Here is a 139,642-nt window from a genome sequence, read left to right on the forward strand (position 1 = left end):
TGTATCTTACTATACATATGTATTATTTCTTTCTTGTTTTACTGGCATTAAATAGCTTGGCTTGTTAGTAGAAATAAGTAACACCTACTGTTTCAAGTGCTTCATATAATCTAACTCACAGCCATCCTACGGTCTGGCATTATTATCTCCTATTTTACAGATGAGAAAACTGAGGCACAGAGATGTTAAGTAACTTGTCCAGGTCACACACCTAGAAAGCTTCGAAGCCAGGATTTGAACCCAAGAAACACGAATCTGAAATCCATGCTCTTAACCATGGCGCCACACTGTCTTATAAATCTTAAAAACATAACCATGATAAAAGCCACCGTTTATTGAGTATCGACTAGGAGCATGTCTCCTTCCAAAGCCCTCATTCTTAACCATTACGCTGTACTGAATGTCCCTGGCTGGGTCCAACTTGTGCTCTGCCCCTTTCCCTATAAGCAAAGGAAGGTGCTACTACTCATCTGCCCCTGGTAAGACATTTCTTGGAGTTGTTTTCCCAGGCGTAGTAATGGATTAGCACTGAGCCGTGAAGCTTAGCTGCAGGGTTATGATAAAATCTAGCTATAAAATAAAGGCCCTTTCAGGGCATTGGACTTATTTTAACATCTAACCAGCCAAGTTAGTGAGCTGGAGAATCAGTGTGGGGCTTGTGGAGCTCAGTTCTCATTCTACAGCCCTGCCTGCCACCCTTTAATTCAGATGCCCCTGAAGACTGCCTCTATGCACACGAGTGAAGTTCAACATCATGAGTCCTGGGGGGGAAGTTTAGCATGTTTCGGAGGTAGGGGGTCTTAGCATGTCAAGGAACCTCCTCTCAGCATCAAAGACTTCCATAACCACACTGACATTTTCTGGGAACCCTGCTGTTTTCTGTCAAATGAGTGGAACTGGTTGTCTGATGGGAGAGGCTCCCTCTCCCTACGATGTCCTTGCTGAGGGCACACACTGCTGTCCTCATGGCGGCCCTGCTCCCGTCGGGGCAGGTGCCAGCAGAAGCAAGCACTGCGGGCCTTCATTCAGCACGCAGGAGGGGCCCAGCAGCTTGGCCAGAGAGGGAGCTTGTAGGGAAAAATGGATAAATGCCCCCTTCTGATAGCTGATTAATTAGAGGGGACAGGCAGGGCTGGGGCTGGGGTAATGGTGTTGGTGCAAGTAGCCAGAAAATAATAGTGACTGGCATAGAAGGCTTTCAGTGGGTAATTCTCAAGCACTCATTTTTTTGTTTTGTTTTGGTTTGGTTCCAAAACAAGCTAGTGGAAATACAAGTTGTGATTAGTCTTTTAAAATCAAAGATAATCGTTACCGTTTACTTAAAATTTGTTTTAAAAGTTTTCTACACTGTCTAAAATGCCCCACATTCATGTTATCATCTTTACAAAGTCTCTTACAGAAAACACATTTTAATGCTGCTGAGAAACTTAACAGTTGTTTCATAATTTTCCCTTTGATGAATAACTTTTGTTTCATACTTTCCTTTTTAAACAAAAACGATGTCTCTTTATTTATTCATCTCCTTTTATAATAAATGATTATGTTTTACTACATTCTCTACAGGACACTATTAGTTGTATAAGCTGCAGTGGAATCATGGAAACTTAAATTAAGTAGACTGGCTGTTAAATGTACTTTGTGTGGTTTTCGTATATTAAATGTCTTCTTCATTGATTTCAAGAAGTGTGTCAGATTTTGGAAACTTTTTACAAAGAAGATGGAATTGGAGAAGAAAAAAATAAATAAATGAAAATTGAAAACACTGGGCATAATAGACATATATTTGTCATAGAGGCAATAAAGAGAATACACAATGTTTTTCTCTGAGGCTTTCTTGGTCATGGTCAGTCATTGTTTGATTTAATTAAATCTACTACCCATTTTAAGAGAAAACCAACCCAAGCTTTAATAAAATTCTGTGATTCATTCAAAAACCCAAAAACAGTTTCAGTGCCAGATAGGCACAGGAAAGCACACATTGTCATTTTTATGCCATAGCTGCAGAGCAACTTCCTCAGCACACAAAGTTACCATTTAATATCCCAGGGTTAGATTTCAGCAGTAACAGGATGTTACTATTAGGCCTTAACTTCACATATGAGAGTTTCACCGGGAAAAGAACAATCTGGTAGACACTTCTGTCCTCACGCTGGCTCTGTTATATCACTATTGCACATAGTCCGCTTATTTCCTAGGGTTGGTGAGAATTAATGAAGTAATATATTAAAACATTTAACATATATGCTCAGTAAATATTCAGCAAATGGTAGCTATTTCCATTAATTGAGTGCCTCCAATAATCACCCTCTTGGAAAAAGCGCAGAGAGTATCCAAGATTGGGATCTTGGTATGATTGGAGAACTGGGGGAAGGAGGAAGGAAGATGGAAGACAATTTTAAAGAAAAAACCATGACGTGCGTGAAAAAGAATAGCATAGAAAGATCTCTGACACCGTGAGTCAGATAACTCAGAACAAGGGTCAGGTTGGAAGAGGAGAACGCTGATCGGGGTAAAGGTGGTGACAGCTTTTTAAACCAGTCCTTAAAAGAATCCTATATGAAATGAAGTCTGACCTATTAAATTCCTGGGGCCCAAGCACTTCTACTGTGGGGCCCCTTTGAGAAGAGTGGAACACTGAAGGGAAGAGCTGCTTCCCAGCGGCCAAGGAAAGACGGGCTCCGCTGGTTCAGAAGGTAGTGTCATGCTGAGGAGTGGAGGGGAGTGGCAGCCGGAGAGAAGGTACCTGCCAGGGCTGCAGGCTGAACAGAAGCTTAGAGACAGGGAACACACTGGGTGACAGGGGCCTCGGCTGGGACCGTGCGGCAGATGCTCAGCTCGGGCAGTGGAGTGTGAAGCAACCTTCTGGCCTGGGCGTGGTGCTGCAGAGGTAGCTGCCTCAGGAGCACCAACAGGTTGCCTTGGGCCATGCGAGGTGCTCCATGAGGATTCCCAGAAACCAGAAGGAGTGTGAGCCTTAGAAGCAGCCCCTTAGTCTTCCAAGTCCATGGTGAGGAACGCAGGCAACAGAATTCAGGTCTGAATGTTATAAAGTCTTTGCTCAGACCCACTGGGTACTGACACTTGGAAAGGCTTGGAACTCAAAGGATAGATATATTTGATGTGGATGTAGATAAAGGAAAAACAATTTAAAGCAACATTTCTCAAATTAACTTTTGTGGCCCCTTAGAGGTCATTGTTTAGTTCTAAGAGTAATTTCACAATAATGTATCTTACTCGGTCCTTTTCTTAGCTAGTCCTCCCAGAGGGACAGCCCGTAAAACAAATCACAGGCTTTTCTGAGAAACAGGAAGGCAGTGAAAAAATTGGGGACAAGGAAAGGGGGAAAAATGTAGGTCATGAGGACCTACAGGCAAAATTAAGATTACTGATGGAAATAACAAGGCCCCAACTATTTATGATAAATAAACACAAGTGACAGATTTCATTTTTTTAAAGGAACTTGAGCCAACAAGCCAAGACCAGTTCAGATTGGGATGTAACCTTTCTTAAAATAGTTGCTCTTACTAGCAAACAGGAATTTGCCTGAATAAAAAGTGCAAGTCAAAACAGAAAGATCTAGTGCAGAGATGCACAGATTTTCTGTCTTTCACAGAGGTGAGTCACACAGCCCCCTCAAGGAATACAATCAAAGGCAAAGGACAGGGGAAGTCCAGAGGGCAGGATTTCATCACACTGGAGGGGGTGAATTGGTGTAGACAGTGCTGCTGTGCTACCTGGGTGGTTTGGCTTAAGCACAGCATACCTTTCTCAGCCCACAGAGGGAGAGGGCGCCATCTCCAGAGTGGGAAACTAAATCACTCTAGACATGAAACTAGTAAAAATCAGCATGAGTGGAGATGATTAACCCCTGTAGAACTAACCCAAGAGACCATTTTTGAGTAATGGTGCGGGAAGATCTGGATATCCAAAAATAGAAGGAAGGCAGCTAGAATGGGACTGGAAGCTGACTTGAGTAAGAAAACCACAGACAATTGACGGTATTTTCTACTGTGTGGTCTGAGGAAAGACGGTGCTAACGGAAGGCAAATGGTCTTCATGGAGCCTGGAGAGAAGAAGGTAAAGGGAAGACCTGGTCAGTCCCCCCTCTCCTACGCCACCCCCCAGGCCTGCTCTGCCTAAGATGAACAGGAAGCTTCGGACACAGGTGGCCCTGGCTGGAGCGCGGGGGCCGGTCCGCAGGCTTCTCAGTGTGGATGTCCAGTGCAGCCCCTTCCAATATCATTCCTTCCCGTATCATTTTGGTGAAATTAGATTAAAACATAATATTCCATTCTTAAAATCATTCATAATATAAGAGTGTGAGTCTGAAGTATTCTCTTTAAATAAAACACAGACATTTTAGCCCAGAGACTTCAGTAACATGCTTCTAAGAATTTACATCTAGTTTAGCTGCTCGAATTTTGTTTTTAAGTTTACTCATTAGTTCTGAAATATGTTATAGATGAGTATGGAATGCATTCATATATTAACACTACACACACACACACACACACTCTCTCTCTCTCTCCTTGGGAAAAAAACAAGCAGTCATGAGCCATTTAAAAAAATGTACAGATTTCTAGAGTTCCTCATGTCAGTCTTAATTTTCTGTCTCCTCCTCTACTTCATCCCAGCTGGGAGGTCAAATACAGATATGAGAGGAAAAAAAATATCTCTTAAAAAAGAAAGAGATTTCTGCTTCCAACAAAGGTGGAGTAACAGGGACCAGATTTACCTTCTCACCTGTAACAGTAACAACAAACAGAATACATGAAATAATGGTTTTCAAGCACCGGATACCAGGCATTAAAGGGCAGTGATCCCTGAGAGACAGGAAGCGAGGTGAGTCCTACATAGTCCCAGCTACCTGACTGACATTTGTAGAACACTACCCAACAAGACCAGTGGGCATAATCTGCCTAAGTACACAGGAAATATTTAGGAAAATAGACCATACTCCAAGCCACACAAAAAATCTCAATGAATTTAAAAGAACTGAAGCCATACAAAGTATGTTCTTTGACCATAATGGAATTTCATTAGAAATCAATAGAATGTATGAGGACCTCTCAAAACTCCGTAAATAAGGAAATAATCAAATTTTTAAAACTGGACAAAAGATTTAAGGAAATACTCCATCAAAAGCAAGTAAGCACATGAAAAGATTTTCAACATTCTGTAGTCATTACAGAAATGCAAGTTTTTCTTTATTTAAGTTAAATTGATGAATACAATTGTATCTATTTAAAATGTAAACCTGATGGTTTGATATACATGTACCTTGTAAAATGATTACCACGATAAAGTTAATTAACATATCACCTCCCATTGTTACTTTTTTTTTTGTTTGGCTGAGAACATTTAAGATCTCCTCTCTTAGTAAATTTCAAGTGTCCAATACATGCTTTTCACTATAGTCACCGTGCTGTATGAGAAATGCAAATTTAAAACACTGTGAAATACTACCATACTCTATTAGAATGGCTAAAATTTAAAAGACTGACCATACCAAGTATTGGCAGGTATATTAGCTTCCTAGGGTTTCCACAACAAAGTACTACAAACTAGGTGGCTTAAACAACAGAAATTTATTGGTTCCCAGTTTAGGAATTTAGAAGTCCAAAATCAGTGTTGGGAGGGTTGGCTCCTTCTGAGGACTGTGAGGGAAAGCTCTGTTCAGTGACTCTTCCTTAGTGTCTGGTGGTTTGCTGGACATCTGCCTTCACCTACACATGGAGTTCTCCCCCTGTGTGTGTCCAACCCTGTGTCCAAGTGTCCATGGTTCATCAAGACACCACTCATGATGACCTTTTCTTAACTTGATCATTCGGACAGATCTTGTTTCCAAATAAAGTCACAGTCACAAATATTGGGGGTTTGGAATTCAAGAACTTTTGGGAGAATACAATTCAACCCATAACAGGATATGGAGGAACTAGAACTCTTACCAGTGATAGTGCAAAATGGTACAGACACTTTGGAAAACAATTTTGTAGTTTCTTAAAAAATTAAACATATAACTGCAATATCATCCAGTTATTCTACTCAGAGGTATTTACCCAAGAAAAATTAAAAGATATACTCACACAAGGATTTGTACATAAATATTCATAGCAACTTTATTTGTAATAGCATAAAACTGGTAACAACTCAAATTCCCACAACAGGTAAATGGATAAACAGGCTAAGGTATAGCCATACAATGGGATATTACTCAGCAACAGGAAAAATGAACTATTAGTGCATGCAACAACTTGGTTGTACTTCAAAATAATTATTCTGAGTGAAAGAAGCCAGATTTTAAGAAGAGTATATACTGTATGATTTCATTTATGTAAAATTCTGGGAATTGCTAACTAATCTGTAGTGATGGAAAGCAGATCAATAGTTGACTGGGGACAGGGATGGGATGGATAGGAGAGAGGGCTACCACCGAACACCGTGAAATTTGTAGAGAGGATGAATACTTTCATTATCTTGATTAAAATAATGGTTCCATGGATATATAGATATGTCAAAATTTTTCAAATTGTCCATCTTAAATTTGTGCAATTGCTTGTTTGTCATTTTATCTCAATAAAGCTACAACAAAGGCCTTTTATAAGTTTATGATTCACTGTATTCACTAGGAATATATTAAAAGTGTTATTTAACCTATTGATCTGAGTTTAAAAGGCTGAGGTTCCTGGCTTTATATTACTAAATTGCTTTTTCCTAGTAACAAAATATAAATAAAGCCATTTATATGGGGAACAAAACTACGTATTGATTTATAAACATAATGCAGGAAAAATTAAGTTATACTCATGAATTCCTAGTCCTTTAGCCATCCATATCTTCTCTTTTTCCAAAATCTAGATGCTTGATAACACTATAATTCCTGTCTTAACCTAGGAATAAGTTAAGCTGTGGAAAAGCTCAGCAGCACACGTTGGATGAGTACTAGGAGAACTTGCAATATAAAACAGGTTTCCAGTTTTTAGTGCTCTATTCACTGAGCTTTGCAGACCTCAGAAAGCTGCACTGAACTCTAATATTTAACCAGTTTAACCTAAAAAGTGTAGGTGAAACCTTTATCTACAAATTTCTTTTTATAGCCCCATGACTATCTCGTCTAATCTCCATTATCTCTTCTACCCCGGAGCTTTGAATTTTGCATTGGCTTAAAAATAAGACTTGCACAAGAAGACAAGTCAGAACACACCAGAAGCTCATTGTCCCTGATCCCTTGGGATCATGTCCCTCCCTCAGAAAGGCTGTGGCTGTACTTCGGGAGGCCCTGCTTGTGGCTGGCATTTGGCTCACATTATTTTTCGTCTTACAGTGAACCTGCAAGGTCGGATTTTATTGTCTCACATGTAGAGAGGAAACTCAGCAAGACTGTGTAATTTGACCAAAGTAACATAGCTAAGAAATAATGGAAGAAAGATTTTTAACCCATCAGTTCTACCCCACTCTCTACCTTCCTCTCTCTCCTCCCCTTCATATATATCTACCTACCCCTTCAAGATGAGAACACACCCACAGACTCTGCCTGGATTTATTGGGGCGTCTTTGGATGAAAACCAAGGTGCAGTGACCTCTTTGTTTTTGTTTTTATTTAAAAGGCACATTGGTGATTCCAAAACTATCTTGTACACTTTTCTGAATATTAAATGGATAAAATATCTAAATTACTAGAAAATGATTAATAGGGGTTAAATAAATATTGATCACTCCCTTGCCCGGCCGGGCATGGCTCAGCGGTTGAGCGTCGACCTAGGATCCAGGCGATCGGGGTTCGATTCCCGGTCAGCACACATGCCCGGGTTGTGGGCCCAATCAATGACTCTCTCATCATTGATGTTTCCATCTCTCTCTCTCTCTCCTTTCCTCTCTCTGATATCAATAAAGATATATTTAAAAAATAAAAATAAAAATAAATAAATAAATAAATAAATAAATAAATAAATATATATATATATATATATATATATATATATTGATCACTCCCCAGCCTTTCCGCATAAGTTCTAAGAGAGTTACTGCCCACAGGGTGACAACCAGAAAAGCAAGGCTGAGAAGGCAATTCTCTAGTTCCCGAATGAGAGCTCCTAGGGTCAGGCTGTAACCTTCCCCCAGGACAGCCAGGCCGCTTCTGCTGGGGCTTCCCACTGCGTGCTTCTCCCTCCCTTTGTAATTTTACAACACAGCCAATTTTACTTTTATTTATTTGTTTGTCTATTTATTTATTTATTTTAATCCTTACCTGAGGATATTTTTTCCATTGCTTTTCAGAAAGAGTGGAAGGGAGAGAGAGAGAGAGAAACATCAATGTAAGAGAGACACACTGATTGGTTGCTTCCCAAAGGTGCCCAAACCAGGGCAGGGGACCAAGCCTGCAAGTAAGGCACATGCCCTTGGCTGGAATCGAACCAGGACCCGACACTCTAACTACTGAGCCAAACCAGCTAGGGCTGGAAATTTTACTTTTAAAATTAGCTTCCTCTTCCCCCAACTGGGAGGTTTATTGCAGATTTCACTTCCTTTCTGTATCCCAAACATTACCTCCTGCCCTCATCTACTCAGAACCTAACTTGGGTTCTGACCCAGGCCCAGAAGTTCTCTACCTTAGCCACACATTACAATAACCTTGGGAGCTTAAAAACAATACTCATGCCAGGCTATCACCCCAGACCTCTGAGGATGGGAGCCTGCATGCTGGTTTTTAAAAAGCTCTCTAGGGGGCTCTGACCACAGAGAGGGCTGAGCATCACTGTACCAGCTGCGTTTCAGAGAGTGTGTGCTGCTGGTGGACATTCTCTGCAGAAGGTTCTCCTCTTTCTATCACAGCTACATGCCCCTTTGCCTGCTTCCTCTGCGCATCCTCAACAAGGTTCCACATGGGAAGCAAAAGGAGAGCATGAGAGTGAAAAAACTAGTCTACACACTGCTTACAGGGCAGATGTAAGACACTTGGCAGACCCAGGCAAGACAGAGGCTCAACTGAAACTTCCAAGTGAGTAGAACTTTCTTTCTAGCTGAATACTACATTGGGAAGGCCATTAATTAAATTAAATTGATATAAATTGCTGCCTGGACTAAGGTGAAAACTAGTTCATTAACTCACTACTGAAATTGGCCCCTGACCCAATGAATTTTCGCTTGTTTTCACCCCTTAGTACTCCAGCCACTGTGGGTGTTATTAGTTAAAATACCATGGCAAATCACTACGTAAAGTACTATTTTGAACACATCCAGAAGTGTTTAATTAATGGCTGGGGAAAGCTGCTAAAAATACATATTAAATAGGTTAGCAAACTCATGTCTTATACAAACAGATATTCTCTTTTATCTACGGTAGTTTCCTCTTAATGAGATAGCTTATTACATGAAGTTAATGAGTAGCTCAGGGTAGGGCTTTAACAATAAGTCACTTAAATTCAGTGTCCTCATCGGTATATAATGACTGAAATACCTACCTAGTAACTGTTGTGGGTATTATCTAATAATCGTAGTTATATTTTATGAGCACTCATTATTTGCCAGGTTATGGGTACTTTCCATGTGTTGTGTTATGGGGTGAACAATCTTTTCTTTTAATTTTTTTTCAGTTACAGTTTACATTCAATATTTTTTTGTACTAGTTTCAGGTGTACAACATAGTAGTTAGACAATCATACACTTTAGAAAGTGTTCCCCCTGATATTTCCAGTACCCACCTGGCACCAGACATAGCTATTACAATATTATTGACTATATTCCCTATGCTGTACTTTATATACCCATGACTATTTTGTAGCTACTGATTTGTACTTCTCAGTCCCTTCATCTTTTTCACCCAATTCTCCAACTCTCCCACCCCTCTGGCAAACCATTAGTCTATTCTTTACATCTATGAGTCAGTTTCAATTTTGTTTGCTTATTTGGTTCTTTAGATTCTGCATGGTACTTGTCTTTCTCTGACACACTTATTTCCCTTAGGATAATACCCTCTAGGTTCATCTATGCCGTCACAAATGGTAAGATTTAATTCTTTTTAATGGCCAAGTAATATTCCATTGTATATATGTACCACAACTTTTTTATCCATTTGTGTATTGATGGGAACTTGGGTTGCTTCCATATCTTGGCTATTGTCAATAATGCTGCAAGGTTGGGTGGATACTCTTATTACTCTATTTTACAGAAAGAAAATTGAGGCTGGCTGAGATGCAGTGACTTGGCATAGTCAGAGAACAGATTCCCACCCAGGCAGTCTAACCCTCTTAACCAGTTTACCAGAAGCAAAGCCTGGCTCATCTCAAGCAAATGGCAGCTACTAAAAAGAAATGGGACAAGAATATGTCTTTTCTCTCTGCCCAGCAACAAACCAAATTAGCCCTAGCCAGTTTGGCTCAGTGGTTAGAGGGTTGTGGGGTCGATTCTGGTAAAACATACGTCAGTTGCAGGCTTGACCCTGGCCCTAGTCGGGGAACGTGCAGGAGGCAACCAATTGATGTGTCTCTCTCACATGGTTATTTCTCTCTCTTTGCCTCTCCCCTTCCCTTCTACTCTCTCTCAAAAAAAAAAAAAAAAAAGATGGGAAAAAACATCCTCAGATGAAGATTGACAAAAAAAACCCGAAGAAACCAAATCAATACTCATTCTTTGTTTGTCTCCCAAATATCTTTTATTTGTTTTAAGTAATAACAATTAATAATAAAAACTACCTTTACTGAGTACTTACAGTGTCAGTCATTGTTCTAAGCACTTTTCGGCTATTAACTCATTTTATCTCCATAACAAACCAAAATAGTGCAGTCATGAAATTGCACTATTGTTATACCAAGTGTGCAGATGGCTGTCATGCAACTTACTCAAGTCACACAACTGGTAAGGACAAAACCAGGATCTGAAACTGACAGTGTGGCCCCAGATTCCTCTCTGCAAACCCCTACTTGTCCGCTTGATTCTTTTCAGACCTCTTCCCTTCTCTCAACTACAGCAATCACACCTACTTCCAGGGCTTTAGTTATCAACCACACACAAGCTCCAAATCTCTCATCCCATCGTGCTTCTGCTGCTGATGCCCATATACACAGCAGCCCCTGCACATTTCCACATGGGTGTCCCATAAGCCCCTCCATATATCACAGACTGAAATCCTACTCTCCCCCAAACTTGTTTCTCACTGGATGGAGCCACTAGATTGGCCATGCCAGAAACAGGGCACCATTCTTGACAACTCCTCTCTTTCTCCCCAACACACTCAGTCAAACACTAAGACTTGATGATACTGCCTCTTAATCATCTCGCAATGAGTATTCACTTCTCCCAGTCTTCCACTGTCTCCTTCCTAGTCCGGATAAGGTCCATTTCTTTATCTAGACTCCTGTATCTCCTCTCCTAACTCTTATGAGTTGTTCCCCTCCAATCCGTTCTATAGCAGCAATTTTCTTTTTAAAACGTAACATATAAATCTGGTCACAGCGACAGCCCTTAATGGCTTCCTGTTGGCTTTAGCATAAAGATTTTTAACCTACTCCCAGATTTTGGACCTACTCCCAGGTTTCCAGTTAATGTCAATGCTCCCAGAATTTCCTACCCCAATACCCAATCTCTCTGCTACAAGAGATTCTCAAGTACCTTATGTCCAATCTCGCCCTTGTTCCCTCTGTCTGGAACATTTTTCCATTCCTTCTTAGCTAAGCAAAGTCTCCCTCCTCCCACTATCCCCCATTCCTATTCCCCTTATAGGCAATTGCTAGTCTACTTTGTCACCACAGATTAGTTTATATTTTCTAGAATTTTATACAAATGAATCATAAAGTATATAATCTTTTCTTTTGACCTGATTTCTTTCACTCAGCATCATTTCAAGATGCAGCCATGTTGTTGCATGCATTCATAGTGCATTGCTTTTTATTACTGAGTAGTATTGCATTGTATGGATATACCTCAATCTATCCATTTATCCCTTCACAGGCATCTGAGTTGTTTTCAGTTTTGGCTATTACAAATAAAGCTGCTATGAACATTCATGTATGAACAAATCTTGTATGAACTATGCTTGCATTTTTCTTGGATAAATACCTAGGAGTAGAACGACTGGATCATATGGTCATTGTACTGAACTGAATAGTGCCCCTAAAAATCCATGTCCACCTGGAACCTCAGAATGTGCTTTATTTGGAAATAAGGTCTTTTCAGATGTAATTAGTTACAATGAGGTCATGCTGGGGTTAGGGTGGGCCCTAAATCTAATGGCGAATGCCCTTATAAGAAGGCCATGTGAAGACACAGAGAGGTATACAGAGAAGAAGGCCATGTGACAATGGAGGCAGAGATTGTAGTGATGTAGCGATGAGCCAAGTAATGCCAAGGATTGCCAGCAACCACCAGAAATTAGGAGAGATGCATCGAACAGATTGTTCCTCAAAGCCTCAAGAAAGAGCCAGTCCTGCCAGCATCTTGGTTTTGGACTTGTGACCTACAAAATTGTGAGAGGTAAAGTTCCATTGTTTTAAGCCACCCAGTTGTGGTATTTGTTATGGCAGCTCTAGGACACGAAGTAGTTTTATGTTTTTTTAATTTTCTAAAAACTGCCAAACTGTTTTCCAAAGTGGTTGCACCATTTTATATTCTTGTCAACAGTGTTTTAGCTTCTCCTCAGCCTTCATCCTTGCTAACACTTAGCATGGTCAGCCTTTTTTATTTCAACCATTATAATAGGTGTATTGTAGTATATCATTGTGGTTTAAATCTCTATTTTCCTAATGCCTAATTGCCTTGAAAATCTTTCATGTGTTTACTTGCCATCTGTATATCTTTTCTGGTAAAGTGCCTGTTCAAATCTTTCTCCCATTTGTTATTTGGGTTGTTTTCTTTCTATTGAGCCTGGGAGTTCTTTATATATTCTTGATATAAGTTCTTTATCAGATATATGATTTGTAAATATTTTGTCCCAGCTGGTGGCTCTTCTTTTCATTCTCTTAACTGTATCTTTTGGAGTCAGCTAAGTATTCAAGATGTCGGTTTGGATGCCACTTTTTCTTGATAGCCTTCTCTGAATCTCAAGCCTTGATACATGGCCTTCTAAGTATTTGTCATGTTTCAGATTCATCCTCATGTCATGACATGCATGTACTCTATTATAATTTTTTTATTCCCTATTTGATTCTCCCCCTCAACTCTAACCTCTGTGACCATGGGCAAGGACTCATTATGCCTTGTTCTTTGTTGGATTTTCCACACACATACAAAGGTTGATAGAAGGCTGGATAGTCTCTGCTTGTCCCTCCAGACTCACAGTCCCTAGTTCTGCACCTGTTCTGCACCCTGGGAGCTCACTTCTGTGGACTCCTTGCCCACTGACTTCTGGCTGGGTTTAGCTAATGGGAAGAGATCAGAGGGCAGGAGAAGACAGGACAGGCTATTTATTCTCTGTTTCTTTCCTGACAGGCTTCAGTTTGGTAGTAGTTATTGTTCTCCTGTCCTGTTGGATGTTCCTTATCCCATAGGTACATCCTTTGTGAAGCCTCTTTAACTGGTCCCTGCCCTTGTTCCTTCAGATCCAGTGTAGTAATGACAGTTTCCTGCACTTGGCTAGAAACTAGGTCTTCACCACATTGTCTTGGTTCCCTTCATTCTGCCCATATCTTTGTAAACAGGTTTTCATTAAACCTTTACAATAAATCAGAGTTTCACCTTTTCTTGCTGAGACCCTGATTCCTACAGTGCACCAAAAGAATACTTGTTAATTTTGACCCTCACCATAACCCATATGTTAAGTGAGTTTTAAATCCCTGAAATTTCTTCAATGATTTCATTCAATGTAATTCAGATTTCTAATATCTTTCTTGAGTTTCAAATAACTAAAAATATTATGTTCCTTTCAACCTCATTCTTTCTTTTCTTCATTCACTTATTCATTCAGCAAAGACTTTTTGAGAACTTACAAAGTGCCAGAAACTGTGCTGCCCTAGGAAATTCAAAGGCAAGGAAAAAGTGTATTTGGTTTCTCAAGAAACTCACATTCAAGTGAGAGGTATAATTAAATGACAAATTCCAATTTAAGATGACAAATTGTATATTGAGTATACAAAGGCCTGCAGGAGTAGAGCTCTGATGGCCCGTTCCTGGCTGGGGTCAGGAGACATTACAACGGGACAGCGCTCTGTAGAGTGATCCTGAGCTCTCTTTTGCCCTTCCCTTTGCTGCTCCCCTCCCTTCCCTCACACTCACAGCTTCCATGAATGAACACTGCCAATATGCCAGACTCCAGGCCAAGCACTGCACATACTTATCTCATTTAATACAGTGACACTATGAAACAAATACCAAAATCTGTATTTTACACAAAAGGAAACTGAAGGTAAGGGAGTCTACCTGCTGGTAGGTGGCAGAGAGCCTCTTTTAACCATTACATTCTCGTGCATCATAAGCCTGAAACCCGCACAACACTGGGTAATGGGGAAGGATTACTTTCCTGAAGGCTGAAAGGCTCTCTGCCACAGATTTCCACGTCAGAGCTGCAATACACGGAAGACACGGAAATTAGCTCCTTTCTGAGTCTTCTCATCGTTGAATAGGAAATGTGATGTGAGGAAGCTGTCATCACCTTTGTTCATTACACTAATTGCTCTGGAGATAAAATATGGCTTTTTCCCCTCTTTATCCTGCTCATACTCATGGCACTGCTACTTTGGAATATGATCTGCTGTGGATCAGGGAAGGCTTTTCTTTTTTTTCATTATTTAGAAGATTAAACTGAAGCCCTTAACAGGTGACTATCTTAGCCAGATCCCACAGCCAGTGGGAGGTAGCCCAGTGTCCCATGGCTGCCTTCATTCATCAGAATGCCCCAGTATCTGCCTTCTGCTCCAGCCAGGCCCGCCTACTTACTGTCTCTCATACAAGCATTTCTCACTCCGACCTTTGTATTTTTTCTCACAACTTTTTCCCATCCTAGAATAGCCTCTTCTTCCCAGTCCCTGCCTCCACCTGATCAGAGCACCTCTAATCCTGCACAATCACTCTAGCTCCTCTTGCCTCTCTCCTTTTGACCCTCACTGCACTGCGCCTCACCAAAGATGAACATCAGCGTTGCACTTTGCTACCTAATTATGCCACGTGGATTGCACCCGGGTGCTGCATCCAGCCCACTCAGACAGGCTGAGTCATCTACTTTGGGAATATTTCCATAGCACACAATGTAGTTCTGAGGCCATCGGAGAGACTGATAAACACTTCATGATTGAAGTCTATATAGTTTAGTGTACTGAAAGCATCCCTTTTCTGCATGTTTTCAGGCAGGGGTGCTGCCTTCCCTGTAAAATAATATGCTATTGACTAGGGACACACACTGGAATCTCGCACATCCTCTCGGCCACACCTTTTAGTCCAGCCACCTCTGGGGCCAGCAGCCCTGCACAGGCTTCCCCTAGTTCCCTCTGGAGCAACCTGACAGCACTTCGCTTCTGGCCATCCCACAGACCTGTTGCTGTCCCCAGGGCTTCTCAAATGCCAAGGCATGGGATCATGCTTGAAGCTTATCACTGCAGTGGAAATGTGCAGAGCAGTTAATAACCCTAGGATTTAGAGTGAGCCTACAGGTAAATGTTTTTCTTTTTCATCCCCAAGGCAGACAGTGTTGAGGTCCTCTGAGGTTACTAGAGGTCAGAGCATATGTACTACTACTATAGTGGCCACAGCAGAGACTTTCCCTTTTTCCCTATTTCACTCTGATCTTCAATCCCACATCTTCCCAGGGATCTCACCCCAAGTTCTGCTTTCCAGGGAACCAGGCTAAGGCATTTTATAAGTCTGCTTGAGCTGCCATAAGAAAATTGTATAGACTGTGTGGCTTAAAGAATGTAAATTTGTTTCTCACAGTTCTGGAGGCTGGAAAGTCCAAGATCAAGGTTTCTGACAAGAGTCCTCTTTCTGGGTTGCAGATGGCCACCTTCTCACTGTGTCCTCTCATGGCCTTTCCTTGGTGCCTGCAGGTGGAAAGATTGCTCTCTCTCTCTCTTCTTATAAAGCCACCAATCCTATCTAGCACCTCATCCTTGCAACCTCATTTAACCTTAATTAAGTCCTAAAAGCCTGATCTGCAAATATTATCAAACTGAGGAGTTAGGGCTTCAGCATACAAATTGGGAAGAGGAGCGCACAATTCAGTCTATAGCAAACAGTGTTACTCAAAAAAATTAGTTTGGTCTTGGCCAATAGGCAGCTGAGAAAAGCAAATCCTCCAAGATCCCACCACTTTACCTTTTTTTTTTAAAGCTCTCTTTGCTTTCTCCTTTGTATGTTTTAATCACTAATGTCAAAGTCCTGTTAGGAAAGGTCTCATGAACATCAAGTGTTTCCCATTTTCTGCTGGTTATTTGAAAGACTACAGTTAAAAGGACTACAATCCAGTCAGGGTTTTCCTACTTACTAGTTTTAGGAGTAACTTTTGCTAGATTAAGGAGTATCATAGAGCAAATTACTTTGCCTTCCTGGATGCGTTTTCTCAGCGATAAAATGGGATAACAGGATAACAGCCTTAAAGTGGGATAACCCAGCTGTTTTGCTGGACTGGGGGATCCAAGGAATGGAAGAGGGAGGTTATTTTTAAAAGAATGGAAGAACCTTGGGGTACTCTGCAGTGAGGAGGGCGGAGACCCGGTGCGCTGCACCCCGGGCATCTCCAGTTGTCCGCATTCCAGAGGAGGGGGGTCCAGCGCGTTCCTCAAGAGCCCGAGTTCACAGAGCAGCTTGGTTTACTGCAAGCTGCCTGCTGCCAGACCCGCAGTGTTTACCAGAAACCAGGTGGTTTGCAAACCCAGATGTCAGACTTCCTGTCCCAGAGATCCTCAACTCTTCCCCCCTCAACGCTGGAGCAAGAGGAGCGTGCACAGGACAGCCTCAAGCCTCCCCTCTCCCCACCCCAAAGGCAGGAATTTCTGGGATGGGCAGAGAGTTCACCGCTCCTCCTCCTCGTTTCCCAAGCCCGAGGGGGTAGGGCGGTGAAAACGTCCGCGGCTTTCCAGTCTCCCAGCCCGGAGCCCGCGGTGTCTGCGCACTGGGCGCCTGAGTGCGTCTCCGGGGCGCAGGGGCAGCGAGACCCTCGCGCGGCAGAGCGCCAAGGGCGCCGCAAGGCCGGGCGCCGGGGCTGTGGCGCTGGCCGAGGCCGGAGAAACACCCGGGCCCGGTGAGCCCAGTGGTTAGCGATGCTGCTGCTGTTCCTGCTGTTGCTGGGAGCGCCGCTGGGTTGTGCCGAGGATGCAGAGGCGGCTCTCACCCCCGAGGGGGTCCCCGAGTGGCAGAGTGAGTGTCCCCAGGGCCGGAGGGACCAGATGGGGACGTCGGGGCAGGGGTGGTCAAGGGAGTGCAGAAAGGGCGCAGCTGGGGCGGGCGTGGCTGGGGGGGGGGGACAGCTAGGGCGGCGGAGTTTTCCTGGTGGCCGCATCTCTGCAGTCCTGCGAAAGCCCTGCACCCCCTCCCTCGGCCCCCCATCCCCCAGGCTTGTGCGGCGGGCGCGAGGAAGGGCGGGGCCCGGGCTTGGGGGCAACTCCCCTCAGCTCCCGCGGCCAGGCACGGGGGTGGGAGACGGTCCACCGCGTGAGCTACAGGGTTGTTTATTTGGGAGGAGCATCTCTCGGATAAACGCCCGCAAAAGACGTTCCATCCCGTCCCCTCCCACGGTAAGTGCCCTGCGGGTGCGCGGCCACCTGTGGAGTGGCTCCCAGCCGGCCTCCCCTCTCCGCCCTTTCAGGGGAAGAAAACTTAACCTTCTCTATTTACGCCTCTCCGACCGGCCGGGGAGAGGCGCTGCTCTGGCCCTGATCGGCTGCGTGGACTGGAGCAAGTTACCACTCTGCTCCTTAGTCTCGCGCGTTAAGGAAAATGGGGTCTGTGACATCCGCGGGACGCTGGGGGTTAAATGAGCCCCTTGGTGAGGCGCGGGCACCTCAGGGAGCGGGAGCCGCCCCCACCCACCCGCAACACGTGTGCGCGCGGACCAGTTCACCAAACGTTTGTTGAGCACCTACTATGCGTAAGATTCGTAAAGGGATGTGCAGAGGCCCGCGAGGCCGTCCTGCAGGGGCCCACGCTAGCCTGGGCCCCTCGGAGGCGCAGGGGACGACGTCCCCAAGTGGAAGCTCGGAGTGAGGCGGGGCAGGGCCGGCTCAGTCCGCGGGGAGGAGCCCGCAGGCTCCCTCCATCTGCCTTTCGGGATAAGTTTGGGGAGGGGTCAAACAAGGTGTCATCAATGTCTGCGTTCATTTTTCTCCCTCTCAACATATTGTGTGTACATTTTTGAGGTGTCTTTTCTGGACTGTATTCTCTAGCACTCCCAGGAGGCTTTATCAGGAACAGGTTGGCAATTCTTATTCTAAAGTGGCCAAAGGTCAGGGGCCTCTTACCTCCTCGGTCAGTTCAGTAAAAATGCTACGTGGAAGCACATCTGACCCGCCGTGTGATCCGTCTCCACTAAGCGCTTACTGGGCAGCACCAATTCCTTTTAAAATGCGGGCTTAGCTTGAGCACTCGGTGTCCAGAATAGGGCAACAGCGGGCCTAGGACCGAAGCTGGAGCCGGGCCACACTGGGAGGAGTGCTGCTGATCTTCTGTCTAGGGTTCACACTCATGGGTTAATCCCTTCTACATGTAGCAGGCCCAAATCCTGGCCTGAGATGGTTTCTAATCAGTGCCTTCTCTTTAGTACTCAAGGGCACTCTGAAGCCAGAACCATCTGCGACTTCCTGTATGCTCCAGGTGACAGTGTGCATATGACATAGTTGGCACAGGGATTCTTCAGAAATGAAAATGCTGCTACTGATGTTCTAAAGAACGCAGAGATCATGTGGCATTGAGTGTACCAGTCCTCAAAAGGCTCCCTTCCTTGACTCCAATCGCCCACATCGATGAAATTTTAAGTATAATCTAGACAGGTTTGAAATCAAGTTTCTCCTGTCTATACAAAGATGGAAAAAACAAAATCTCAGCAATGGAAGGGACCTGACACATTGTCTACTCTAGGCACCCATTTTTCAGATGTGAAAGCTGAGGTATAGCTGTCTTTGGGGGTGTCTCGGTTATCACTGTGTTCAATGTACCATACTGACTTGCTTTTAACCATGCTGGCATCCACAGAGTAACCAGGAAAACATGTACCTATTTCAGTTTCATATCCACTAATACATGATATGTAATAATGCAAGACAGATTATACACATAGTATTTTTTTATCGGAATTGTTTGATATGTATTATTGATTGTTCTGATATGTATTATAAATATCCCAGCCTTGGGAGGTAGATAATTGATGGTATTGTGCTGACTTTTCAATCATTTATCAATAATTTTGTAGTCAAAAATCAGTAGATGCAGTGTCATGTAGCAGTTAAATTCATGGGCTCTGGGAACCAGACTGCCTGTGTTCAAATCCTGGCTCTACCGTTTACCAGCTGTGTGACCTTGGACAAGTTACTTAACCTCTCAGTTTCCTCATATATAAAAATGAACCTAATAATAATACTTAAGTGTTGTTCTTTTGTTTCAGTATCAACATAGCACCCTCTTCCTATGGCCAGTCCAGACCATTTTGGCAGGTTGACAGCCTATAATCATTATTTACTACCCTGTGCACAACACCATACTTGGCATGTCTGCAGTCTGTCTTCCTGCCTCTAATTGGTTATACCAAGGGACCCCATTGTGGTTCTGGAACCAGAGCATTTCTTCTAACTAGTGCTGACACTGGATATTACTTACTCAAGTACCCCAGATCCTGGGAGGGCAGTAGAGAGAATGAAGAAGGAAGTGTAGCAACCTGGGGAAAGGTGGGCATAGTCTCTATGGAGGTTGCTAAAGGAAATGAATTGGGGGGGGGGGGGGTAAGTAAAAGGATTTTGATGCTGTATTGATGGCTGAAATTATGTATGTGAAATGGCCCAAACCAACATAGGAGAGTTTCCTCTATGGCACTCAGCTTCCCAGAGGCCTCCTGAGTGGAGGGAGCCCATGGCTGAATCAGTTGTTGGGGATGGTCAAGTAGGCTCCTTAGGAATGACTGTTAACCAAGGGAAGTGAAGTGCTGATGAGCCTGAGGTCCAAGGGCTTGACCATGGGGCCCTATCTAAAGAGAAGAGTGTAAACTGGGTGGAGAGGGTAGGGGTGTCTCAACATCTTGTGCCAACAGGAAGAGAGGCAAGGAGCTGGATGCCTCCGTTGTTCATTCACTGCCTGTCAGGCACTATGTGCTTCATCTCCCTTTCTTGGTTTTGGTTCACTGGAAAGCAATCACTGAGACATATATTTATTTTGATGCAAGTAATTTATTCTAGAAGGCACAGTGAAGGAATGAGGAAATGAGACAGGGAAGAGACAGAAAACAGCCATTACAAGCAACTGGGGTTCAATTTCACAAAGGTCCTTCTGAGGGACCCAGTGAGGAGCAGGAAGCACAGACATTCATCTACCACTCCACCCATCACTCCTGGGGCACTAATCTCCTGGCCCTCTGGTCTACACAGAACTCTGTCAGGCAGGGAGACACAGAAGTCAGTGGGAGTAGATAAGAACTGTACCAGGTGAGTGACCTCCAGGTTCAGCAGTGAGTGTAGGGAGCCAGCAGAATCTTCCACTCACCTGCAGACTGAGGAGACAAAAATATGAGCAGGATAAGATACTGTTCCTAAGAGACTGAGAGTCCAGAGACAAATTCAGAAACACAAACAATTTCAAAACAGTAGAGTAGGTGTTTTGATAATAAGGAATGATGTAAGTGCTAAAGAGAAGCAGAGGAGGGACTGGCCTGAGGGGCTGGGGACTCAGAATAAGTGAATAGTTGTCATATGCAAAAGAGGAGCTAGAACATGCCCAGGAAAGCATAGAGTATGTGCAAAGGTACAGAATCACATGTTGGGCAACAGTAGTTCAACGGGCTGAAAGTTCTTGTCTGGGCTCTTTTGGATGGAAGAAAGTGGGCCCTGAAGGTCACTCGGGCAGGGTCTGGATGTAAGGGTACCAGGATCTCAAGGGGACCCAAGGACAGGTTCTCTGGTGCAACCAGACCTTCTCAGAACCAAGAACAAGCCACTGACATGAAGCAAAGACTTTCTTTCCCTCTCTCTGGCTGCTTTGTGGTCCCTGTTTAGTTCTGTTTTGTGGACTGGTTTCTTCTGCTTCAATTTGCAGGACCTTTCATGTGTAGTTCCCACAGCATCCTTGGAAGAGTTTCTTAATTTCCTAGGTAAGGAATCTGGCCACACTGGTAACAGCAAACTAGCCAGTCCCTATGCTCTGCCCTTGAATCAGAGGCCTTCCCATGGCTAGTAGGCCATGGTAGGGGTGTGAGATGCACACAGGGATGCTTCCCCACCAGCTCCTATGGATGAGTAGACCCTCAAAATAGGGTCATGGCAGGACAAGAAGCTGTGACATGTCTATACGTGGAAGCATGCAAGAGATGAGGAATGAAGAGGTTGGTTGGAGGCACTATGCTTGGGGGGGGGGGGGGGGGACCTGATTGGGTGACTGGATACTGCTGAGAAGGGTTTTGTGAGTTTGGACAAAGGAGAACCAGATCACACTTTTAAGTTTAGGAATGCCATGGGCAGTCTGGGACATGAAAAGGGCAACTTGAAGTGTAGCAAAGAAGCCACATGGAAAGTTAAAGCAATTGCTCATGAAGAAAGACTCTGATGACCCAAGCTAAAAGTCAGTTCCAGTAGGAATATTGAGAAGCAGAAAGTTTGGATTCAGAAATATGGGGTAAAGAGGAAGAAAATAAAAAATAATAGACGGTGAAAATTAAAAGATGGGAGAAATGGCACAATCAGAGGGGTAGATTATACAATGGAAATAAGGAGCTTTGGAAGTCAATCCAATAGTGATCAGATGCAAGGTTTGGTTGTAGGGGTGATCACTAACGTGGAGAGCAGGTGCAAGAAGGTCCTTGGAGCAGAGGAGGTTGAGGAACCAAGCATCCAGAGCAGTACAGACATACATGTCTGAACAAAGTTTCATCAACAAATTTCCTTAGTTAATGTGATGTGCTACTACTTTTCTACTCTCTTCCATTCTATTTTGTTTTGTAATGCTGGCCGTTAAATTGATCTCATGACCCATTAAATGGGCCACAACCTGCAGCTGAGAAAACACTGAGACAGAGTGTGGGATCATCTGTGCGCAAGTTAAAGGCTCTTGAGTGGGAAGGACAATGGAGAATCTGTCGGTGTCACATAGTGAATGTGAGGAAGAGGTTCAGGGTGGGGCAACCCAGCGTTGAGGAGGTTAAGATAGGCTGCCACCTGGGAGAGGTTTCTGAAGGAGGGTGATGAGAGCCACCACCTGAAGGCAGCAGTGGGGAGAAGTCGTGACCTTGAGATCTTCCCCATAGCTTCCATTCCTAATACAAAGGTAACAAGGCCCCTCTCGACTGCTCCTAACAGTATCTAATGTTTGGGGAGTGGTTAATACTTGCCCCTTTACATACATTAATACATAGAATCTTCACCAAAGTCAGGTAGGTACTATGAATGCACATCCTTCTTTTACAGATCTAGAAGGGACAAGCAACTAGTCTACAAGAACTTGTAGAGTAGGGATTCGAACCAGCCACTTAAGCACTAATGCAAAGAACCCCTCCATAGTCTTGTGACTCCATTAAATAGTTCATTCTGTATCCTGCTGTTTGATGGCAGCGTGTGATTTGATTTTGTAGCAAGAGGAAGGCAAGCCTCTTACTCTCTACAACTCCTCCTTTTCCAAACCAGTACTTCCCACAGGTAGGAGTGAATATTTCATAAAGCAGAAATGCGCAAAGCGAGTGATTGTTTTACATATATATTTTCTAGGTAATTCCTAAACTCTGGAGATTTGGAATTTAATTGAAAGCATATCAGATACTGGTCTAATTGCCCTTCCTGGCCGTAAATCACTCCAATCATATGACTCTGTTTCTCCCATCTCTATTGGTCATCTCTCAGAATCTTTTCTACTTCGTACAGTTCTTATCTCAGCTTCTCTGACAGGCTCCTTTCCTCTGAGCTTTGAGTCAGCATGGACTTCTAGTTTCCCTAGCTCTTTTTACTCTTTCTCACTAAGCTCCTAGTCTCTTTTCCTATTGTTGGTTGGTGCAGTAACTGATACCACACAATGGGGATTCCAAGCCAATGACTGGAAAGGTTGAGCCACACAGAGAGCTCAGTTGTCCCCTCAGGTCCCTTTTCTTGACCTAACAACTTACTTATTTATATCAAGTTTTCTGAAGAAATGATTCCTTTGTTTTGCCTCTTTTGAACTCAGTCTTATGTGATGAATCTTCATATGATTTATCAAAGTAATGTACTTGAGCATTTACAGACCTTTGCTCCCATTTTCTTTTAGAAATTATCCTTAGAAGGCTTTGAGGACATTTTCCAATACAAACCTAGGAACATAAATTATATTCTTTAATTGATCAAAGGGAAAGTAAATATTACAGTTCCTAAAAGAAACAAAACAACACCTTATAAATACTTGGAGAAGAATTTTTCATAAAGTCACTCAATAAAAATGGAGGAATATTATTAGAATTTCTATAAATTGGGTTCTAATGAAACAGAGCTAAACAAAACACCAAGAGGTTTCTGCATTCATGTGTGGCCACATGACTTTGTAATTTGTGATGCTTTCCAGACTGTAGTTCCAAACAAATATGCTAATAAAAAATGTTTATTGTTTCTGGGTTTTGGTATTCTGCTCTTGAGAACTTTCTTTTTTTTTCTTTTCTTTTTTTAAATTTATTTTGTATTAGTTTCAGGTGTACAACATAGTGGTTAGACAATCATAGACTTTACAAAGTGATCCCCCCAATATTTCAAGTACCCACCTAGCACCGTACATAGCTATTACAACACTATTGACTATATTCCCTGTGCTGTACTTCACATCCTCATGACTATTCAGTAACTACCTATTTAAACTTCTTAATCCTTTCACCCTTTTCACCCAGTCCCCCAAACCCCCTCCCCTCTGGCAGCCATCAGTCCAATCTCTGTATCTGTGAGTCTGAGAACTTTCCTTTTCAAATATGAAAATATAAACAGGAAATTCTAAGTGATTATCTAACTATAATTGTTGTCTTATTTTGCTGCTATTTTGCATTATCCATATTCAAAGTTAAGATTTGCTTTTTTCTTAGCATTTATAAAGTGGCCATAGGGACTGAGGTAATCATTATCAGGATCCGATGAGGCCAGCACTAATTTTAAACCCACTATGCAGATGGGGAAAACAAGGCAGATGTTCTTTACCTCCAAGCAGCTCTACCCTAAAAGAAATGCTCTGCAGTTTTCCACAGACTTTTCCCTACTGTGTTAGCCTTGTACAAATAAGAACAGGGCAGGCTTTATGGGCATGTGACCCGGGCAGTCTCATAGCGACCCATGCGCACAAGGACCTCAAACTTGGGGTTTAATCCTCTGTGGTTTGGGGTCTTGGCATTCTTAAACATTTTTATCTTTGAATTTGTGTCTTGTGCATGAAGTCCCATGGGACAGTGGAGCACGAGCCAGGGGCTAAAAGCTTTACCTCAAGCTCAGTCCCATCTCTTGTCACCTCCCCACTTCCCCTGGATGGGTTTTCAGCCTCCTTCTTCAGACTCCTGTCCTCCACCCCTGTGGCAACCAGGTTGCATTGGGGTTGGGGACTGGAGGCCCAGGGTCTGGGAGAGGATGACCAGTGGCATCTAAGAGCAGAGCAAGGCAGCGGCTGTACCCGCTGGGCTGACAGCACCTCTGTAGGTTCACCGGGGGATCTGAGTGGGAACCTATTGCCTGTTCCCAATCCAGGCACTGAATGTGCTCCCAGCTCCTTCTGGCATGGAAGCTGCAGTCACTCATGGGCCATGGGAAGTGGAGATTGACTCAACCTCCCTGCCCCAGCCAGGGCCCTGAATTTTCATTTTACTCTGGGCCCTGCAAATTAGGTAGCCAGCCTGAGTGAGAAGCATGGGGACAGTTATGGGCTGAATTGTGTACTCCTCAAAATTTCTATGTTCAAGTCCTAATTCCTCAGTACCTCATAATGAGACATTATTTGGAGATAGGGTCTTCACAGATGTACTCAAGTTACAATAAGGTGATTAGGGTGGGTTCTAATTTGATAAGATGGCTGTTCTCATAAGAAGGGGAAATTGGATCTAGAAACACGCATAGAGGGGAGATGATCTAAAGAAACACAGGGAGAAGGTAGCTGTCTGTAAACCAGGGAGCGAGGCCTGGAACAGACCCTTCCCTCATCGGCCCCAACGCTGCCAGCACCTTGATTTTTGACTTGTAGCCTCCAAACCTATGAGACAGTCATTCTGTTGTTTAAGCCAGTTAGTGAGTGGTGCTTTGTTATGGCAGCCCGTGCAAACGGACACAGGGGCTGACGATATTTTTACCATTAAAAGATTGTTTTGTTTTCATTTCAATTTCTATCTCCCACTTAAGGAAATGTATTTTTTTCTTAAATGGGTATATTCTCAAGGCAGTTAAAACGGGTAGTTCTTGTAAACACTTCGCTTTCAGTGACTTCACATCTTTCCCAGGGTTGGTTCGCTGGTGGCGGAGTTCTTTTCTGTGTTTGTTTGTTTTGCTGACCAGGACTGTGGGTCATATTCCCCCAGGGTTTCAAGGCGCCAGCGTTTGCGAGGGCAGCGTCGCAGGGTTCTGTCTCACGGTGTCTTGCCGTAGCTTGCTCTTTATAACGAACCAGGCTCCCTGGCTACTGAAACGGTGTACTTTCAACATAGCCACTGTCAATAATGATTTTTACGCCAGCAATGTCTGTTAGATACTTTAGAGTTAAATAAAAGCAAAAGGATGGAGAAATAAAGACAAAGCTAAAAGGAAGAAACACGTTTTCAACTCAGCTTAAAATTTCACTGGTAAGATACAGAGCTATAGCAAAGGACTTCTAAAGAGGTAAGATTTTCTGCAAGGGTCTCTTGCTAAATGAGGTGGACAGAGACAGAGGGACAGGGGAGGGAAGGAGAATGGCGGGGAGGACAGTCGGAAAGGGTTAATCCACTTCACATAGGGGTTGGTAAGAGGCAATTTGAATCCTGGTGGAGCTGATTAAGTTGGGTTTCATTCCCCCCCCCCCCCCCCCCCCCCCGGGAGCAAGAGTATTGTATGCCTCATGGAACTCGAAGGGACAATTTGGGGAGATTAGAGAGAAAGGGGAAAAGAGCACATAAAGAGATTTAGCAAGAGGGGTCCACGGCCTGTGGAGCTGGTGATTATCCAGGTTCAGAAGCTGCAGGGGAATAAAGAAGGCTCAATGTCAAGGACAATGCTCGGGCAGGGAAAGAGAAGGAAGTTCTGAGGCAGGGCGAGGAGATATTTTAAAAGGTGCTGAACTTTTTAGTTGATTAATGGAAGGCAATTCATAGGAAGCCACAGGCTTTGTTAGGAGCTGTCAGACTGTTAAGAGACAAACATCAAATCTCAGACTATCTGGGGTAAATGCCGATGTTCATTCAGAGAGGACAGGAAGGGCAGGCACACTTTTCACTTTGTTCTTTCAAGTACGATATATGTGCTGCAAGCATCAGAAATGCCTTGCTTATTGGTTTGGAAAGTCACGTTAAGAATCCAGATTTTCTGCATCGTTCAGCCATGAACGGGAATTGATTCAGCCAATTACAACATCCCTTCCTGCTACCGGGTAATCTAAGGAACACGATCAGATCTGAAGCCATTCTTCACCGGAGGGCACAGACCCAAATTTGTGTAGCTGAGAAAGGTCAGTCCACCTCAAGAGAGAAGCTGCTCACCTTTAGATTGGTTACAGATTGGACCCCTTCCATTCTGAAACTGAAATACTGTCAGGACAGCAAGGCACTGGGCAGACTCGAGACATGATAACCGGGCGCAAAGTGCATGAGCCCTGCACCAGCTGTGTGAGGGGATGGAGTAGAAGAGGCTTATTTAAACCCAGGGGAATGTGTAGGAGATTGAAATTGGATTGCAGTTGGCGAGCTGTGGCTTCCTAATAGCTTCTCTTAAACATTGTACTTGGTGTGAACCGTGCATTTGAACTTTCCCTTCCAGTTCCCTTAACATGGAGCAGCAAAGAGGCTGACTTTACGTGGGTATTGGATTAGGTGCCACTGTCATAGTGTAACTTGTAGAAGAAAGCCTTTTGCTTGCCTAAAATCCACCATAAAAGAAGAGTATGTCTTTAGGAATTGTTGTTTTGTTTGTTTCAAGTGTTTTTTGGTTAAATGTACAGAAACCTCATCAAGGCTTAATACTTCATAGCTTATTTACTTAACACTTCAAACTTTCAGCCAGTTCCAAAAGAGCTGTTTAAAGCAGAGGACACCAAAAGGAGACAGGGGTGATCAGAAGGGATGCTGAGAGTGAAGTGGGGGGACCTCAAGAGAAACCTCCCCCAGGTGCCTGTTGGCACTGTTTAAATAGATGGATCAGGCTGTAACAGTAGCCGCAGGCTTTAGATTCCAACCCCGTCGTATCCTAGGGATTGGCAGGCATCTGGCAGCCAATCGAATCTCTGAAGCCAGAAAACAAGTCATTGCAACTACTTTTTCCAGAATCCTCACATTCCATTGATCACTGAGTCCTGTCCTTTCTTCCCCCTCTGAATTCTCTCTCTAATGGCCGGAGTCTAACCACTCCCTCCCTTCCTTTCTCACCACCTCCAGCTGAGTTGATACTTTTCTCTCCCTTGCTGGATCATAGCAATAGTCCTCAGACTGTTCTCCAGTTCCACTCATGGACTGACCCATCACGCCTGCATGCAAACTCCTCTGGGACAAAAGCTTGGAATTTGCCTTTACCCCTATATTCTCTGCTCCTAAAACAAGGTGAGGCACACAGTAGGCGCTCAATAAATGTTTTCATTGAATGATTCACCACTCCGATTTGTCTTCCACACCACAGCCTCAGTCATGCCTTCTCTTGTTACAAAATTTGTCTTTCATCTGCAGAGTAACATACTAATTTCTGAATAAAATTCAAGTTATTTGTAAAATTACCCCCAGACCATCTCTTTCTAACTGCATAATTCTATGACTACCAAAGTCTGTATATAGCTAGGTTCTCGACACCCTACAGCTGATTCTTTTTGTCACCTCTGAACTTTGGTGGCATTTGTTCTGTCCAGAATGCCCCCTTACCTGACTCGTCACCCTTTCATCCATAGACCCCTTCTTTTATCCTGAACTCTCTTTCTGTAGTGAAGACAGGCATCATGCTAGTCTAGTTCACCAATGTACTTCCATGTGTGACAAATATTAGGCTCCTAATAAATAATATTTGTTGAATGAAAATGTGTGTGTATGTGTGTGTGAGAGAGAGAGAAAGAAAGAGAAAGAGAGATTTTGATTTATTTGATCTTCTTAGTCAAACAGACCCTTCCTTCTACCCCTGGCTTCTACCTCATTGCACTTACACCTGTTATATCAAAATATACTTTATCAGTAAGTTATAGTTCTTTCTGTACATTTCATGAAATCCCAGGGAGAACATCAGCTCCCTGAGGGCAAACACTATGACATATATGCTCTTTTATCTGCAAGGTTCCTAACACATGCCATATTAGGCATTCAATAAATGTTTACTTGAAATTACAAATCTCTTACTTTAAATTGCAATAACCTACAGCAGTTCATTGTCTTCTTTCTGGGTTATAAATGAATGTGTGTAAGTAAAGCTAGACATAGACCAATATGGTCCTCACTGAGTATACAGCTATAAAACTTCTATGACAAAATGAATTTGGAAAAAAGATGTAAAGGAATGATTCAATTAAATGAGCTTTACAGTCCCATCCAGCTCTGAAGTTCATGGTTCTGCATTTATGGGTAAATTCAATCTTCTCTGCCATGTCCATATTCCTTCCAACACTGTTTTGCTGCTTCTTCCCTGGAAAATGGTCAAGTGTCAAGTGCGTGTGCGCACACACACACACACACACCCACTCAGAAGAGTCTAATGACGCTGATAAGTTGTGTCCACCTCCCACATGACATTTCTTGAGAATCCGGTCAAATGCCTTAAATTTTGGTCTATTTTCTTTTCCCTTTTTATAAATCACTTGTTTTTAAGTGTTTCTTTTAATTATCATGTTTTCTTTGGGAAAGATAGAACTCTCTTTCTTATCATAAACTAAAAGAATTCTCATCATTCTAGAACAAATAGATACAGTTTTTCTGTTTGTTTGTTTGTTTATTTTCATTTTTTTTAAGAGGATTCACCTGAGCTATAGTCTACACATCTAGAATTATGTTTGGTAAAAGGAGAAGAAATTGGATTTTTTTTTTTGGCATTTTATATTTTTATTTTTCGATTACAGTTTACTTTCAGTATTGTTTTGCATTGGTTTCAGGTGTACAACATAACATAGTGGTTAGATAATCATACAAATAAACACAGCTTTAAGAGACAAATAGATATTATGACAAATAATTTTTCTATCTATCTCTAGCACTCTACCCAGTGCCTATCACATAGCCAGCACCCAGTAAATGCTTGTTGAGTGAATGAATGAATGAATGAGTGAATGAATGAATGAATGAATATTCTACATGCAGTCATGAAAGGACAACCCTAAACTTAAGTTCAACACTTGATCAAGGAATCATTCTCCTCCCACTCCTTAGAAAAGTACATGTTATCCTGTGGGGCTCAAAGGTGAGTGTAAAATTCTCTTTTCCCAAAAAAGATCTGAGAAGTAGAGAACAGAACCACTGTCTTCCATGGTTTTTATTTAGGAAAAAGATAAAATTTAGTTTATAAGTTTCTTCTAGTAATTCAACCCTTTTCTCCTCCTACTTATAATTATGAAGGGAAGAATAATAACATTTAATGCAGAGAGATTTAGTAGTCCTGGCAGTACTTCATTAATCACTTAATCAGTGTTCAAGCAGAACTGATGTCCTTGACATATACAATCAATCTTGGTTCCTCCCACATTTGATTTTCATACTTTTTGAAATGTGGCTACAGACACTAACTACAGTGGCTTATTTTCACATTATGTTTTTGTTACAACCAATATATGCATATAATAATCAGAATATTGATACCTATGTTGGGTCTCCTCATAGTCCATTTGAAAACTATTGTTTTCTCTTCACTGAATTTACGGAGAGTAATGCTGCTAGGACCAGATTCTATTATAGCTTAATGGGAAAGTGAGCTTGGGTCATTTTTTTAGCCTTGTATGGCATAGTATTCTTTTGGAGATGACAGGGTTATTATTATTGGTTAAGTCAGAGCCACTTGTTTTGATACATTCTGAAGAACTTTTCCAGCTACATTCTGAAGGCAGCTGGGCATGGAAGGTAATAGCAGTTCAAAACTGAGTAACATGGGGTTAAGTTTGTCTAACATCTTCTGCTTTGGAAACGTATTGTTATGATCACTGGAGTGACTACAGAAGTCCTGATTCTACCACTCCTTTTCTCTTAACACTTCGTAATTTGGATGTTTAAAAACATCATGCACCTCAAATTTTAGTGATATTTAATTTCCATGTCCACTTCCTCACAGACCATCCATACACTGCTTGTTGACATCACGTATTTCTCTCTTTCTTACAAAAGAGCTGCAATATAGACTTTACAAATAGATAGTGTAAAAGATGAACAAAGATTTAATTCATACATATTGGACATATATTTGAACAAACACGACAATAATTTTGTTATCTGTGTGTTTGAAGAATATTGCTTTCACCATGAAAGGTGATATCATGGTATTCAAGGTTTGTTTAAAACTAATAAGTCAGCACCCAGTGTGTGCTGCAGAAGCTAAAGTAAAAATGAGCTTTTGTTCTAATGATGGAAGAAGAGAAGTCTTTGGAGGATGCTCTGGTTAGCACTCTACAGACAGAGAATCAGGAAGCCGGAGGGGTCATGATAACAATAAGAACAACTCGCATTTACTGAAGTCTTCCCACACCAAGGCAGTGTATGGTGTGCTTTGCGTGGATTATTTAATGGAATACTCTCCTTTTCTTTTTAATTAAATTTATTGGGGTGACATTGGTTAATAAAATTATATAGGTTTCATGTGTGCAATTCTATGATACATTACCTGTATATTGCATTGTGTGCCACCATCCAAAGTCAAATCTTCTTCCATCACCACATATTTGACCCTTTACCCTCATTATTCCCCCAGCCCCTTATATCCCACATATGAGTGAAATCATATGGTTCTTGACTTTTTCTGCCTGACTTACTTCGCTTAGCATGGTAGTCTCAAGATCCACCCATGTTGTTGCAAATGGTAGTGTTTCATCCTTTCTTATGGCTGAGTAGTGTTCCATTGTGTACATGTATCGCCTCTTCTTCATTCAGCCCGCTATTGAAGGACACCGGGGTTGTTTCTATGTCTTGACCTCCGTGAACAATGCCACATTGAACATAGGGGTGTATATATCTTTGTGAATAAGTGTTTTCAAAATTTTGGGGTAGAGACCCAGAAGAGGATTTTTTGGGTCACATGGTAACTCTATTCTTTTTTTTATTTAATACTCACCCAAGGATATGTTTATTGATTTTTAGAGAGAGAGAGAGAGAGAGAGAGAGAGAGAGAGAGAGAAAACATTGATGTGAGAGAGAAACATTGATTGGTTTCGTCCCTTATGTGCTCCAACCAGGGATTGAACCTGCAACCATTTTGGTGCACAGGACCACGCTCCAACCAACTGAGCCACCGGGCCTGGTGGTAACTCTATTATTTTTAAATTTTTGAGGAAACCCCATATTGTTTCCCATAGTGGCTGTACCAATTTACATTGCCACCAGCAGTGAATGAGGCTTCCTTTGTCTCGTTAATAATAGCCATTCTAGCAGGTGGCATGTCATTGTAGTTTTGATTTGCATTTCCCTAATAGCTAGTGAAGTTGAACATCTTTTCATATATCTATTGGCTATTTGTATGTCTTCATGGGAGAAGTGTCTGTTCAGATCCTCTGCCCATTCTTTTATTTGGATTGTTTGTTCGGTGTTGAGTTGTATGTGTTCTTTATATTTTTTTTGATATTAACCCCTTGTTGGAGCTGTTGTTTGCAAATATCTTCTCCCATTCAATTGGTTGCTTTTATGTTTTGTTGATGAATTTTTTTTTCACTGTGCAGAAGATTTTCAGTTCGACATAGTCCCATTCATTATTTTTGCCTTTACTTCCCTCACCTTTGGGGTCAAATTAATAAAATCCTCTCTAAGACCAAGGTCCATAAGTTCAGTACCTATGTTTTCTTCTATGTAATTTATTGTTTCAGGTCTTATATTCAGGTCTTTGATCCATTTTGAGTTAATTTTTGTATATGGGGTCAAACAATAGTCTATTTTTATTCTTTTGCATGTAGCTTTAATGGAATACTCTTAACATACTTATGAGACCAGTGTCATACATATTTCCAGTTCATAGGAGAAAGGCGAGGCTCACAGAGATCAAGAAATCTGTCCAAAGTTACAACACTAGTCTGTGGCAGGTCTGACTGATTCCAGAGTTCTTAACAACTAACAAAGTAGTCTAGCCACCTATCTTAAGTACATAAAGCTCAGAGGGCTAAAGTTCAGCCAGTTAGTTGCAGGGCTGGGTATATTTGAACATATATATTAGATAGAAGATAAACTACAGAACAATTTATGGTAAAATAATTATCCTATAGTAAAAAGTAAATGGAACTCTGGGCAAGCTAGAAAGTAATTAGTAGATTACAACAGAAATTAAGGTGAACATTCTATCCTGGCATGAAAAGGTGAAAAGGAGAGCTGCAGTGAAGGTTAATTATCAGAATCCACATCACACTGGCATGACGTGGATTTGAACTTGAGTGACTATTACTAATAACCATACAGACGTGGGCTTCATTAGGAAAACAAATTTCCTGATCTAAATGAAATCTCCTTAAACCATTCATTCTCTCCCCTGGACTGCACTACACACTCCCTCCTCTTTTGCTCTGATGTCTGTGATCAAAGCAATTTTCTGACAACTAATTCAACTCCTCAAATAAATGTTTATAAGTAAGGTTATCAATTATTAAACGAAGTATAACTTTCACTTATACATTAACAATCTTTTTTTAACAATGTGTTAAGTGATTTTGGTTATTGTAAATCACCTTCTCTCAGCCTCAGTAACTTTGGAAAAACCAAAAGAACTTTAACCAAAAGAAGCATAATTCCTATGCACTGATATGTAATTTTGGTTATTGTAAGTCACCTCTCAGCCTCAGTAACTTTGGAAAAACCAAAAGAACTTTTACCAAGAGAAGCATAATTCCTATGCACTGATATGTGAGGAAGCTCATTCTGTACTGTTCCAAATCGCTAGAGAGCCTCTGCCTGTCCCTGCTATCCCAGAGCTACATGGCACGACTTGCCTTAAACTGCAGCTATTTTAAGGGAACCTGATCATGTCCCTTCAGATGAAGATTGGACAGGAAGTAAAATATAAGAGAATAACCTAGTTAATGGGAAAACAAAAGAGCTCTTGGACCTGACCAGACATTCTGGGCTGAGTAACCTCAGCAACCAGGGCCTAAGCAGCACCTGCCAGCATGTTTAATCAATGTGCTCAGGACCTTCCATGCTTAGCCTAAAAAAGTTAGATGTGATTTCCACCTTCAGGAGGATGAGTTCATAATTGTATAATAGGTGTTTTCCAGGCCAGTGACTTGAGGTGGAGTCGGGTTGCAGGCAGGTAACTAGAATGTATTCCCTGGGTGGGCCCAGCCAGCTTTTCCCCAGGGAACTCGCCCAAAACCCTCCTTCTGCTCCAGCAAGCGGAAGCTCAAGGCTGTATCACAGAATGCTCACTTTCTCCACATCTCCGTGTGGCCTGTGAGCTTTTGCTGCCAGTGTAGTGCTCTTACACCTCTCACATATCTAGGTGTGCAGCCTCAACTGGTGTCCTGGCATCTATCTGCTCCTGCTGGTCCCACCCAACAAGGCTGCTCCTGCAAAGAAGCCATCCCCATATCAGAGGTCCCCACTGTTCTACTCCTAATGGATCAAGCACAGAAAGCAAACACAGAGAAGCATTTATTTCTCACCAGCATGGCATCTTGTATCAAGACACAAAGCAGTACTTCATGTCTGTCCTTTGGATTTTTAGCAGAAATTTCATGGTAGAAATTTCTGTTTCGGTGGCTCTTGATTCAGCTGCCATGTTCCTAGCATTCAGGCACTTGTCTGGAGAAAACCAGTGTCACCATACCTTTAGGCACCCAGTATCCCTCTCCTCTATCCCTGAGTGTTATTCTCAATATTTGCTCTCTATCATGTTGTGGAGAGCTCCTTCTCTATCAGTAACATTTTTGAGTGGACTGACAGGTAGCCTTCATTACTGTAGGGCCATGGAGTTCTTAGATCAGAGGTCTCCTATGAGCTCCAATGAGCCCATTTATGCTTCCCAAGAAACTCCTGTTTTGAGCAAATAAACTTTCTTGGTGGACCCCACCCATCAACTCCAAATCTAGTCAAATGGCTGCCAATTGTGACATTTCACAACTTACACATCTACACTGTGATCCTCATGACACTAGATAATTATATATGAAAGTCCCATACCATATCTTCTGTTTTGCTGTTTCAGACAAAGGAATATTCATCATCCAAAGTGAGAGCCTCAAGAAATGCATTCAAGCAGGCAAATCTGCCCTGACCCTGGAGAACTGCAAACCACCAAACAAGTACATGATGTGGAAATGGGTTTCCAACCACCACCTCTTTAACATAGGTGGCAGCGGTTGCCTGGGCCTGAATTTATCTGATCCAGAGCAGCCGCTGAGCATCCATGAGTGTGATTCCACCCAGGTTTCCTTGAGGTGGCGCTGTAACAGGAAGACGATCACCGGCCCGCTGCAGTACATGGTGCAGGTGAAGCACGACACGCTGGTGGCCTCCGGGAAATACCTTCACAAGTGGATTTCCTACATGTCAGGTGGCGGAGGCATTTGTGAATATCTGCACCAAGGTAAAAAAAAAAAAAAAAAAAAAAATTTAAACCAAAGTATACTCATGAAATGTATTTAGACCCCCACGTGTACTTAGACTTCTGCTAAATACTTTTCAGTAGCTTACTCGCTTAATATAAAAGGGTGACCGGAGTCTTGTAATGGGCTTTCTAAATTCTCCTAAAGAAGCAGAATTTCTCAGAAGTTAAAGGTATCAGAGGAGAAAACACTGACCTTTGGGAATCAATGGAAACAGGAGACAGTACAAGGGTACAAGAGGAAAAGAGAATATGAAGGTGAAAGGGAAAGATCTTTGAAGTTAAAGGCTTGGCAGGATGAATATAAGAACATCTCCTGCCACCATTTCTCGTATTGTAGAGGCTCAGTCCCGGGATGGACTGTGTCTGCGGCCACCTCGATGCCTCCAGTGCCTTGCTGGCCTCTGTGTGAGGTCACCGTACAAGGCATTTAAAACAGACTGTTGTCAGGGGTCATTTGGTGTGTGCCAAGGAATGGAAAAGAGTGGTGTGTGGTTTTTTTTGAAGGGGCTTTCATTTTTCACAGTTCTATAATATTTGGCATTTTTAAACAGAAAAAAACACACACAATAAAAGAAAGAAAGCAGCATAGTTAAATTCTGACACCCCAAACCTGTTCCTCACGTTTTGTTTGGTAGTTCTCTTCACTCATTCACCCGTCCATTCATCACCTATCACACACTTATTTTCTCAGGCACAGTGCCAGGCATTTGCTTCACAAAGGCCAAGACAGCTGTGGCCCTGCCCTCAGGGTGTTCAGTAGAATTATGCCTTAATAAGAACATGCCTATCTAAAAACTCTGTACCACTCCTAGGAAGCAGAGCAAGGAACTCCAAAGATCCAACGCAAGACTTTCTCCTGTACCTGCAACAAATAAGTAAAGAGATGGAGCTAAAAGCAAGCTATTTTCAGGACTCACTACAGTGAAACAAGTGCTGCAACCCAGCTCTCCAAATAATTACAATTCCGAGGAAGAGCATGACATTTTGCTTTATATTAACATTTTAGCCATATGCCCACACAACGCATGCAGGGAATAGTGAGTGGAAGGCAAGGACTGAAACAAGAGGATGTGTCCTGAAATACCAGTAGTTTCTAAACAACCTTAGCCTCTAGGGATGGTGCTGGGTGAGTTCAGTCCAGCCCCTGCCAGTTGTGGGAATGGGGTGGGTATCCCCACAGCCAGCCCTTTCCCTCCAGGGCCTAGTGACTCCAGGGTGACCCTGATCCTCCTCACCACAGAAAGCCCCGGGTGAGTCATGAAGAGCTGTTGTTTCTTGCTTAAGGCCAAGGATGACGGATCACAGAAATACTCTGAGAAAGCAGCCAGCAGGCCACCTTGGCACTGTCGTGTCTCTGTCTCCAAGACGACTGTAGAGGCCTCCCAGCCCTTCCTCCCTCTTTGCCCCCCTCCCTGTGTGGGTCCCGTTTGCCACCCTGCACCCCAGTGAGTCTTTAAAAATGGAAACCTGATCATGTGATTTTCTCATTCAAAACTCACTAGTGACTTTCCATCATGGTCAGAGAAAAGGCCACAGTCCATAACGTGGCAGAGAGGGCCTCTGTGAGCTGACCCTCTGTACTTCCCTGACTCCACCTCCCATCGCTCCTGCGTGCTCCTCTGCATTCATCCCACACATCTTGTTGCAAGTTCTTCGTATTTGCTGTTCCCTCTGCCAGATGACCCTTTTCCAAATATTTGTACCCTTGCTTCTCCCAGTTCCTATTCAGAGAGGACTTCACTAACCACTGGGTCCAAAATAGTGCCCCTTCTCTCTCTCTCTTTCTCTCTCTCTCTCTTTCTCACACACACACACACACACACACACACACATTCTGTCTTCCTACCCTATTTTGTTTTTCATCATGGTACTTATCACCACCTGAAATGATGTGTTTCCTTGTGTATTTGTTTTCTTTTTGTCTCTCCCCACTAGAACAGATGCTCCTTTTGAAAGGGAACTTTTACCACTTTGTTCACTGTTATATCCCCAGTGCTCAGCTCATTAAATGCTCAATAAATGTTTGTTGGATGAATAAATTAATGAAGGCCCATGAAGCTCTTGAGGCTCAGATGCTGATCACTGACATAGGTGATATTTTAAAGTAAAATCCTCATTAAATTTTCCTTCCCATCCTTTCACAAATGTGTATGCACCATAGCAGTGCACCATCGTGAATAAACAAGGAGATAAATATATACAAACACCATTTGTGAGCACGTCCTCTGAACCCAGCACTAGCCTTGCACATTTACATTCACGAGACAGTGGGGTCCTGAGGTTCTCTGTGGTATAGCAAGAGCTTTGCCCACTCTAGGTTCTCAGTCATTAAAAAAATGCATTCTCCGTGTGACAGTTTCCAAAGATCAAGCTGGCATAATATTAATTTGACTTTGTCTTTTCCTCTCCTAGACTTGTATACCCTCAAAGGGAACGCCCACGGGACACCATGCATGTTTCCCTTCCAGTTTAACCACCAGTGGCATCACGAATGCACCCGGGAAGGGCGGGAAGACAACCTACTGTGGTGCGCCACGACTAGCCGATACGAAAGAGACGAGAAGTGGGGATTTTGCCCAGATCCCAGTAAGAATGAATCTTCTCTTTCCCCTATGTCATGAATGAATCAAGGACGATTAGGAAGTTATCTGTACCTAAAGAAAAGCACTGGGATGGATATATTGAAGTCTGAATAAGCACTCTGATTCCAGTTATCCAAACTTGATTTTATGTTTGTTTTTGCCTTGAAAGGACAATTCTAATGTATATTCCTTTTTTTCCTTATATTCAAAAGATGTTAATTAGCCATTCTTCAGTAAGCTTAGTCTACACGGGTGCTTTAACCGGAATCAAATGATCATACTCTGTGATCTCATTAATCCCAGCTCCCGGCAACATACTTAAAAACTCAGTTATCCCTTCAATCCACTTTCTCTTATGAGTTGCCTTGATTTCTCCAAGTTCAGACTCCCTGTCATGGCGTTGTCACATCCAGGCATCAGCTGGGTCCTTGACGATCTTTCTACAATGGCAGACAATGAGTTCTCAGTCTTGATTCCCTTTTCTTATTACTCGATTCCTAGGTATTTAAACCTCAAAATATTTTCCTTTTCTTAACCTGCCTTTCAAGGTCCAGTGACAACTGCAATATCCTAACTATTTTTTCAGTTAGTACTTTGCTACTTTATTTTATTTACATAAAATGTTTACAATGGTTCCTAAACATTGGGGAATATTTATATATACCTTCCACTCTCTATACTCAATTTCCTTCACCTTGGTTCCTGCGAGTCAGAGAATATAGCTTTTATAACCTCATCTTCTATGCCTACCTTCCGCTCCACATAAGTAATAAAATACAGCAAATAAATTTGAAACAAAAGCAAATTGAAGAGATTAACTCCAAATAATCTTCTGACTGATAAGTTACCTGTAGATTGTTTTCTAATTTAGGAGCCACTATGGCTTAGTGAATATGAATGAGCAGAGGCTTTGAAATCAGATAGACCACTATTGGAGTCCTTCCTCCCAATGATGAGATCTTAAGGCTGATTTTCCTGCCATAAAATGGAGAGAATAGCAGTACGATTAAGGTAATTGAGAGGAACCAATTAATTAGATGATGCATTTAAGGCACCTATAGTACCTGGCACATGATAAGCATATCATCATCATCATCATCATCATCATCATCATCATCAGCTCTAACTTACTCTTTCAGCATGCACTTGTGAATCAATGATCCTGCCTCTTTATTGTCTGTCAGGGGCACTAAGCTAGGTAGGCACAGTGGTGAATACCAAGAATGTTAACACTTAAGACTCTCCCTTCAAAGAACTTGGCATCTAGATGGAATACAGGACAGACAGAATTTGCTCTGTGCTAGAAAATGCAGTCTATATTTGATAAGATGCTCTAGAATCACCTGGGGGGGGGGAGTTAAAAATGCACATCCTACTCCCCTCCCAGAGACACAGTGGGACCGGTGTGTGGGACCCAAGCATTGGCATTGTTGACAAGTGCCCAAGGTGATCCTGCTGCAGATAATTCTTCATCAGACAATTCCTAATATGGAGGGAATTCTATGCAATATACAGCAATATACAGGAATGGTATTAAGACATTAAACAACCAATATGGTATGGGCTATTGACCAGAGTGGAGACCTTAATGTGGCAGTTAGGAGTCCCATACTCCCACTGCTGGTATTAACCCCTTAGCTGCCAAATTGTCAGGAAAATGTGGAGGGAGTGCAAAGGAGACTAAGGCAGCAAAGGGCACTCAAGGAGCCGAGGACAGTAGCTCACCAACCAGCATGAAAGTATTTTTTATTGAAAGTACTGCCAGATCATCAGCCTTCTCTATCTGAATCTGAATGCATGTATGTAGGTATTTGTGCATGCAATCCCTACACTCCTTGGATCCTTTCATTAGATGTCATATTATTTGCATTAGCTTCTCTTTCCATTTCCATCTCTAATAAATGTCCTTATTGAAAATAAATAAACCAATACCAAAAAATTAACATGTATTTCACATGACCAATTTTTTTTTAAGCTACAGTATTCTCCTTGAGGCTCTGCAAAGATCACTGTCACCATCCTTTGTCCCTTTTAGCCAATTATGGTTTCCCTGGTGGAAGCCTGGGTTTAGTGGTGCTCTGGGCTTCTCACTCTCAAGACTATCTATTTGTTAGCTTTCTACAGCTCAAAAGCTTCCTCTGCTTTACAGCCTGCTGGATTCCAGCTTTCCTGACCTTTACCACAACCAACAGAGAGCATGTTTATTTGTACAGTGCTAAATTATAGTACCAGTTTTCTTCCTTTCTTGTTACTTTTGGTTCCTGTGCAGGGTTTGGTTTCTGACATAATATTTCTGACCAACATAACTCAAAATGACGTGTCAGAGACTGAAATTTAAGTGAGCTGATATGTATTTCAACAAGTAGATAAGGCAGAGAGGAGTGAGTAGAATAAAGATTTGTACTTGTATATCTCATCTTTCTTACATGGATTTTTTTTTTTAGTATCTCAATGTAAAATGATGCTGTCTTTTTTAAGAAGTTGATTGAAAGTGAACAAAGTTTAACTTTAGCATTAATAAACACATACACAAACACACTAGCAGTGAAGGATGCCATAAATCATCAGTCACTGTAGATCTTTAGGACAAGAATGGCATATAGGAATCTGAGTTTGTTTCAAGGCAACTCTGAGCCATGCTAGGTCCCTCTTGGTTGCATATCATACACAGCGGGAGAGTCAAGCACAGTTAGTTTGAGATATTTTTAGGATGTCAATCTCAGGAATTATCTGATTGCGCTTGAACTTGGCTATGTATGAAGGCTGGTGTGGGGAGGGCAGCTTTCCCCCGTGAGGCCTGCCAGGTAAAGCCTTTGTAATTGCTTATGGTCAGGCTTAAAAATTTACATACAGGTTTTTAACCAGGAGTTGGACCCCTCACTGGTAAGGATAGACTTGGAGGAGAAAGTGGGGTGTTAATTAGGACCCCAGCTTTTTTATATGCATAGATAAGTTAATTGCAGAATACAGATTTGGAAGAAGAAACCAAGCATTCAGGTTGGGACATATCATATGTGAATCAAGCATGTGAAAATGTGGACTAGACAGTTAGACATAAAGGTCTCTATATAGTTGAAAGTTATAGAAAAGGGATTTATGAGAATGGGTTAAATAGTCTAGAGTGTGTGTAAAATAAAAAGGAAGGGAACTCAAGGCCAAGTCTTAAGACCTCAACATTTAGTTTGAGTAGAACCAGCAAAGGAGATGGAGACGGGGTAGCCATAGAGATAAAGGGTGGCCAGGCATGTGAAGTCAAGAAAATAGGGTATATTGGCAAGGAGAAGGAGGGTGCTCAACTTGCTAAATGCTGCTGAAGGGCCTGACTTGACAAGGTCTAAAAGTAAGTGTTTGTTGTATTTGGCAATATGGAAGTCATTGGTGGTCTTAACAAGATACCCATCAGTTGCCAGATTGAGTGGGTTAAAGAGTAAATGGAAAAATAGAAGGGGAGGGAACACACTTCCCAATTCATTTTATGAGGCCACTATTACCCTGATACCAAAACCAAAGACATTACATGGAAAGAAAGCTACAGACCAATATTTCTTATGAATATAGATCCAAAAATCCTCAACAAAGTACTAGCAAACAAAACTCAGCAACATATAGAAAGAATTGTTGTACACCATGACCAAGAGGAATTTATCCTAAGACTGCAAGATTGGTTTAAAATCTGAAATCAGTTAATGCAATACCCAGATCAATAAGATAAAGGACAAAAACAACATGATCATCTACTGATACAGAAAACATTTGACAAAATTTCACATCCCTTCATGAAAAAAAAAAAAGAAGGAAAAAACACAGGAACAGAAGGAAAAAAACTAGGAACACAAGGGAATGTCCTTAACTGATAAAGAAAATCTATTAAAAAATAACAACACCCACAACCAACATACTTAATGATAAAAAACTGAATGCTTTCCCCCTAAGATCAGGAACAAGACAATACACCTGGGACAATGGCAAAGCTATGTCCTTCAGGAAGAAAAATAAGACACATTAACAGACCAGGAGGAGTGGCTGCAAGTCAGTCATAATCCATGATAAAATCCAGTACTGACAGAAATGTACCTAGTTCATTAAAAAAAGAAATATACTTTGGGAGGGGGAAAATCACCTATTTTTAACATCATGCAAAAGATTTGGGTAATTTTTCACCAAATAATAGGAGATTCAAAGATATTTACAACCCAGTTGCTTCCCTCAAGGAGCTCATAATTTAGCAACAGAAGGGAGCATATAATTACAACCAAAGGTGCCAAGAAATATAACATTATTTTAGCCCTTATATTAGAATTTTTCAAGATAATTAAATGTACGTGAGACGCCAGCCTTTGATCTTCCATTTTCAGTGGCTTGGGAAGAGAGATTATATATGAATAGTAAAAGAACTAATAGGTGCACAGACCTCAGGCCAACATGGAAACCCGTGCCAAGTGGATTCCCAGGGAGCAGTCTCTGAGACAAAGATGAACCTGCAGGAGTTTTCTTGGGCGAGAGTGGGGTGCTCTCAGGAGCAATACACGTGGAAAGGAAGGGAAAGAGAGCAAGATTGGCAGGACTGGAATGCAGACCTGACTGACCCTCTGAGGTGTTCTCAAGCTGGATTTGCCCCCTGTTGGGAAGACAGGGGCCTTATTGCCCTGCACTGATCAATCATGGTTTGCCGGCTGCCTTTGGGAAGGGAGACTGACATGGGGCGAAAAGTCTCTTCTGTCAAGGCAATCCTTGAAGAAGGCTTAACATTGAGAAGTATCTCCTGGCAGCTGAGGAAATAAGGCCTTCAATCCTGAAGGGAGATCAGGATAGCATATTGCAGCACCCTGGCCCAGGGAGGCATTTCCATTCCACTTGTTACCGTACAAACTTCCAGAAAGAATCCTGGAGTGACTGGCATGCGGCCCACCTAGGGAAACAGAGAGAGGACTTGTGTCTGCCTGCACAGAAGTACAAATTCTTATATTTTAGTTAAAACCAAATTTCAATGACAAATGTACTTGTTAGAATATGGGCACCTGTTTCAAACATTGGACTGGACGTTTCCTTTTGATCAACCTTAACAATTAGCACAGATAATCCAAAACCAAGGGAAATCGAAGAAAACTGGGCTATGTAATTTGCAGTACAGATAGGATCACCAGCAAGCCTCTCACTTAACTGTTGAAGGTATAGAATTCAGTCAGTTTCCTGCGAAAAGCTGTGTCTACGTAGCTCCATCTATGTCTTGCTGAAAGGACAAGACCAAATCTTGGCAAAAATGGGAATGAGGTCAATTGAAGTGTTCTCCAGACCTTTTCTAATCATGATATGGCTGTGGCTTGGAGGCTTACAATTAGGACTTATTGTCGAATCTTTCCCCAGAGCAGGAGATGTCTCAGTCCTATCCCCAGGACTTCTGACATCCTCTCCCTACAATTCCCCTTCTTACATCTTACTCCACTTCTAGTGTGGAAGGCTATTCAGAACCTGCCTTCCTGGGAAGTGCTTTGAATGTTTCCTTTTAAGCTGGTGTTTCCCAGTGTTTGCTTCATGGACCATCTGCCTGAAAATCAGGAATGTGTTTAATGCAAATTCCTGAATCCCACCCCAGACCTCCTAATTCAGAATCTCTGAGACCTAAGACAAGGAATCTACAATTTTTTTTACAAGCTGGTAAATGATTGTTAAGCACATTCTCATTGTAAATACCCCCCTGCTCCTCCCTCATGGCCTCAGCTGTCACCCAGGATGAACTCATGTCTGATATCGCTGAGTGTGCTGTCCATCTTGGGGATGGCCTAGTATTTTAACTGAAGATAATCTCTAAGGATTCAGTCTCAGAGGGGAAATCTCAGCCACCAGGGCAAGATGGTGCCTGAAAATGTCCTTCCTTTCTCTTCCCTTTCCTCAGATTTACTTGGTGATAGCCTTGTTTGCTACCCTCCTACAATCTTGCATCTGTCTATAAATACATGTATCAGTCAGGAAACTACAGACAACCTTGGATTTATATGTGGTTTAATAACATCTGGTTAACTAATGCAGTTCTGGGGAAAGCATGTTACAAACAGACATGAAAACAAACTGTCCACATTTGAAAGGATACCTAACGAAGTATTATGGGAAAAGGAAAACAAATAAAAAAGAATTCATTATCAAATGCATTTGAAGTATCCCGAATTACAGTTAAACTGTTTCTTTACCACAGAACTTCTCAGAGCCTTTAAGATGTTAATGTACATTATAAATTTCTCAGAGGAGTCATTATGTCCAGGATTTTCCTGGGGAGCTCTTGAAGTTGTATTATTCTGTGGATCACAGTTGGGGAAAGGCTGTTCTAGATTTTAGCAGGTTGCCATCCATCACTTACTCTCATGCTGTGGCATGGGTCACATTTTCTACATTGTAAAATTCTTTGGCTGAGTTTGATTTCAGGTAATTATCTTAGCTGCTTAGTTCACCTTGGGTTTTGACTGAAACTTTTAGCAAAAGCTTCCATATTAGGCCTTCATTTTCAATAAACTTCAGATTTCAGATCCACATTTCATACTTTATTAAATTTACTTTTAAACATACTATGCAATCGTTGGTCAATGTTTTACAAGTAGATTTTGCTTCCCTTCCTTTTAGCTGAAAGAACTTTATTGAGCCAAATTCAGTTTTCCTGTTCTCAATGTTTATTTGAAAACTGTGTTCTCTATAAAGTCACATTTCAACTGTATCCCTTTAACTTCCTTACCATTTTGATTTTGGTGGGGAAAGCCTTTTGAAACACTTGTGTCTACCTCAAATAAACCTTTAAATTCATACAGTTTTCAGTATAAAGTTCTAAATGACTGCTTTTTAAAGAATCAGATGTTATTTTCATAAATCCTTCATTTCTCTTTCCTTCTCTTGAAAATGGCTTCTATTATTTTCCCAGAAAGTATCAGAGCTTCTTTATTGATAATTTCTAGAATTTTCTTTAAATCTTGAAAGAGTTTAACCATAAAGTACCAATAGGATAACACTGCCAACTTCATCCTAGAGACCTAATCAAGAATCAAGAAGGCACTGAAGTTTTAGAGACTGCAATTTGGAATCATTCCATTCAAATTCCTCTTAGATTATATTGCTGTATAAGATTACAGTTAACGTTTTGATGGCTTTTGTTTCCAGCATCTGCAGAGGTGGGTTGCGATGCGATCTGGGAGAAGGATCTCAATTCACACATTTGCTACCAATTCAACCTGCTTTCTTCTCTCTCCTGGAGTGAGGCACATTCATCATGCCAGATGCAAGGAGGTGCTTTACTAAGTATTGCAGATGAGACTGAAGAAAGTTTCATAAGGAGTAAGTATGGGGACATTGATTGATACAATTAAAATGACTCTTAACAATTACGTCCACATATGCAAAGGTATATTCTGGAGGGGAAAAACTTCCTTGAAAAATATTTTTCTTTATTAATATGGTCCAAACTCACACTCAGAATTTTGACCTGAGCCCCAGGCCATTCCATTTGGCACCCAGTGTTTCTTATTTTCTCCCCCTTGGAGAAGAGAAGCTAAGGCCCCAGCAAGGGGCAGCTCAAGCAAGTGAATCTGGGAGACTTTGAAACTTAGGTACAAATTCCTGCTCTGCTAGAGACCTTAGCCATTGAGTTCCCATTAATAAATAATCAAGTCATTCATTAAGTAAAATCTTTACTATCACTCACTGTGTGCAGGTACGTAATAGGCCTTCTGGTGGATTCCAAAGACCTTAAAATTAAGTTGGAAAAGCAAAAGCACACACATGGTAACTAACAGTATAAGAATAATGTAAGATGTCAAAAGAGTTGTGATAATGGGCTGGGTCTTGTGTTTCACCTATCACCTAAACTATCTCTTACTTCTTCTTTAAAGATTAAATGTGTTTGTGTGTGTGTACATACAACTTTAAAAAAAAAAATTGGAAACATCTGAAAGCATCACAAAATTAGTCACTTTCATTAAAAGTTTTGACACTTCTTTCAAATTTTATTGCATATGTAGTACATGTTTATTCTAGGATAATTTTAAATTTTCATGTATACAGAAAGAAAAACAAGTCTTCCATAATTCCACAATCCAGATAGAACCATGTTTTGCAGCTAAAACACAAATGCATGCGTACATACATAGAATTTCTCGAAAATGGTATTGAATAAAAATACGCAGCAGTTTCACAGTGGTTAGGAGCCGGGACAAGAGAGCCACCTGCCTGGGTTTGAATCCCACCTCTACCACTTACTACCACTTACTACCCAAGCAAGTGACTTAATCTCTCTGTGCCTCAACTTCCTCTCTCTATCAAATGGAAATAATAATCATGCTTACCTCTTGGCAGTGTGGATTACATGTTATAATGCATGTGAAGTCTTAGAAAAGTGCCTGATACACAAAACAAACATTCACTGTGTTAACCATTTAACAACCATGCATGCAGTTTGGTAAAAACACTTATTTATCTTCATATAATGAATATCTGTCCTTGCCTACAAATACAGGTATACATAGTAGGAATAGATAGATACAATTATTTATTTTGTTTTATTTAATTTGTTGGTATTATAAACCACACCTGCACATACCTTTGTGCATAGATCTCCAATTATTTTTCTATAAGTTTGTAGTAGATTCACTGAGTGGAAGTAGAAACACATTTTAAGGTTTTTGAAAGTCATTAATATCTTCCAGAAAGACTGTAACAAATGCATGAACGGTGCATGCCTGCTCCTTTCCCCACAGACATTCCAAAGTGGAAAATTATCATATTGAAACTGATTTGAGTGAATCATATTTCAGAAAAACACTCATTTCCAAAGCTATTGTTAGCCTGTAATGATTTTTATAGAAAATTCTGTGCACCACTTAAGAATTACAATTTTTATCTATCTTTACTGTTGGTATTTCTAATAATAAGGTTTGGACTTACTCTTCAAACTTAAATAACAATTAAAAAATAAGATATGTCAGAGATTTTTATTGAAATACCTCAGTTCTTTAGTTAGAATGGGTATTGTTTAGGAAAACAGAAGTCTGTTCATAAATAAGAAAGCCTCCTCTGATCAAGGTACTTTTTTTATAAGACTAGGCTAATCACCGATGAACATTAACTATGGTATAAGGAATTATCTAAGTTGTCACAAATGCCAAGAAATATCCAAAGGAATTTAAATTTGAGTTTTAAGTAAAATAGACTGTTTGGGTACCTTTGAACACAGATTATAAATTGCACAATGATTTTTTTATGTGTATTGTTAAAACAATTTCACAGAGGGTATTCAAAGTTAAGTCTAAGATAAGAATTACTAATATTTAAATATTTTAAGTAGATTATTTAAAAATATCACTTGGTACTTACCCCCATAGGAAATGTGAAAATTTCTCTATCTTGTCGATCCATTTTCCATTCCTCCTCTTGCCACCAGGATATGATCTAATCAAATGATGCCATTGAAAAGTTTAATCAACATTAGGAAGAGGCTCTATGTTAATGCCACAGGAATTTGGAAGATCAGAGTACGTGACTGTTATGCTGTTTCTGTTTAGTGATTTCTGGGCTCTCAAAATTATAAAGCACCTTTCCTCTTTCCTTATTGTGTTACATTCTTCCAGTTGTTCACTATGGTATTGAAATGTCCAAGCACAGAGGATGCTGCAGCCTTGTTAAGTGAATTCGCTGACCTCTGTAACCTGAGTGACCATACAATGGATCATCCAAGCAGACTCTTTTGAGAGTAAAAGCAGCTGTGATTCATCATTATTCTGGAACTACCGACATAACATAAACCATGAGTCTTCCAGGCAAACTGGGACATATAGTCACCTTATTTATAACTCTTATCTGCCAGGGTCTCAGTCTCAGGCAAAATAAATTGGGTTCCAAAGCAGATGAACCATGAGAGAGCAAGGCTCTCTTCTGTAGATGAAAAGATTAAATGGGTAAAGAAGATCAAATATATGATGATGGATAGAAACTAGACTTTTGGTGATGAGCATTCAGTAACATAGACAGATATCAAATTATAATGTTGTACACCTAAAATTTATATGCTGCATCAACCAATGTTAATAAATAAATAAATAAATAAGTAAATAAATAAATAAATAAATAAAATTAAATGGCAATATTTGAAAGTGTCACAAAATTAGCCACTTTCACTGGAAGTTGTTGACACTCTTTTCCCCCCAAATTTTATAGTACAAGCAGCACATGTTTATTCTAGAATAATATTTTAAATTCAGGTCCACAAAAAGAAAAAAACAAGAAAGATTTCCCTTAATTCTTCAATTTTGATACTCCTGTTCTTCTGCACAAGCATGTCAATGCACGTGTTTGCACATAGCATTTATAACCAAAATGGCATTGAATTAAAACGTGAGGAGCTGTGGCGCAGCGGTTGGGAGTAGGAGCCACAGAGGCAGCCCGACAGAAAAACTTCTCAGCCCAAGCTGAAGAATCATTCGCATCGTGCATGGCCCTTACGGTCCAACCTGCTATGGCTCCCTCTGGGTCCCCTGGTCACTTGGATCCAGACTCCTCAGCTGGAGTCCTGTGTCTCCAGGCTGAAGTCACCAGTCCCATGTGGCGAGAGTGGCCCTGGACACTGCGGCCTCCACCTTCTAGAACCCTGAGAGCACAGTGCACACAAACGAGCTGGTCTCACAGCCTCGCGCTCCTGGATGGACGAGCAGCCCTCGAGAGGCCGCACCGAGGCGCTTACCCGCTTCACCGCTGCTGTCAGCGAGCCTTAGGGGACTGCCAGCTTCCTCAAGATGGGGGAGGCTGGGTCTTTACCCTGAAGCCCAGGCAGGGGCTCGCAGCACTTAAACCCTTTTCTGTCATTGACAGGAGTTAATTTATGACTCCGTGCTCCAGGCATAGAAAAACAAGAAAGAAGTGTAACATTGATTTTTTTTTTTTTACACTCTAATTTCTCTTCATCTCAGAGCACTTAAGCAGTGAGGCCGTGGAGGTGTGGATGGGCCTGAACCAGCTGGATGGAAATGCGGGCTGGCGGTGGGCTGACAGAGCACCGCTCAGCTACCTGAACTGGAGCCCAGGTACCCGCAGCACCTGTTTCCCTTCACCAGGGGCATCGTCCCGCAGCCTAAAACAGCAGCATTTCCCGTGTAGAGACAAGGCAGATTATTTTGAAAGTGTTTTTCAAAAAATGTTAAGCCTGACTTAATGACTGTAAAGCTTTTTCCAGACTAAAAAAAAAAAAATGGAGGCCAAGAAAGTAAGCTGTGTATTTTGCCAAGGTTTTGAGAGGATCTTGGTCAGAGCCAAGATTCTAGTCAGCTGTTTTAAAAATAGCCACAGATAGCAAAATATTTCTCTACTTCAAAACAATAAAGTCAGCTGTTGCCAACTTTGGGAAATCATTTCATTGTCATGCCTGGATTTCAACTGCAAAATCATAAATATAATAAAACATCTTAAAGGATTTACTGTATATGCCAAAGAGAAGGGTTGTCTCCTTGATGTTAAAGCTACATTTTAATATATATTAAACAAACTGCTTTTGCTTCTAACATTAAATACATACACACTGTATTTTCAGACATAACATTTGAGCCATTTGTTGAATATCACTGTGGAACATTTAATTCATTTATGCCAAATGCCTGGAGAAGTCGGGACTGTGAGGTCACCTTACCTTATGTATGTAAAAAATACCTAAACCACACTGATCAAGGAGTAGTTGGTAAGTGTTTTCATTTTAAGTTGTTTTTATGAGTTGCTTACGTGTCCTTTCAGTATATTCAAAGTCCTCCGTTTTTGCTAATAATTCATAATTTAAACTTAGCTAAGGCTAGTTTTGTATTTGTAGTAATAAAAGTGTAACAAGATAATATCTGTTATTCCAAAAGCACCATGAATTTAACAAATGCATTTAGGTTGTTAACAAACTAAAGCAAAGTAACCTAACCATATGAAAATATTTTCTTCCTCTCTTTTTTAAAAAATTTGCATTCTTAGTCATTCTGTATTAGAAAAACAAAAGATGCTACCTTTTCTATTCTAGTTTTGAGTTTTATTGATAGTTGCCCTAGAAATTAAATATAAATTAGAAAACAGTTTTACAGAATTCTTTACTTCATTGATTTCCTATCACACTTATATCTCTTAATAGTAAGACATCCTCCTCTTGGAGTAGCATACAAAACTTTTAGGCGTGACTTAAATACTACCTAATTACAATCTAGTACCTGGAAACCCAATTATTTCTGTTTTTAAGGTCTATTACCTCTTTTTAGTTTCTGTGGGAATTAACTTCTTAACTAAAAAAAACAGAGATTAAACATAACCATCATTAAAAGAATCACTACCAGCATAATCAGAAACAACTCTAGGTTTAAAATAGTAAGCTGAGTTATCATTTTAAAATATTATTCCTTACAAACAGGCTTTAACTTTTTTATTTTCCTTTAAGTAGCTAAAACCTATGGCTATCCTAGATTCCACAATGTAGAATATGGGGGCTGGGGGCAGAAGAAGCATGGTGCCCTTTTTTTTTTTTTTTAGAGATTTCTTTCATTGTTTCAATAATGTGTTGAAATTACTGTAATTGCTCTTACCCTCCCCCTCTCCCTGTCATTTTCCTTTCTCCATTTTTTCCTTCTTTATTTGGTCTTTCTTACACCGTCTTGCACTCCCTTTTTTTCCTTCTGTTTTATTTACTCCCCCCGTTGTACTACTAACTGAGCCAGAGACCAGACGTGAGGGCAGTTAAGCTAAGTTTGTTTGGATTAGTTGCTGTTGCTTCAAGTTCGACAAATCCCTTTGATGATCTAGTCCAGTGTTTCAAACTAGGTTTACAGGATTCCCAGGTTCTTTGCTTGACTCCACCTTTGCTTCAATCAGAGACGCTCCTGTTTTATCTTTTTATCTTTAGAGTGAAGTTTAAGGTCCTATTTTTAAAAAGGGTTCTGTGACTCATTTTTTAGGTTGAAAACCACTTGAGTAGATGGTATCTAAATGTTCTACATTCTTCAGCTGTGATGCTAATTGCTGTCAGAGCCCTAAAAGCAATTTTAAAAGAATGTCTTGTTTCCCAAATAGCAGTGGAATTATAACTAACTAAATTAGCGCTTAAGGGAGGCACTCAGTTGTGGTTAATAAAATAAAGTAAAAATGCTATCACCAGGTTGGGGGTAAGCTCCTGGAAGAAGAGAGCCAAAACTTTCCATGCACACCACTGCCTTCCCCCCCAACCTCAAAGAATCATGACACTGTTTTCCTTTAAATCTCACCCAGAGTTCATATGAATCCAGAGGACACCACAGGCACTCAGCCGGGCCCTCAAGATGAAATCTATTTGTCACCTCTACTCTAGAGGAAATGTCCAGAATTTCAGACTCTTTTCAGCTGAGGATAAATATCTACCCCCACCCACATACTGTACATGAAATATCATTTAAATTGTGGTTCACAGTACTCCTTTTTCAGTGTGAAAACATTTTAGAAATGGAGAACCTTAACTGGTTAATTTTTATCTAGCTTTGACTCTCAGTTTTAGCTATATGACCTTTACCAAGTCTCCTTACCTCTTTGTGCCTTGGATATCTCATCTGGAAAAATGAAATATGGGATCTCATCTGAGATTCATTAGATCCTAGATCTAGATCTGGGTCATAGATTGTATCCTTCTCAACTCTGAAGATCTAGAATCCTATAATTTGTGTTATTGTTTCATATGTTTTCTGTTTTTCAAAAATTTAAAGCAATCATATTTTGATGACTATATTTATTTTTATATTAAGATTAATATTTATATCAAGAGTAATGAGTAATGTTTTTTAAATGTGGGAAATGACATTGGTGTTTTTTGTTGTTGTTGGTTTAAAAAGAAAAAGATACTTGGAAATATTATCCTACCCAGTGTGAGCCTGGCTGGAATCCCCACAATCAGAATTGCTATAAACTTCAGAAAGAAGGAAGGACCTGGAATGAGGCTTTGCATTATTGCCAGTCTGATAACAGTACATTAATAGACATAACTTCGTTAGCAGAGGTGGAATTTTTTGTAACCCTCCTTGGAAATGGTGAGTGCCAAATGTCTTTGACTTAATGCAATATAATGTAGTAACAGTCTTTATTAGCAGAGTAGAAAACGAAATTAAGCTATTTAAAAGTGATTATTTATGGCACATATATCTAAAGTTTCTAAATAATACCCAGGAGTGCAAATTCATTGGATTTTTACAAAATATATGCTCAGAAACTCTGTAACAGCTCACATATGCCAGATATATTAGATGTTTTTATATTTTTTTAAAGGGGCAAATGTCATTTTCTGAAACTTCTAATAGAAAAACCTAAACCTTTAATTTAGTTACATGGCTACTAGAAAGCAGTAATGTACTGTGGTTATATAATTTAAGCAATAAAGGGGATTGCTTAGACAAATAATTGTATTTAAATAACTTTAGCCAGTGCAAATAGATCATTTATTTGGTGCAGTGGTTTTCAAACTTTGTGACATGTTCAGGAGTTCCAAGTTTCTAGGCCTCCACCCAGCTTTAGTGCATCAGAGCAGGTGTTATATATATAATATAGAATTCTGCCAGGAAATACTGAAATCACTGGCTTAGAGTAAATTTTTAAAATGAAAACAATCTCCAGACTCTATTATGATGACCTTCTCAAGTTAGGTTTTAGTTTAGAATGAAAACCAAAATCTGTCTCTGTCATCTCTCCTCACCCTTCCCATTTGGGATTAAAAGAACCCAGTGGCTGCCTCTGTTTCAATAGGGCACTTGGACATCTCTCAGCCACTTGGGGTCTTTGCACCCTACCTGGCTGTCTAACTTTATTTATATTTCAGGCAACCCTATTGTTCCCATGCTTTTAAGAGTTTCTGTTCCTTTTTCCCTTGGCAAAAAAAAAAGGGGGGGGGGAGGGAATGTATCATGAAGCTAGACTCTCATTAAAAGTTATTTTGTGTGTGGGCCCTCCCTTTTCCTAGTCCAATAGACATTCCTGTTTTTCCTTTATTTAGGCAGAAACAAAACAGACATTTCAGATCTACTTTCCACCCAGCATCAAGGACCAGAGTCCCGCAACCTGCCCTGCGTTTAAGCGCTTTCTGAGCCTTGGCCTTAGCTCCCCCTCCTCCTCACCTATGAGGCCTATATCTGCAGGTCAGATAGTACAGTGTAGGAGGAAAGGTGTAAGTAGGTATTTCTGCCAAGGCTTAAAGCAGGTTTCATCACACGAAGAAATCACTTGTAAAGTGGTATATTTTGGAAATAGCCCCAGTGCAATATCTCCTTTGGGTAACATAGAATTCCTGTAAGTAACTTATATTTATCTCTTACAGAAAATGCATCAGAAACATGGATTGGGTTGAGCAGCAATAAAACTCCAGTTTCCTTTGAGTGGTCTAATGGCTCCTCAGTCACCTTTACTAATTGGCATACACTTGAACCCCAAATTTTTCCAAATAGAAGCCAGTTATGTGTCTCAGCAGAGAAATCTGTAAGTTTGTTTGTTTGTTCAATGCTCCCTTTGCTAGATTTGTATTGAGGGCCACCTGCACCAGGCCTCGGGCTGTGGCAGAGACTGAAACAGGCACACCTGCTCCTCGTGGGGCTTCCCTGCTAGGCAGTAAACATGCACCCACAGGAAAAAACAGGGTGATTATCGTTGTCATGATAGCTCTGAGGAGATAGTGACATGATGGTTGGGGCAGCTACTTCAGACAGAACTGTCAGGGAAGGGTCTCTGAAGAGGTGACATTTAAGCTGGGATTTAAAGAACAAAAAACATCTTGAAGAGCAGGGAGAATAGCATTCCAGACAGGGTGCAGTTTGTAGAAAAGCCCAAAGGCAAGCTAAGGCTCGACATGTCTGATAACCAAAAAGACCAGTGTGGTGAAGAAGGGGTGAATGGTGAGGGCGTGGCAGGAGGAATGCAAAAATGTGAGGCTTATGAGTCCAGTATAGGAGCCACTCTGAAGCTTCAAGGAGATGAAGTAACTGTGGCTGCTACACAGAGAGCAGGGTGGAGAGGGAGAAGGTGGGAAGCAGAGAAGCCAGCTTGGAGGCGACTCCAGCGGTTGAATTAGTGTAGCGAGTGTAGAGACAAGCAGACAGATCCGCAGACTCTGGAAGACAGGAGCTATTGCTAAATGAGATGTGGGCGTGAGAGAGGTAAGCCTTTAGCTTGAGCAACCACCATCTTGGCGGAGGTGCCCTTGTCTAAGATGACGAAGATAAGAGACAGACTGAGATGTTGAGAGATTATTCTGGAAAGCGATGGCTTTTAAGCTCCATTATCTTCTTAACATAAAAGGTTTTCCACAGTATGTGCAACCTCTGAAAATTGTGAATCAATGGAAAATCCTGCTCCTTTCCTCCCAGTGGCCTTAACATCACACTTATCCCAATTCTCTAGTTTCTCGTTTATCTAAAACATCTGACTATACAGAATTAGTTTAATCCCAAGCCATTTGAAGGGTTTATTATATGTTTAAAATAGACTTACTCTCTTTGATCAGCTGGCTGAACTTGCTGGCTGGCTTTTAGGTTATTGGGATTGGGTGGGTGTCCTCACTCTTTGAAACACCAGGATACCAGATCAAGTTCCTCCAAAAAGCAATTTATTCATGTTCCTTAAATAGCTTGACAAAGGGATGGTGCCAGCCAAACATGGGAAGTTTCTCAGCATGTGTTTTTATTGTTTTATCTTTTAAGGCTGTCATGGAGCTGTGCGGTTACAGTCGTAGAGGAGAGGCAGTGTCGGGGAGCCACATGACCTCTCGAAATGTTTGTCCTGGGTCTAACTCTGCTCCAAGTCACCACGATTTATTCTATAATATTTGATGCTTTGTTGGTTCATTAGTTTTGATATAACAGAGATGACCTTCATTTTCTACTGACATTCTCCTGTTTTATTTGACAAACATGGGCACTGCACTTAGCATGTTCACAGAACAGGAGCCAACATTTGGACAGAGAAATTATTTTTAAGAGAGTAAGGATAGGTGCTGATATCACTGAGTGTGGCAGGTCAGTGCTGCTGTCGGTGTGATATTTTGTGGTCCCCTTTTTGTGAGCTCAGTAGCTCCTTAAACAGTAGATGAGTAAAAAGCAACATTTATTCCCTTGAAGTAGAACTCAATGTGAATATAATTATTATAATTAACAAGTCACCTAAGCATGGTTGAAGCCTAAATTTGGATATGAGAACCTAGAAAGCTATTTACCCATCCATCCATCTATCCATCCATCCGATAGTTATTAAACAACTACTGTGTACCTTACACTAGCCTGTAACTGAAGACTCCACAGGGGAGGCTACAGAGCTGCTCTTGCAGGTGACAGGGTCAGCCTCCTACACAGTATGTCCCTTAGGGTCCTGGAAGGGCTCCTTATTCCCCTAAAACTCTGCCTGCCTGAGATACTGCCTAAAATGTGAATTGTGTGGTTTTAGCCTATCAATCTGAGTTGTGTTAAAATAAAAAATTATTTGGAAAGGAAGATAAAGTCTCAATCTGTTAGCAGTTGTATTTCCCACTTAGAAGCGGGTAGAGAGGAAGTAGCACTCTCACCAGGGCAGCAGAATGGCTCCATCCACGTGGCTGGCCTCCAGACCAACAGCACCAGCATCACCGGAAAATCTGTTAGAAATGTGAATGCTCAGGTCCCACCTGACTTAATGAATGAGACACACGGGGCCCAGTCATCTGTGTTTTAGTAACCCCTCCAGGCAACTGTGGTACATTCTAAAAATTGAGAATTACTGCTCCAACCCATCTTTTTAAAAAGAAAAATTGAGAACAGCTTAATGTAAAGCTAGCTGAGCCAGGTACTAAATCCTAGCTCCCAATTTTTACTGCCTACAGGTCCTTATGCAAGGTATTAAACCTAATCTTTTACATGGGAGTAATAATGCATACCTCACAGGAACGCTGAGATAATATATGAAAGTCACTCGACATTAAGCCTGGCACGCGTCTAGAAATATTTATTGCTGCTCCCCTCCTGCCCCCTAATCTAGGGTTGCATGTTGTGCAATTGTTTACGTGCTGGAGAGAGAGCGGGGCCTCCCACTCAGGTACAGAGAGAAACAACTCTTCCTAATGACGACATGAGGTCCTAACACATTAGTGCATCCTGAAACACTTATTATTAGTCATATTTTTATTCAAAGTAATTGGTGTTGCTTATCAGCATCAGTAATGGGATATATTCATTCATCTGGTGATGTTTTCCCCTTAGGAGGGACACTGGAAGGTGAAAAACTGTGGGGAAGCACTGCCTTACGTCTGCGAGAAGCCAGGCCACGTCCTTTCCCACGCTGGGTCAGGCTGTCAGGAGGTGAGTGCCTTACCCTCGTGATTTAGGGGCAGGCACTTCACAACTAGAAAAATTTATTCACCATCGATTTAAAGTGAACCTCTCCCCCCTCTCCTGCTTTTGCTGCCTCTTCCCTTTCTTTCCCCTCCCTCCCTTCCTTCTGTCCTTCCCTCCTCCGTTTTTTTCTGAGTGTGGGCTACTTTTAACAAACCAAACAGTCATCAGCTAGAGTCACCTGAAGGATTAACAGCTCTGCGAGGACTTTCTTGCCACCCTCTTCAACCTAAGACTACTTTTGAGATAAAATAAAAGTAAATGTGAAAGCAAATGCCTTCCTTTAAGTCAGAAAGCGAACTGCTGCATCCAAACGCCTGCTTGCCGGTTCACTTTCCTTAAACTTAAATATTTGACTAGATACAATCATGCAGAGAAGTACCGTTCAAAATATATTTATTATTTGGTAAAGAGATAATAAAAAAGTAATGCTTTAAGTAATAAAGCTTTTTCAGTACTTTAAGTAATAAAAAAAAACACTTAATACTTTAGGTTTAAAATACATTTAATATCCTGCAGTAAAGTTACCAAAAAAATCTACCTATCAGTATCCTCAACACATGCCTTCTCTCTCTCTCTCTCTCTCTCTCTCTCTCTCTCTCACACACACACACACACACACACACACAAAAGAATTTGGATTTAAATATTGCAGATTTTTAGATTGTATGAATATCAAAATTTTCCCAAACTGGGCTTTTATGCAATCCTGCTTGAATTATTTTTCCTTCTAATTCAATTATTTATGTACCAATTAAACAATAATCCATCTCTCCAGAAACTACATTTTATTTATTAATCAGTGCATAAACATATGAATCTTCATACTCTAGCTGCACAATACACATGCCATAGCTGACATGTTGCTGAACATTTTATTCCATGATTATAATTCCTGAATTAGTGATAACTGATCACTAATCTAATCTCTATCTAAACAGAAAAATTTTTTTAAAATTTGTCTCACTGTGTCTTTCAAGGCAACTCAACATGCTTTGTGTTGAAAGGCTGATTAGCTTCTTACACAGCAGGAACAGAGCTGATGTTCTCTTTGAACTTTGCAGACTGCTTCCCCTTGCTGGCCAGCACCACCAGTATTTAAAGATTCTCAGTTCAGACCCAAGTCTCAACTTTATGGCAAAATTCCCATTAATTTCTTTATGCATCATCAGTCTATGGGTATGGTTTCAAAAGGTTCCTTTCTTTTAGCCAGTTGCTTCAATGTAATTCTCTAATCAGTCTGCACATACAAAATTAATGTATAAAATAAATCTTGATCATTTCAAAGCAAAGGAAAAAAATTATTTTTTCCTCTGAGTCACTTTTTTGGGGATTGCACAATACGAGCAATTATTTCAGCACTGTCATCATCACCATTTCATTTAAAATGAAATGGCACCTCATGTACAAAGGACATTCATGGATACAATCAATTCTTCCTGCTTTCCTTACGTGCACAAAAGCTTATAGTAAAGAGTCTTTGTTTCCCTGGTTATTGCCGTGCCACTTTTTTTGAACCTGTTCAGTTCTTGGATTTTTTGTTTTGCTAAGGAGCCTGTGATCTAAAAACTACTAATGAAGAAAGAATACTTTGTCAGAAAGGTCAAATTGTCAGGCTTCCTCCACCTGTCCCTCCAAATGCAAAAGCAGCCTAAGCTCCCTGCCCTGCTTGGCATGACCCACGGGGGGCTCGGGCTGGAGCTGTCAGTGACACACAGGTAAGGTTGGTGGGCTGGCTGGAGGTGGAACTCCTGTAATCCACACCTCATTGAACATTATGTTTTGAACTAAAATAGCTGATTTCTAAAAAAAGGTTTTACTTAATTTACTGCAAGACCAAGAATATAGCAGAAATCCTTTTATAACTGATCAAATTCTGGCAAGCATTTTCATGGCAGAGAATTAAGTGTATTTTAAAACTGATGAATATGTGAAAATAGATAGAAGTGATGTGACTTTATAATGTTGAAGGAAAAAGAACTAAAATAACTCAGTTGAAATATGGAAGACTGCCTGGGATCCAGGCAATCGGGGTTCGATTCCTGGTCGGGGGAACATGCCTGGGTTGCGGGCTTGATCAGTGACTCTCTCATCATTGGTGTTTCTGTCTCTCTCTCTCCCTCTCCTTTTCTCTCTCTGAAATCAATAAAGATATATTAAAAATATATATATATGGAAGACTAATGATACCATATGATTTTCAAGAATAGAGCACCCTTCATTGCTCATAGGACTGAGCCGCAAAACACACGTTTGTCATTTTTGTCTGGGTGCCAACACTTGCTTTCTTTCTTTAAAAGGCTAGCCAATTGATTTAGGAATAATGTTTACTAAATATATATCTATATCTATATCCATATAGATAGATAGAAGACAGAAGATAGATTATATAGATAGATTGATAGATAGATGATAGATGATAGATAGGTGATAGATGATAAATGATAGATGATAGATAGATAGATAGATAGATAGATAGATAGATAGATAGATAGATAGATGATAGATAGATAGATAGATAGATAGATAGATAGATAGATAGATGATAGATAGGTGATAGATGATAGATAGGTGATAGATGATACATGATAGATAGATGATAGATAGATAGATGATAGATAGATAGATAGATAGATAGATAGATAGATAGATAGATAGATAGATAGATGATAGATAGATAGATAGATGATAGATGATAGATAGATAGATAGATAGATAGATAGATAGATAGATAGATAGATAGATAGATGATAGACAGATAGATGATAGATGATGATAGATAGATAGATGATAGATAGATAGATAGATAGATAGATAGATAGATAGATAGATAGATAGATGATAGATAGATAGATAGATGATAGATAGATAGATGATAGATAGATAGATAGATAGATAGATAGATAGATAGATAGATAGATAGATAGATAGATGATAGATAGATAGATAGATAGATAGACAGACAGACAGACAGACAGAGACAGATAGATAGATAGATAGATAGATAGATAGATAGATAGATAGATAGATAGATAGATAGATAGATAGATAGATGATAGATAGATAGATAGATTCTGGCCAATCTCTATTTGGATGCATTATGATCCAGCCAAGACCATCCTAGGTTGCACCAGAATTGGGTTCCAGGTCAGCTTTTCCATGAGTCTGTGACTTTACCCAGGTCCCTAACCTCAGTGATCTCAGTGGGATAGCATGAAATAGCAGTATAGTATGAAAGAAAGTTGGAAAAATACACACTGTGATCTAGACACATGTGTCCTCTTTGCTCATACTGAGTCCCTGTCTCTATTCTGAATTCTCTGCCTGCGTTGTCTCCTTTGATTCTCACCACAGCCCCACAGATACTATGATTACCCAGTTTTACAGAGGAGAGCACTAAGACATGGAGAGATCAAATAAGGTCTCGTGAGGGTGGAGCCAGGGTCCAAACCCATGCATTTTGTCTTCAAAGGCAATACTCTTAACTTCTACCAGCCTGCAGGAACAATTTGTATGAACTTCTATATGCAAGAACACGCCCCCTCCTCCCACCCCAGCGCACGTGTGAGTGTGGGTGTGAGTGTGTGTGTGTGTAAGAGAGAGAGATCTTGAGAAAGTGTTTCTTTATTTTCATTTGCTTTTAAGGTTTTAGGTTTTAAGTTAATTAAAACTTTTAAGTTTTAAAATTAAATAAATGTAGAAGTGGCTGTAGCTAATAGCATTACCAGATAGAATAAATACAAAGATGTCAAGAAAAAATTCAAGTTTTGAGTTTTGAGTGGGTCAGTGAGGAAAGTAAGGTAAGTAGTAAATGATAACATACCAAAAGATCTTTTTCTATTTAACTAAATCAGACTATGTCTTTAATTTTCTTTTTTCTCTTTTAAGGGATGGGAGAGACATGGTGGGTTCTGTTACAAAATCGACACAGTCCTTCGAAACTTTGACCACGCCTCCAGTGGCTATTACTGTCCTCCTTCACTTGTGACCATTACAAACAGGTAAATCAGAAACTTTCTATCAGAAACAGGACTGTGCTTTGACATGAGGGCTCTTGAAATGATAAAATCTAGCCATACTCAATAACTCATCAATATCTAAGGTATACTATACATTAGAATATTAAGTTATTTAAATTATCAATTGAGATGAATTTAAATCATGCAATGTTATTCCTAAATTGATTTTTGAGTAACAAATAGTAAAATTTAAGGTGACCTTTACTTCCCAAAGAGATTTACTAATTATCTAGCTTTGCCAATGTATTCTGTTGCATTTAGATTTTATCTTCTAAGTCTCTGTAAGAGAAAAGAAATGTACTATTTTGCATTAAATTTTTAAAATTTAATGTGTGTGAGTCACATTGTGCTTTTTTTTAGAACAAAAGTAAGTGTAACTAAGCTGTGGAGGTTTCAAATATTTAAATGCTTGCCTATTGCATCTTAGGTCTATGTGTGTTTAGAGTTAGACATCTCAGTGCACAGGTGTCTTCTGGATGCTAACAGTGAAACTGTGCCCTTTCGACACTCCATACAATTCACAGCATGCTACCAATGTGTAGTGGAGGACCAATGCCCCAAAGGCATAAGTGACCTCAATGTCACTATCATATCAGGAAGATAGTGAGGGCTGTGAGACTGGCTCCTCCCTGCTGAAGACAGAAGCAAGGTAGAACCTTCCGCGGTTCCATGGTGAAACTATATGGCAAAGCAAATCACTTGCTTTTTTACCGAGGCCATTGCCTTTGAAAACATCCACGAATACTTGGAAACAGGACAACTGGTGCTGCGGTTTCATCTAGTGACCCTTCACATGTAGGTCCAACCTGCAGGAGAGACTCCTGTGTGCTTCCTCTGTTCCCCTCACATAGAGGTCAATATTCAAAGCCACAGGTATTTCCTTCCTCTTTACCTGCCAGATTTCTTACCTTCTTTCCCAGTCTCTTCTCCATAAAATGACAGAAATGCACACATGTATGTGAACACAGACACACCCGAAAAAATGGACAGCATTTGGCAAAATAAATTGCCCTGTGAAACATTTTATGCTCAGGAGACCCTTCCTTCAGAGTATAGCTCTACCTTTGAAGTAGCTAGTGTTGTTTTTAGTTCTGCCTTTCTCCTTCCCAGAATAGCTGCTAGGTGGGAAAAAGCCTTTATCCTCAATTTTTAATTTTCTCAAAGGTTTCAAGAGTAACTCAGGTTGGAAGTCTTCCAGTCAGTGAGTCAACATAGGACTTCATTCAGGGGCCTGACCAATGAAACTATGTTCTTTTGTTAAGTATTTTTTAATTAATTATGTTTTCACTGAAGAAAATAAGTCTAATTGTTTTACCTTTTTAATGTCTTAGTCTTTCTGTGTGTGTGTGATGTTCATTGAGTGCCTGTCACATACCTCGCACTGTGTTAATTACTTTTCATGTGTTATCTGACTTTGTAAAAATTCAATACTCAAGAGTTCATTAGAAAATTATTTATTGAATACCTAATTTGAGAGAGGCACCATATTGGCATGCTGTACAAAAGAAATAAAAGCCATGGTGTAATCGTCTGGTGCTACTTACAGGCCAGCGGCTAAAGAGATAGAAAATAGATGCATAAAACAAGTAAAGAAGGTAGAATAACAATAAATGGGTAAACTCAAAGTGACATTACAGATAACCCACAATGTCAAAGTGACCAAAGGTAAGGCAGAAATCTGTTAGAGTCCAAATGCTTCCTTTTCTAAACACCTTTGGGGACCTCATGCAAATGATAGAAATTATTGAGAAAAAAACACTTTTATTTCCCCTAGAACTAGATGCAAGAGTATACTGTGAATATTTAAACATTTTTCTTTCATTAACTATATTCAGCAGCCAATACTAATGTGGGGTCCAACTCTAAAGCAGAACTATGGCACAGATAAGTTTGTTTTTGTCCCAGCCTCGACTTCCTGGGCCCACCCAGGTGACCTTGTGCTGGTGCTCAGTCACCAGCCAAGCCCCCACCGCGCCACACATTGGCCCCAGTGAGGCATCTGTCCCAGACAGGTAACATACATGTGCACCGCTCTGCCAACATGTCTACATCCAAAGCAGCGACTTCAACACGAGGCATGCAGGGTGAGGGAAGGAAGGGCCTCATACTCCTGGTCTTTATTCACTCAGACCCCAAGAGGTAAGAAATAAAGACCTGCACTGTACTGCTCTTCGAGCGACAGTACACGTTTGAATATTTTTCAACAGCATCTTTTGTCTGAGAAGGTTGGGCAGTAGATGGAAAGTCCCCAGATCCAGGAGTGTCCACTGGCAGCCCTGGTAATCATCCTCTTCCATTACTGATTTCCCTTTGAGTGAAGGCACTCCTGTCACTCACCGGTACCCAAGCTTGTAGTTGCTAATTGATTTTACACTCTTCTGCACAAGTGAGCGACAGGTTTGATAGACACAATTAGAGCCACCTGCTACAAATTACTTTTTTTTTTTGTTATCTGGTAACTGCTCCTGGTCTAGAACTTTTAACACTTTGTGGAATAAGAGGGGAAAAAAAACAGACCCTATTGCTGAGTAACAGCATTTTATTTGCTTGCTGTTACCAAATCTTTATAAGCCTGGCCACTTGCAGACAGAGCATGAATGCAGAGCTTGAGTTCCAAAGTTACCATGGACCATTGACTAAATGCATGTATATCTAAATCTTGAATCAATCGGTCATGGAATATTTGCCACAAAATAATCCAAATGCCATTCAATTTTGTGTGAATTTTGCCAAAAGTGAGAAATCCTGCAATATCTCATTTTCTTCTAGGTTTAAATGTGCATTATTTTCAAGCATATTGACAGCTCTGCTATTTTTCTACAACCACCATATCTCTCAAACATGTTTGCAGTTAACTTTTTTTTATTGTGGTAAAATATACCTACCATAAAATTTATAATTTTAACAATTTATAAGTGCCCAGTTCAGCGGCATTAAGTACTTTCACATTATTGTGCACCCATCACCACCTTCCATCTCCGGAAAATTTTTATCTTCCCAAACTGAAATTTTGTACCCATTAAACAGTAACTCCCTGTTCCCACTTGCCCCCAGCCCCTGGCTACCACCATCCTACTTTCTGTTTCTATGAGGTTGACCACTCTAGTTACCTCATAAGTGGAATCATCCAGTAGTTGTCCTTTCGTGCCTGGCTTATTGCATTTGGCCTAGTTCCTGTAGGTCAACCCATCTTGTAGCATGTGCAGAATTTCCTTCCTTTTCAAGGCTGAATAATATTCTATAGTATGTATATATCACATTTGGTGTATCCATCCATCCATCAATAGACACAGGATGCTTCCACCTTTTGGCTATTGTGGATAATGTTGCTATAAATATGAATGTACAAATACCTTTGAATCTCTGCTTTCCATTCTTTTGGGTAATGTACCCAGAAATTGAATTTGGAATCATATGATAAATCTATTTTTAATTTTTTTAAGAACAGCTATACTTGTTTTCAGCTGCACTATTTTACATTCCCACCAGCGGTGCACAAGGGTTCCAATTCCTTCACATCCTGGCCACACTTCTTTTCTGTTTTTGTTTTTGTGTTGGGGTGTGTGTGTGTGTGTGTGTATGATAGACATCATAATGGGCGTGAAATGGTATCTCATGTGACTTTGATTTGCACTCATGTCATAATTAGTGATATTGAGCAACTTTCATGTGCTTACTGGCATCTGTATATCTTCTTTAGAGAAATGTCTATTCAAGTCCTTTGCCCATTTTTTAACTGGAGTGTTTGTTCTCTGTTACTGAGTTGTAGGACTTCTTTAAATATTCTGGATAGTAATTTCTCATCAGATACATAATTTGCAAATATTTTTCCTATTCTGTGGGTTGCCTTTTCACTCTGTTGATAGAGTCCTTAGATGTGCAAAAGTTTTTAATTTTGATTAAGTCCCATTTATCTATTTCTTATATGTTGCCTCGGCATTTGGTGTCATATCCAAAAAATCATTGCCAAATGCAGCGTCATGACATTTTTTTCTATGTTTTTTTCTAAGAGTTTTATAGTTTTAGCTCTTAAATTTAGGGCTTTGATTCACTTGGAATTAATTTTTGTAAGTGGTGTAAGGTAAGAGTCCAACTCCATTCTTTCTCAAGTGGAAATCCAGTTTCCCCTGCATCCTTGCTGCAAATATTGCCCTTCCCACTGCTGTCTCGGCACCCTTGTCAAAAATCACTCGACCATACATATGACGGTTTATTTGTGGGTTCTGTATTCTGCTTCATTGGTCTCTATGTCTTTATGCCAGTACAACACCATTTTAATTACTGTACTTTTCAGTAAATTTTGAAATCAGGAAGTATGAGACCTCCAACTTTATTCTTTTTTATCTTTGTTTTTGCTATTTCAGGATCCCCTGAAATTCTACTTCTGCAAAAAGAAAAAATCATTGGGATCTTGATAGAGATTACATTCAATGTGTAGATTGCTTTGGGGAGTATGGCCATTTTAAGAACGGGTCTTCCAATTAATGAACATGGGGTGACTTTCCATTTATTTGTGTCTTCATTAATTTCCTTTAGCAGTATTTTGTAGTTTTCAATGTATAAGTCTTCCACCTCTTAGTTAAGATTGTTCCCAAGTTTTTTATTCTTTTCGATGCTATTATAAATAGATTTGTTTTTATAGTTTTCTTTTCAGATTGTTTAATGCAACTGATTTCTGTGTGTTGACTTTGTGTCCTGCAACTTTACGGAATTTATTAGTTCTAACTGGGTTTTTTGGTACAAGGCAGTTAATGTTCTTTTTTAAAAGTATTTTAATTACTCTTTTTAAACTTATACAATAAAAACGTTCTCACTGATACAAATTCAAGCAAACCAGAAGAATGTAGACTGAAAAGAGAAAGTGCACCCTCACCTCCACTCTTCTCCCCGCAACCAACCCCACTCCGCACCCCAAAGGAAACTGCCATTAACGCTTTGGTGTTTGCTCTTCCAGGTTTAGTTCTGTGTATTTCCTAAGTCTGTATTTCCCTTATAGCCTTTTGTAAGAAACAATATTCAAAAACTTTACATTTCTAGTTCTTGAGGAATGCCACCAGAAACTTCTTGCAATAATGATCATGATGCGTTTCTCCCATTTTAAAACTATTGGTAGTCTATTTCTATTTTTTATTTAAAAGAAAGAGAAAGAAATTTGTCATTTTATATTAGTTCAGCAACAGAGTAATTTACTTTAAAATGGCATTAAAAATGTTAACATTTGTGTTACTGGGAAAAATCCAATTGCAATTACTCAGTTCAAAACGGAGTCCCTTCTAACCAGATCATTATATATAAAAACTAACACTGTGGTGTTTTGTTTTTTTATTTTAATTGAAATAGCTCTCTAGTGAAGTTACTTCCAATGTATTACTTTTTCAGTCTCTTTTTTTGGGTAATACAAACACAATCACAGTATTGTTTTCTGCTAAGTACTGTGTTGTTCCCAGACAAGAAACATCCCCCCCCCCCCCAACTATATATGTCACTGGCTAAACTGATGAAAAAATATAATATTCAATTAGAGGTTTAAGTATAAAATACCTCCTTTTGAAGTATATGCGCTTTTTTTATTTTTAGAAAGAGAGGAAGGAAGAGGGAAAGAGAAATAGAAACATCAGTGCTGAGAGAGAAATATCAACAGTCGGCTGCCTCCTGCACGCCCCCTACTGGGGATCTAGCCTGCAACCTGGGCATGTGCCCTGACCAGGAATCAAACCATGACCTCTTGGTTCCTGGGTCGACACTCAGCCACTGAGCTACTCTGGCCAGGGTGAAGTATATACTTTTGAAATGCAAAATGTTTATTTTGAAATAAAAATATTTGTCAATGTATGCCCAACACATGTACTGCTATCTTCAAATTGCATTTTTAAATTAAAATTTAATGATTAGCACCATGAGCAACAATTTCCTGTCAAGCTGATGGAAGTTCAAGATATATTTTTCTTGTGTACACTAAAAACGCACATTTGATTTCTTAACTTTTTAAAGAATCTGATTGGAAAAATTAATTTCTTTCTGATTCTAACAATTATCATTTGTGGGTATTTTTTGTTAAGATTAACAAAAAATATTTACTGAATTCCTTCGAGATAACATTTTATCTTGCTTTAAGTAATAATATTAAACCATGTACATATGGTTATTTTTTGTTCCTTAAATCATAACATTTGAATTAAACAACCTCAGTGAAAACAAACAAAAAGGCCAGATGTCATAAAGCTCTGGAGTGTTCGCAAATGAGGAATTCTAAACACAAGGCCAGGAAAGACTTTAAAAGGTTGTCTGCTCTATTACTGTAAAGCCAGAGGTTTTGCAATCCTTTTAGTGTTTGAAACCAAATAGAGTGGTAAAGAATATAAAGTGTTCTCTTGGTTTTTTAATCAGATGGAAAACAGACATTCAAGAGATTGCCTGCTCTTATCCAGAGTTAATTTCTTAGAGTATATGGTTTAGAAGAAAGATATATTTGCTGAATTTCTTTATTAACAATGCCATCTTCTTTCTAAACTGGACTGAGAAAACTAGCATCCTGTTTTGATTCGAAGGTTTTAAGATTTAATGTATGAGTATCCTATGCACCTACTTAACAAATATACTTGCCAATTAAAAAGCGGAAGGTTTCTATTGTTTTAAGCAATGATAAATGGAGATAAAGTAGCAAATCAGAGTGGACTAAATAAACCTAAAATCAACAAAGGACAAAAGCAAAATGTCATGAATAATGATACTGAAGTCCAAGTTCACAGACAATGTTATTCGCTCTCCATTATCCGACTGATGCCACAGTACAAAGTAATGGGAGAGCCAGCAACGCCCTTTGGGGTTCTAGAACCAGCCCAGTGAGTGGTGGTCCCGGTCACAGCCGCATGGTGCAGGGCCTTGCTGGCCTCGCGCAGCAGTCTCGGGCTCTGGGCATGTTAACAATGCAACTCTGCCTCAGGGGGGGAAGGTTATGAGAGCATGAACCAATGAAGTATAAGGAAAATTACAACAGCATCTAGACAATATTTAGCTTTATCTACCTTCCTTTTGAAGCACATTTACATAAGGTTCTGTCACTGCAACCTGGCTAAGAAAAACTTTTCTAATTTCAAATGTGTGCTAGTCAGATTATTAACAAAGGTACCTGCAGACGATTATAAAGCAGGACGAAAATCCATATACTCCACCAAGATGAGTGTCATGGATCCTAAGACCTCTAACTGCCACTCGTGGTGTTCATAGGCAGTTTAAGAGTTCACTCCTTTGTGTTTGTTTCCCTTTCTCCCCTGTTTCCTTTGAGACTCCTCTATTCTTGAGTGACCCCATTGCGTTTGCTTCCCTTTGCAAGTTAAGGATGCATGGTCATAAAAATCTAAAATCGAATGAAAAAGTCTAATTTGCTTTCTTGTTAGGTTTCCTGGGTAATTTCATAAGGCCTTTCCTTTCCCACTGACTCAGCAAATCTGGCCCAAAATCACCTCTGTTTGAAATGTTTCTTCAAAACTTTATATGTACTGAAAATAAATTTTACAAGATAGTCTCCAACTTAGCTTAACATTTCAATGCTAGTTAAATTTTAATACTCACATTTTTCTTTTAGGAGTCATGGGAAAGTTTATGTACAAGTTTTCTAGATTCTGCTTCTGATGTATTTGTGTTGGGAAGGGAGCATTTCCACCAATCAGTAAACTCTAACTCATTCAGCTGTTTGGAGAAAATATTACTGGCTGTACTTCCTTGGGTTTGTTCCTAGGATTTTAAATTTATCTTCAGTGAATTTGCACATCTGAACACATTTGAATAAGCCAAGGACTCATGTGCCTGTGCATAAACTGATGTAGGAGACATGAAATTGCTTCTCCAATCTCTGTTTTGTTCTCACCAGGCAAGTGTGCAGGGTGGGCACATGTGAACTCTGTTGGCAGATGCTCATTCGGAAAAGCACAATATCCTTCCTTCTCCCCTCCGCCAACCCCTCATCTCATGCACATTATGAGGTGGTGTGTGCTGTGTGCCCTGATTGGAAAATAGGGCACATTGTGCCAAAAAGTGTATTATTGCTGGCTTTGTAGACTTCACCACCTACACTTTGAAACTGGAGCTAAACTCTATGCCATGAAAGAATTAGGTCCTGTCTGTAAGAGTCAAATTCTCCACACTTGTATGTTTCTGGGGAACTGCACTGACATTTCGCATTTATTAATAAATAATATTAATAAGTGTTCAGGGTCTTTGGGTATTTTTCTACTCTGTGTTCTAAAGAATTCATGAGAAAGGTTTATCCTGGTGCCATTCTGTGCACCTTATTATGTTTTAATGACAGTTTTTATTGCCCGGAAACTTACTATAATCATTTCCTTTTTCCCTTTTTAAGGTTTGAACAGGCCTTTATTACCAGTTTGATCAGTAGTGTGGTAAAAACGAAGGACAGTTATTTTTGGATAGCTCTCCAAGACCAGAATGACACAGGAGAATATACCTGGAAGACAGTGGGGCAGAAGTCTGAGCCGGTGCGGTACACACACTGGAATGCACACCAGCCCCGTGAGTAGAAGGAACCGTGACACCACCATTCCCTCCTCTTTTCTTTGCTCCAAATTCCTACCCCTTGGCCCACCTCCTTTGGTCCTTCCTTAATGTTTTCTTAATGCATAAGTAAGCTAAAATAATTACCACAGGTTCTCAGGGGCTGACAGATGGCTGGTTGTTTTTAAAACGACCACACAGGTTATTTGACATGTGCAAGGTGTAATTCATTGCGTAGGGCCTCACATGCCTTTATTAGCAGAAGCCCAATTTCTCCCTTTTAAATTCTTTCCAAGAATCCCAGGGGATTACTCAGTCAAGACTAGTTCCTGATACTTCACAGTGAATGAGCACAGTAAATGGGCACATGTGGGCACATTTCATCAGTGCACAGTCACTGCCATGTGACTTGCTGAGGAATGTTGGCCTAGTACTTAGGTAACATTCTTCTTAGTCTGTCTCTTCTATGGGCTTTTGTGGTATCTTAGCAAGATTCCAGAGTTACAGCTCTACTAGTTCACCCTTTGTACTCAGCTCTGGACCCCAAAGCATGAAACTGCGCCAGGATAGCCAGTTCCAGAGAAGCTAACGGCTTTAGCCACAACCTGCACTCGAACCAGCCCCTGTGGAGGAAGCCTTAAGCCGTTGTATTAAGCTTAAGTCACCAACCTAGGCTCAACACCCCTTTACCTGAGCGTGAATTCCCATTTGAATGACTTGGTCCCTCTGTTACCTATGGATCTCCATCAGGGCTATTCCAATAGATAATAGGCCATAGGTTGCCTCTAAATTTGTATCTGGAGTAAATGGGTTAGGGGCCTCAGGCTCTTCCCCGAGGAAACAAAATATCGTTGTAACATAATAATAACTATCATGCACCAAATATTGGTCAAAGGGCTAAATAAACAAATTAAAAGACAGATTATCAGAACAGATTAAAAAAACAAGACACAACTATATGTTGTCTATAAGAAACCCACTTTAAATATAAAGAGACATGTAGATTGAAAGTAAAAGGATCAAGAAATACTAACATTAATCAAAAGACGCAGGAACAGCTGTATTAATTTCATGCAGAACAGACTTCAGAGCAAGGAAAGTTTTCAGTGATAAAAGGGACATCACATAATGATAAAAGAGTCGGTACTCTAAGACACAACAATCCTTAATGTGTATCCACCTAACAACAAAGTGACAAAATACAAGAAGGAAAACTGATAGAACTGCAAGGAGTAGATAATCTACTATTGTAGTCAGAGACTTTAACACTCCTCTACGAGAAATGGACAGACCCAGCAGGCAGAAAATCACTAAGGACAAAGTTGAACCCAACAGCACCATCAATCAACTAGATGTAATTGACATCTATAGATTATGTCATCCAACAACAGCAGATTACACATCCTCCTCAAGCTCACATGGAACATTCACCAAGACAGACCACATTCTGGGCCATAAAACACATCTTCCCAAATATAAAAGAATAGAAATCATATACGCTCTGCTCTCAGACCACAGTGGAATTAAACTAGAAATCAATAACAGAAAGATAGCCAGAAAATCACAACGTACTTGGAGATTAAACAATACACTTCTAAATAACACATGGGTCAAAAAACAAATCTCACAAGAAATTTTAACATATTTTAAGCTAAGTGAAAATACAATTTATCAAAATTTGTGAAATGCAGAAAAAACAGTGTTTAGAAAGAAGTTTTTAGCATTGAATGCATACATTAGAAAAGAAATACCTAAAAGCAATAATATAAACTTTCACTTTAGGAAACTAGAAAAAGAAGAGCAAATTAAATGCAAAGTAAGCAGAAAAAAAAATAAGAAGAATTAGAGCTTAAATCAATGAAATTGAAATTTAAAAAATCAATAAAACCAAAAGCTGATTCTTTGAAAATATTAATGAAATTGATAAGCCTCTACTCAGCCTCCCTAAGTAAAAGGAGAGAAGAGACAAATATTATAAATGAAAGAGGGGACATCAGTATGGATTCCATGGATATTTAAAAGATAATAAAGAGCCCTGGCCAAGCATGGCTCAATGGGTCTCCGGTTTGATTCCTGGTAAAGGGAGGCAACCAATCAATGTGTCTCTCTCACATCAGTGTTTCTCTCTCTTTCCACTCTCTCTAAAAATCAATGGAAAAATATCCTCTTGTGAGGATTAACAAAAAAAGATATATATATAAAATAAAGAAATATTACATACAACTCAGACCTTATACCCTTTACAAAAATTAACTCAAAATGGATCATAGACCTAAATATAAAATGTAAAGCTATAATACTCCCAGAGGAAATCATAATAAAAAATCTAGAAGACTTTGGGTATGAAAAGGACATGAAATTCACAATCCACAAAATAAATAATTGATGAACTGGACTTCATTAAAACCAGAAACTTCTGCTCTAAGAAAAACAGTATCAAGAGAATGAGAAGACAAGCCACAGACTGGGAGAAAATATTTGCCAAAACCACATCTGATAAAAGACTGTTATCCAAAATATACAAAGAACTCTTAAAACTCAGCAAGAACATAAAGAACCCAACTTAAAAATGGACAAAGGCCTAAAACAAAGAAGATATATAGATAGCAAGTAAGCATATGAAAATGTGTTTAGCATCATATGTCATTAGGAAATTGCAAATCAAAACAACAATGAGATACCACTATACACCTATTAGAATGACCAAAATCCAAAACACTGACACCACCACATGCTTATGAGGCTGTGTAACAACAGGAAGACCTCACACATCGCTGGTAGGAATGCAAAATGGCAGAGCCACTTTCGAAGACAGTTTGTCAGTTTCTTCCAGAACTAAACATTCTCTTATTATATAATCCAGCAATCACACTCCTTGGTATTTACCCAAATGAACTGGAAACTCGTTCACACAAAAACCCATACATGGACTTTTATAAAGGTTTTACTCATAGTTGCCAAAACTGGTAAGCAATCAAGAAATCCTTCAGTAAGTGAGTGGATAAATGAACTGTAGCACATCCAGACAATGGCATGTTATTCAGCGCTGAAAAAGAAATGAGCTATGGAGCCGTGAAAAGACATGAAGGAAAATTAAATGCATACTGCTAAGTGAAAGAAGCCAGTCTGAAAAGGCTGCACACTGTATGATTTCAACCATATCACATCCTGGAAAAGGCAAAACTATGAGGACAGTAAAGAGATGAGCGGCTGTCAGGGGTTAGTGGGGAGGGACAGTGAGTAGGCAGAGCACAGAGGATTTTCCAGATACTACAATGGTGGCTATATGTCTTTATACATTTGTCCAAACCTGTAGAATGTTCAACACCAAGAGTGAACCTTAATTTAAACCGTGGACTTTGGGTGATAATGATGTGTCAACACAGGCTTATAGATTTTAACAGAGGAACCGTTGTGGTATGGGATGCCAACCGTGGGGGAGGTTTTGTATATGTGGGGGCGGGGCTCATAAATAAAGTCTGCACTTGCCACGCAATTTTCCTGTGAACCTAAAATGCTCTAAAATATATAGTTTGTTGTTGTTTTATAAAACTACTTTTTAAAGATGTATGCCAGATGATGAAGTTAAGACAAAATTTTTTTGTATGTATAAGCAGCACTTTAGAAAATTTATATAGTAACTGGTGACTTTGCATAGCTCTAAACAAGAAACATCCCAGTTCACTTAATACACAACCTTTCATTCTACAGATCTATGAATACTATTAAAATGCAGAGAATAGTAAAGTCCCATGTCACAGTTTTACTGGAAAAAAAAAAAAAAGCTCAGGTATCATTTCTAATATACTTTAGAATTTGGTTAAGAATGTCTATACCTGTCAAAATAAATTAATACATTTTGAGTAGACAAAAGTCTTGGTTTTTAATGTTACCTTCCTTGGGGCATATTTGGATGTCTAAAAGCCAGAATTGAAGCAGAGCTCCTTGTCATTCATAAGTTTCTGCGTAATTTGAGTGGCATTACTCTCTTTCTCTTTTCCCTGAAGCAAAAATAATACCATGATGTTCGGTGTGGCGGCTCATGCTGACTGACATTGAGTAAATTGTCTCTGACTAAGATGAAAATGTAAATCCTTTTGGGGAGAAAATAGCAATGTAAGAGCCCCTGTGTTTCCTTTTTCTTTTAAATTACTGCTTGCAGAAACATCATCCTAAATCACTATTTTTTCCTGCCTGTCACACACGCGCACACACACACACACACACACTCAAATTACTTAGCTTAGTTCCCATGTCAAAATCTTAATCCAGCCCAGACTGACTATTTAAATTGACCCCTGAATAGGAAGCCTGCAGTTTTTTAATAAACTCAGCCAAAACTCTCTCCTATGTCAGATTATCAAAATAGTCAATCTGTAGTGGAATCATAGTCCTGCCATTTGTTTCAACGTTGTCTTATGTTCTCCAAATAGTATAATGAACTACCGTACACCCATCACCAGATGTCATCAATTATCAACTCATGGTCCATTTTGTTTCATTTATACCCCCACTTTCCGTGTTGTTTCATGGCAAATCTCAGGCATTATAGTGTTTTATTCATAAATATTTTTGTATTATCTTTAAAAGATAAGGACTTCTTTTTAAAAAACCTGAATATAATACAATTATCATACCTAAAAGTAATTAACTATAATTCATAAAAAATCTTCAGTTAGTGCTCAAAGTTCAAAATGACTCATAAATATTATATAATGTAATTTGTTTGAACTGAGATCCCAAAAAGTTTCATGCATTGCAATTGGTTGGTAAATCTCCTAAAACCTGTTTTAATCTCTAGGTTTCCCTCTTCCTTGGCCCTGCCTTTTACTTTTTTATTTGTTGATGCAAGAGGGTTGTTTGTCCCATAGAATATCCTACAGTCTGGACTTTTTGGTTGTATCTCCATATCTTGTTTAATGTGCTACTCTACCTCTTTATTTTCCATAAAATTAGCATTTTTATTTTTAAAAGTTAGAATCAGAGGTTTAATCCAATTCAGATTTTCTTATCTTTTTTAGAAAAAACATTTTATAGGTGGCTGTGTGTTCTATCTCCGGGTTCATAACATCCAACTTTCTCACTTTTTGTAATGTTAGCAGTCATTAATGATCAATGCCTAGATCCATTGATTCATGAAGGGTTTTTTCATTCATAGCTGGGGGGTAGTGTATATTTTTATAAAAGTGTAGTTTCTTTCAATCAACTTTTTGTTCCTTTGTGACACAGTTTTCATAGGAAAAACTGAATAAATACTTAATTCTTTCCCTTTACTAGTTTTTTAAATGGTTATTTGTTTATAAGCATCCTACAACAGTAACCAGTTTTTTTTAGCATTACTGTGAAGTAAGGGTCTTAAACATATTTGATATATTTTAATCCACTACTATTATTATCTTTTTTTAATGAAAATGAAAATCTCAAGCACTACCTCCCAAGTCCTATTATAATACTAATAATAGCTTCCTTGCTATATGGTATTACAAGATGTATATTTCTGCTCTGGACCTAGAAACATCGATTTCATCAAGGAACCCTGGTTCATCTGAATGGGAAATAGTATTATTTCAATATCACAATCCACCCATAGAAGTGCTCATTGCTTGTTGGTTTGTATCGTTTCTGTGAATGTAGCTGGAAAGTGTGTGTGTGTGCGCGCGCGCGCACGTGTGTGTGTGTGTATGAAGAAATACTTCTCAAGTTCAAACTGATACTTTCCATTTGAATTCAGGACTACAAGGTTTTTGCCTAACCTATTTTACGCCTGTATTTCTTTTCTTTCATGCCAAAATCCCCTGTTCTCAAAACACTAGAAAGTTCTGATGCTTTTATTAAAACAAACAACAACAACAAAGAAACTCTATGGAGCTTGTTATTTTGAGAGAAATAACTATTCAGGTGAAATAGGAAAAACAGTTTTGATCCTTATTAACTAGTGTCACTGATTAAAGGGAAAATGGCAAGTAGGGCCTTTCTCACTTAGGAGGACACTAACACATAGAAACTAAAATGCATTTTGTACCTTAGATTAGAGATTCAATATAAATGGAGGCTGCTCAATGGTGAAAGAAAACAGATGAGCCCATACTAGCTCAGACATTCAAAAAAGCTTTTCCAAGTTATATTAGAGTTTCATAGAGGTCTGCACAGTGAAAAAGAAACATTTTGAAATGACTGTCTTGCATCCATCCCAAACCCAGCCTCTGTGACAAAAGTTTTGTGTTTCTAGATCTAGATACCACTGCAGAACAGACATCTTTCACTCACTTGGGATAACTCCAGTGCACATTTACCCCACCTGTCCCAAGTCAGTGGAAATCTGCCAGTGACAAGGAAAATGGGGTCCCAGTAAAGCAAGTCCAATGTGTTTTCTTGGGAGTGTCCTGCTCAGAGCGAGGAGAAGTAAGAAGCCTGTCCAGCCAGTGGACAGACGGGTCCGCCCACCGTAGGCTCATCAGAGTTCTGAAAGGGCCACCACATAAACGCGGGCAAACAATCTGAGCACCCTTTGGTGCTTCATATAATCCTAGGAGTAACTGTCATACAAGGTAAAGATGTGATCATAGATCTTCAAGGGAATGCTATAGCCATGCAAAGGAGAGAACACCACCAGGGAATGAGAGGGAGCTCCATGGAAATGGAGGCAAATTATTTGAGGGCAAGATTCCATCATTCATTCAACCAACTGTATTGAATGGCCGCCTACTCTGTACCTTAACATTGTCTCATAGTAGATTCAGATAAATCTGCTTTCAAATTCTAGATCAAGTCTTCACTATGTGGACTTAGGCAAGTCGCTAAGCCTCTGTGCCTCTGTTTTTCCATTTGCAAACTGCAAATACTAATCTCTGCCCCAAATAGTTTTGAAGTTCAACAGGGAACGGACCATATAAAACGCATAGCACAGTATCAGGTGGATAGACAGAACTCCAGGAACGCTCACCGTCCCTGCCCCAACAGCTTCACTTTTCTCCATGGAGAAGGCCCAGCTACGGTTCCCTCCTGGCCCTGAGGCCACAAGTAGATCTCGTTTGTTTTCAGGTATTTGGCCAGAGAGGAGGAAGGTGGAGGCTTTCCCAGCTCAGTTCATCTTATATGGTTAGATAGCTTAGCCAAATGGAAGAGGCTAGACTAGTGAATTGGATTTCTTAATTGACTGAAAGTTTTCCCATTCGTGTTTGAGGAAAGAGCTGGGGGGGGGGGATAAAGGGAGGGTGAGACAGGTAAGGAGAATCAGTTTAAATGTGAGCTTCACGGCTGTGGTAGAGGATGGTAGTGTTTCTTCTCCAATGGGAAAAGAGTTATCGAATTTGAGAACCATTTCTCTGGGAGAAACACCACCTCTGCTCTTTCCCACACCCTACCCTTATCAGTTGGCTTTGCAAGCACCCCCACAATATATGATTATAAATTCCGTTTATATCTCCCTTAGCCCAGTCTCCCTTTATCATACCACTTTACTGCTTCTTTGGGGCTGAGATTCTAAAATTTGGGTCAAATGTTCCATTAAGTTAACCACTTTAGGAGAGCAATAACACTCCTGCAGCACTTCTCATCTTCACAGCAGTTCCCACACATCTTCTTTTCCACTAATGAAGATGAGTTGAATATCTATAGTATCCAAAACCAAAGCTATTTAATCATTGTCTGGTGTGGAAAAGTGAGGCAAAAATGCAAGACCAACAAAAAAGTACATTACATTTTAAACTTGCTGATTCAAGCTTTATAAAAATTCTTTGAACCTGCAGGCAGAATTCATGCCACAAAATCCCAGCTTTTGTAATAAAAACAGCCAAAATAAGAATAGAAGCAACATCTTAAGGGTGGTTGTAGCCCTTTATATCTTTCCGGGTGCCTTTTAATACATCATTTCGTTTGATTTTCATCCAAACCCATGAGAAGAAAAGGGATTATTATGCCCATATTTTAGATAAGCTTTTTGTGGTGAATATAACCTGTTCAAGTTTTGAGATACTAAATGTTTGTGCTGGGACTAGAACCCCAGACCTCCAGCTCCAAGTCAAAGGCTGCTGGGAAAGGAAGGGGGAGGAACCAGGTGGGAGGGCACGGTTTCCTTCCTCTGCCACTAGAGCAGCCCTATTAGTAGACGACATGTGGATTTCCACAGTTCAGTTTCATTAGAATTTCATCACACAGAGCATGCAGCATCTTCTCTGTTGTTCATGACCCTGCTAGACTGTGGGCTGCATTTCAACAGGACTACAAAGCTCCATACGTGGGAGGCTGTGGTTGCAATGCTGTATTCTCTCCTTGTCGGGCCCCCAGCCCTCCACCTTTAACACTAAATAGCTGTTCTGGTCAATGGAACTGACTAATGGGCTTTCTATGGACCAACTCTCTCTCACCTGGCTTTTCTTCTCTGTGAGTCACACTAATTATGTTTCCTTGTTTACAACGAGGCATTTTCACCTTTGCATGTCTCTTTGATGTATCAGTGCGCATGCACACACACACACACACACACACACACACAGGACTGTGAGCTTCTTGCGGATGAGGACTGTATCGTCACTGCGCTACCCAGTGTGCACCCAGGGTTGTTAAAGGCATGAGTAGTCATTGTTCAGCTCCTTTATTCTTTCTCTGTTTTACATTCTTCCATTCCTTTAGGAGAGGTTCTTTGTACAGATTATCTGTCTTTTTTCTTCCCTCACTCTTCATTTTCTCTTTCTTTAGTCTTTCTGTCAGGATAAAACAACCAAACCATGGCTGACAAGGATAATGCCAGTTTCCCTGTATCTAAAAAAAATTAAAACCATTACTTCCGAAGGGAAATTAAGCAAGACAAATATCTAGTACCAAGTGACTACATTTTTAAAAGCGCCTTTAGGTCCAGAATTATCACAAGTCTTCAGATCCTTCATCTATAATCACTTGCTTTTTTATAAGCACCCCTTGAAAACTCTTTTCTCTTTCCCATCCTTCAAAGCTCAGCTCAGACTTTACTTCCTGCAGATCCTTTACTGATATCCCGAGGCAGACTCCATCATCCTTCTGAAGTCTCCCCCAGAAATCTGAGCACACATGGTCCCTATAGCACTTCACACATTATGTTGACTGCAATTAAGCGTCTATGAGTTTGTGCCTCACACTAAATTAAGAGTTGGGTTTTGTTTGTTTTGTGCTGTGTTGTCCTTCTGTCTCTAACAGCTCATATACAGCCTAGCCTGGTTATGTAGATGTAGATGCACCATTTCCTTGTTGTTGAATGTTGATTTAATTAATTAAATGATTACTCTGGATTCAAGAAAAAAGCTCATTCTTTCTCAGTTTTTATTCTGTTTTTGGAATGGGATTATTTTCTACTATGCACTGAAATTTGAAGTGTGCTTTTCAGCTGTCTTATGAGTTGTGTAGATTTGATGACAGACTTGAGGCTCTTACCTTAGAAATTGTTTCTAGGGAAAAAGTTTTATTTTTCACTATGTTCAAAAAGAATAAAATGGAGTTTGTCCATAACTAGAAGGTCTTTCCCTTTTCCCCGAAGTCTGTCCCTACTCCTGCCACCAGAGTTTCACCCCATTTTAGAATTCATCTCATTCTCTCCACTCTATCATGGTTTACAGTTTGGTTTTCTGTTGTGTGCCTTGCAAGTGCCTCGAGTCCATAACACATATATTTTTTCCTGCTTCTCAGAGGGTACACACTATGTGCTTTTCGTTGTTGATTTTTTCACAATGGAATCTCAAAGTGCAGCATACATACATACTCAAAAATGGTGAGTTAAACTTTTTTCTGCACAGTTAAAAAGCTCAACAATTCAAAGAAGAGGGATGTTGGTGTTTAATGAGATATGGGAGATATTTCAGTTTCAAGTTGGAACAGCTTCTAGTTTTTCATCATTTGCGAACTGAGCTCAAAATGTCCAAATTTCAAGCTTCACAGTCTCTCTTCTCTTCTCTCACTTTTCCATCTTCTATTCTTTTCTCCAGGGAGGATGAGAAATGAGATAATTATGCCAATAAAGCATCCTTTTTCACCTTTACTGTTCTTGTCTGGGTGCTTCATTTTAAGGTGTCAGTTATTCTACACTCTAAAGAGGTCTTCCAAGCACAAAATGTTCTGGTCGACTGATGTTAAAAGTGTTGTTTTCTGCTTTTAGGCTACAGTGGTGGCTGTGTTGTCATGCGAGGGAGGAGTCCACCTGGCCGCTGGGAAGTGAAGGACTGTACACACTTTAAAGCAATGTCGCTGTGCAAGCAACCAGTGGAAAACTGGGAGAAAACTGAACATGAAGAGGGATGGCCCTTTCACCCCTGCTATTTGGACTGGGAGTCAGAACCGGGTCTGGCCAGCTGCTTCAAGGTGATGCCAAGTTTACATGGGCATTCTCAATTGGACCAACATTATTTCAGTTTTGTCCATGCATCCCAAATTCTTTATTCCAGAACAGTGCCTGCACACAGAGGTGCTTAATTAATGTTTGTTAACTGTCTCTATCATTTCAGTTATACTTCAAAATAATTTTTAAGTAAAAAGAATGACATATCCCTGATGACACTGAAGTCTTTCTCATGAGTATAGATATTGGGGTCCCACTCAGTATTGTTCTGGGTATGAAAATGATGTAATTCCATATCATGTGTGAACAAATGAATAAAGTCCTTGTTATGGAATACTATCCTACCATTCGGCTGCTAAGGATAGCTTTTGCAGCTTGCCAGACACCTGAAGATCAAACAGTTTAATACATATGGTTGATGTGTGTGTGTGTGTGTGTGTGTGTGTGTGTGTGTGTGTAAAAAAATGCCTTTTTGCAAAGCAGCTTTCTATCTTAGATTTAAATCAGTACCTACAATCTTCTTGTCAGAAATAAGTGTGTTTGAAATATAATGTTTTTGTTTGATGGTTTTGCCTTTGGTTCATTTTACAAATAAAGGTTTCCAAAATCATGGGAGAAGGTTCTTCTCTGGTATGTGGGGCACCTGCAAAGCAGAATGGACATGACTTCTATCTCTAGAGATGTTGCATATCTATGGATGGTGTGAAAGGCCTGTGAATGCACTCAATTTAAATATCCATGTGTATAACCCTACATTCAATTCATGGAATAATCGGCCCAGAAGTGACCTCACAGAGCAATAAATTATACCTTAGAAATTAGTAATCTGAGGCTAGCGAGACAAAGTGATTTATCCAAGGTCACAACTATTTATTGACAGAGTTGGAATAAATCCCTGATCTTGGGACTCCTAGTCCAGGGTATTTTTCTACTATATATCACCCTAATATGTCAACAAATGTACGGAGTGTCTGATGGGCATGGTGGTAGGATTTATTAATTTAAAGTGATTTGAGAAAAGGTTCCCAAAGGAGTCGAGTTTTGACATATAATTTAAAAGATGGAAAGGCTGTGCTATGGTCCACAGGGCTGGGAAACCTATTCCTTCTGGTCTCAGCAAATCAGAGCCTGGTGAAGGCTGGCAAGAAAGGCTCAGGCTTAGTGTTGGGCAGTTAGAAATGAGGAGACTGCAGAGGCACCGGATCCAGAGCTCTGGGTCTTGGGTCCCTCATCCTTGATCTTAAATACAGTCAAAAGCAGATCCTCCATTTGACTGACTGCTGCTTGCTACTGTGAGGACTGCTGCAAACCAGTACAGCTAAGAAAAAGCAGAGAATTTAGGCACAGCTAAGACTCAAAGACCCTAGAAATATACCTGCCCTAGGTCTCAGGTCTCATTTTTCATTTCTTGCCATGGGTTAGCCAGATTCAAGTCCATTCAGCCATTTCTAATTTGTCAGAAGGCAATCTGGTGGGACAGAAATTCATGGATTCTGGAAGCAAGGAGTATTGGGTCTAATCCTGGCTCTGCCCGTTTGTAGCTATGTGACCTGAAATTTGTAACCTGTCTTAGTCTGACTCTCCTCATCTCTTGAAAAACATTTATTAAGGGACAAGTCACAGGAACTTTAGGAGAAAAAAAAGAATCCTCAAGGAGCTCATTGATAAAACAGTTTATTATATCCTCATAAAGTTGTTATGAGAATAAAATGAGATAATAGTTTTATGTTAAACACTGTAAGTTCAATAAGTGTTATTTCTCCTACTGGGTCAATCTTTTAATAAAAAATAATGACAACAATTATATTACTATTATTTTCTTGTCCAGAATCAAACAGCCTTACTTTATCTGTGACAGTGCCAACTTTTTCTTTCTCTTACTATACAGGTATTTCATAGTGAAAAAGTATTGATGAAAAGAACATGGAGAGAAGCTGAAGCATTTTGTGAAGAATTTGGAGCTCATCTTGCAAGCTTTGCTCATATTGAGGAAGAGAATTTTGTGAATGAGCTTTTACATTCAAAATTTAATCGGTAAATACTTGTTAATTTTGGAAAACTACAGTCAAATATTCTGTCTCCCAGTAATGGCTACTTAGGGATGAGTATCCCTAATATTTGTTTAAAATCTCAAGTATTTGTTTTAAGCCTAAAACCCACTAGCCACTCATTGTGAAAGAAAAATATATACATATATTTTATATTTATATTGCACCAAATTCTCATTCCACAAAGCGAAGAACAAAGTGACATTGTTTTGATATTTGAAATCCTTTTTGTGTATCTAAAATCAGAATTTTAGAGCCTTTCTGCCAAACCCAGAAATTATCTAGCCCAGTGGTTTTCAAAGTGCTGACTAAGGAGCAGGAAGAGGCCAAGTAGGCAGAGCTTCTGGTTCCTTGCTCACTGACTCATCAGAGCAGCTCCAACCAGCTCCACTTCTAGTTATTTTGTATATAATCAAAGTCCATGTAAGATTCTGTTTGAAAAAATCAAAGTCCCACTGGTTATAAAAAATTCTAATCCAATCCCCTTATTTTACTTTTGGGGAAACGTGTTCACTTATCTGTGCAAATTTACAGAATCTTGAATTCCATAAAATTATAAAATCAATTAAATTTAAATTGGATCTTGAGCTACCTTCCACCCACACGGGGAATTCCTTCTACTCCATTCCTGTGGCCATCCACTGGGTGATTCCTTTCAGTTTCAGAGTGTTCCTTACTTGGGAGAAAGAAAACCCATTCCATTGTTAAAGGCTGGTTTCTTTCTTTTCTTTTTTTTAATTAAATTTATTGGGTGACATTGGTTAATAAAATTCTGTAGGTTTCAGGTATGTAATTCTAACTATATATCATCTGTATATTGTATTGTGTGTCACCACCCCACGCCAAGCCTCCTTCCATCACCATTTATTCCCAACCCTGCCCCATCCCCCTGCAAAGGCTAATTTCAAAGATCAACTTACTAGTAAGCCAGAGCAATACAGATCAAGTCTAATCTATTTTCAAATATTTGAAGACAGTCACCATGTCCTCTTATAGTAAGTCTTCCCAGCCCTTGGCCTCTTTCTCTAGAAGGCTCTTGTCGGTCAGCATACATTTTGGGTATATCTTCTAAGAAAGGGGCACTATTATATGCACAGCAGACTAGAGAGTCCCATATGCATGACAGACAAAATCCTGCCTTCGAGGATGTTATGGACTAAGGCGGGGTGGTGTCACACCTTCATGGCTCCATACATTTATTTAACAAAAACAAATGTAACACCAGCTACTCTGCTCTAAGCTCTGGAAATCTGGAGTTTCTATGAAACACTTGCCTGAAACTCAGAGAAAATCTAGAACTGTTTTTTGAGGAAAATCCTAGCCTTTCTCATAAGTTTCCTTTGGGACAATCCCATAAGACAATGATTTTCAACTGTGGCACACTGGTGTGCCACAAAAATTTTAAAACATGCAATACCTGACCATTTAGTCAGGGGCACTGATCTCTTTTCCCTTAGATTATCAAATAAAAAAATGACAACAGAGAACACAATAATAGCCTTCTAGTGTGAATGAATGAAAAGTATACCTATTTTTTGTCAGATCAGCAAAAAAGATAGTATACTTTTTGGTACACTGGAGAATTTTAGTAATTAGTTTCTGTGTTCCATGAGATGAAAAAGGTTGAAAACGCTGCCATAGGAAGGTTAATATGTTACGTCTATCAAAAATATTCATCTCCAAAATCTACAAAAATGACCTTAAAAGAGGGAGTCTGACACTATCTCCTCGATGTGTGTCTTATAGAGTACACTGTGGGGGGAAAAAGCAGCTCTTGGTCAAATATGTTTGCAAAGCAATGTACAATCTTGGAAATTTGCCATATACGTTAGTATTATAAAGGCTTCTAGACGGAAGCACTTCCTCTGACCACAAAACTCTTTTTTTGAGAACACTTATCAATGTCCCATAGAATTCCTAGTCTCTGCAGGAAACGCTGAACGGAGACAAGGATTCCCAAACCTGCTGATAAACACTCTCTTGGGACAACTTTTAGCACAGATCCCTTTGGCCTCACACCAGAGCTGCTGAGTCAGATTCTCTGAGGTTGGAGAAAAGTTCAAGAAGCTTCCTGGTTAACTGTATTGTTAGCCAGAGGTAGGGCCACAGATCCAAAGGACATGGGATAGTCTCCATTGTTCTAAGTTGTAACTTGGCTTCATGACTTTAGCCACTTGCAAAATACACGTGCATATTTACACACAGTGAAACAACCACATGCAAGCTGCTTCCATGTTTGCTGTACGATCAAATACTATTTCTATTTACATAACTTTTCACACTTGGAATTTCTAGGTGAATTTAGTGTCAAGTATCTATCAAGTTATTGATTTTTCAGCTCCTAATCACAAAAGCTATATAATGTATGTTTTACTTTTGCCCTGAGTGCCAGGGAGTTCAGCCAAACCTGATGCTTAGTTATAGCCAATAAACCAGTTCCCATAGTTAGCATATGTCCTTCTCCTTCCCATGGCTCTGCTTTTCTAGTTCTGTTTTATTGTTACATTTTATATGACATTATTAGAAATTGAACAATTTTAGGAAATTGATGGAGAGAAGATAAATACCAGTTCTTCCAGAAGCCAGCATATAGCAGGAAAACTGTAGATCACTGACTTCAGTGAGGAAAGGAATAAAGTTCTCCACACAGGGAGAGGAGCGTGGATTTCCAGCCAGGACACAGATTAGCGTGACCGGCGTAACTGTGAGGCAGCACCAGTATTGTCACCTTTCCACAGCCTTCAATGTAAGACATAATCATGGCAGTGACCAGCCGAGCTCTGGTGCTCTGGGGTTCTCCAAGTCACGTTTTACTTTCTTTGTGTCGTTCAGGCAGAGGAGCCACAGTATCTGAGAACGAGGCGCCCCAGAAGAGGCTCACGTGTCTGCATATTGCAAAGAAAGCGCCTGCGTGACCTCTGAATTTATAAATCTTTAATTCTCCAGAACTGTTCTGGGAACAGGACCTTAGTGAGATGGCTCGTTGTACAATCAGGCTTTACTGCTCGGTTGATTGAGTCCTCTGAGGCGTGACCTCTGTCCTCTGCCTTACAGGAGGGACGATGGTTCTCTGTGCGGCTTCTTGCCAAGTCCAAGGCGGTGGTGACGTGCCTGAGACGGATCCACTGTGCAAACACTCATGGCAGGATCTGAGCAAAACCCCCAGACCTGCCATGTGCCTTTTATTAAATAGGGGGTGGTGGTGATTAATCTTCAGAGAATCCCTGAGTATGTGACAAAACAACCACAAACCAAAGCATTGTAAAGAAGTATAAACAGTAAAGCACAGGGAAGAGAAGTCCAAGATCTCTTACCAACTTGCTCTCGTGTGTTCGGTCCTGATTGAAGGGTGTTGCCATTCCTGACACACATGAGAAAACCATGTTCTCAGCGGGGGCTGACCTCTCCCCCTGCTGCACACCGTAGAAACCAAGAGAAGCGGGAAGCGAGGCCGACCCTCCTCTAGTTCCCTGCAGACCTCAGGCTTTGCACGCAGGAGATGGTCAACCCATGTTTGTTTAACCTGATCAACCCTGCCGGTAGCATGGGCTGTTTCCTGAACACGTAAATACTTAACTTGAGCTTTTTTCATAATGTTGTGAATTCAGTGGGGAAGGTCAAGCTTTTGTTTCTTCTCTTCACAGGACAGAAGAAAGGCAGTTCTGGATCGGATTTAATAAAAGAAACCCCCTGAACTCTGGCTCTTGGGAGTGGTCTGATGGAACTCCCGTAAGTCTTTCCAAACCAGAGAGAAGGAAATGAATTCGAAACGGTGGCCCTGGAGCCACTTGGTAAACCAGCCAAATGAACCTGGAAATAATGGCCCCATTTCCCATGACTCAGACCCAAACCAGAAACTACACCAGGCCTTGGTGCCAGTCCTCCTTTACCCCACCCTCCCTCTCCTGCCCAGCACCTTATTGTGGGAGGGGGGACTCTCGTCCATGTCATAACAAAAAGAACCAGTTTCCACTTATCTCACTCTATAAGGATGGAAATGCCAGTTCTAAAAACACCTCCTCCTTCTCAGCCAGAGCAAGTTGTTTGGAAGGAAAAAGAAAGACTTGTTTTCTTTCGGCCTCACACTTGTAAACACCTGTGTGAAGGAACAAGTGAACACACCACTGCATATCTCTTCAGGTGCAATGAGGAATTCTCACATTTTTCTCAAGAAGATAGGGAAGAAAACAGAAGCAGTGTCCCAGACTGAAATGGGATCCACTCGAGGGCACAGGCAGAATCATGTTGTTCAGCTGCACCTGTGAAATGGGGAGACGAGAACAGCCCTCAGCGAGCATTTACTGTGGCCCCTGTTGATTGAGCTCGAATTCTGCTCTAAGTTCTGAGCTGAGTACACTGCTGTATGCTCCCATTCCATCCTTACAATAATTCGATGCAGTGAGCACTAAAATATTAAATAGTTTGCCTACAATAGGAGAACCAGGACTGGTACACAGATTGTCTGCCTCCAAAGCCACAAGATTATAATTTCTCTTAGTTGGCAAAATACCAGTAGCTAAACTTTGAAACAGTAAAGATCAATAGAGAAATGCAAACTCTGGGCCCTCAACATAGATAGCATTCAAATTTGTGTAAACGAAGAGATTAGTGGAAAACCTATATGCTTATAGTGAGAAGACAATAATAAGGGCATGCTAGTTAAAAAAAATAACGTTTCCACCCATGCATTGCTTCTTTGAAAAGGGCATCAGGACTAGAGAGTGGGAAGAGACCTTAAAGATCACTCAGCCCCACCCATCTATTTTGCTGATGCAGAAACAAAGGCCCGGAAAGCAGACGGGGCATAATAGGGTGGGCCTGCCCCCGCATGGCATAGTTAACGTCAATATGACACTTAAAAATGGCTTGTGGTACATGGAGATCGAGAACGCTCCCTTTCACATTAGTACAACAAACTCGTTAGTAATACGAGAGGAATAGACAGCTTGGTTCAGAATAAAGGAGATAAAGCCATGAAGCGGGGCACCGAGTTCCTCCCCACTCTCCACTAGATAAAATGAACATTCAAACTCTCACTGTTCTCTGAGTGGGCGCTTACATGTATTGAAGTTAGATGAATTGTTGCATGACTGTGTACATGTTTGAAGAGGAGTACAAATTATTTCAAAACATCCTATTTTTCCCCAAATTTTTACGCTAATTTTACTTGTGGTCCATCCACTCTTCCATCAGATAATCATTAAATCACTGAGAAAGTTGAATCTTTATTGAATGCCCCTGTTGTGTGATAATTCATGGAAAGTGTTGGATAGTTTCCTGATTAAAGCTAGTGGTGACTTAGAATTTAGCAATTAGAAACTAAAAGCTCAGTGTCTGTACAGAAGAATCTACATCAAAGGCGAGACCCAAGTCTGACAGGCCCCTGAGCCCCTAAGAAGTTTACTGAGGATCCCAGGGCTCACTAGCCTAATCCTGCCAGTGAGGAAACGGTGCGGGTTCAGAAGGAAGCGTGCATCTGCTCTGCTCCTCTGGAGAAAGGGGTAGCATGCCTCTTCTTAAGAAAAAAGCATCTTTAAGAAAAAATGCTAAAATGTGATTCTCTTGTTCTTCGCGAATGGAGAACAACCTTTAACTAGAATCATAGCCAACCTTCCCGAAGCTTCCTCCAGAAACCTATCACGGTTTATTTACAAGGATGCCTGTTAAGATCTTTTGAAACTTTTTGTGGGGGAATCGTCATTAAGGAATAATGAACTTCATCTGCTGCAGGTTATCTCTTCATTTTTAGACAATACTTATTTTGGAGACGATAAAAGAAATTGCGCGGTATATAAAGCAAATAAAATCCTGCTGCCCTCGCACTGTGGTTCCAAGCGTGAATGGATATGCAAAATCCCAAGAGGTAAAAATATTAATAAGATCCTTACTAAATGTTTGCTCTCTAGTAATCTATAGCATTTTCCCATATGAAGAGTTACAGGGATCTAAAGTGCAAGCACCTTGGGTCACAACCAGTAACCTTCCTGATGAACCAAACTGTACTATTTGAGCAAAGAATGCATCCTAGGGGAATGAATAAAGGTGATGCTAGTGCAGTGCCCTAAGTTAATTAAAAGGAAATGAGGATACCTGACTATATTGTATGGTATTTTGCGAGTACAATGTGGAAGAAATGTCATGGTGACATTACAAATAAACAAAATTACTTGTCGAATGAGTAAGTGAAAGCACCAAGCAGAGTGTGTGACACAATAGGCCCTCAACAAGTGTTTACCTGCTTCCTTCTTTAATCAGAGCCTCTTCCTCAAGTAGGACAACTAACCATATTTCAAACACCACAAAATACTTGTTTTTTATTTTTTTTTTATTTTTATATATATCTTTATTGATTTCAGAGAGAGGAAGGGAGAGGAAGAGAGAGAGATAGAAACATCAATGATGAGAGAGTCATTGATCGGCTGCCTCCTGCAGGCCCGCCACTGGGGATCGAGCCCGCAACCCGGGCATGGGCCCTGACCGGGAATCGAGCCCCAATCGCCTGGATCCTAGGTCGATGCTCAACTGCTGAGCCATGCTGGCCAGGCAAAAATATTTGGTTTTTAAATGGTCTTTTAAAAGGCAAAGTACAAAATATTGTGTTTAGAGCTGAAGTAATTCAGAGATAGCACATCTGTGAAGAAAGTTTACTAAAAGTGGTTTGCCTTCACTTTGCAGATGTGAGACCCAAGATTCCACCCTGGTACCAGTACGGTAAGAACTATCCTGGCAGTTCTTGAACTTCTAATTATATGCTAGTATATACCATTACTGTATAATTATAGTTCTCCAGTTGAGCCTCTTTTCTGATTTCAATCTAGAACTAATTTGTTGAAATTAACAAATAATTAATAAATAATCAAATTGATAAATGTCATTAAATTAGATTAAAGATCAGTATCATAGCTTAACTCCATTTTTGTGACACAATTTTGAAATATGCATCTACCCCAGACCTTTGAATACAAATGGAGGTTTCTTATATGAGACAGGCAAAAGAAAATGAACAAATTATATATTTATTTGTGTATGTTTAAATATACTTATTTATATACACACACACAAATTTTTTTTAATGCTGAGTGACCAAATTATGACTTTGGGATCCATCATAGTCTATCCTATTTAAATCTGCACTATACTGGTCAGTACTTTTTGCATTATTTGCATTGTTTATTTTTCTTTCAGATGCACCGTGGCTCTTCTATCAGGATACAGAGTACCTTTTTCATACCCATGCCTCAGAATGGTCCACCTTTGAGTTTGTCTGTGGCTGGCTGCGTGGTGATCTCCTCACAATTCATTCTGCACATGAGCAAGAATTCATCCTCAGCAAAATAAGAGCGGTATTTGACTACAATTAACCATGAGAACTTTAGAGCTAGCTCGTTCTTCTGTCCTTGGGAGATTTTTTTAAAATTTGACTTCTTACATTTATTTAAGTTTCATTAAAAGCCATAGATTTTTGAGAATTGGTTTTTTTCTGTTATAGGGATTAAGAGAAAATAATGGAAACACAAGTTTACTATGTTGGTCAATCATTTCATTTCTTTCATTCTTTACTAGCAACAATGGTGAATAAGTTGACTTTTATTGCTTTTAGAAGGTTCATTCATCGAACATTCAACACATATTTATTCAGTGTCTACTCTTCTAGGGACTGAGGCTCTATCAGTGATTAAAATAGACCAAAACTCCTGCCCTCTTGGAGATTACAGTCTAGCCTGGGAAGAAAGGCCATAATCAATACAACTAAATAGAATGACATAGTGTTATAGAAAAAGATGAGTGGATAAGTGGCATGGAGGAAAATAAAGCACAAACGAGGGACAAGGAGTCTCTGGGGGATGCGTGGCTGTTTTAAAGTTACAAGAGTGCAATATTTTTACTTACAAGAATACGATATTTTTAAATCTGTAAAGATTCAGTATACAGAAAATGGTAAGGAACAGTTTTCATTTCAACTTAAGATAGAAAAAGACTAAGCTTACTCTTTTGAGGAGCTGGCTAGTTAGAAATAAGCATGTGGAACCTGGTAAGTAATGAAATAGACTGCCAGGGAGTAGAGTACATTTTCACTGCACTTCTTTAACAAGCATTTATTGAGCATTAGGTATGTGTCAGACACTGTGATATTTGTCAAAGACACAAAAATGTGAAGGACACAAAAGTGAGATAGAGCATTTAAAAAAAAAAAAAGCTGGAGATCATACAATGTAGTAAGTAAATAAGGAGCAGTATGTACAAATCACCAGGGGGCTCTAAGGGCCAAAAACCTCACTCCCAATTTTCCCTAGGAAATCCTTGAAAGTAAAACAAGGCCTTGTTTCTTTTTCTATAATTTAACATTATTTCATGATCTCCAGGAATCCTTTCTCATTCGATCATCCTTTCATGTTTGTAAATTGACTTTTAAAATGAAGCATTCTTCACCTGTAAGAGAAATGTCCTTCTCTCAGCTCATGGAGCTTTCCCATTTCTGCCACCCTGTTTGATGCCAATATAGCCTGTGAGGTGCAGGCAGGTCAGGACTACTACAGAGTTTTGACAGAAAACCGAGAAACAGCATTAAGTGACAACCCCACCATCCCATAGAGACTCAGTGGCAGACCACCCCCAAAGCCAGATGTTCCCTTCTCCTGGCTGGTTTTGTGAGCTATTTTACCACCCTTCCACTCTTACAAATGGAACACTCAAGACAAACCATAATGTTAAGTATCAACAAATTACATATCATGATGTCAGAAAATACGTTTATTTTTGGCAAGTGGTCTTCCCATATGATGCTATCTAGAATGGCTGTTTGTAACAAAACATAACTGATATTATGAAATTCATAGTCATATCACATTTTTAATATTCTTTTACATATAAAGAATATTAATGTCTTCTATTGTTGTGGTTTTTACACCTGTGCTAAAATTTAAAACAGCTATTTTTTGCATTGGATTTTTTTATCTGGGTATCTTCTGGCTTGTCCTATGAAGTTCTGTTCCCTATCGCAACAGGTTATGGTGTGCCCTGTGGAGGACACCGTGCTATAATTGAGGTGGTACTAAATATGCCACTTAAGATGCAATAGTTATAATTTCTCTTTAAAGATCCTTAATTAGGGCAGTGAACAACCGGGCCTTGATTTCCGCTGTTGTTGCACATGAGACCTCTTTAGATTGAATGAAATTGTTGTGCTTCTCCCACCGAGTTCACAGCCAGTCCCAGTGGAGTCATTCCAAAGTCTGACAATGGGAATCTAAATTCAGCATGTAAGCACACGTCCATGAAACAACACCTCAGGGAGACAAAATTATAGTTACTCCATCTTGCATTGTTCTCAAATCGCTGATATGGCAGACAGCCACACTGTTTAAGGAGTAAGAATACCTGTTTATAAATTAGAATGTTAGAGAGAGATGAGGTTTTGTTTTATAATGACATGAAATTCATATGAAATATGTTTATCTCGACATGTATTCTCAAGTCTTTACAGAAGAAATGGAAGTGCACATTTAAATATATGCCTTCAAAATAAGTTTTTAGCATAAAAAATTGAGTTACATTTTACACACACAGCACACAAACAGTAAAGTATGTTGATTTAGACGTCTAAGAGAAATCCTTACTGCCTCTTCTGCTTTTATAATTGTGGAGGGAACTTCAATTTCCTGGTCATAAGTCCAGGATTACACCTGTTCTAACGTGTTTGTGTGCTTGTGTGCACGTGTGTGTGTGCGTTTAGATTTTATACTTTATTGTACTGAGATCTGTATGATAAATAACAGTGCAAAATTAATAAAACATATAAAGGATGATTTTTTACTTGTCAAACACTGGAAATTCTGTAGTATTCTTTCATCCTATATCGTGTCTCGCTATTTGATTAGAGAGTGGAGGGTGCTAATACTCAGCTTAAAAGCTCACCAGACTAACCCCTAAAGTTCAGAATCTTTCTACTGTTGATGTCTTTGTGCCTTAAATTGAGTGACGTATACAATGAGCTTCTATGAATCACAGAGAAGATAAACCACTAATTTCTTAGTCAGAAAAAGGAATCCACATCACATTTTACTTTACCATATTACTTTTTAAATCCCTATTCTGAGAGAAAATTTACTTTTAAATACATAGGAAAAGTTGCAATTAAGATACTGCGTGTTGTATGAAATTAAAATTATTTTCGATATTTGATTCCAATTTCCTTTGTAATGAGGAGGGAATATCTTAGAATAATGAAGTTCCGGGTTTTCTCAAGACGCTAGTAGGCCTTAGTGTACTCTTCTTTAGATAATTGGGTAAAATACTGAAGAATAGAAAGCTATTAACAGCAACCCCATTAATCTTAATAATGAAAAAGGAAAACAAGTAAAATATGTGCTGACATTTTCTTTTTTCTTTTTTTTAATAGCTATCAAAGTTTGGTGTAAATTGGTGGATTGGACTTCAAGAAGAAAGAGCCAATGGTGAATTTCGGTATGGGCTTAGATTAATTAGCATTTAATATTGTTTGACAGGCTTTATTTGCAGAAGGACTGGACTAGATCTTAGTGATCAATTTGTCGAGTAGCCTTCAAACATTATCTTCAGCTTATGAATTTTCATTTCCCTAACCCAAGACATAAGTATTTTTATTCATTTAAGACAACATTATGCCTTCAGCCCTGGCCAGGTGGCTCAGCTGGTGCACCAAAAGGTTGTGGGTTCAATTCCCAGTCAGGACACATACCCAGGTTGCAGGTTCAATTCCCGGTCAGGGCACATACGAGAGGCAACCAATGTTTCTCTCTCACATTGATGTTTCCTTCTCTGTATCCCCCTTCTTCTCTCTTAAAATCAATAAAAACACATCCTCAAGTGAGGATTAATATATATATAATTATGCCTTCAATCCATACCCCAGTACTCCAGTGTTGAAGACTGAACATGCAGAATGAGAGAAGACCTTAAAATTTTTAATTGTCCTACAGCTGGAGAGATGGAGCCCCAGTAATATACCAGAACTGGGACAAAGGAAGAGAAGGATCTATGAATAATCAGAGCCAGAGATGTGGCTTCATTTCATCCATAACAGGTTATTTTATTCAACCATTTTTGGGTTTATAATACAAATTGATAATTTTCAGGAGGCTTGAAATCTCCTTTTAATTGCATCAACTCGGTGAGAAAGTTTTGTTTGGTTATTTTGCTTTTGAATTGAATGTGTCAATTTCATCCGTCTTAAGGCTTAAGAATGGCCATTTCTAGTTTATTCCGTGAATTCATGTTCTTGAAATTAATTTACATCCAGATAACTCCTTCCTCATGAACTAAAAACAGCATCAAAAATGGGTCCTTTGAAACTGGTCAAAAATTTGTCTGCCAAAATACTATTCTCTATGAAATTTGGGTATGAGCCCATTTTTTATCTTTTCCTAGTAACCAGATCTTTAACCTCTGAGAAATTTACTTTTAACTTCCTATTTAAGAAAAACTGTCATTGAATTCCATATTTTTTTAAAAAAATACCTGACATTAATTGCTGCTTGCCTTATAACACCAACTGTTTGCCAGTGGGATGTAGAAGTACATGTATGTTGAAGACCATTGTTTTTTTAAATTCTACTCATCAGTACAATGTTATTTGGGTTGGTTGTTATATCCACCCCACTCTTTCTATCCAATAAAAAGTAATGATGTTCCCAGCTCTAACAAATTCATAAGAAACCTGTGCCCCAAGTCAGGAGCAGGATAAACATGGAAAGCGATCCTTGATGCAAGGGCATCTTCAGAGAAAGTCAGGAAATGAAAAACCATGTGGTTAATCAGCTTGCTTTTGCCAGCAGGTGTCACAACAGCCTACAGAAAGGCTGTTTTGTGATTCTGGAGGAATGGCAGCTAATCTGCATTAAAAATAGCATTCCAGCCCCTCCTTCAAAATGCCAACATCTTTTTGGCTTATACTCTCAGACTAGAAAACTGAATCTGCCCTTGAAGTTTACATGCATCCTTGTTGTGTTCTGGAATTATAACTTGAATGCTAATGAAATACATTCTATAATCTTCCCTGAAAATATAGCTCTTCTAAATTCAAAAACATCTTCCAGTAGGCTAAGGACTTCGGGATATATTTCCTGCGGGTATGTCTACATGTGTACCTGCTCTGTTTAAGGGTCAGTGGTTAAGAAGTGCTCCTTTCTCAGAAGTTCATGAGTTATTTTTCTAAATTATTATATTTTCAAGCAAATTATAAAATAAAAATGATCATCTATTGTTTTAAAATCTTTTTTCTCTCTTTACATGGAAGTTGAATAATTTAAAACAAAAACATTACTCTACAAAATATTCTTTTCCTAACCAAGAATTTAATCAGTTCTATGATTTCAAATGGAGTATTTGTTTAGATTTTTTTTGCATTAGCATTATTGAGTTAGAATTACTTATTTTGCACCTTGCCCAGTTGCTTTTGTGACTAGAGAACTCTATCATCATAGTTAAATTTAGTTCAATTTCTAGATTTTAAAAACAACTTTTGATAAACCGTGGCAGTCATAACAATAGTGATCAATAGAGAATGCCTACAAACAATGCCACTATTGTTTCTAGTCATTTCTAACCCATTCTCCCCTCCAGGATTCTGGGCTAGTGAAGAGTGTTCAGTTTCTATGCCCAGCATCTGTAAGCGAAAGAAGATTTGGCTCATAGAGAAAGAGAAAGATACACCAAAACAGCATGGAAAGTGTCCCAAAGGATGGCTCTATTTCAACTATAAGGTAAACTTGTTTTCAAAAAGCTGCCTTTGTTTCTCTTTTGTGGATGTCAATTCTAGAAAGTAATAAAAAATGGGTGTGGCTTTGAAAAATCTGATTTGTTCACTGGACCTGGAAATTTTTTGTCACAACTTTCAAGAGATATGAGAAGTTTTCAATTTAGGGACAACCCTCTTGGAATAAGAAGTGTCTGGGAGAAACAGCCTTGACAACACCCTTCGCCTGTGTATTCAGTTTTATAAATCCGGTCATTTATTTTGCTCTATGCCTACGTGATGCTTGCATGTGCGTGCCTGTGTGCAAGCGTATCTAGGTCCTGCTCTCAATGAGTTGTCAGCTCCAGAGGGGCCAGACTCCACCGTGTGCTTCTTGTGTCTTCTCTGCCTGGACGCTTCCCCGCATAGAGCTCTGCCTGCCTCATGAATTGACCAACTAATAACATAGCTCAGTCAATGTGGTCTTGGGCCTCAGAAAGTGGGTGCTTCCATGCAGAATTGAATTTTTTTAAATTGCTAATAGGGATATTGTAAACCAGATTTATTATTTCTGATACAGCCTCTAATTAAGGCTGAGACTTCCTCTCCACTCCTTCCATTTTATAATAAAATAACTTTATAGGCCTTAGGTGAATGTAATTAAAATACATCCCAAATTATTAAATGTTTGCTCTTTGCTCATCGACAGCCAATCGTTAATCTGTATGTTTGGTTGCATCAGCACGGCATTCTCTCCTTTGTGATCTTCCTCTCATTGATAATTTGTGAAATGGGGCCATTTGGATTTTAGACACACTTATTGAGCACTCATTGCAGATTTGGCACTGATTTTTTTTAATTGGGGTAAAATTCATGTAATATAGAACTTACCCTCTTCACCATTTTTAAGTGCATATTGCAGTGGTGTAAAATATATTCAAGTTCTTGTGCAGTGAATCAATCTGCAGATCATTTTCATCTTGTAAAACTAAAACTAAACACATCAAACAACAGCCCCTCATTCTCCCTCCCCCAGCCCCTGGCAACCACTATTCTATTTTCTGTGTCTATTAGTTCGGTTACTTCAGATATTGCACATGACTGGAGTCTTGTAGTATTTGTCCTTTGGTGATTGGCTTATTTCACTTAGCATATGTCCTCCAGAGTCCTCCGTATTGCAGCACGTGTCCAGTTTCCTTTCTTTTTAAGATTGAGTAATGTTCCCATATATATATTCCCACATTTTGTTCCCGCTCATCTATCAATGGACATTTGGGTTTCTTCCACCTCGTGGCTGTTTTTGCTGGATGATTTCATCTCTATTTCCTACTTTGTTGAATTTTTTAAATACACTAAATTGTTAGCCCATCTTACATAGGAGAAAACTGAGGTTAACAAAACTGTGTGGTTTTTCTGAAATTTCACAGTGAATAAGTGTCAGGCTGAGAATAACCTCAGGCTTTCTGAGTCTGGTGGTCGTGTCCATTCCCTACAGCTGCCACTTCATATAAGAACTTAGGAATTGCCACATCAGCTTAGTCCCGTGACATAATCAGTCCAGTGACACTGAGATTTCTAAAATAATATAGTAGCTCTCTAAAACTTATATAGTATTGAGATACACACCATTTTAATATTTATACTTTCTGTCTGCTTCCTATTTTCTCAAGTATAAAATCCTTCTACTAGTTTTAAATTATTTACACACTTCAATATGAGAAACTTATAAGTAATATTCAATAGGACACTGAATATTATTAAGTCTTTTATTTAAAAAAGCATTAAAAGTAGGGGAAGCAGCATGTGCTAAGGTCCTGTGGTGAGAATGTGACATAGTTAAGAAACTGAAGAAAGCATAGAGACCTAGAATATGAGAGGTAAGACGAAAGAAGTAGGCAAGAGTTATATTCTCTTAGAGTTTCTGGTTTTTATCCTAAGAGCAAAAGAAAGCCCTTCAAGGGTTTTAACTAAAGAGAGACTGAATTTTGAGAAGACTCACTAAAGCTGCAGTGCCAATATAGAGTGGAAGAGGGCAGGTTGAGAATGATAAGAGCAGTTAAGAAGCTATTGCAATAGTCCAGGCAAGATTATTAGTAGCTTAAGCCAAGATGATGGTGAAAGAGAATGTGGGGCAGTGAAAATGGTGGGGACTCTGAGAAATGGGATTTCCAAGTGGTAGGATTGAAGGGGTGATGGAATGGGAGAGTGAGGAGGACTCCAGGTTCTGGTTTGTATAAATGCAGCACTGACTGCACCATTCACTCTCAGGAAGAATGCTGGGAAAGGACAAGGTTTGGGGGATAGAGCATGGATTCTATTTTCAGATTTTAAGTTGGAAATGACTTTGAAGCAAAAAAGAATTTAATGTTCAAAACTTGTTTGGAATACAGGAGGATATCCTTAATTCACAGTCATAATCAGAGATGCATTAAACTTGATCACATTTTGTAAATTAGTAAGTAAATAAACAATTTAAAATTAAGGATGCTGTGCTTCATCTTACTGCTCTGTTTTAATTATTAATAAAACCATTTTGAAGTGTGTTAGTTAATGTTATATTTTTAGAAACAATGAAGTCCTGGTAATGGGAGGTACACTGCCACAGTCAAGCTGGTAAATCTTGACTAAAGCAAATATTAGGGGGAGAGATGGAAAAAGAGGGAAGCGTGTGTGTGTGTTTTCTTCAGAGATTTATTAAGCTGAATGAACCGATGAGGCTCATTGGTATTTATGAATGGTTCATTAGTGTGACTATCTGAACACAAGGTGAATTCACATTAACTGATAAGACTTCCTAATAATTAGTATGTGCCACTCTTTGGAATTTGTAATTAGAGGAACGAGGGAAAATGAAGGAAATAGATAAAAGGGTAGTTGTTGTAAAATTAAAATCTTTTACAGCCAATTCTATTTCTTTGTGAAGCAAACAAGGTAAAGGGGACCAGAATTGAAAATGTACTTCCTCTCTTAGTTGGTAACTCAACTTCAGGCTAGATCAGGGTTTCTAGTTTTTATGCTAAGAACAGTGGAAACTCACTGAAGGGTTTAAACTAAAGAGTGGCATGATCAGAACTGAGTTCTGAAAAGAATTACCTAGGCGCTATTGACATTTGGGGCTGGAGAAGTCTATGTTCTGGGGGACTGACCCGTGCATTGTAGAATGTTTAGCAGCATTCCTGGTCTCAACTCACTAGATGCCAATAGCAATTCCCCCACCTCCAGATGAGACACCGAAAACGTCTCCACACATTATCAAAATATCCCCTGAGGGGCAAAATGGCCCCATTTGAGAACCACTGGACTAAATCTAGAATATCTGACAATATCACTTGACAACCATTTCAAAGTCTATTGGGCTTTATCTCACTCCATACATGTTTATTGGTGACCGTTGTTGTGATGCTCAAAGAGGGACAACACTGCGTCTCTACGCTTTTTAAGGAATTTGTAATGGGGGGGGGAAGAACAGGGGACAGACAAATTTAGAGATTAAGGAAGGATGGGGAAGGATGCCATTCCAGAGGAGGGTGGAGAAAGAAGATCTCTCAAGGGTAGGCTTCCACACTAGCCTAGAATTAATCTTGTAGCTGGGGTTTTCTCAATGGCAAGATTTTGAGAGCTGACCTATTGATGACCAGAGTTGTTTATGTTCATTGATGAGAGAATATTCCTATGGAGTATCCTTTGCAAAAAGTCTTTCCTGACTTCTCTGGAACTTAGCCTGATCTGTTATAGTCCCTCTCTCTCTCCCTCTCTCTCTCTCCCTCTCTCCTCTGATTCCATCTGGCCCTACTAACATGTTTAAATTTTACTGAGCTTTGGGAGTGGGGGGCTTTTCTTCAACTCTGCCTGTCCTGCCTGTTAGTTGCTGTTCCATTTCTCTTCCCATAATGAGTAACCCCTGCTATGCCACAGACATGATTCTCTCATGAGTAACACTCAACTCTCACTGCCAAATCCCAAGGAACACAGCTTTCCTTTTGTGTTCCATTTGGCAGTGTTGACCACCCTCCCCTTGGTGTCTTCTTCCTAGGTTTCCTTGGTCCTGCCCTAGCTTTCCTTCCCACTGGGCTCATGGTTTCTTTACTGGCTCTTCCTCATGGCCTTGCTGACCACACGGCTGATCCCAAGTTCTTAGTGAATTTAAATACCCGATGTGGTTTTGACGCCCTCTCTCACTTCAAGTGAGGAAGTGTATTTGCAATTGAAACTGAACTAAACAGTTATTAGTTAGATTTAGATTAAATCTGCAATCAGACTGGTTTCTTTTTAGAAGAAATGCTATTTTTCATTGAGCAGAAGACACCATTCTGATATCCTGCAGGACAAAACACATCCTAGGCATTTACTCACCCTGAAAGCTGGGCCTCCTGGTTTTCCTGTCACACTTTGGAACAGTGCAAAGGAAAAAAGAAGAGTCATTTCTGAGCAAAAAAATTTATAAAGAGTTTTCAAGGCTGATCCTCAGTGACTTTGGGAGAGTTTTAATTCATTATAAAAATACAAAAGTGAACTGGTTTGTGGGGGGTTTTTTTGTCATTTTTTATAGTGCCTTTTGGTGAAAATCCCCAAAGACCCGAGTGATTGGAAGAACTGGATGTCTGCTCAAGATTTCTGTGTTGAAGAAGAGGGGGCACTAGTCACCATTGAAAGCGAGGTGGAGCAAGGTAGTCATTGTCCATCAGGCAAAAATAATCATTTAATTCAAATATTTATTAAAGTATTTCCCCAAAATATTAACATTTCCAAATCAATATTTTCATGAATTTTCAGTTTTACCTGTAAGGCTGATATCATGACACCATAAAGGTTTAGTACACTGTGTTGCTTATAAACTGTTGGTTTTTTGAGCCTTTTGTCTCACCAGTAGTAGTGGAAAGAATAAAAAATATCTGATCTGTGTTTCAAAATGGCTAAGACAACCTGAGGTAAAGTCTTTTATAATTGCATGGCATAATTTTTAGACCCCTTTAGATTCACCTGTACACTTTTATTAGATATTTAAGCATTATATACTTTAGTTTAAACATAGCAAATAAATCCTCTTTTGTTAGGAAAGGCAGTGAATGAACCCTGGAAATTGTTTTGTTCATGATATGATGAAATCCCAGGCTTAGCCAGCTAATGTCTGTCAGTTTAAACTGAAACAAAAGTGAAAGAGACCGCATCACCTTAATAAGGACAGAGTAACAAGTTCCAACCGTTGATTGGTAATTAAGTTTTGCTGTCATTTAAATAAAATCATAGCTATAAACAGAATTGGCTGATTACCCAAATGGTTTATATCGTGTTGAATTTTATAATGTATTCTTATTTTTCAGCTTTCATTACTATGAATCTTTTTGGGCAGACCACTGACGTGTGGATAGGGTTACGAAATGATGATAATGAAAAATGGTTAAATGGAAACCCTGTGGCATATTCTAACTGGTCTCCATTTGATGTAACAAATGTAAGTTTTAAGATTTACTTTTTAGAAATTGGCAAGAGGTTCTACTCAAGACTTGTTTACTAAAGTTTTTTTGTACTTCCTATATTTTATAGGCATAAATTTTCATTAGTCAGTTATTAGTATATTAATTTTTAATAATATAATTTTATATAATTTCCACATGTTCCATAAATATAATTACTTTACTCATCACAAGAATTACTTATGTTTTAGGTTACAAAATGAAGTGTGAATAGGTGTATTAAATGCAAACAAAAGAATAATGGTGTTTGAATTTTTTAAATTATGTTTTTAATAAAAATGTCAGTGTTATAATAATATTATATGTTACCTTTAAAAAAAAATCTATTCTTTTAAAGATTCCAAGTCAAAACGCCACTGAAGTTCAAAAACACATTCCTCTCTGTGCCTTGCTATCAAGTAATCCAAATTTTCATTTCACTGGAAAATGGTATTTTGAAGACTGTGGAAAAGAAGGTTATGGGTTTGTTTGTGAGAAAATTCAAGGTAAGTAATGCTTGCTTTTTTATTCCTTTCGTTTCCATAGCCCACTCTTCCCTTCCTTTTTGTTTTACATGCTGTATAACTGACAGTTTCATAGCTAACAGTGCCAGGCACTGATGATTTGAGCTTTACACGCATATGGTCCTGTAATTTCTGCTACCGCAGGATTATGCCCTCTGGTGGGGTTCTAAGCACTGCAGAGACCACATAGTGATGGCCACGTTTATGAATCCATTTGGGCATATTAAAAGGTTTTATTGCTTTGTTCTGGGATTATGTGTCTGTTCGGGCAATAAAAAAGACATTGTGAAATGCTGGAAAAGAGTCAAGGAAATAAACCAACTTGATACTTGCCCTTTCCTGAAACACTAAAAATGGTTTCTGTGGCTAAACGTAGCATACAGCAGGTTTCCAGGTCTAATGGGAAGAACACCCAGTGAATCCTGGTGTGAAGCCCCAAAACCATGCTGCTGCAAGCAGCCGATGGGGTCGATGAGCAGTGGGAATGCCCTGAAAGAGGCCTTGAGTAGTAAAAATAAAAACAGCAATAGCTCATAGCTCATGCTTTCACTGAGTGCTAGGCTTCCCTGTACCAAGCCACCCTAGGAGGCCAGGGTTTGTGTCTGGAGCTGCGTGGATCTCTGCGCAACCTGGTCTACATGCTTACTTGTAATGTGAATTGTAGCTCTTACTGTTGCATGCATGTGAACCCTTAATGATGCTAAGAATCAACCCATCCTCAGAAAAGCAGTTCCAGGGAGCCCTGTTTCCTAGTTCACAAGTATCACTTAATCCCAATAGTGGTTTGGAACCAAAAGAAAATACCAGATCAGTTATAGCAAGAGTATTCTAAGAAGAACAGAATCTTATAGGGAAAGAAATAATATCAATATGCCACGTGTTTGCATACTTGTGACGTTCCTGGCGCTGCGCCCTGGCTTTATAAGCATTATGCTGTAAATCCTCACGACAAAGCTAGGAAGCAGGAAAAAGTCTCCCCGTTTTACAAATGAGGAACTTGAGGATTAGAAAAAATAAATGACGCACTCAAGTTAAATGCAATGATTTTATTCTACGACCTTGATGTTGACCTCTTCTTGAGCTGTACTCCTGACCACTTTCTCTCTCTGGTATCTTTGGGACTAACAGCGTATATGTTCTTTTGGAGACAGTATAGAGAAGTGGTGGTTGGGAGCATGGGCACGGAGGTCATGCCACTCCTGGGTCCCTAATCCACCTCTGTGAGTAAACTGTGGTTTCTTATCTTCTCTGAACCTTGATTTCTGCATCTGTAAAAGGCAATCACTATCTCACAGACTCTGTATATACAGTGCTTAGCAAGTTCCCAACATATGTCTAGCGAATGATAATTTATACTATTCAACTACAGAAATTCTTGTAGTTTACAATGATCACTCAAACTTTGCTTCTCCTCTTTATGTGCCATATAAATGCATTTATATTGGGCATATAGCCTAAAGTCTCTAATCGACATCAAAGAATAAAATGTTTGATTCAAAAGAGCAACAAGGGCAAAGTCAACACCCCCAATTTGGAACTTGGTTTCCAATGGTTCTTTCTTTTTCACAGAAATGAGAGGCAAAATCATATTGCTCAGGGTCACTTATGTTTTGAAGCTTGATGGAATCAACTACATAAGGAGAAATTTATATATGTGAAAATACAGATGTATAACTTAAGAGGGGAACAGTTAAATTGGTATTTGGGTCACATATACAAAGAATTTTAGTTACTCTTACTTTACTAATTGTTAACATGTTTAAATAGCTATTTGGTATAATATAATAGCTATTTGGTTTTATATAAATAACCTTACACTTTGTACATAGACTGGCAAACAGACTTCTAGCAAAAAAATAAACAGATGATAAGTGTGGCCCGTCACAATTTACTTGGTAAATAGATTAATCTCACTTTGTATTTACAACATGTATTGAGGTAACATTTTCAGGTAAAAGTCAAATTCACACTTTTCATTTTTATTTGGGAGAGAGTGACAAGAGGAGGAAAGGGGAGCAAGAAGCAGCATTTATTGAGTGCCTACTATATCCCAGGTACCATAGTAAGAGCCCTTTGTAGAGATCTCATTGAATTCTACCCACATCCCTCTAAGGAAGGCCTGATAACCTTATAGATCATAAATGTGAGGTTTTGAGAGATTAGCTAATTACCCAAGCTTTCTTAGCCATTTAGGGTCTGGACTAGAGTAGAGTCACAGGTCTTCTGACCTATCCACACCTCACTATGCTCCTTTTCAAGCCCAAATGTAATAAACCAGGATACAGAAAGAAATCCCAGCCACTTTGGATCAGACACTTAAGAAACCCTTACCTTGTTTTCAAAGTTTAAGCTTTCAAAGTTTAGCCTATGCAAGTGCATAATATAATACAGAATAAAAAGGCAAGCGCACATATTAAAGAGGAAACATCTGTATGTAAAACACGGACTTGGTTTTTACATGATCACAGCTGCTCATGAACAAGAAAGCACCAATAGTCACATGTGGGAAAACCTTGCCTTTTAATTTCTAAATCTCATCTCTGACAAGTGACCTTAATAGTAACTGTTTATAAGAACTGTGTGTATTTCTAAGTGTTTATTAATTTTTAAACTTCTTTATAGAATGTATACATGTAAACATTAAACATGATAGTAACTATCATACTGTCTCAGAAGTTTAATAAAGTGTTGTATTTGAGAATGCTCACTTGTAAACTATGTCTGCAGCGCAGTATGACTACATGACATATGTCAACGATCTCTTATAAGTATTAAGTTCTGCCAGAGCAGCGTGTGCTAGGCCGAGGATAGCTGGCAGAATGAAGCCTACCTAAGAGGCCACAGGAATTCCACCAGCGTGGTCAGTTTGACAAAGGAAGGTCAAAATGGGAAACCTAGAAATGTTTAATATGTATTTGTATTTTTTAAAGAAACCCATTCATTAAATTTCTTAAGGGTTTGAATTCTTTAGCACCCCCTACACTTTCAGGTAGTGTCCTCATTTTAAAGCAGTCAGTTCTGGGAAGAAAGCGCTGATGTTAACAGTATGAATCACCAAGACAGGTTTCCATGCTAAGCTTTGCCTCCCGCTTGCTCATCTAGATGCTACAAATGATTTTTGTTGTTGTTCTTGTTCTAGATACTTCTGGACATGGTGTAAATACATCTGATATGTATCCAATCCCCAATACCGTAGACTATGGAAACAGAACTTACAAAATAATTAGTGCAAACATGACTTGGTACACAGCGATAAAAACGTGCCTGATGCATGGGGCAGAGCTGGTCAGCGTCGCGGATCAGTTCCACCAGTCCTTCCTCACCGTCATCCTCAGCCGGCTGGGACATGCCCACTGGATCGGACTGTTCACTGCAGATGTAGGTGTCCGCAAATCTCTTGGCCAAGCCTTGCCTCATTAAGTTTCACATCTACTTCCTCAGTAAGGTAGCCACTGAAATTAGCACAGAAAAAAAATTCCCAAAAGTAATAGTAAATGTAACATTTAGGTAATTGGTTTATATGGTAACTACCAACCAACCTTACGAGCAGCCTATGACCACAAAATAAAGGTGTGTAGCTTTTTAGAATAAACATTCACTTGCTTAACTCCTGGAAACTGATGCCATTCAAAGGTTCTATGAAACTTCCTGAGAAATTTTCGGATACTTCCTCATGTACTGGAACACATCCTAAACCCAAACACTTTCATTTGGGTCATTTGTTACATTTAAGAAATCCCCAAGAAAAACCAATCATGCTTCTTACCTAGAAATTTGGTTATGAGTTCAGTACCCTGACATTTAGCACGTAGGTTATTTTTCTCCTAGGGATGTAGTTTGGAGAATAAGACTTTTTTTTAGTTTTCTTTTTTCTTTAATAAAAATATCACACAATCAAATTAGTGAGGAGTCAATCATTTCTATCCTGACCTCTAGTGCTACTCTCCAGAGTCAATCACTGTTAACAGTTTCTTGTGTGTCATTTAGAAATTTTCTGTATAGGCACATATCTATAAATGTAATGAGAAATATATTGTTTTTTAAATACAAATGAGAGCTTAGTATATATGCTGTCTTTAAACTTGCTCTTTTATTTAATATACCCTGTACAGCTTTCAATGCCAGCACATAAAAGTCTAACACATGTAAGAATATACCTCAATTTATTAAACAATTCTCCTAAGAATGGATATTTGGGTTTTTCCCAGTTTTCACAATTACTAACAACACACAACAAATATCCTTGTGCAAGTAGGAGTGAAGTTACACTTTAAATTTTAACATGTAGTGCCATATTGCCCTCCAAAAGCTTGCACCAGTTCACATGCCAACAACAGTGAATGATAACATATAGTTTTTTCACATCTTTGCCAACACTAGATGTCAAAATTTTAATCCTTGCCAGTGGGATAGGTGAAAGGCTGGTATTTCATTGTTGTTTATTGTATTTTCGTGTTACCGAATGTTTTAACTTATGTAGTCAATTTTTATTTTATGGCTTCTGGATTTTCTATCAGACTTGGAAAGATTTTTCTCCACACTAAGAGTATAAAATATTTAGTCAAGTTTTCTTTAGCACTCTTATGTGTTCAATTTTATGTTTGAATCTTTGATCAATCTGAAATTTATTTTGGTGTAAAGAACAAGGTATTGATCCAACTTCACTCTGATCTCTTGCTGGCAAATTATGGCGGCAGGGAGCCAAGGATTCCCCAAAACTGAAAAAGATACCTCTTGTGACATGTTCCTTTTGGTCAGGCTCTATTCACAAGCTGTCCCAAACCCCCTGAAATAGAAATCTAAGATGTGGAAATATAAATCTATGTGGGGAGTGGGGGGTGGTCAGACAGCATTGAGTGATGCCACCAGTGGTCTTGGCAAGGAAATGACGGCTCAATTTGCCTCCACAGAATGGTCTCAACTTTGACTGGTCAGATGGCACCAAATCCTCCTTCACTTTTTGGAAAGATGATGAGTCACCCTTGCTGGGTGACTGTGTTTTTGCTGACACCAATGGGCGCTGGAGTAGCACAGCCTGCGAGACATTTCTTCAAGGAGCCATTTGTCGTGTACCTACCGGTAGGTTCAATTCTATTCAACTAAAAAATTATGTGCCCTGCACCTACGGTATTCAAGGCACTGTGCTAAGCAGGAGCTATGGGGAAGAGCAGTGAGGAGCATCTGCCCTCAAGAAGCTTCTGGTCTGCTAGGTGATATACAGACAACTAACTATTATACAAGGCAGGGCTGCCAAACAATATGAGAGGTAGCAAGAGTAGTGGAGGTTAGCAAGAAAAAGAACACATCATATCCACTTGGAGAAATGTAGGAAGACTTCTTGGAGGACTTGACTGTAGAGATTGTCCTTGGAGAATGGGTGGGATGTAAGAGGGGCAATGGTGGGACCTGGAGAGGCATTCTGAGCAGAAAAGGTTGGGCGAACACATGGGAGGAAGAAAGGACTGGGCATGTATAAGGCTAATCTGGTGTTGAGATTTTCCTGCATCGGAGGTTACGGCTAAGGGAGAGGTGGGGAATCAGGTTAGAAATGTGAGTTAGGGGCGTGGACGACCTTAAATGCCAGACTGGGGGTTTGTTGTTTAAGTCAAGGACGAGTAAGATTCCAGTCATAATAACAATAATGGTAATAACATTTATACCTACATCACATATATATTCAAATGTTAAAATTATAATAACATCTCATTACAAGTAAAGTTCACCTGGTTAGGCCATGTGAACTTTATTTTAAAGGTGAAATAAATTCAGAGCATTAAATAGCTTCTTGAAGATCTCATAGGTGTCCATCAACAGCCCCAGGGATAGAAGCCAACTTTCCTTGCTTTCTGATGTGATGTTCCCTGTTCCCTGATTGCTGTGGTGTACATAGAGTTCCTTAACACTAGTTGGTCTCTTTTAGAATCTCCCATTTAAATAAAGTGCATTTAATTTTTACATTCTGGATACTTAAGTCAAATAGCATGTACATTATGCAGCTTCAGATCAAAATAATTTGGGATAAAAATATAAGCGATAGCCATATACTTTGGAAAAGCCAGTTCTGCTCCTAAGATACCATAAAAGTTAGCCTTCCTTTTCAACACCACAGCATTTATTGGGTGCTTAGGAAGCATCAGATACTAGCTCACTTAAACTTCTCGAGTTGTAAGAAAGATGTTGTTAGCTCTCTTTTGTAGGTAAAGAAACCAAAGTGTGGGGAGGTGTGTGGCCCATAGCCACACACCTAGGATCTTAGCATGGATGTGTCTGGTTCTCATGCTTGCCCTCTGAAGCAAAGTCTACCCCAAATCTCCCTGTTATTTTATGTTATTATATATGTTATTGAATGCATTATTTTCTCTAATAGGTTGATTAGCAGGTAAGGGTTTGCTAAATCTGTAATATTCAGCACTGCATGTAACACATGCTGTACATTTGGAATTGTCTTTTGCCAGCTTCGTTCAGCCGCCAGTATTTCTAAGAATCAGATCCCTCAATATGATACTGACTATAAATATGAAAGTCAGCCACCTCACCCAAGCAGCACCACACTAAGCCTCTGACGTTATGCATTAATATGCCCTGTTATGTGTAGGTAAAGATTATTTCTGCCAGAAATGCTATAAACCAGTCCTAGTTTTGTAATCATTTATATTAAACCCACTTTTCAGAGTATTACCGTGAAAATCTTGTTACACATATTTATCTTGGTCTTTCACAAAATGTAATGCAATGTTTATCTCAACTCAGTCACCACACTGAAATCATAACTGATTTTTGTTTGTAGAAACAAAACCATTTGGACACCAAGAGCTTTGCTCTGAAACATCTATTCCCTGGATAAAATTCAAAAATAATTGCTACAGTTTTTCTACAGTCCTAGACAGTAAAAGTTTTGAGGCTGCTCATGAATTTTGCAAAAAGGAAGGTAATTCTTTTGTGATGGTAAAATGCTTTCAATGTTCTCCTTTTTAAAAAAATTTATTTTTATTGTTGAGAGTACTACAGATGTCCCGCATTTTCCTCGCATTGTCCCCCTCCACCCAGCTCCCTCTGTACCCCAGGCCTTTACCGCACCATTGTCTGTATCCATGGGCTATGTCAATGTGTTTCTTCTTGATATTTTTTTAGTAAACGATCTAATTTTTTGTCTGATTATTTAGTGAATAAATACTATTGAATTTGCTTATTTGGGGGATGGTTAATACATGAAACTAAATGTCCATTATAAAACTTTAAAATGTAAGATGATGTCTCAGAATACTGTGCTTTCCCCCCAAAATGTTCTTTTTGAATGCATCTGAATTACAAACTTTTTATGTTCCCTAAAATTAATATTCTGTGCTTTCACTTCTGAAGTACAAGCTTGTATCTCTTAATAAATGTGGTTTTACTTTAACATTCTTAATCAAAAATCGCTTACACACAACAGAAATTTTTTACTTTTCAAAGCCTGAACTTTACAAATTATGGTCTGGGAGACATTTTTTAAATTGTATTTACATGTGAACACAAATACTTGTTCATTTGCTGTTTGTCTCTTTTATAGGCTCTAATCTTTTAACAATCAAGGACCAGGCTGAAAATGCCTTTCTCCTGGAAGAGCTCTTTGTGTTTGCTTCTTCTGTCCCGATGGTTTGGCTGAATGCTCAGTTTGACGGTGACGGTAAGTGATTTGAGCAGAAAAGAGGAGAGGGCGTAAGTAAATACACGGTGGCCCAGGTTATGAAAATGGCCTGTACAAACCAGAGGACTCTCTTTGGATCCATTTGCTGTGAAAAATAGCGTGAGCCTTAAAGCTATTTCTTCCAAAGACAACATTGCCAACCTGTTTCTCTATACCCTCTTTTCATGTGAAATAACCCCAGCATACCCCAAAGGAAAACAAACAAACAAGTTAACCGACGTGAAGAAGCTTGACTGGAACTTTATGTTCACTGACTCCGTCACAGACACCAAAACCATATGCACCTGAAAAAAACCCAGGTCTCTAAATGTTAAAAAAAAAGTGCAATAGAGTTATGGGCATGTTGCAGTGATGAATTATGCTATTAGAATTATTTGCTACTCGTAACAACCAGACTTTGTATTCAAACGAGAGCATGGTATTTTTTCCTTTATTTGTTTATTTTTTTAAATATTTTTATTGATTTCTAGAGAGAGAAGAAGGGAGAGGGGGAGAGAGAAACATCGACAGGCTGACTCCTACACTCCCTCCACCAGGAATTGAACCAGCAAGCTTCTGGTCGCACGGGACAGTGCCCAACCAGCTGAGCTATACTGGCCAGGGCTCTTTCCTTTACTTAAATGATGGTTATAAAAATGCTTGTGAAGAAAATTCTTTGAATTGGCATGGGCAGCTTGTTACCGTGGTGTGCTGAAATAGCCGGAGGGCCTGACCTGGCAAGGAGGAGTATTTCAATCACTGACATTGTTTAGAATTTCTAGCACACGGTGATAAAAAGCCGACTGACTTTTAGTTTTGAAATCCTTTTCAGACAGTGCGCCCCGTTATTGCCTACACGTGGAGGGACTCTCAGATGGTCCCCAGCCCCTGCTACACCACTGACTTGTTAGTTAAAGAAATTCACTGTAAATTCTTTTAGAAAGTGAGCCATTTTGTAATGATATAGATGTTAAGATTTCAAAGGATTTTTCTCTGTGTTGATTAGTTTATTAAATGATTTCTTTAAGTTGCTTATAATGATAAAAACTATTTCAAAATTCAAACTTACATTAACAAACATGATACCCTCAGTGAACTAAAATGAGACTAAATTAAAATAGAGTTGTTCACAAGGCAACTTTACCAATACCTACCTTTTGAAGTCGAGTTCTTTGTAACTGTACTTACTGAGGCAAAATCATCAGATAAGAGTCTCATTAAATTTAGGGGCTGCTTTTTATAGTTCACTCCAATCTTAGTATGTCTGATAACCATACACATAATCTGTAAGTCAGCAATTTTTCCACAGATAAAACCATGAAGTGGTTTGATGGGACTCCCACAGACCTGTCAAACTGGGGCATTCGGAAGCCAGAGACGGACCCCCCCGGATCCCATCTGTGTGTTGCCCTGAAGATCCCCGAAGGAGTCTGGCAGCTATCCCCGTGTCAAGAAAAAAAAGGGTTTATATGTAAAATGGAAGCAGGTGGGTCAAGTCATAGGGTGATTCTTCATTCTGATTCCACCCTGACTAATGTTAACCCACCTCTTTAGTGTTGAAAGCCTTTAAAATCCAAGTATTCTGATAGATTCTAACATTATCATCTTGTTCTATATCAGACAAGTCATAGACCATTTCAGCTCCTCCTTTTTTCTGCTATGAGGAAAAAATCATTATAAATCAACTCAAAGACTATGACTGTCTTGTGTCACCCCAGCTGTTAATCTCATGGGTAAAAAAGCAGTTTAATTCAAGCAAATAGAGCTAGAAATGTAAACCAACAGCTCTCATTCTGACAACTGCTACCCAGAATTTTAAGGTTCATCTTTGAGCCCAAGAAATATAACCAAGGCTTTAGGTATCCTCGTGGATAAGTAGATGTGATTCTCTGTCACCAACTATAACATTATAAAAGTCGTATTTTAACTTCATCTTGAACTACATAGTCTGTAGTGATAAAAAGATAATCTTAGACATCTAAGCCAGAAAGCTCTAGTCTGCTGCAAACAGTAACAGAGATTTCTAAGATAGGGCATTAATAAGGATCATATACAGTGGGAAGGGGTTTATAATAATCACAACAGTTTCCAGGCGCCAGTAATACAAGGACGGAGGGCTGTTGTGGCCTGGGTGGCTGGAGAAGACGTCACAGAGATGAGAAGAGATGAAATCACAGAGAAGAGAAGAGAGGAGGGGAGGGTATTGGACAAATGACCAAAGGCAGCAACTGGGAATGAGCTCAGACTGGAGCGGAGGGCTCACATTAGGTGGTGATGGGAATAAGTGGACAGTAATGTAGGATCTACGGGGAGCTGAGCTTCGTGGTAAAGGAGACAGGGACCCCCTGTGTGCTCCGTGGACACCTGCATTCATCCGGGTGTAAAGAGAGGCAGTTGTAATTTGAGCGATGGGACTAGGAACAAAAAGGGAGGTGACGTGGGAAAAAGCATCATCAGGCCCTGAAGACTGGCTGCATCCTGGGAATGAAGAAGAAAACACTCTTTCTTAGTGTATCTTCACACACACACTAATACATGTTTTCAACTGTATTGTGCAAAATTATACAATACTATTTTTAATTTGCAAAAACAAGGTGTGTGTTTTAAACATGTGATTTTGCTCTTGGTAACAATGTTGACCTTTCTTTTAAATCCACAAGAGTGAATGGGCATAAGTAGTGTACCAAGCACTTCCTCTACTCACAAGTCCTTTACTAATCTTTTTCTGGATCACTCTCTACATCTTCTCTAGATCTCAAAAGTAACAGAGTTCAAATTTTGAGATAAAGTCTACTTGAAAGAGATACATTTTCACAGTAGAAAACCCTCAAACAGGAACCCTTTAACTTTTTGAATGGAGGAGCTATTATTCATTTCTCAAGGTGCCTGAATCACAAATACGACAAGATGTTGATTTTTAAGTCCTTGCATAAAGGCAGGGAGGTTATCACTGCTGGACAAACTCCATAGCAGGTCCCAGCAAAACTGAGCTCCCTGCCTGCAAGGACTATATTTTACTCACATTTTTATTGCAGCACAGTGCTGAGACTAGGTGGGAATTCCTTGATTTAAAAAAGGAAGTGTTTGTGTGTATAAGCACTAATAATAATGATTGCTGTAAATCAGGGGTCAGCAAACATTTCCTGTAAAGGGCCAGATATAACTATTTTTGGCTCTGGGGGCTATACGGCCTCTGTCCTGCTGCTATTGTAGCATGAAAGCAGCCATGCCCAGTGCAGAAACCACAGTGTGGCCGAGTCCCAGTGAAACATTATTTGTAAAAACAGAAGCCCAGCTTTAGCCCATGGGCCATAGTTTGCTGAGTCCTGCTCTAAGTAATGATATCACTTTGCTGAATTAAAAGAAAAACACCCTCTCATTTTTTTTTTTTTTTTGTACTTGATTTTAGATATTCACATGATAAAGGAACATCTAGGAAAAGGTATGTTTGGAGCAGCAGAGGACATTTTGATTTTTTTTAGAGATAACAGAATAGAAAGCAACTATGCGACGGTGTCTATCGTAGTGCCTTGTCAATAAAGTTTTCCTCTTTTTCATCTCCTTTCAGGACCAAGTCACAGCATTGTGCCACTTGCAGTGGCGCTGACCCTGGTCACAGCTCTGGCCATTGCCACACTTTCCTGCTGCGTATACAAGCACAACAGTGGGGCCTTCCGGAGGCTGGTGGGGTTTCGGAATCCTTACTATCCTACAACCAACTTCAGTGCAGTACATTTGGAGGAAAACATTCTCATTTCTGATTTTGAGAAGAATGACCAATAGTAATAGTCAGAGAATGGCGCAGCCACGAGGAGAGTGCCCCCCTGTATCACCTTTACAGACCAGGTTCCATTGTAATGGGAATTGCGTCACTATTTTAACTTAAAGTGATCACTGGTTTTGAATTATAACCAAATTAGATGGGTGTTGGTTTGTTCATTTCCCCAACTGTGATCTAGTCTTAAAAGGGGGAGATGACACAGTGGTTATTATTCTGAAAACAAGAGCTATTAAAAGAAACTCCCTATTGAAAACTCTCCAATCAATGTGAACAATAGTTTTTGCATTACTATGTTTCTGCCAAAATTTGGGGGGATTTTAAAACTAAACTATTTAGACATTTATCGACTCTCATTCCATGAAAAGAGAGGAAGTAACACAAAATTTAAAACCCTACACTTCTATATGATAGGAAAGGAAAAGTCTTCTGAAAGGTTTCTTGTTTGTTTCAAATGCAATCTTTTTAAATTCAGTTTTAATAGCAGAGTTTGGAAAATACTGATTTCTAAGCTTAAAAGTCACAGGTTCTGGGCTCTAAACTGATGTTTAAGGTGACTCATATTTATTAGTTCTGGCTTCCCAAACTAAAGGGGAAGAAAAGTTACTTTTCTTTAAATAGTAAAATCTTGGTTAGCAGCATCGTCTCATAAGCAACCACACAACGTGGCCCAAAACCTTCAATTATTAAATGATGACTAAGTTCGATAGTTAAAAATATCTTAGAGATACGCTTAAAGCAATTTATTGAGCTCTTAATACTGTTAAAACCCATGAGTTTTATTAAAAACTAAAGATAAAAAAATAACACATAACACTCCTAACCACCAAAAAATATAGAATGTAACTTGAATTTAAAGGGGAAAAACTGAAGTTCTGAATTACAGTCCCATTGGAAGCAGCCTCGAGAATATGCTGAGACGCACTAAATGAATTACTCCCCAGTAGTACTCGAGATACCTTTGCTACACAAATCAGCTTATTTGGGATGTTCTGTTTAGTGAACTGCAGTTCTGGGAAACAATCTCCATTTGTGTTGGACTAGTAAATGCAGTTGGTAAATAATCATGAAAAGCACGATCCTGTGCATAAATTTAAAATCACTGATTTTATCTTCATTAATTTCTTATAGAGAAAAATGACTCCATCATCAATATTTAAAGGTTTGCTCATTACATAAATGTTTATTGAGTTCCTACTGAGAACGAAGTGCCATTCCAGAAACTGGAGGCACTGGGGTGAGCAAGTCAGTGAGACCTTTGTTGTCACGGCCCCTCTTTTCTAATGAAGGAAAACTGACAGTAAACCAGTAGAGAAATGTAGGAACAGAAAATGTCAGGTGGTTATGAAAATTAAGTAAGGTCCTGTGAGAGAGAAAATCTGGGGAGGTCTCAGGGCCTCTGTAGAGTGCGCGTTTCAGTTATTACAAACAACTGCCTCAAAACTGGTGGCCACTGGTCACAAGGTGGATTCTGGGAGAAGGTATGAATGCATTTCTTGGTGGAAAACCATCATTATTAGAAATACAATGTGAGAGCATGCCCTAGAATGAAGTCCCCATGGCTTGAAACAGTTAATACAGCTGTCCAAAGCAGCTCTCTGCCACTGTGTGTGTGTGGTTTACTGGAACAATCAGCTTCCATAATTGTTTTTAAGTTTGGGGGCTTTATTTTTAAAAGATATTATATTATGTGACAGTTGTATATTTATGAATCAAAAGGATGATTGGCTTGAAGTAACCAGATGGTATAAAAGTCCAATTTAACAATGTGTCAAGTGAAATTAAAATTCTTTTCTTTTCAGTGGACTTGGTAAAAAAACAAAACAACAACAACAAAATCCGCTAATCAATTATCCTTCTAGCCAAGGTATGTTGAAGTGGAATAGTCATTTTCATAACAATTTGACCAAGTATGTCATTTGTAATGTGGTTCTGCAGAAAGAAACTGTGCTGCTTGTCAGTGCTCTGTACTTCGACGTTTAGAATTGAGCCACATCCCCAGAGACTCTGTCCCCATGGACAGATCATGCAGTTCCTCACATTACTGAAACTCAGAAACAGAAAGTACTGAAATACTCTGTTTTACTCATATGTGCACTTTAAAAAATATTTTTCCATATCTATTTTTAATCTGAACTTGATTTTATAGCTACAGCATGAAAAAATATATCAGAGTCACAAACTCATTCATGCATAATTAATGTGCCCCCCTCCAAAAAAAATCAATTATTTTCCATGACTCTGAGTCATGGAAAATCTTGGATTTTTCTCGTTAAACCCAATGGCTCTTCCAACTCCAACAGTATTCTTGCAGTTTAAGTGTTTTTTTCTATTGAACGGTCCACTCCCTATCAAGCGTGGATTAGATGGTCTCTTCTGGATAAACATTCAGTCTTTTGGAGTTTCCTTTCCCTCCTCAAAACGATGGTTGGATATATGAGAACTTGTTGCACCCTTGTGATACTGAGGGGAGAAGGTGATAACTGACTATGGGTATGTGTTACCTGGTGTCCATTAAAGGTAGTTGTCTGGCCCTACTCCTGGAAATTCTGCTGGTATCTGCTATGAAGTCTGTAGGTGGTGCAACCTGGAGTCTGTTCTCTTTGATTTGGCCCCATCCTTGCCCTCCCTGCACCACCTAATCCCCAGAGAATTGGCTGTGAGTTCCATTCAATTCCCTGCCTGGCCACTGCAGTTCTTGGCTACAAGGCCACTTCACCCCTGCAGTAGTGAGACCCTACCCAGCACCACCCCTACTCTGTTGGTCAGGGAAGGCTACATGCTGTAGAAAAAAAATCCCAAAATCTTGGTGGTTTAACCCAGCAAAGATTCATTTCTCATCCACATCAACATGGGCTTGCAGGAGGATTGGTTCTATCAGTCATTTGTAGGTCCCAGTTCTTCCCTATAGTCAGGCCTCCATCTCCTAAAACCTTGGAGTCCTCCAGTGGGTCTCCTGCTTCTAAAGAAGTTAATTTGAGATCCATGTTTGATTAATTACATAACTTCCATTGGCTATTGAAATATTCTCTAAGTTAAGACTTCAGACTGAGGATACATATCCTGAAGGTGCATAAAGATTTCCAAGGAACACAGGGGCACGATATTTTTAAGGAGCTGTTTACAGAATCTTTAACCTTCAGAGATAGTCTTTCTTAGGATTGATTTAAATGAGAACACCCCTGAGGTCATGGTGTCATACTAATTCTTATTTCCTAGCTCTCTTTGCACAAACACTTGTCTCTACCTTTAAAAAAAAAGACATGACTTTCACTCTAAATCTTACTGTCATCCTTTACCTGGTAAAAAGCCTCCAAAGAAAAAATTTCGAAGTAATGATGTCAGCAAAGCTTCTTATAATAAAGGAATTATAAACCCAGTGCACAGCCTCCTGTCTTTCCCTGTGTTCACACATTTTTCTGTTAGAGATGAATTAGAAATCCCATGTTGGGATATTCTAAATTAATATGTATTGTATAGTGGAACAGCAGGGGTGATAACCACTTTGTTGAAGACTTTATTTCATCCAGCCCCTGGAGAAGAAATCTGGTGAAAGCAAAGAGAGTGTAGATAGTGATAAGAACCTAATGTCTTAACTTCATCCTGGTAAAAAGCTCATGGCAAAGTTCTTAGATTTATATATCTTAGATTTCTAAGTGAGGGTGAGTACTAGCATACTTATTGAATTGAAAAATATAATTAGACTTTTTCTGAACACTGTCTTATTTGGTTCATGAGTTTGACAATGAGGATTGGCCTTACCAATTAAATTTTATGATGAATATTTTTCATTAATTGAAAAAACTAAATTGGCAAATCTAGTGTTCTGATTAAAGCACTTATTAAGATAAAAACATTTTAATAGAAAAATAGTATTGACAGAAGTATAATGAAATTAACAATATTTCATTTTTCCCAACCTTACCTTGTATATCAGGTAAAATAAAGTGTCTATAAATGAAAGAGTAGCAGACATAATTAATAGTCATTTGAAAAGTATTAGTAAAGCCTTTTAATTTTATTTCTAGGAAATTGACAAAGTAAATCATTCTAATGACTGGGTAGCAAATTCTTTTGCAAATTGAGTGTTTCCAGTTCCTTAAGCAAAACTCAAGGAGAACATAATCAAATTGTCAGTTGATAGATGATGAAAATAATTTTTAAGGTGGTTTTTGATACATATGAGAAAATAATTCAAATAATAGATTTATATAGCTATAACAAATTTCCTTTCATTCCCATCGATTTATTTACATGAACGAAGTTTCTGTATTAGTCAGGATAGGTTAGGGTATGCTGTGGAAGCAAACAAATCCTCTAGTGTCAGTGGTTCAAAACAAAAAACTCAGAAGTTAATTTCTTGGTCATGCAAAGCCTGCTACGGGTCCATTGGCTCCCCAGGGCAGCTCACTTACAAGCAGTAACTCATAGATCTAGGTTGCATGTTATGCAGTGATGCTATTGCAGGGAAAAGGAGTGGAGAACTCTTAAATCCCTAGGTCCTGAAGCAATAGATGGCACTTCCACTCACATACCATTGGCCAGAACTAGTCACATAGTCCACCCTAACTAAGGAAGACTGGAAGGTCTCCCAGTGTACTCAGAAAGAGAAGGGTAACTGAAGATGGTGAACACCAGCAATTTCAACCTGAGTTTCTCAACACATATGACTACCAAAAAAAATCCATGTTGAGTACTGACTTATTCTAAAAATTTTAAATTAATATTAATTTATCTATGACACATCTGTTTCATTAATATGTGCGTTACCTATAACATGATAGTTTGATATATACTATTTAAAGCTTGTAATATGTTTATGTTGTTCTGATCAATTGCGTACTAATGATAATTGAAATGGCAACTCAATATGGAAAAAAATGTATAACAGGCTATGTTCACAGGGAAAATTTTTTAATAATTTTAATTTATATGCATACTTTTTACTGCAGGCAAATATGGCAAAGTTATGAATAAAATATTTTCAAGAGTAAAAATATATTAGGAAAAATTCTGTCAGGAGATTGGACTAGAAATAAAAGACTAAGGAGGAAAAGAAAGTAAAATATCTGAATGCTAAAGAGTTGTGTGTGTGTTTTTCTATTTTTAAATAAATTAAGATAAAATAAAATTTGTTGTTAGTATCTCCAATCAAAGGAACTAGGGCTCCTTGGAAAAGTGGCTGATTCCAGGTTTGGAGCAGGAAAAATACAAGATGAAAATGGAATGTCCTGTGGTGCCAGGAAATAAGAAAGTGCTCACAGAAAGATGAGGCCATGTCCAAAAGACACAGGAATCAAACTGAGAGAGCTCTCAATAGCCAAAGGTGGAACAATTTGAGCAAAAAAAAATGATTGTATTGGATTATAAACCATAGAATAAGTGTAAATTCATATTGATATAAGTAAGTAAATTGGGAGAAGCAATAGTTCTTGACAAAAGAATTCCAAGTAATAAATGTAGAAGTAATGAGAGAAACAAAAAGCACCTTTAGCCTTACACAACAGTAATGTTGCAGGCAAGATCCATCAGTAGGTGCTAAAATTAGTGGGTGAACAAGGAGAAATAGGACATTTGCATAGCCTTGAAGTAACTGTGCAGGTAAAAAACCTCTCTAATCAAGTGATCAAGGTTAACATAAGCAGTAAACAGCCATATCAGCCTCCCGTACCCCTAGTAGGATGCCCTGAGATGAGCACATGACGTCTTTGGTATCCTCCCCAATAATGCATAATCTCGATTTAATCATCAAAAACGTCAGACAAATTCAAATTGAGGAACATTCTACAAAATAATCAACTATTCCAAGTGTCCAGGTCATGAAAGGTAAGGAAAGAGTGAGGAAATGTCACAGATAGGGAAATAGGGAGACATGGCAACTAGATGCAAGGTAGACCCCTGGACTGGATCCTGAGATAGAAAGGACATTATGGAAAATTGGGAATTACAGTAAAGTTTGTAGTTTAGTTAGTAGTATTATACCAGTGTTAATTTCTTAGTTTTGATGATTGTTCTATGGTTATGTGAAATGTGCCATGAGAGGAAGCGGGGTGAATGAATGGTGTACAAGAATTCTCTGTACTATATCGGTAACTTTTCTGTAAACTTAAAATCATTTCAAAATAAAAAAGTTTAAAATCTGCTATATGATATTAGATTCCATTGGACATATTAAAAGAGAGACATGACACTTTTATTTTAAAATGTCATATTTATAATATGCAGAAAATTGCATATTCATTATAACAAATTTCAGATGTCAGTTTAGAAATGTGTGAAGGGATATACATTTTTTCAAAATTCTTTTAGGAAGTATGCAAGCAGAAATGTTTGAGGACCACTGCTCTATGACATTCTTTCTCTCTTGTCATAAGTGAGAAATAAGCAAAATCCAGCTTTTCTCCACTCTGCCTATCAGCCCAACCGCTGAAGGATTTAGGCCAACATGTGTCTTGCTGTCGGCCACATTTACTGTAACTCTCCACTCTGTTTCCTCTACACTCTTCTTCCATCTCACCTCTCTGTCTTGTCAGCACTTCTAATTCTCTTATTCCTGTTTATCCACTACAATCTTGTGGCTTAGTCTTCATGGCAGACAGGGTAGAGAGAAAAAAACAAACCTCAGATTCCTCTTTGTCCTTAGGGAACAAAAATTGGGAGATATTTCAAAAACGTTACAGCCATCATAATTCCCATTGCTACCATTAAGAAATTTTTACTGTAGTGATTATTATGATTTGTGGTTGGAATCTCTATTCCCTCTTCCTCCACACCTCAAAACAATGATTTAGAGCAGGAATTGGCAGGGCCAAATCCAGCCTGTGGCCTGTCTTAGTAAATAGTTACTGAAACACAGCCCCCCCCATCCGTTTCCTCATTGTATATGACAGCTTCCAGGCTGCCACTGCAGAGCCGAGTGGCTGGGACACAGGCCGAAGGCCTACAAGGCCTATGATACCTCACCTGACCTTTTATAGAGAGTAAAAACCTAAATGGGAAGTCTAACAAACTACAACATGTCATAACAAATATATGTGTGTGTGTGTGTGTGTGTGTGTGTGTGTGTGTGTGTGTATGACCCACACTTTCAGTGTATTGATCAGCAATTCTGATCAGAAAGCATTTATTGAGAGCCTACTATGGCCTAGAGAGGGGCTGGAACTATGAAGAAAACCCCATCTTCAATGGGGTGTGTGTGAGAAATACGTAAATAAGTGCAATACAGTGTGATACAAATAATAACAGAAGGAACAGAATCAGAAAAAAAGGGGTACTGATTAATTCTGTCAGGTAGAAAAAGAGGCTTAATAGGGAGGGCAATGGCTATTAAATAGCGGGAAATTTTAGATAAACTGCTTTCTTTGATATCTTTTTGAGTTAGAAAGAAAATTTTTAGTTTTGGGCTAACAACAAAGAAAAGATGGAACAAAGTTATGTACAGCTAACTTTTGTATCGTCAGAAAAAAGGTGATCACAAGAATGGCATACATTATTACCTTAATACTGTGGCTAGGCCCATTTAAAGCCAACTTGTTTATAGCGATTCCTAGTTATTACTGTGAGTGGGTTGGAAGAGGCAAGTCAATGTGCACTGCTGGTCACAGCCATGGCATTCGAATATTAACTTCCGTAACAATTTCAGTCTAAAATCTGTATTATAGCATATGTTATAGGAGCAAAATAATTAACATATACATTGGCTCTCTTATAATTCTTAGGCTTACTCTCAGAGAAATGACAGGTTTTATAATTGAACATTAGAAATAAAAATTTTTAAGTTATATTCATTTTAGAAATAATGATTTAGCCGTTTATGGTTCTCTAGAGCCTGATGAAACTTTTGGTATCTTGGACTATTTACAAGAATTTACAGCATTTAGAATTTTATCTCTGATGTTTACAATTTGATATAAAATAACTGAAAATTAAATTTGTTCCTTCTTTATGTTCTAAAATTTGAAGTGCAATAGTGTATGCAGTTAAAAAAATTCAGCTATAATATTCAGGCTTAGATAAAAGGTAAACATTTTAAGTATACTTATAAAATGTGAAACGTTTTATTTCTTAAGTCAATTCCATTATTATTATTATTACATTTTAAATTTTTTAGAGAAAAATTAACAAGTATGCCTAAACCTGAAATGCTGGATAAAAAAGTGAAAATCCGCATGTGTTTATAACGCCTAAGGAAGAACTCTAATTGCAGGGAAAAAAATCTATAACTAAAACCGCAAAGTGAGTCCTATGTATACCAGTGACCTTCTTTACTCAGAGTTAATTAACACAAGCACTTGCTTCTTGCAGAGCACTTCGCTGTAATTTAGAACAAATTAAGGGAAAAATTATTCAAGTGCTGTTTTCTTCACACCATGAAGTGAGCATGATGGGCCAAAGTTAACTCATTTAAAATATTGTCATCCATTTCTTGTAATTATGAGTAGCAATACTTTTTTTTTTTTTTTTTTTGCAAAAAAAAAGACATCCTGATGTATGCTATTTTCAATTTGTTTCCTGTGCTTCTATTTAATAATGGAAATTGATTTTTAAAACTAATATAAAATGCCCTTTTCACTTTTCCCATTAAGTCTCTCATTTACATTAAACTCAAGCACAGCATATTTCCTGGGTATTTTTCAAATAAAAATATTTTGAATTTAATATGGCAAATTATTAAAGGTCTCCCCCAACTCAGAAATTGTGACTTTATTATTGTTTCCATGTGGTGGTTTGGGAATTAACTTGAGCTTCTTCAGCATCAAGTTAGGAGGTCACGTCCCCAGGAGGTTATTTAAACTTTACTCTTTCCCTTCTTAGATGGTAGAACTTGGTAGGAGCTGGAAACCCAACTCAAAGATGTAGGAATCATCAGCTGTCTTGGCCCTATAGGCTTTGGGGAGAGGGGGGACCCAGAGCCACAAGGCAGAACCGGGGAAACACTTAGAGGAACAGGGAGAGGTGAGCACTCAACAGGAAGTGTTCACCTCAGTTGTCACCAAGGACTCTGGAGTTCCTGCTGAGCATGCCTGAACGAACGCAGTGCTCACCCGGGCCATCGGCCACTGCAGTCCCCAACAAGGGCTCCTCCGGTCAGACAAGAAATGTTTTACTCCCATTTCCTCCAGATGACACCTAAAGGTGCACAGGAAAACCAGTGTCTCTGCACACTGCCCAGCAGGGGGCGATCCGAAGGAAGGATCAGAAGGCTTGGTGACGCTCCTAGTCACTGTAGAAACTGCCTGTAGCTTACACGGCAACTTACACCCCCAGAGAGATTAGTGAGGAAAGAGATATATGGAGAAAGGCCTCTTTTGTTTATATACTGCTTTAGGAGATAATCAGTAACTGCATGTTAATAAGTAAATTTAACGTTACACTTTAATAATAAACTGGTTTTGTTTTAAAAATGTAGCTCCATGGGTGGTAGCCATTATCATATTGTGTATTTTTATTATCCTTACGCATACCCTTTGAAGCACACCGATCTTACTTACTCAGTCGGGACCTCTAGTCAAGGAACCAAAATTATCAATTCAAGTGAGAAATCATAAAAAGTGATAGATGTATACTTAGCTTAAACATTTTATTTTCTATTAGAACACATAAATACACATTTATCCACAAATTTTTTGGTGTAGGGACTGTGTCATTCATTTAATATTGCTTTCTATTGTTCTCATGCATAAAGTATACCCATAAGGTTTTGTTCACAGTCATCAGTTTCAGTGTCTTTAGAGGAATGAAAATTTAAAGGTAGCGGTGGACCAATCTGACTGCAAAACCCTAAAATTTTAATAATTTTCCCCAATATTTATAATTGTCTTGTTCAACAATAGAATTTTTAGCTATGTACCTTTATCAATTCTTTGCAAAGCTTTAAGTTTTCATAAAGAATTCTCTTTCATACTCATATTTTTAATATAATTTAAATGATAAAATTACAATAGCTAGTACAATTGACATAAATGGATTTGGGGACCAACGTAATCAACTCACATTAAGCATATGAACGAAGTGAAGGAGCAGCAGCCCTGCCCTCACATATTTCACAGAGGGCTTGGCTGATCAGCAGAGCAGCGAAATCTCAAGCTTCTTCAGCTGTTAGTGTTTAAGGCTTACTCCAAACTTGAAGGGAAAATCTCCCCCAGAACTTAACTCTAAAATCCACACAGATTGGACCTGAGAGTAAATAAGCAAGTCATCAACAACAGAGAAAATAGCTCCCCAGGAGACTGTAACTTGATTAACCATGTCTAAGAAAAGAAAGCAAGAAGGTGCTGAGGAAGGGGATGGTGAGGGGATCTGTCCCCAGTAGAAGCAGGCTCAGAGACAGACATCCTCAGCAATTTTGGCGGGAAGGAGGACTTGGATATTGGGCAGCCAATATTTCCACTTCAGATAGCAAAGCTTCTAGAAATATGACCAAAGAATTATAGGGTTCCAAGGACATCCCTGGGTGACATGGGTGCCTTATTAGACCATCTTTCCTTGTGCTATCAAACAGAATTTCCTTTGTTCCATTTCTATACTCACCAAAAATCTCTAGTTAGGATTTGGGTTCTCAATGTAGGTCTGCTAGTGTTGAAAGAATGTCTGATCTCCCAGCCTTTGTGTACATTAGGCTCCTAGGAGAGGGATCGCATATGACAAAGGAAATGGCTTGTGATTGCAGTTAAATTTCCCATGCAGCTTGAGAGAAGGTGCTGCTTGTGTAAGTGCTCTTAAATTTCTAAATGTAAATTAATACATCGGCATTGTGACTGCTACCTCAGTCTCCTGTGTGATTTGGGTGGGGCAGTAGGGACTCCAGGACATTGTTAGGAGGTGCCCAGGTGGGAGTAATCTCATTGGAAAGGGGCTCTAGACCCAAAGAGCCTCTCCTGGAGCAGGGACTAAAGAACAAGTGCATGGTGCTTAAATAGCAGAACAACCGTAAATGGGCATTATAGTCTCTATCCTCAGCTTCTGTGGGTTTTAATTAAGGTGAGCCAAGGCATGGCATCCCCTGGTCCCAAACAAGAGTGAGTTTCTGTAGCTTAAAACCAAGAACCAGGTCCTGGGATACAATTGTGATCTTCAAGGTCCAACCCATATCCACTTAGCCTCCATTCCCTGTGAAGACAACTAGACCTCTTCTACCACTCTTATTCTGTTTAAAGGCAGTATTTGAGGAATCACACATCGATTTCATGCATCCTGTTTTCCAGATGACAAAAGCTATTCTAGGAAACATTATTTGATTTGACCAATGATACATGGTTCATTTGTGGCAAAGCTGGAATCAGAACCTAATTTTGTGATGCCCAGGTCTGAGCTCTTGTCAGTAGTCTATGGTGCCTGTGGTGCAACTGACCCCAGAGAACTGCAAGACAGGTGGAGGCTCAGAGGGATGGGGAGTGTGGCAGACCAGGGACAATGAAAGAGGCCATAGAATTGGAGAAGAGCAAATAGGCTTCTCAGCTAACTCAGACACCTGGGAATGTGAGAACATAGTTGCAGTTCTGTTTTGGAATCCAAACAGATGTTGGAGCAGGGAAGGAGCCCCAAGGAGAGAGCTCTGAAAGTGGGAGCTGAAGGAAGGAGGTGCAAGAGGAGGAGGCTGGAACCCCAGGAAAGCTATACAGAATATCAGATAAATAAAAGTAAAATTACCTATTGGCTTTTATATATATATATATATATATGTATATATATTATTGATTTCAGAGAGAGAAAAGGAGAGAAGAAAAAAAAATCAAGGAGGAGAGAGCCACTGATCAGCTGCCTTCTGCACGACCCCTGCTGGGGATCGAGCCCCAATCGGAACCCAACTGCAACCTCCTGGTTCATAGATCGACACTCAACCACTGAGCCATGCCAGCCAGGCTTGGCTTTTTTTTTTTTTTTTTTTTATGGAGCTTGTGAATGGCACAATTTCCTCCTGCAGTCCTGGCCAGTAGCAGGAATTGGGTTGTTTCTGTTTGGTCTGTGTTCCTAGAGACCGATGCATTCCTGCTAAAAGCTAGTGAGTTGTATTCCAACCTGATAAAAGATATAAAACAAACAGCTCTGAAAAATTACATAACCCCGGAAGGAAAGAAGAGCACTTTAAAAGAGCCTTTTTTATTAGTAATGGCCAGAGAGCAGAAAAATGGGAACCGGAAAATCATTGAGTTTGGGTCCTCACTGGTCGCCGCTGGGTCAGCGGTGTCCGTTTTGCTTGTCACCCCCGCTTCCAGCCTTGGGCGCGTGCTGGATGCCCCTCCAAACCCACGCTCCCCCGCCTTCGCCCTGCTCTGTGCCTCAGACTGAATCACTTGGACTCCCTTCCTCTCCAGCTCCGGTTGGGTCCAGACTCCGAAAGGAGACTCAAAAGTGAGATACAAAAAAGAAAGGTTGGGGATTTTAACCTTCTTGGCTCCCTCCCTGCCTTGCTGCCCACTTTCTTCCACTGAGACCACAGCCCCTGCCACCTGCCCCTGTCCCACTGCTACAGCGTCTTCCAGGCCCAGGAGCAGCAACCCTGCTTGGCTCTTGGGGCCCGAGGTGGCTCCGGCTGCCTGCTGCACGCGCCCCCGGGTGCCCCACTGGGCCTTGTTGCTTCCCTTAGCATTCCCACAGCTTTATAAATAGTTTCTCCATTAAACTCTCTTCAATTGCTACTTCTCACGAGCCGTCCATTTCCTGGAGGCCCCTGCTGAAGCAGCAGCTTCCAAACATGGGCCATGCTTCTGGCGTCAGAACGGCTCGCTCCTCAGCAGTCTTTATCATCCAGCTTTCAGTTCCATTCTTGTGTGAAGCTTTTCCAAAACGACAACAGAAAATTCCAACTGAACACTTGTTCAGCCCTACTAGACTCTAAAGGCAAGTGTAGTAAACCATTCCCAAGTAAGCCCTTCTTGGGCTCAAATAAGAGTGGACACTGTCAAGGGAAAAAAGGTTATTATAAGCCCAAGTGTTAAATTATACTTTCATGACTGAACACAACTGTAATCCATATTATTATTTTAAATTACACTATAAAATGCAGTCATTTATTGCCTTTCCAAAACATGGTGATAATATATTACCAAATTCTCGAAGGTCTTTTATTAAAGCTCCTGAATTTGATTCATAATGTATGATGTAGCTGATCCTTGAGGAAGATCTACTAAAAGGCCTACTTAGTCAGAAAGCCAGTGATATAAAATCTCCCTCTAATCAGCCACCAGAAAGCTTCCGCTTCAGTGCTTTGTTGATACTGGTGTCAGCAGGACATTAAGAGTTTGAAGCTTTTTATGTTTGATCAAATACCAACATTATGCTGAAGCAGAAGTATTAATTCATAGAGTGAAGCTTCCAAAAATCTCTACAACTCTCCTTCACCCTTCCTCCCCGCCACCAAAGAGGTCACATCAAATCAGGGGGTTTGGGGACAAAAAAGAGGTGGACATTTTGTGAACATTCAACATGCACAAAACCACTCTATAACCCAAGGGAGAGACAAGCACTAAAATATACTTTTCTTAAAATGCCAGTCATATCTAAGAAAGGGGAAGGTAACTGGTGCAGGGAAGTAAGACACAGTTATTATTCTCATCCTATAATGAGAAACAGTGTCACAAAGGGTCGGGAATTTGCCCCCAACTTTTCAGCTAGTGTTGGGGGAAGCTGGGATCATTGTCAATCAGATCATAATATCTGCCAGATTCACACACACACATACACACACACACAAAACACTCAAGGGAGTGAAGTGAATTTTAAGTGCTTCTTATAAACCTACAGCAAAGTGTCAACAATAAAGACAATGTTCTCAGAAGATTATTTACACAAAAGAGCTTAAGATGTATTTACACTGGCGTCTACGTAGTTGCTGTAAATGCTAGTCTCTATACCTTTGCATGGTTCTCCCCGGAATGTAGAATTATTGCAACCACAGCAATGTGGACACTGTGCAACCTGTAGGATGCCTACCATCACTATAACTCTTTTAAAACACGGCATATCCTAACAGATAATTTGATATTTTTTTTTACAAACTGATTAGGAAAATAAGAGTTGACACCATTATTTCTAGCATGAGAGGAACTGGGAAAATTAACTGCTGACATGAAGGTACACATATGCACTGAGGAAAAGGGGAGAGGTACAACAGTGGGCTTTTGGTTTGTTTGAAAATCACATATCAGGGAGTTGAAGAAACAGAAGTTGTCCATATCTTATTGCCCAAGTCCTTATAGCCATAAGTGTATTGGACAATGCTGGACACCACAGGAGTAATATATACATCAGATCAGCTAGGAAATGGAATTTACCATGACATTATAACAAAAAATAATTTTAAATGAAATATAGGACCTAATTAAATTGTCCACATTAAGGTCCTAGGGCAAATTTTTCCAGTGATCAAAAAGGCACAGAGGAAGAGAAGGAGGCCTTCCTGACTGAGTTTGGCTACAGAAACAAGAAAGCCAATTGGTTTAAAATATTCTGTGAAACACAGGACATAGATTGGTCTTATAAGTTCTTCCCAAAGCCATGGCTGATGTTTTTATTTTGTTTTCTTTTTACCACCTCAACCCCTCAAGTCAAAGAAAATGTTTTTCTAAATTGATGGTTTTCCTTGTCAATAGTTGCAGGGCTTGAAATTTGGTGACTAAAACATTCGGCCATAAATAGCTTCTCTCGGTTTAAAGATTCCAGCACTAAGTTCATTTTTATGAAGCTTTGGAGACTATTTTAGTTGATATTTGACATATATTTTGGCCACCTATCATCTCTGAACAAGCTCACTTCCCAGCTTCCTTTGCAGCTCAGGAGCAGGCATGTGACTTAGGCTCTGCCGCTAAGAAAACACAGTGAGACTTTAATTCAGAAGCAAATACCAGTGTAGTAGACTGAATAATTGCCCCCAAAACATCAGGCTTTAATACCTGGAACCTGTGATTGTTACTTTATATGGTTAAGACTTTGCAGGTGTGATTAAATTAAGGCTTTTGAGTCAGGGAGATGAACCTGCATTGTCCTGGTGGGCCCTGTAGGAAATCACATGTATCCTTTTAAGAGGTGGGCAGAGGCAGGCTCGACACACACAAGGAGAAGGCAATGTGATGAAAGGGCAGAGAGGGATCTGAGGATGCCGGCCTTAAAAATAGGAGTTATGCAGCCACAAGCCAAGTAATGCCAGAGCCACCAGAAGCTGGAAGAAGCAAGGAACGAATTCTCCTTTAAAGCCTCAAGAAAGAACATAGCTACGCCAACGCCTTCTTGAATCCCACCCAATGATACTGATTTTGAACTTCTGGCCTCCAGCATTGTGAGAGAATAAATTTCTTTCGTTTTAAGTCACTCAGTTTGTGGTAATTTGTTTCATACTGGAAACTAACACAAACATGAAAAAGGAGCACACTGTGGCAAGGGTGGTGGCAGACACATACAGCTTTCAGAAGCAGTAGTGGCCCAAGTCCTAGGACTTCAAGTACATGGTGAGCTGCAGAGTCAATGCCCCGAGGGTGTGGCTATGGAGTCCTCTATATAATAATATATGCATTGCTTTTGCTGTGCACTCTCTGACCCTCTCGACAATTCTATGTGCTGCCTAATAGACTTTTCATAAATGACTTTTCTGCCTGAGCTAGAGTGGGTTCTGTTTTTTATATTTAAGAACCCTAGCTGTAAACAATAATAGCTATTATCTTAACAAAATTAGCATTATCTTAAACAGGTTGGGCCACCCTAACCTACAGCAGATCCCCTTCTTCCCATATATTTATCCATATGAAATCCAATTAAACTATAAAGAGAGGATAGCCAGGGTATGGAAAAGAAAAGAAGGTACCCAGCCAGTGTGGCTAAGTGGTTGAGCGCAGACCCATGGATCAATCCCTGGTCAGAGCACATGCCCAGGTTGCAGGCTGGATCCCCAGTGGCGGGCATGCAGGAGGTAGCCGATCGATCTCTATCTAATCTATGTTTCTATATCTCTCTCCATCTCCCTTCCTCTCATTCTAAAATCAATAAAAACATATTTTTTTAAAAAGAAAAGAAGCTGATACCAGAAGCATATTCAATTCCATTAAAATAAATCCATCAAGTCACTGCATTTAACCAAAATAGCAATGAGCCAAGTTCAATCCCATTTTTGAGGAGACAAAATGGGTACTTTAAAGATTGTAGAATATTGTAAATGAATAATATAAAATTCCTGCCCTGGAATCTTGCCCTATGGTTTAGTGAAAGAACATGCTTTTCTCTAGGGCCTTGCTACTTCAAGTATGGCCCAGGGACCTTCAGCATCAACAAAGAACTTGTTAGAAATGTAGAATCCCACCTGGCCGGGCGTGGCTCAGCGGCTGAGCATTGACCTAGGATTCAGGCATTCGGGGGTTCGATTCCCGGTCAGGGCACATGCCCGGGTTGCGGGCTCGATTCCCCAGTTGGGGGCGTGCAGGGGGCGGCGGATCAATGACTCTCTCACCATTGAAGTTTCTATCTCTCTCCTCCTCCTCCTTTCCTCTCTGAAATCAGTATACATTTTTTCTTAAAAAATGTAGAATCCCAGAGACTTACCAAAATTGCATTCTAACAAGATGCCCACGTGATTCATATGCATATTAAAAGTTAAGAAGCATTTTAAGAGGGGAGCAGGAGGAGGAGCTCATAGAGGAGACAGCATTTTATTTGGCACTTGAGTTGAGCTGCAGAGAAAGACACACCATGAAAACACCCTAAGCAAAGCTTGAGGGTGGGAGAGTATGGAACAAGATCACATTCTAAAGTGTTAAGAACAGATATGCCACATATAGAATAAATAAGGGGAAAGTAGGCTAGGATCAGGTTGTGGATTGCTGGAGAGTCAGGCTCTCGACTTTTTACTTTCGCCAGGAGAAACTGAAGGATTTAAAGAGGCAAGGGAGAGGGTGATATGACCAGAGCTGTGTTTTAGGAACTTTAGTCTGACTATATGTGTCAGGTTGATTCAGGGGGACAACTAGAGGTAAGAGGTCAGTAGGGAGCCTATGACAATTGTTCAAGTAACAACAAGATAATGACAGTATGAAGGAAAGAAAGGACATGAGAGGTACTGGTCAGGAAAAAATAAAAATAACTTGGTACTGTTTGGGGCTGTGAGAGACGGCATAGACAAAAATCCAGATCAGGGTGTTCAGCAAGAAAGAGAGCAACTGGAGGAGATGAAACGCTGCTGAGTTTGAGTTTTAGTCTTGTTGATTTTGATGTATCAGAAGGGCATGCAGGGGTGTGCATTTGGAAACATGAAATTAGATTACAGCTCAGGAGGGAGGTGAAACCTGGAAAGAGCTTTGGGAGAAATTGGCATAAAGGTAATAACTGAAACCTGGCAAACAGATGAGCTTGCCAGTGGAAAAACTGTGGATGGTGAAAAACGCAAGGCAAGAGCCGTGAGTAGTAACTTCGCTTGGGGGGGTGGAAGGGGGAAGAAAAGAAAATGTAACAGCTGGAGGTCTTGGGAGCGAACCATAGAACCTGACTGGCTCACCTGCGCAGAAAAGGAATTTACTCAGAGGACATGGGCCCTCTCACAGTGAGCGCTGCGGGCGAGCCAGGCTCAGGCAGCAAGAAGGAACCCAGTGTGCCGGGAGCTAAGAGCCGCGACAAGCTCACGCAGGCCGCAGGGGTTGGTGAGCAAGCCGCCGCCGCAGCGCGGTCTGCCGGGCGCCCAGCCCTCGCCTGGGGCAGGAGGTGCGCGCAACTTCCACCCGCAGAAATCCTTCCCGACCCGTCGGGCAGGGGCCTCTGATTGGCGGGGCGCGGGCCACGTGTCAGCAGGCCGGCAGCCGGGGGAGGGGGAGGGGGAGGGGAGGGGGAGGGGGAGGGGGAGGGGGAAGGGGAGGGGGAGGGGGAAGCTGTCAGCAGGTCCGCAGCGAGAGGGGGGAGGAGAGGAGGGGGGAGGGGAGGGGAGGGGAGGGGAGAAAGTACAGCCCTCACAACCCCCCCCCCCCCGTGGGTTCTGCCGGCCTCCCCAGCCCTGCCCCCGCGACTTTCCCTAACAGACAGGGATCCGGGTGAAGCAGCCAAAAACGCACAGAAGCAACGGGGAGGGCACGCAGCTGAGGAATCGCGTGCAGTTTCATCAAGGAGAGGGGAGGGGTGAGAAGGGGCTGGATGACTGGCACACGGTCGCCGGTGGCAAACAACGGGGAGGCCAAAGAGGATGTGGGCAGAGATTTCTGGATCAGGCCACAGCAGCCACCTGGTACCTTTAACAGGAAATGAAACAGGCTTCAAGAAAAAGGAGAGTGGGAGTGAGGTGACAGCAAGGAGGCTGTGAACTATTCTTTTTTAAAAGTTTTTAAAAAGATAGAAGGATAGCCATAAAAGGGTGTTTTAGAACAGGTGACGTTTGAGCATATTTCAGGCCACTGGGACTCTGGAAAGAGGGTGGTTGAAAATTCAGAAGAAAAGGAATGAGTGACATAAGATCCTAGAGGCTGTGGGGAGGGGTTGGGATCGAAGGCCGGAGGTGGCCGAGGGAGGGGGGTGGGAGAGAGAATGGAAATGGGGACAAGCAAGTCTTGGAACTTTAGTTCAATGTAACTAATATTTGTGACATCTGCCATAAGCAAGCTCTGTGCGGGGAACTGTGGGATATAGAAACATTTGTAAGGCAAGCGTGTCCTCAAGGAGCTGATGAGCTAGCCACATTAAATGGCCTCTAATGTTCATTCGACCTTAACTATGCTATAACTTCAATATTTTTAACTGCAAGTATTCATAGAAACAAGTTAGAATAAGTCAAGCATACAAATTGCTCTGGGGATTCGGACAGGTAGCAGACACTTCCAAGCTGGGAAGGCTTCAAGGGCGAAGCTGCATCTTAAAGGACCAGTACAGGGAGTGGGGACAAGAGCTTCTAGAGAGAAAACAAGCGGTACACACTGTAGCGCGGGCACACACACACACACACACACACACACACACAACGTTAGAGTAGACATCGATCGATTATGAGGCTTCCCAGCATCTGAATTTCTTGTTTGAGGTCCCCCCCTCATAATTATGAGGCAGAGCTGTCACTCTAAAAGCTGAAAGTTCGGACCCTCGTTTTCCCTGCTGCCTTTCCGTCTAGGCTGGAGGGGCGGAGACTAGACTCATCAGTTAGGCACACCCGCCTCGGGGGTCAGCAGTGGCAGTCAGGGTCTCTCGCATGATTTCATCTGTGTCCCATCTACTGCCTTAGGTTCATTCTCGGAGCCTGGTTTGCCAGCCCTCCTAGCAATTCCATAAGCTGTCTAAAATCCTTTCAATAAATTTCTTTTTAAGTTAGCTATATTTTCTTTATATTGCTTGCAACTAAGAATCCTGACAAACAGATATGATGATCCTGACCAATTCTGATGTGATCATGGAAAAGCTCATAACCCCACATAAATGAATAATTGGGGGGATATATTAGCCAAGGTTATGCAGAAAAACAGAAAGCTCTCTAAGCAACTCAGTAAATGGATTTAATACAGAAAATTAGAGGATTATTCAGTCTCTGGAAAGTCCTAGGGAGCAAAGGCCAGCGAAGCCACTGTTGGAATTCAATAGATGGTACAAACCACTACTGAGCATTTCTGCCCTCGGTAGCTCCAAAGTAGGCGATTCTCAGGAGGAGGCCTGGGAATCTTGGCACGTCTGCCCAGATGTCAGCCATCTGCCAATGCTCGTGTACTTGCCCATAGCTGCAGCTGGAGGATTCTAAACTGAAACTCCGTTGGCAAAGGCATCTGAGAAATGTAATTTTCAAATTTCCAGTCCTGCCATAAAGGACAGCATTTAGAAGGACGGCCATGGTGAGGGTGGACAATAACTGTTCCCACCCTGAAGGCTCAAATGCCTGGGTCCAGCTCTCTTCTCTCCTTCAGCATTCTCACTCTCCTACTCCCCCTACATCTGCCAAACCAATGGCCTCATTGAGACTTCCAGCACTTTGATACCTGAGTTTTCTCCAGTTTATCAGCTCCCTTCACCTCTCTTATTATAATTCCCTTGCCACCGTGTCTTGCAACCATTGCCTCTCTATACAGTGTAAAATCCCAGCTCATTGTGCCACTCCAGCTGTCTGGTTCTTATGTCCAAGCTGGCAGACTTCATTAGGGGGAAAAATCCTACCCCATGCCGACTGGTGTCATAGTAGTTTATAGCCTCTGGCAGGCACTAAGTGAGCTACAGCTTTCATTCCCCATAGCTACTGGTTAAAGCTTAATAACACTCCTATCAAGTCTGATGACTACTCATTTCCCCCTCACTCCACACACACTCTAAGTGACGGCCTTGCCTCATACTCTAGAGAGAAAATAAATAACATGGACTTTGACGTCCCCATGTCTTCTCCCTTCTCCCCACATAAAACCTTCATATTTCTCTGTTTCCAGATCTTACCACTGTCTTCCCCTTAGTGGAGGAGGCAACCTTCTCCTGCTCAAGGCTGAACCTCCCTCCTATGTGCTAGACTTTTAGAGATTTTGTAAACAGTTGTAATCTCTTGCCTAAATGTCTCAAATTCTCTTTTTCCTGCCTCATTCCTTTCACCATATAAAAACACTCAATTCTTACTCATCTTTGAAAAAAAAAAAAAGCCCTTGTTTAACCCTACACTTGGCCATTTCCCTTCCTGTCTGCTCTTGTCCTCTTGTCCATAGGCAAGCTACCTGGCTACCTGGAAGAGGAGTTGTCTGCGCTCAGTCTCAGTCTCCACTAACTAACCTTACACTGGGAGACTTCACTGCACGTTATGTAGGAGTTCAGCTTTTGAGATGGTCAACACAGGTTTACATTTTGCTGAAACCACTTACTGTGACCTAGTGTAGGTCACTTAGATTCTGCAAGTCTCTGATTATCTTACATCAGAGATAATCATAACTTCTTCTCAGGGTTGTATCAAAGTGCTTAATTAGCACTGTGTCGGGCATGTAGTGAGTGTGCATTGAAGGTAATCTGTTATTGCTTACTCCATGAACCTCCACTATCTGGCTGCCCCTCTTCCACTGTAGACACTGCCCCCACCAAGTCCTCTGATGACTTGAGTTGTTAAAGGTAGTTAATGTTTTTCCATTTTTTTAAAGATACTATTTAATTTCTTCAAGGTATTCCACACTGCTGAGCCCTCTTGATTTAAACCCAGTCTCCAAAGTGGGCCACACAAGGTGATTCACTTGGGTGCGGCAATAAATACATTGCAACTTTTATTGATTGTAAAATGCACCATTATTTTATGTATCACTAAGAAAGAAAAACACTGCCAATTCTTGTCCTTTACAAGTTTAGCTAATATTTATTACAAGAACTCTTTTAGATTTAAATTTATAAGTAAGATTATTTAAACTTACAAATAATGACAGTATGATTCATTGTGACTAAGTTCATATATATGTGGATATGATATCATTTCAGCTCCTAGGTGTATAGTCATTAAAATGAGGAAATATGCATCTTATGCTAAGTAAAATATATTTACTTTATATCTAAAACTTTAATAAATTATTTTCTTATAGTTACTATATGGATTAAAATACTATATGTACATAATTCATAAATAAGTATACATATATGGGGATTGTTCAAAAAATATTGCTTGGATACACAATTTAATAGGTTTGGGGGCCACTGATTTAAATCATTTCCCTATAAGTAATAGTCTCTCATGGTTTTCTTCTACCTTTTCTTCTTTTTTAAAAATTTTTTTTAATTTTTTATTTTTCTGAGCTGGAGATGTGATTTGGGGAGTCATTGCTTTATTGATAATTCAGCTGAGAGACAATCCACCATGGCAGGGGTGAACTTGCTCAGGGAAAGAGCCAAGGATGAGAAGGAAAAGGGCCTTCAGCTGAACCTTCCAGAATCTCTGCCACTTAATCACCTGGTAGGTAGGATAACCGGGCCAGGGAGAGTGGCAATAGGCCAGCAGCGAGGAGAAGCCCCAGGGGAGGGTGGAGTCGCTGTGTCGAATGCCACTGAGACTAGGTGAGAATCAACACCCAAGGGATGGTGTCACGTGGGGTTCACACTGGTAACTTTTGAGAGGCATTTCAGGGGAGGCATGAGAACTGAAGCTGGATCAGAGTGGGTGGAGGCATGTGGGAGGTGAGGAAGTGGTGGCAGAGGGAAGGGGTAAAGGAAGACGGACTGTAGCCGAGTGCACAGGAGAGGGTGAGGGAAGCCCAGGGCCTTTTCTAGATCTGAAGCTGAATCACATAGAGATGAGCGGGAGACATGGGCCTGTGGAGACACTGTGGCTACCTTTTCTCCTTGACTTCTTTATGCCTCCTCTCTCTTCTTCCTCTCTCCTTTCTTCCCCATGTTTTCTCTAGAATTCTTCATTATTTAGATACTCCTATCACTTTATCTACTCCCTTTACACTGATGACCCTCAAATCTCTGTCTCCAACATAAATTCCTCCTGATTCCTGACTTACTGGATTAGTGAATTTCTCCACATTCATACCACAGATACCTCAAATTCATCAAATCTATAACCGATTTTGTCTTCTCCTTAAGTCTTCCCCTTCATCCTCGCTCCCTTTTCACAGCAAATGGTAGCATCATTTGCCTGTAGCCCACTTCAGAAGCCTGGAACTTATTCTTTCCACTCTCACTTTCCACTTCCAGATATCATACCTTTCAAATAGCTCCAGAATATGTCACCTGCTCTCCTTCTCCACTGTTACTGTTCTAATTTAGGCCCTGGCTGCAACAGATAATACATTACATTCAAGGCCAAGAGCTCCATCTACAATGTGAAATTAAAATGAAAAAAATAATTTGCATCATTAGTTTATCATGCTAGAGTTACTGAGATCATCAAAATGGTCCAAAACAAAGACATCTGCCATTAGAGGGTATATATGCCAGGACTCAACACAATATTGTTTTAAGCTGATAATTACCTGGGATGCTGAATTGATTTTTTTATCCCCTAATTTGGTGTCTAGTGACTTAAGTATCTGGCTGTTAGAGAAAATCCCATTACTATTTGGCAAACAATTTCAGACTGGATTGATTAGCCATGAAATGAATGCAAGTGATTTGCACAGTTTAAATATGCACTTAATAGTTTAAATATGAGATGACATTGACAGCTTTGCAAATAGAGCAATTCACTAACATCTAGCAATATAATCTTTATATATTACCATAACCATTCCATTTTTTTCCTTTATACCTCCAGAATTTCCCATTTCATTTTTATCTTGACTATATCCCTAAACTCTTTATTCTGACACCTTTCAGGGATGAAGGACTATGGCAAATACAAGTTAAGCTACAATGACCATTGCAGCTGTATTGCTGACTCCATTCTTCTATTCCAATATCTGCAAGTTAAATGGAGACAAGAAGTTTAGTTGAAAAGTCCAAAACCCGCCCAACTGGGCGTGGCTCGGTGGTTGAGCGTCCACCCAGGATCCATGTGCTCACAGGTTCCATTCCCAGTCAGGGCACATGCCCAGGTTGCAGGCTCGATCCCTGGCAGGGGGCACACAGGAAGCGGCCAATCAATGACTTTCTCTCATCATTGATGTTTCTATCTCTCTCCTTCTCCCTTCCTCTCTCTCTAAAAAATCAATAGAAACATGTTAAAAAGAAAAAGTATAAAACCCAAGACCACAAAATACAATTCGAAAAGAAACATAGCCCTAGCAGGTGTGGCTCAGTTGGTTGGATGTCATCCTGTGCACTGAAAGGTTGCTGGTTTGATTCTGGGTCAGGGCACATGCCCAGGTTAGGGGTTCAGTTCCCAGTGGGGGGCGTGCAGGAGGCAGCCGATCAATGTTTCACTCTCACATCGATGTTTCCCTCTCTCTCGTCCTCTCTCTTCCTCTCTCTCTCAAAAAAGAAAAGAAAGAAAAAAGAAGAGAAATGCAAAGAACCTCACTTGTACATGGATTGAGAGTTATTAAAATGAGAAGTTTTTTTAGAATAATTTGGAGGGCCTAATTACACTATAAATAACAATTATATCTCTAACTCTTTCAATTGCAGCATATTATAGTCTATATCCCTATATAATCTCCCTTATTTCTTACCTACTCTCTGTTCCCATTGTTACTCTCCTAGTTAACAATCTCTTATCTCTTGTCTGGACTTTCCTAACAGCTCTCACAGTGTAACAACTTTAAATGTACCCATAGCTGCCAAAGTCATCTTGTCATCTTCCTAAACTATAAATCTGATTGTATCTTTTTGTTTTTGTTGGTTTTGGTTGAACTCTTTCAATGGCCTGCGGTGCACAGAGGGTAAAGCCCAAGTTCCTAAGTGTTGCACACAGAACCTTTTTTGACATGGCTCCCCCTTACCCTCCAGCGTCACCTTTGGTAGCTTCTGCACAGACAGACCTTGCTCCACACTTGGGTATCCAAATGCGCTGTACCGGGCTATGTCTTTAGGACACTATGCACACAGGTCCCACTACTAGAAGGCCCTTCACCCCATTCCCATAAAGCAACCTCTCTCAGCCTCCAGAGTCAAATGTTACCCAGTGGCCTCCTGCTCTGGAAAATCTTCTATTCCCTATCCAAGCAAAATTAACCACTCCCTCTTTTAAGCCAGGACCCTGGCTTTAACATGTCTCTATTGTTGCACTGAATCCTACCAAATTGTAAATACTCCTTCACATGTCTCATTTTCCACTAAGCTCAGAGCCACTTGAAGAGAGGGTCCATATCTTGTCCATTTTTAAATTCTAATACTGACTTTAGTACCTAACAATAATAATAATAAATACCAGTTACTCTACAATAGAACTACTCTAAATGCTTTCAGGTGCTAATCTAACTGCTTCCCTCATTTAACTCTCACAATACCTTTATAAAGTGGGTAATATTATTAGCCCCATTTTATAGAGAAGAAAAATAAGGCACAAAGTAGGTGCTCAGTAGATGTTAGTTAATGAATATTGTTGGTTTTTAAAAATATAATATAGTCTTATCACCATAACTCCTAAGGGCTCCCAGATACTGTTTCAACTGGAGGGTGAGGCCTTGGTGCGGGTCAGGTGTATGCAATGGCATAGGTACAGCTACAGGGTATTTGGTTTGGGAAGACCTAGGCTATCTGCCATTCAGAACTCAACTCCACATAGCCTGGGTTTCCAGGTTAATTGCTTTGTGTTGTGGTTATGTTAGTTATCACGTGCTATACTGGCTTTGTAAATCATTTCCTCCTTCCCTGATCTCATTTATACCTAACCATTACCTACATGAATGGTTAGTACTAGTATTACTTGAATGTTTCCTGAAAATGTCAGATACAGAGATAAAGTTGCCAGGCCGGGGAAGAAAAAAATGTCCAGTGAGCAGTTTTTGTTCTAATTTAATGTTTATCTGGTTTAAGTCCTGTCTCCAGCAAGTCTCACTGCTAAGACAGATTCAAGAGTTAGCCTAGATTGTGAGAAATAGTTGTTCTGTGGAAGTATAGTTTTGTAATTCTTTAGCTACATCATTGCACATGAACACATACACTTAGATTGTTAAGTGATATGGGTTATTTCCAGAAAACATTTTCATTTTAACAACTCCAATATGCTGAGCTCAAATGCATAATAAATGGGAGAACTGGGGGGCTGGGTGAAGACAAGGGGATGAGGTATGTATAGTCCAAGGACTGGTGTCAAATCACACAGTTTATAGCAAATACCTACTGCCCACCAAGAAGTTGGCCCTGAGATAGAGCAGAGTTACAAACAACACCTTCAGTTTCTGGACTAATTCATTAGAGACACCCACAACTCCCAAGCAATACAGTCAGCCTCCCAAGAAGAATCCACTGCTCACCTGACATAGATGGGTGGGGGGAAAAGAAAAGAGAAGGAAGCAGAATAATAAAGTAAGGGGACCCAAGGATTTGAACATCTGGTTCTTTTTGGAGGAGGAAGGTCATGCCTATTATACTAACTTTATATGTAAAGTATTCTGTCAATATTTAAGGTATTCTGTCATTACAAAGGCAGTAATGGAAAAGTGAAAGACCCTTTCCCTAGGGGAATGAGAAAGTACAGCTGAGTGAAACCAGGGCACATGCCCACACACGAACAGTATGACTTCTGTACAACTCTGCTTCTGTTCTTTTCAGTTCTCTCAGTATCTCTTGCTCCTGGATCCTGCTGCCTCTTAAATTCTTGCTGACTCTCTGTGTATGTCAGACCCAGATCCCTAAGAGAGAAGATCTCATTGTTCCATGAATCACAGTCATCCCTGTAGAACCCATGACGGTTTCCTGATGGCTGTGCTATGTTAGTGGACTTCAGTCCTGAGGGCTTGCTCTCCCAGCAGCCAGCGCCCACATCGCTTTGTCAGAGGGCTGCACTCAGGCTGCATGAGGCCAGCTTTTTCTGCATGTATGGAGAACAGTCATTGCCTGGGAATTTATATGCCCCCAGGTCAGCCCTTAGCCGATGGCTGACAAATACGGGAGCATAAATACCCCAGCTCCCTCACCCCTGATGGGATTGTCTGTGAGGTGGCCTACTTGTCTGCAAACCTCTCTACAGAATTGTGCTGCGTTACCTCTGCAGTGCTTTGTTTGACATCCCAAACTTGATGTCTTGCTTTCCTTCCCTGCCGCATGTCCCCACTACTCTAGTTTTTTTTCTGGGACTACTTCTTATTTCAAAAGTCCTGTGGCAGCCAAACTCTAGATTGTATTTGCATATTGTTTTCACCAGGGCACTTTCACACACATCACTTAGGGCCTATTTTGGGGGAACCCATCTCAGAAAAGGCCATTTCAGATTCTGTTATGCCACATGGCGACTGGCAGTCTTTGAGACAGGAGCCCATCCTAGGTCTAGTCAGATGTGATCAGGGTTGCAGGGTCATGTGGAACAGAGCAGCAGCATCTGGGCAGACCCTTTATCAGGGGCTCTGACCATGAGCCATGGTAGCTGCTCTGCCTGAGAAGCAGAAGCCCAGCGCCAGAGAGCTCCCCTGAGACTGTACTCACATTCATAGCTGCTAGGCATAGAGACGGCAACATCATAACAAGTGAAGGCAACAACTGCAAACTATATATGCTATATCCAAGAAGCTAAGGTGCTCTCTGTGCCCTGTGTGAAAATTATGGTGTCATTTGCAATTATTAAAGCAACACCTTAAAATATGGAAGACAAAGATGTAAGAAAAAAAAAGAGAGCACATATTAATAGGGAAAACACACCTGCAGATATGTATGTACACACACACACACAGACTCCAGAAATCAACCTTTCTCACTCAGTGCTAAGTGAGGTTGAACCACGTTTAAGAACCTTAACAGTATCTCCTTAGGTTTTCCATTAACTCAATCACAGAGGAAGTCTGACCACCCATGGGGCAGAAAGATTAAAGCTATTTACAAGGTAGCAAGGGTACATTTTTATTTATGGCCGCATTATGTTTTTAACTTTTGAATTGTTAGGTACCTATCTTTTACTCTGTAAATTGCACACAGTGACCTGGTAGGTGATTTACAGATTAAATTATTTTACTGTAAGAATAATAAAACACTAAAAAAATCCTTTAAACTCAATAACTACTTACCTTAACTCACACACAGATGTCAAAATATAATAGTAACATTATACCAAAAAGCCATACAATGAATGAAATCACAAAACATACAAGGAACCTTTGAAGGAATTGAGAAGAGAAAGGTCCATAACTATTCTACCCAATTTTGTTTGTGATTATTTCATGTAGCACAGTGGTCCAAACTCTACCCACAAAAGAGGGTGGGGGGAGCAGTGTCCTTTATGCAAAAAGTGTGGGCTTAAATTTTTATTACTGAATTATCATCCATTGTTCCTTTCTTTGCAGTAAAAGAAATTGTGCTAGGAAGTAGGGAATAAAGATCACTAGACTTGGTGCCTGCTCCTGAGGGGATATTGAGCATGCACAGAATTATGATGCAAAGAAAATCCTGTTGAGAATTCTCATTCCAGCTGATGGAATCAGGGTTGGCTTCAAGGAAGAGGTCTATTTGAACTGGACTTCAGCTAGAATGAGAATGTTTGACAGGGTTTTCTTTGCATTATAGTTATGCATTGCTATCTATTCTTTTTCCAAATGAGGAAACTGATCCTCAAGTTAAGAGTCTTGCCTAAGAACACAGCTAGCAAATGGTGGGGTGAAGACTCAAACCCAAATGACTGATTTCAAAACCCATGATGGAAATGAGGGTCAACCTATCAGCAATGAGTACTCCTAGTACCCAGCTGTGGTCTCTGAATACTATTTCCTATGAAAAGGAAGCAACGATCTTTAGAGGAATGGTTGATTCCAGATCTGGGACAGGATCTATACAGGTCGGGGCAGAAACATTGAATCATTCCAGATCACGAGGAAACAAATGGAAGACGCCTATGGCCGTGTCTCCCCTGACGAAAGTGAAACAGCAATAAATATAATAACTGCAAGGAATTGAAACACATCAAATATTTCTAAACGGGCATTTAAAAAAATCTCATTGGTCATCTTTATCTATCAGGGAACCTGATAAATAAAGGGAATGAATCAAGCATTTTCCTGTCTTTTCTAAGTGATCTGTAGTTGTGGGTGACGAAATAGTTAATAAGGGAAAAGTATCTCTCTACAGAAGCATCCAGCTGGTAAATGAAGGAAAAAATGATAGAATTAGAGTAGCTCTATTTTCTCATTCTTAGTGAACTAAAGGATCCATGTAATGATCATCAATGGCTGATAATATCATCAAACAACAAGAAAAAAATGAAATATGTGCCTCCTGATGGAAAAGCACAGCATATATGAAATAG

At 39.9% G+C, this 139,642-nt stretch overlaps 1 protein-coding gene across 2 annotated transcripts; it reads left to right on the plus strand.

Moving 5' to 3' along the window:
- The first annotated feature begins 17,180 nt into the window (after positions 1 to 17,180).
- PLA2R1 (phospholipase A2 receptor 1) lies at positions 17,181 to 111,175 on the plus strand. 2 transcript variants are annotated; one of them, XM_087819816.1, is made up of 30 exons: positions 17,181 to 17,277; positions 34,569 to 34,949; positions 37,383 to 37,556; positions 44,693 to 44,866; positions 48,490 to 48,603; positions 49,107 to 49,250; positions 51,397 to 51,591; positions 52,869 to 53,026; positions 55,771 to 55,869; positions 59,791 to 59,903; positions 68,281 to 68,450; positions 78,556 to 78,758; positions 80,624 to 80,769; positions 84,428 to 84,512; positions 86,514 to 86,646; positions 87,459 to 87,494; positions 87,969 to 88,126; positions 91,183 to 91,247; positions 91,742 to 91,845; positions 93,384 to 93,523; positions 98,045 to 98,162; positions 98,817 to 98,947; positions 99,307 to 99,454; positions 102,612 to 102,850; positions 104,383 to 104,551; positions 106,260 to 106,400; positions 107,022 to 107,138; positions 108,448 to 108,624; positions 110,548 to 110,580; positions 110,707 to 111,175. In XM_087819816.1, the coding sequence occupies exons 1-30, from the start codon at positions 17,181 to 17,183 to the stop codon at positions 110,919 to 110,921; spliced, it is 4,377 nt and encodes a 1,458-aa protein (XP_087675942.1). In that variant the 3' UTR covers positions 110,922 to 111,175. The 2 variants fall into 2 exon arrangements, with proteins under 2 accessions (XP_087675942.1, XP_087675943.1); XM_087819817.1 differs by lacking the exon at positions 110,548 to 110,580.
- The last annotated feature ends 28,467 nt before the right edge of the window (positions 111,176 to 139,642 follow it).

This window comes from Miniopterus natalensis, chromosome 8 (genome assembly GCF_054644295.1).
Source record: "Miniopterus natalensis isolate mMinNat1 chromosome 8, mMinNat1.hap1, whole genome shotgun sequence".
Classification (NCBI taxonomy): Eukaryota; Metazoa; Chordata; class Mammalia; order Chiroptera; family Miniopteridae; genus Miniopterus; species Miniopterus natalensis.

What these genes read in the sequence shown, in the direction of transcription:
- PLA2R1 (XM_087819816.1), top strand. Translation starts at nt 17,181, where the DNA reads ATGCTGCTGCTGTTCCTGCTGTTGCTGGGAGCGCCGCTGGGTTGTGCC. An exon ending in GTCTGGCCAGCTGCTTCAAG is followed by an intron (nt 78,759 to 80,623) that starts GTGATGCCAAGT and finishes CTTACTATACAG; the next exon opens with GTATTTCATAGTGAAAAAGT. An exon ending in TCGGACTGTTCACTGCAGAT is followed by an intron (nt 102,851 to 104,382) that starts GTAGGTGTCCGC and finishes TTGCCTCCACAG; the next exon opens with AATGGTCTCAACTTTGACTG.